Source organism: Melozone crissalis, unplaced genomic scaffold, assembly GCF_028551555.1.
Source record: "Melozone crissalis strain CALT ecotype California unplaced genomic scaffold, PUWL_Pcris_2 ptg000041l_1, whole genome shotgun sequence".
Lineage (NCBI taxonomy): Eukaryota > Metazoa > Chordata > Aves > Passeriformes > Passerellidae > Melozone > Melozone crissalis.
The window spans coordinates 4,485,279-4,598,490 of record NW_026535819.1 but is presented as its reverse complement, the minus strand read 5'-3'; the positions used below and the strand labels follow the sequence as shown (position 1 = coordinate 4,598,490).

At 47.2% G+C, this 113,212-nt stretch overlaps 4 protein-coding genes across 11 annotated transcripts; 2 read left to right on the top strand and 2 right to left on the bottom strand.

The window, feature by feature from the left end:
- The first annotated feature begins 334 nt into the window (after positions 1–334).
- On the top strand, positions 335–13,301 carry POMT1 (protein O-mannosyltransferase 1). The gene is made up of 21 exons (XM_054284115.1): positions 335–378; positions 1,042–1,165; positions 1,774–1,917; positions 2,548–2,654; positions 3,279–3,329; positions 3,671–3,817; positions 5,063–5,174; positions 5,644–5,709; positions 5,819–5,912; positions 6,330–6,485; positions 7,039–7,169; positions 7,392–7,487; positions 8,817–8,909; positions 9,894–9,990; positions 10,079–10,171; positions 10,664–10,784; positions 11,024–11,121; positions 11,626–11,739; positions 12,195–12,321; positions 12,402–12,579; positions 12,781–13,301. Exons 3-21 carry the CDS (start codon positions 1,796–1,798, stop codon positions 12,953–12,955), a joined length of 2,178 nt encoding a protein of 725 aa, XP_054140090.1. The 5' UTR covers positions 335–378; positions 1,042–1,165; positions 1,774–1,795; the 3' UTR covers positions 12,956–13,301.
- A 2,095-nt stretch (positions 13,302–15,396) lies between these two features.
- Positions 15,397–19,409, bottom strand: UCK1 (uridine-cytidine kinase 1). The gene is made up of 7 exons (XM_054283976.1): positions 19,305–19,409; positions 18,931–19,090; positions 18,077–18,173; positions 17,838–17,980; positions 17,664–17,758; positions 16,550–16,598; positions 15,397–16,087 (listed from the first exon to the last, which is right to left on the bottom strand). Exons 1-7 carry the CDS (start codon positions 19,389–19,391, stop codon positions 15,900–15,902), a joined length of 819 nt encoding a protein of 272 aa, XP_054139951.1. The 5' UTR covers positions 19,392–19,409; the 3' UTR covers positions 15,397–15,899.
- A 1,216-nt stretch (positions 19,410–20,625) lies between these two features.
- On the top strand, positions 20,626–21,694 carry PRRT1B (proline rich transmembrane protein 1B). Its single transcript, XM_054283977.1, has 4 exons — positions 20,626–20,699; positions 20,913–21,186; positions 21,327–21,461; positions 21,548–21,694. Exons 1-4 carry the CDS (start codon positions 20,626–20,628, stop codon positions 21,692–21,694), a joined length of 630 nt encoding a protein of 209 aa, XP_054139952.1.
- Positions 21,695–24,281: 2,587 nt separating this feature from the next.
- Positions 24,282–112,912, bottom strand: RAPGEF1 (Rap guanine nucleotide exchange factor 1). 8 transcript variants are annotated; one of them, XM_054283975.1, is made up of 26 exons: positions 112,893–112,912; positions 76,687–76,826; positions 72,345–72,523; positions 69,538–69,694; positions 65,061–65,149; positions 64,533–64,685; positions 63,069–63,192; positions 61,684–61,867; positions 60,622–61,137; positions 54,255–54,457; positions 51,648–51,806; positions 40,532–40,813; positions 39,163–39,255; positions 37,528–37,616; positions 36,199–36,310; positions 34,565–34,640; positions 31,481–31,565; positions 29,955–30,047; positions 29,395–29,580; positions 29,155–29,239; positions 28,857–28,951; positions 28,344–28,422; positions 28,099–28,200; positions 27,585–27,682; positions 27,094–27,222; positions 24,282–26,577 (listed from the first exon to the last, which is right to left on the bottom strand). In XM_054283975.1, the coding sequence occupies exons 2-26, from the start codon at positions 76,792–76,794 to the stop codon at positions 26,427–26,429; spliced, it is 3,627 nt and encodes a 1,208-aa protein (XP_054139950.1). In that variant the 5' UTR covers positions 76,795–76,826; positions 112,893–112,912; the 3' UTR covers positions 24,282–26,426. The 8 variants fall into 8 exon arrangements, with proteins under 8 accessions (XP_054139950.1, XP_054139942.1, XP_054139943.1 ...); XM_054283967.1 differs by lacking the exon at positions 112,893–112,912 and adding an exon at positions 108,307–108,395; XM_054283968.1 differs by lacking the exon at positions 112,893–112,912 and adding an exon at positions 108,307–108,395 and having other exon boundaries at positions 51,648–51,803.
- Between the last annotated feature and the right edge of the window lie 300 nt (positions 112,913–113,212).

Sequence of the window (113,212 nt, the reverse complement as noted above, 5' to 3'; positions counted from 1 at the left end):
TTCTCCTTATTTAAATAAAAAAAAAATTTAAAAAAATAAAGCAGATTATGCTTTTCTCAAATTCCCCGTTCCCTTGTCTGGTTCTTTTAGTTAATAATAATAATTAAAAAAAAATCCAAAACAAAACCAAAAGAACAAAACAAAACTAACACCCCCTATAAAAAAATTTTTTTAAAAAGCCCCAGACAAAAGAAACGAACTAAACACACAAGCCCCAGCGGCCGGGTCGGTGATTGTGACCGTGATGCTGGCGGGTCCCTCACAGCCGCCATGTCTGGGAGGCCGGGCCCACTCGCCACTTGCGCCGTTGCCATGGCAATACTTCCTGGTTCCGCCCATGCGGGTGCGTGCGTCTGACGTCACATCCGGTATCGACAGGTAGGGGCGGGTGGAGCGCGGCGCGCGGGAAGGCCACGCCCCCCGGCGCCGTGTGGGGCCGTGAGGGGCCGTGTAGGGCCATGTGGGGCCGTGAGGGGCCGGGGGTCCCGGTTCTGATCCCGATCCCGGTTCTGGGCTTGGTCCCGGTCTTAATCCTGATCCTGCTCACGATCCCCGTCTTACTCGATCCCAGTCCTAGTCCCGATCCTAATTCCGGTCCTAGTGCTGGTTCCGGCCGTGCTCCCGGTCCCGCCGGTCACTCGCTCCCTTCGCCCCCGTAGAGCTCAGGGAGGTGGACGAGGCTCTGGGGGGGGGCTGGGGTTGGTGCTCCTCTGCCCCCAAAAACACCTAAGGGAGGATCCAGGATGGATCCGGGGGGGTGGTGGGGCTCGGTGACCCTCTGAGGTCCACCTGATGGGTCTGAGGTACCCCTGAGAGCTTAAAGGGGGCACAGGGCGGGGTGGGGGGCGCTGGCCCTGCTCCCCCCTCATAAGGGGTGTGGAGGTTTGAGTGTACCCCGAGGTGGTGCTGCTACCGCAGGGCCTCCATCAGGAGCTCCCGGGCTCGCAGGGCCTGCCAGGAGGTGACAGAGCCCGGGTGGGAGCGCAGCTCTGCCAGGGGCTCCTGCAAACCTCAGCTCCACGCAGCGCTTGTGTTCTGTAGGCACAGAGAAACCAGGCCAGTGGCACGGCTCTGGATGCTGGTGATGTGCTCGCATCTCGCTTTGTTCTCCCCCGATCAAAGCCACGCTGATGGATTTGTTCTGGTAACTTTCCGTTGTGTTGAGGTGAGGAGGCACGGCACGGATTCTCTGCTATTTCCTGACCTGGCTTTTAGCACTTCTGCTTAAACAGCACCTGTACCTCTGCTCCAGTAACAGCACCAGTAACCAGATTTCTAATGCAGAGGGCATCTGGGGGATTTGCTCCTCCGTTCCCCAATCCCAAAGAAATACCTCTATTTGTAAGGAAGTAATTTATTTGAGGGTTTGTTTTTTTTTTTAAGCTACCTGGGCTCTAAATAGCTCAGTTAGTGAGGTCATCTGGTTGAGCACATGGATTGACCATAGTAGCATCAGAATTTGGGCTGAGAGGTTTGCTTTGCTCAAAGCAGAATACAGGCTGGAGAATGAAGCTGCTGTGTTTCTGCATAACCAGTGTAAGAATAAACAAGGTTTCTAGTTTACTACTGTAGGCAGAAGCAGGGCAGAGGAAAAGTGTGTCAGTTCAGTAACTTTATTTTTACAACTAGTCCTGTAGGTAAAATAGAAACACAAAAACACAAAAAGCAAGAGAATTTTGGGAATTTAATTACCATGAGCTGCCTGTAGCAGAAATCAGGCTTGATGCTTTCTGTGAGCCAAAGGGTGACTGCTGTTCTCTTCTGCTCTCCAAGGTTCAGACAAACCTCTGACAGGATGCTGGGGTTTCTGAAGGAGCCAGTTGTGGTCACTGCAAAGATCAACGTGAGCCTTGTGGCACTGACTGTGATGGGATTAATGAGTCGTCTCTGGGGGCTTTGCTATCCACGGGCTGTGGTGTGAGTAATGAGTTTCTTTTATTCCTGAATGATACAGACTTGTTTTTCAGACATTTGTGAGCAAGAATGCAGGAGCAGAAGAGCACAGCCTGACTGATGTCAGCCTCTGTAAATCATAGAAACACAAAATCCCAGACTGGTTTGGGTTGGAAGGGATCTTAAAGCTCATCTTATTCTGCCCCCTGCTGTGGACAGGGACAACTTCCACTATCCCAGGTGCTCCAGCCTGGCCCTGGACACTTCCAGGGATCCAGGGGCAGCCACAACTTCTCTGGGCACCCTGTGCCAGGGCCTGCCCACCCTCAAAGGGAAGAATTCTTTCCTAAAATTCATCTCAACCCATTTTCTGTCAGGGTGAAGCCATTCCCCTTGTGCTGCCATCTTACAGTCTCAGCCCATCTTTCCTGTAGGCTCCCTTCAGGCACCACAAAACCACAATTAGGCCTTCTCTTTTCCAGGCTGAACAATGACAATACAGTGATAATCTTTCCCTAATTAAAATCCCTGAGGAAAGCCTCAGTGCTTCCTTACATTCTTAGCTCTCTACCAACAAATTGGTGTTTGCTTTCTGAGTATCCCTGCAGGATCATTGCTGTTAGATTTGACACTTTTCTGCCTCTGGTGTTTCAGTTTCGATGAAGTTTATTACGGCCAGTTTGTTTCCCTCTACATGAAGAGGATCTTCTTTGTGGATGACAGTGGCCCACCCTTTGGCCACATGCTGCTGGCCTTGGGAGGTAAGGTCTCCTGGAACTGGGGAGTGCCTGTTGCTTGTTGCTGTGGAAAAGAGAGGTGCTGGTTAGAAATGAATCATTAAATCCACTTATGAGGAGAAAGCACAAGCACATGAGAGTCTGATGCAGAGAGAATTGAGTTTTCCTTTATTTAGGATTGTTAGGGGGCTGTTGCATGAGTAAAGGGGGGGATGATGAAGCCATGTATCCATCACCTCATTTTATCCAGTCCTCTCTCTTGAATTTTATCTATCACCTCTCTTTATCCAATCCTTTGTACAGTGACCAGAATCCAATCTTTTGGACAAAGAGAAAAGTAAGATGAGAACTGCTAGTGCAAGAAATAGCCTCAGTTCCTTTTTGTACAACATCAAAGTGTCTGTATGGGAGGGAGGGATTAAATATACATCTGACTTTGTCACTGAGAATCCCTTGTTCCCAATTTATAGTCTTTGTGCCTCTGCACATTCTCAAGTATTGCTGCAGACAGAGCAGTATCAAAGAGGACCCTTTTGAGAAAGAGGGCCTTCGTGCAAGGAGAAGCTGTGTGTTTGGGAAATGGTTCCCAATTTAGCACCAGGTTTTATATGTGCTTTGAGGCTGGAAATTCTCTTGTTTGTGTTGTAGGTTACTTAGGAGGATTTGATGGAAACTTCCTATGGAACAGGATTGGAGCTGGTAAGAGTTGTTTTTAACTGTCTCATTCTTTAGAGAAAAGAAGCAGAATTTCAGCAACTGACAGATTCCTTTTGCCTGTCTAGTGGAAATAACACTTTCCCATCACCTTCACTTCTCATTTTAAACAAGTCTTCTTCAGGTCTCTAGAACAAGTTGAAAACATTATTAATTCATAGCACAGGCTTTCTAAATCAGGTAAAACATTTAAGCAATACAAGATGGACAAATCAGTGCAAGTAGGAGTTAATTCCTCTAACAATCAAGAAATTCTCTGTTGGTCTGTCCTTTCTGCAGTTGTGTCTCCAGCCTGGTGGATCACTGGTTCCTGTGTTCTGTTTCAGAGTACAGCCTCAATGTTCCTGTGTGGTCCCTGCGACTCCTGCCAGCCCTGGCTGGTGCTCTCTGTGTGCCTTTGGCCTACCAGATTTTGGCTGAGCTGCATTTCTCCCACTGTGCTGCACTTGGAGCTGCTCTTCTGATTCTCTTGGGTGAGATTGTTCAGCAGAGCCCTGTTCTTCATACATGGGGAGAAGAGTTCCTTTTCCCCTTAGGAATGTTTAGGGTTATGTCACTATAGGACACAAGCTCACACTGCTGTTCTCAAGGTGAAGCAAAAAGAGAAGTTTATTTTCTGACTCTAACATTTATAGTTTTCTAAAAGTGACAGCGGATTGGAGGGTGACAGTGACACCTCTCCAATGACACTGGTCAGACTAACAGTCTATCAACTCTTTCCTCTTCCATAAAGGAATGCAAAACAATGAGTTATTTACAGAAAGTGTGTGAGAAAGTTCACTACAAGAATGTCAACATAAGAAAACTTAGAAAATTTTAAAAAACCAAAGTAATAGGGTGGATTAGCATCTCCCCAGGAAATATGAGCAACAGATCAGCCCTGGCCTGTGCCAGTCTGTGCTGAGCCTCCCTGGTCTCTTCCATCCTCACAGCCCTGCAGCAGGCTGCCCTTCTGGGCTTTATAAAAGTTATTTTCAATATTAACCAAAGCAGGCAGCCTTAGCAGCCTCACAGGAAACCACATTTCTTGTATTCAAGGAGACCTGAACTCCCTTCCTCAGAGGTTTACAGGGTGAGTTACAACATTCTGGCTTTTAACAGCAGGACAACTCAACTTAGAGTCAGAGCTCATCAGATTTCTTCAAATCCAAACTGCAGCAAACCAGCCTGTGTCCTCAGCACTGTGGTTTGACACTGTTCTGGTGTGTACAACTAGCTGCTTTTGTTTTCTCTGAGGGGCTGCTGGCAGCTGCCTCAAAGGGAAAAAGCCTCTCAGCAGCTCTTTAGCAGCCTGATAAGAGAAACCTCTCCTAGCCACCAGCTTCTCTGATTCTGGCTCAGTGCAGCTCCTTCCTGCAGATCTGTTGTGGTGCTCATTGCTTGCTGTGCTTGCTGCCTGGACTCTTTGCTTTGAGAAGCACCTCTGGATTTCCCAGCACTGATTTTCTTTGCTTTGTAGGAAGTGCAGCAGCTTTATCTGCCTCCTGATAGACTTCACTGCTTGCCCACCTCTTTGTCTTGGAAACAGTTATATCCATGTACTTTGCTGCTGCTGGAAAGTTTTTGTCCCTCTAAACCCAGCACTTGCCCATTACAGCCAGCAGGAGCTGTCTGTCCCTAAAAGGGAAGGTCCTTTTGTTGGATAACAGTATGATTGTCTGAGGTGGCACTTGCCTATAGACAAGTTTATTTTTGTGTCTGTCTCTCTTTCCCAACAGAAAACTCTCTGATCACTCAATCAAGGTTCATGCTTCTGGAATCAATATTGATTTTTTTTATCCTGCTTGCAGTTTTGTCCTACCTGAAGTTCTACAATTTGCAAAAGCACAGGTAAAGCTGGATTGTCTCCCACATGGAGATATTGTCATGGTGACTTTTTTTGTCACAAACTGTGGTTTTTTATGCCTCTTAACCATTCTGAAACTCACTTCACCTGTCTGTAAAATCCAATGCTTCACCCTCTCATATGGCTGCCCCAGAATTTTTCTCCTGAGCAGTGTTAAAGACTGCTTTTACTGTTAGCAGGGTTGTCTTTTTTTAATTTTAAAATAGAAATAAAATCTCTTGGGAGCATTTCTTTGCCTACGCAGATTTTTTACTGGACGGTTTCCTTCTGTGCACAGAAACACTGATGATAACAGGTCACTTAATTCTCCTTTGTGAGTGTTTACAGGCACTGAATTTAGAGATGTTTGTCTCTTTTGTTCTCTGATCCTTGCAGAGGATGAACTAATCCTTAGTAAAGTAAAATTATTGTTAAATTGAGCCTAGCAAGTGATTTAATGCATTTATCTTTAAGTTCCTTCTCTGGAAGCTGGTGGTTTTGGCTCCTGCTGACTGGAGTAGCCTGTTCTTGTGCAGTTGGGTAAGTGATGGTGTCTTACCTGGACTTTAATGCCTGCTGTTGAAGAGAATGTTAGAATATTTAGGTAATTGTGTAGTTTTTAACCATGTTAATTTTTATGCACTTTCAGAGTGAAATATATGGGCCTGTTTACCTATATGCTGCTCTTGGCCACTGCAGGACTCCACTTCTGGCACATGATAGGAGACCAGAACTTGTCAAATGTATGTAGCACAGCATGCAAAATATATTATTTGTCACTTTTCATTGCAGGAGCCTTTGAAGCCCACAGATAACAGTGCAGTCTGTAGCTGGCTTTTGTCTAAAATTCCTTGTCTGGAAACCCTCCTGTCATAGCACAGTTCCCAGCTCAGTTGCTGGGGAAGATGGAATTAAGTTTAACAAAAATATGTGTGTGTGAGTGTCTTTTCTGCTGTTTTCCATGTCTTGGTGATGTGTGACTCAGAACATGCACTTGTCTCACACACTCCTGCCAGCTCCACTTCAAATCCTTGTCCACAAAGTCACAGCTGAATGAGAGCAGTGGGGAAAACTTAGAAAAGACAAACAAATAAAGTTAAGTGCTCTGGAATTTTTTATATCTAGAGCATGAAAGCAGTGAGCTTTCTCTGTTTTTCCAGGTTTCCTTGCTGTGCCATTTTCTAGCCCGGGCTCTGGCCCTCATCATCATCCCCATGGGGCTCTACCTCTCCTTCTTCTACGTGCACTTGGCTTTGCTCTATCGCTCTGGGCCCCACGACCAGATCATGACAAGTGCTTTCCAAGCCAGCTTAGAGGTAAAGGAAATGTGGTCTTGGAACTGATTTATTAGAGACAAGAGGGGGGAATGTTCACTATTAGTTTAATCCTGTTCCTTTGATCCTGCAGATTTTGCCCCTTTTATGTCATTTAACTATTTTGCTGCTGTAGTACTGCTTTAGGGTAAGCAATAGTGACTGAAATCCTAATAACAGATGAAAACCTTTTCCCAGTGAAGCAAGAAAAATATATTCACTCTTCTGCTGAAGGTTTGTCCCTTCCTGCAGGAATCTCCACAGAAGTAGATACAGTACTGGACTCTCACATGGTGACATGGCATACTATAGGAGTATGTCCTTTAGAACGTGGCTTTGGGGATATGTCCTGAGACCTTGTAGTTTTTTAGGTGTTGGTATATTTACTATCTATTGAGTAAAGTGCTGCAAGACTTGATTTTGGTAGATAAAATCAAATGAGAAGGCACTGTGTGAAAATACTGCTGTGTTGAACTGGGATGTGACTCAATGGAATTTAAACAGCCTCTGGGTTTTTTCTTCTCCTTTGCACTTCCCCTGTCCTTGCCCTTCTCAGGGTGGGCTGGCTCGAATCACCCAGGGTCAGCCCTTAGAGGTGGCCTATGGCTCCCAGATCACCCTGAGGAACGTGCTGGGCAAGCCCATGCAGTGCTGGCTCCACTCCCACACCAACACTTACCCCATCAGGTGAGGAGTCTGCCTGGGTCTCTGTGGGGAGGGTCAGCTCTGCTTCTCCACCTGCCAGTCCAACTGCAGCAGTTTGGGTGCTGGCAGTGTTTTCATTGATCCTTCAGAGTCCCTGTGCTCTGTGGGAAGGATCAGTGATATGGTGCTGGTTTGTGCTGCTGGCACTGATAGCACAGAGCTGTGCCTTTACACCTCTGGGGGGTTTTGGTACTCCCTGTGCAGGTATGAGAATGGCAGAGGGAGTTCCCATCAGCAGCAGGTGACCTGCTATCCCTTCAAGGATGTCAACAACTGGTGGATTGTCAAAGATCCTGGAATGTGAGTATGCAAGAGATTTAAATTCAACCTATATGCTTCAAAACCCAACCAGGGCTTGGATTGGATTGGACATAACTCTTCTCTGCTTAGGGTGCAGAAGCCTGGTGTGATCTGAGCAAGTGATTGCAGCTCTTTGCACAATCCTTCTTAATGTAGTAAAAACATTACTGAGGACTCTAAAATCCTGTCTGAACTGCTCCTGCCAGACATGAGCTGTGCTGTGCACAAGTGGGACTTGAAAGACTCACAGGACCACTGGAGATTCTTCAGGTGTTTTGCATGAAAGGGCAGCTCTGCTTTTTGAAGTGTGAGCCATGGTGTTAGAGTGTCTTGATGAGTTTTATCAAACTTGAATAAGTCTCAGAAAAGAGTAGAAAACACTTTTGAAAAACGAGTAGTTCTTTGTATTAGAAGTGTGGAATGAGCTGTAAGATCTGCCACATAGGGAAGGATTCCAAGTGGTGCCTGTACCTGGGTCCTGGTTAGTGCTGAAGTGTTTTGCCATTGTCACTGTCAGTGCAGAGCAGGACTCTCTGTCCTTGTTTTGTCAGTAAAAGCCTTTGAGTGACATAATTCCATACTGATCAAAAAAGTTGCTTTGTAGGTTTCTTATGTTGTTCTGAGAACTGAATAAAGAGTCCTATCAGAAGGACTGTGTGCCATTAAAAGTCATATCCACATTGGGAAAGTTTGTCCATAGTGCAAACCTTTCAAGCAGGGACTCAAACAGAACCACAGACCCCAAATATATTAAAATTCTTCAGACTCAGAGGACTCCTATGAGCATTGGAGGATGTGAAGTTCTTCTATGGAACAGTAAAATACAGGCAGCAGTTCAGTGAATTGCAGTTCCCCCTTGCCATGGCCCTGTCCAGAAGCCAGGTGAGAGTTTATATGGTGTAAAAGCCATTGATCTCTCCTATAATTCTGCCAAAGTGACACCTGCTGTCGTGCAGCACCCATCAGGCTCAGTGAAGCACTCAGTGATTCACACGAGCCACCAAACAGCTGTGTGACAGTAATAACCTTAATTCACTCCTGACTGACCTGGATTCAGAGCACTGACCTAATGCCTGGAGTGTCAGTATCCCATTACTGATCCTCTGACTCATTCTGCCCTTAACTCACCTTTGCCTTGGTGAGCTTTGCTTCCATTCTGGTACGACCTATATATTGCTTTAATTTCTCATTTTCTTACCCAAATTTCTGTCCCCACCTGCAGCTTCTTGACCTAACAGCTTGGTTGTGACAAGATTGTAGCCTATATAAAGATGTTTGTAATTGAACCATTTCCAGTTTAACCATGTGCTGTTGGGTGTCCCTCCCCAGGCAGCAGCTGGTGGTGAGTAACCCCCCCCGGCCCGTCAGGCACGGGCACATCGTGCAGCTGGTCCACGGCATCACAACTCGCTACCTCAACACGTGAGTCCTTTCCTCCTGCTCTGCCCTGCCCTGCCAAGCCTGCTGCCTCATTCTGCTGGCTTGGCTCTCAGAATAACCACTCAGTGACCTTGCATTCAGATATGCCATAAACTGCCTGTTATTTTGGATTTTTACACCAGTGAGCCTTGGAGGGACCTCATGTGGTTAGTGCCATATGCCATCCCTGTGGCCCAGAGCAAGGATGCTGTGTGCTTATTTATTTTTTCTGATTAACTTGGCAGTGGGATTTGATCCTAATCACAAACTTCTTAATAGTTGCTTACTGCTTCTGTTCTTCCCTACTAGTGGCCTTTAGAGGATTTCATAGTTGTACATATTTAATGGTAGTTCTGCAGATTCCAAAATAGAGTCCCCTCTATCAGTCTTCATCCTCACCCTTTCATTGCCCCCACTCTGGACAGGTGCAGGAATTCATTATTTTGTGTGACTTGACCCAAATCCAACTGCACTGACTTTGATGGCATGCTCCTACCTGAAGGATGTGTTAGGAGGATGTGCTGGAGAACCTGGTGTGCTGTGGCTGTTTGCCAGGGATTCCTTCCTGTTTTGAAAGCCTGCAGTATGAAGTTGCCTCCTGAGTGCTTCCCAAAGGGCATCTGTGTGTACTTGAATATCACCCAGATTAGGAAGGGGGTTGTTCTGAGCTTGGGTTTTTGCTATGTCCCTTCCAAATCTAATTTGTTCATGATTGGAAACCGCAGTGAACAGCGTCTCTGTTTGTCACAATCAGTGCTTGTTCTTCAGCCTGGCATCACAGGCATCTGCATTGGCTTCCTCTGAGCCTGTTCCTGGCAGCTCTTGCTTGTGGGGAATGCTCTCTCTCAGAGTAAACAGTGCTATCCCAATAAATGAGTTACTTTTTGCTTTATTGCTGAATCCAGTCTAAGCCAATTCCCTATGGGTTTGCTTTTTATATGTATTTGGGAAATGGTGGTAGAGGACCTTCCTTTATTTGTCTTCTAGGCATGATGTTGCTGCTCCTCTTAGCCCCCACTCCCAAGAAGTTTCCTGCTATATTGATTATAACATCTCCATGCCAGCACAGAACCTCTGGAGAGTGGTGAGTGGTCAGAGGGAGGGGAGGAGCTGATCATGCTCCAGCAGGAACAGCTGAGACCACATGGATCAAAATCATCTTTCTGTTGTAGGAAATTGTAAATCGTGAGTCTGACACGGACGTGTGGAAGACAATTCTGTCAGAAGTGAGGTTTGTTCATGTGAACACCTCTGCAGTGCTAAAGGCAAGTGGGTTATGTTTATTTGCCTGTATCTTTTGCTTCATGCAGTTCTTGTACTCTCAAAAACTCTGCTCCAAAATAGCTACACCACTATAATGAATAACTAAGTAAGTAAATTAAAAAGGAAATAATTGCTCAGTGTGACAAAAGAGCATGTTTTGGGTTGTCACACTGGTACTCCATCCCTCTCAGTATCAAAGCTGTCCTGCTTCTCAAGAGGCTGTGACCACTCTACACAACTGGGGCTTGCAAACTGATGCTATGTGCCTGTGAGAGCAGCTGGAATACTTAAGGATCTTTTTCTTCATAAAGTTTGCCAGAATCACTGATTTTATGGCTGTAGTGTTTATTGAGACAGTTTTGCATGGTGACTCTTCACACATTTTCTAGCAGTCCCTCACTGTCATCCAGTGCCCTGGCAGAATTTCTTCCATCCTGCAGTTCAGATTGGTAGAACTTTCAGTTTACAAGTTCACAGTTGTCTTTCTCTTTTAGCTGAGTGGAGCATCTCTGCCTGAGTGGGGATACCGGCAGCTGGAGGTGGTGGGAGAGAAGCTGTCCAAAGGCTACCACCAGAGCATGCTGTGGAATGTGGAAGAGCACAGATATGGCAAAAGTAGGTCTCAGCCATGTTCCTGAAGCAGGTTTCACTTCATGGTGGTGGGAAGATGGTACTGTGTGTGTGTTCAGTGTGTTCATTCTACCATGGTGTCAGATCCTTACAAAGTCCCTTCAGGTGCTGTTGCAGTTGGGTGATGTATTGGAGAAGGGCTCCTGGGAGACTGAGGAGCCTCTGTGATCTCTCCCTTTCTGCCTGGTATGTGGTTATTTCTGAGCTTTGCTGTTTTCTTCCAGGCCAAGAGCAAAAAGAGAGAGAAGTGGAGCTCCACTCCCCCACACAGATGGACATCAGTAAAAACCTCAGTTTCATGGCAAAGTTCACAGAATTGCAGGTGAGTGTCTTGTTATCCCCTTCATTTTCCCTTCTGCTGCAAAGCAGGAACCTCAGCATTTCTGCAGACTCTGAGCCCGAGAATTCATTGTTTAATCCTTGCTGATAGTTCGGCTTCCTCACTGTAAAAAAATGTTTCTGAATGCACTTATAAGGGCATTAAAGACCTGGGCTGTCCAGTAATGAATACCCAAGTGATTGTGTAACAAAAAAGGGGGAGGAAAATTGGTTGGGCACCCAGAAGCTGCCTGAAACTGAACTGTGTGGTACATGCAGTGAATAGTGTTGATGCCCCTATATTTGTAGAAATCCATTAAGAAAAGTGCTTTATTTAATAACAGAATTTAAAAATTGTATTGATCAGTATCCATATGAAATATGTAAAATATTTCTCCACTCCCAGCTTAAGAACCTAACATCTTACATCTGGAGCTGTTCACCCATGCCTGCTGTCCCACCTGTTGTTCCAATGCTGAATCCTTCTGCTTACCTTTTTTTTTTCTAGTGGAAAATACTGACATTAAAAAATGAAGACACAGAACATAAATACAGCTCCTCTGCCCTGGACTGGATCACAATGGACACCAATATTGCCTACTGGCTCCACCCCACCTCGGGGGTAAGTAGAGAGGCAGAAGTAGCTGTGAAGCTTTTGAGAAAGCAGAACAGCTCAGATGCAGGGCTGCAGTTTCCAGCCAAGGACTTTCCCTGTATTAATATATTTTCCATGAGGGGTGTGGTATTTGTTTTAGCATGAGATACAGCTTTGACAGTAGCTGCTTTTAATTAAATCATGTTTGCTTGTGCCTTTTTTTAAAGGTAAATTGCAGTTTAATAGTTTCCATTATTGATTTCATTTAGAAGATGAGTTCATCTCCAATAGCATCCTTTAAATGCTTTCCATTACACAAGAGTCCTAAAGCAGCAAAGTTTATCAACCAGCTTTGTTCCAGGTTACTAGGCAGGCTCATTCTGGAGCTTAATTTAGCAAGTTTGTGTAGGTAATATTTAAACTTACCTAAAAGAACCACAGCATGTTCCTGCTTCTGGCATAGACCATCATCTATCCTGCAGGCCCAGATCCACCTCCTTGGGAATGTTGCCACCTGGGCTTCAGCTAATGCTGCTGCTCTGCTGTACCTGTGTCTGTCCCTGTGGTACTTGCTGCGGCGGAGGAGGAGGATCTACGACATCCCTGAAGGTCTGGCTGCACTCTGTGTGTGTCCAGGTGGAGCCTTGTGCCTTGCTCTGCTCTCAGGTGCCATCTCCTGTCTCCTGCAGATGCCTGGCAGCTCTGGATGGCAGCAGGAGGCATCTGTGGTGGAGGCTGGGCTGTGAATTACCTGCCTTTCTTCCTGATGGAAAAAACACTTTTCCTGTACCACTACCTGCCTGCTGTCACATTCCAGATTCTCCTGATTCCTGTGGTACTGCAGCATCTCAGTGATCATCTCTGCAGGTATTTGGCTCAGCAGAATAGTTCTCTTGAACAGGACTGGCACAGCTCTTTCTCCAGGGCTGCTGCAGGGAAAGCAGTGATTTTTCCAGCAGTGGCCAAACTGTGTCATTTGCCTTTAGGGAAGCCAGGCACAGATCTTTTAGATGAAGTGTTTGCCCAGCCTTGATGTAACCTGAGTGCTCTTTCCCTCTCTGATCCCAGATCTGTGCTGCTCAAGAGCATGTTCAGTGCCCTGGTTGTGGCCTGGTTCTCCTGGGTGTACTTTGTGTACTGCACCTTCAGCCCCCTGAGCTACGGGCAGCCCGCGCTGGCGCCCGCGGAGCTCAGGGCCCTGCGCTGGAAGGACACCTGGAACATCCTGATCAGAAAGCAGTGACCACTGCAGCCTGCCTGCAGCAAGGGAAACACTTGTGCAAAGCCAAGAATTTATTGTTACTATCATGGAAATCTTAACAGTCGCTTCAGGTATTTGGTAGCAGTCCTGATCTAATGATTACAGGAGGAAATAAAGGAATGCTGTTACAGAAAAGGGCTCAGCAGTAATACAGCTGTTCTGAGCACAGTTCCCAGTTTCTGCCCTTGTTATGTTCACCCCTCATTACCCCTTCAGGGTGTGAAGGTTGCTGCCTTCAGTCAACAGCATCCCAGCTCCTTTGCTGGGAAGAGCTGCAAGAATTTCTTCTCTTTCCTGGAAATACTGTGGTGGTTTCTTCCTTCTGGCACTGCATGTGTTTCCTATCACTGTGGTCTGCAATCCCATTATGTGCTTATTATAAATGGACTCTTTACAACACATCAGATACTTTTTTCTGTTTTCTTTGTTATGCCTGAAACCTCAGTTTTCCCTCTCTAAAGCCTGTTCATCTTTAACAATCAGTAACTGGCCCTGCAGCCTTACAGCATCATTCCATGACTCCACGCCTCAACAATGCATTATTTGCCCCCAACTTCCAATGCTCTGCTATCATTTCTATTTATGTAAACACAGCATTAAGCTACATTTATAAATAGTTCATTCTTCATAGAATAATGACTTGTTACTATTATCTATTTATAATCATCTGACATAAGCATCACTTTTAAGAAGATAAGCAAAATAAAAAGACATTAAAAAATTGCTGTTACAGCTAAAGAAGGCTTCAGGCAAGCCAGGAATTGAGCCAAAGCCAGAATAATCCTTTGGCCATGTGGCACTGATGGGAAGCCTGAGGCCTGTTACCAGCAGTGCCAGTATTGCCATTACACCTCAGATCCCATGGGAAAAGGAACTCTGGGCAGGGTAGGACTGATCCTGCTGACAAGGAAACCTGCTCCAGCTTGTGCACGTGGGTTCAGGGTGAAAACGCTGAAACCCAGCCCATGGCCAGGCCTGCACCAGCAGAGAATTCACAGAGGTGAAGGTGAAGCACTGGGGACTCAGTGGGGAATTTGTCATGGCTCTGCCCAGGTGTCTGAGCAGGGCTGTAGTACCTGGGCCACATTCCATGGCTGGTCCTGCAGGGCAGCACAAAGCTGCCAGAGCAGCATTCCCACACCCCAGGGGCTGTGCAGTTCCTCACTGCTCTAAAAAATTCTATCCAAGGCTCCCCCACCCCTTAGGAACGTATGATCCAACACCACAGTCATTCAGAGCAGGTTTTAGTGACTATTTTGCTCCTACTGCAATCAGCCCTGAGAGCTGATGCTTCAGGGCAGTAGCTCATGCTCTAAGTCTGTCACCCTGAGCTAGACAGCAGCCAGCAGCAGGAAATGCTCTGCCTTCTCCTGGGCACTGCACAAGTACCACTGAACTGTCACTGAGACACCAACCCTTCACCCCTTTCCAAGGCTGAAAATATTATAGGATGTAAGTGCAGACTCATTGCTTAAGTTTGGGTTTTTTCTCTAAATTTTCAGCCACAACAGAACCAAAGGTAACAATTCTGAGTTAAGGGGAGAAAGAACTGTTGAATAGAAGAGCCCCTCCAGCAGTGTCCCTTTCTGTGCCTTTTTGCTGGCATGGTGAATGTACCAGAATTACCTTTTATAAAAATGGTCATTTCTGATCACTGTTCATTTATTTATTAGCCAAAGTAACACACCCACAACCAACACAGCCAAACCCTGCTTTTAGAAAATTACCAAATATGAAAAAGTTCCTCTTAGTAACATTTCCCTCCCACCCTCATTCTCAAAATTATACCTTAAGTCCAGACTCAAGAACAGTATCACAAGGACATTTTTCAAAGGTCCAACCAGCACTTCATTGCAGTTTTTTCCAAACAGACTCTTCATGCTGCTGCAGTATCACTTATCTGGGGTAAACTACAGAAACTGGGATATCACTGTTTGTACTTCTTGTCTGCTCTTTTTAGAAAGCCAGACATTCTTGAGTTGAAGCTGCTGGAGTGCAAGGCAAGTGCTCTGACCCTGTCTGAGGGTGTCCAGGCAGCTGCCAGTGCCAGCAGGAGGAGGGTCCTGCAATTCCCAGTTTCCCCCTTGCTGACCTCACCAGCCATCTCTGGAAGTGGACGGATTCTGCCCAGCAGAATTTGCAACCAGCAGTACAGAAATGCACTAAAAGACACTAATACTGACAAGGTCAGCGTTCTGTTTCCATGAGCAACTCAATCCAGTTGGAGCTCACACATTCAGTAACTGTGGTAAAGCACACTGGGTACAAAAAATAACCAAACAGTGTTGCAAGATTCAGGAGCTTGGAAAGGAATAAATTAGGAATCACTAGAACCACTAAACTTCTTGGGCCTGTCCCCTGGTGAACTGCAAGTTCCCATTTGTCCCAGTCAGTCTCTGTCTCACCCCTATCTCAAGGGAGAGGTGCTGGCCAGCAGCAGAGCATGGCCACAACTCAAGGTGCCAACAAGGTGGAGAAGAGTCAGAGCCTGTTAAAATTAACAGCATGTGAACTAGTCTTGGACAGAGAGAAAAACACCCAAGAGGCAGCTGATTTTCCTGCTACAGACGACCATCATCAGGGAAATGGGGTATCTTGCTAGTCACCTGATAGTGCTTAATTCTCAGGGGAATCTTCAGCATTAGATCTCATTGTGAAAATTAAAAAAAAGGCAAGTAACACTGCCTTTAACCAGTTCACCAAGTAACAACTCCAGACATCTCAGAGAGAACAGGGAGGGGTTTGAGGGAAGCAGGATGGAAGGCCAACCCCTTCCTCTCCCCTCTGCGAGAAGATTCCCACTAGGATCCCCTCCGCTGCTAGGACGACTTAAGGGGCACTTCACCAACCATTCCGTGGAAGTCCTTTGCCAAAGTTGTCTTCAGTGTTGGTGTGGAGCAGAGGCAAAGCCCGGGGCCGTGCCGGGCTAGTGCGGGCGGCTGCTGGACTCGAGGTGGGAGCGCTTGCCGGCCGCCAGCACGGCGGCGCTCTCGGCCTGCTCCGGGAACGGTCGCTTGTACGTCCGGCCGTGCCCGTTCAGCGCCCCCCGCTGCCACTTGCAGATGTCCCCGTTCAGGATGTCCTGAATGTGCTGCACGATCAGGTTTATGGCAACTGCAGAGAGCAACGGGGAATAGAGGACGTGAAGGCTCTCCTGGATGAGTTAGCTAGAAAATGTGCAGCATCCAGCCCTGCTCAAGTTTTAACAAGCCCTTAAATGAAAGTCTGCCTGCTGTCTGCACTGAGGTCAGACCTCAACAGGTCACTTTTGCAGCCTTCCACAGGCTGAGCAGCTGGGCTCTCTGATCAAAACCCCCCCAGCAAAAACCCCTTCCTCAGGAGCAGGCACTGCAGGCAGCAGGGTGCCTCCTGCTCTCTTCCCAACCCCAAAGGTGTCTCCCCAGGGAAATGAGGAACCCCTTCCTCAGGAGCAGGCACTCCTCCTGCTCCATTCCCAACCCCAAAGGTGTCTCCCCAAGGAAACGAAGGAATCCCTTCCTCAGGAGCACGCACTCCTCCTGCTCCCTTCCCAACCCTAAATGTCTCTCCCCAAGGAAATGAGGGAATCCCTTTTACCCATGTTGTCAACGCCTCTGGGGATGATCACATCTGCATACTTCTTTGTCTGCAAAACAGAAGCAGTGGTGGAGGAGGCTGTTAATGGGAAAAGTCAGCTTCATTCCAGGAAGAAGCAACCACAAAACTGGGCAAAGATGGAAGTGCTCCAGGGTTGTAAGTTAAAGCCCTCTCTCATGGTGACAACCTGAATAAATTCCAATATCACACTGGGAAATGTGCACTGGATTTAAGTTCAGGGATTCTTCTTACTGTCCCTTTGCAGAGAATCACCAGGTAGAAAGAGCAGGTCAGGTGTGGAGTCCTTTGCTTTTACCCATTTGAGCTGCCTTCAAACACTGCCCATGTCAGGCAAGGTCTGTTTGCCCAGAGCTGGTTTTAATCAGCATTTCGCAAGGCATTGTAAATCTCTGCTGAGAGCCAAGGTATCCAATGTGCATGTGAAATTCCTGCCTGCCTCTGATAACATTTTATTGATCTTTGCCACCACAGCACTCCTGCTTATTCTTCCTCCCCACAGCTCAAAAAAGCCGACAAATTCAGCATTTCTAATGAGTAGTTTTAGAATCCCAGAATTTCTTTGATCTAGGGCAAGAGGCGCCTGAGTTAGCCTTTTCCAATTTATTTAATCCACATACTGGATTTTGGTTCTCATAGGGTTTTTTACAAATTAATTTGATTATTTTAGTACCTAAATGGGCCTCACACTACATGGTGTAGCAAGCAGAGCTAGAATGATCTGCCCCAGGTTTTCACCAGTGTTCCCTCTGAGAAATGCTGCTGGAAACCAAGCTTTTCTTTCTTCCTACAAGACTTAAGAATAAACTGAGAGTGGGAGTCTTTCATTCAGAGAGACCCATACTTAAATAGCCCCAGCAGCCAGCAGTGAGAAAACCTGCTTGAGGCATTTCCATGGTGCTTTGCCAGCAGAAGGGGCCATTTCAGCTCCTTAACAACCAGCTTGAAATGGTTGAAGACATGAGGCAGAGAGGAGAACGTGGGATTTGTGAAATACAAATGCCCCTACAGCAGCTAATTCCCAAACAACCCTGCTCCTCTAGCCCTCCCCAAAAAAAGAAGACCCCACAAATGAAATTAGTGAGAGGCTTCGCACCGGTAAGCAGAACTCCTCAAAGGCAGGCTTGACAAACGTGGTGTACTGGGTGAGGATCTGCTCCAGGTCCCTCCCACGCTTCATATCTCGCAGAACTGGGAAAGGGAGATAAAAGCTCTGACTGTTGTCCCATGGTGGGGACGGATAAGGAGCAGGGGCACGGCAGGGCTTTACCTCTGCGGGACAGCCGGACGTCAGAGTCCGTGTCCACAAAGAGCCGCAGGTGGAACATGTCCCGAATGTCCTGGCTGTAGAACACCAGGATCCCCTCAAAGAGAACAACATCAGCAGGATACACCACCGTGGTCTCTGCCAGCCTGCCAGGAGGAACACCCAGAGCTGTTAAACAGGCTCTGTGCCCAGGCTGGGACACCCCCACACTGCCCAGGACCTCAGACAAAGGCAGGGCCTACCGAGAATGTGTCACGAAGTCGTACGTTGGTACCTCAACCGTTTTGCCCTCAACAATGTTCTTCAGGGTTGAATGCATCAACTCGTTATCGAAGGCATCTGCGAGAGGAAAGTTCAAAGAGAAGGACTTTCAGATGCTGTTGTATCAAATGATCTGCTCAGATTTTTCCAGACCCAAAGAAAAAACTCTCTGCCCAGTATTTCACCATAAAAAAGGAACTTGCAGCCTATTCTTTCCTACCACTAGCACCACAGCACTCTGTGCCCAAGTGACAGTGGCTGTGTTTGGTTTCAGAGATAAGGAAGAGACAGTTTGCTGTTCACAAGCAACTACAACACAATGAAACGAAGAGCTCAAAGGTAAAGCCGGCAATTTTATAATTTTATCAACCCGCTTATAATTGCGCAATCTTTTGCAACTTTGTTCATCTGTTAATCAAGAGCCAATTGGAAAACCCGAGGCATCTTTCATGGTTTCCATTACCCACCCAACAGGCACCAGACTCCAGCCAAGGGCAGCTCCCTGTCCCGCCTACAATCCACAGCACTCCCCCGGGCAAGGGGAGCAGCTGTTTGTGTGGACAAGAAGTAACAGGAAAGGATTTGGGGAATGATGTGCTTCATTAGGGAGCCTCTCACGAGCAGGGAGTGGAGCAGGCAGCAGGCTGGGATGCTCAGCACCTCTGCACGGCTCCAGAACAACGGGCACACGGGAAGGACAAATGGATGTTCTAGTGGGGGAAAGCACATTTCTGTTCTCCAACACTTCCCATTTCCTACGGGGACTTCCCGTGAGACCCAGCTGCGCTCCGAGCACGGACCGAGCCCTGGAGGGGCCGGGCCGGTGGGGGCTCACCCGGGTGGTCGAAGTTGTACTGTCCCTTGAGGGCCTTGGCCTGCTGCTCGGCCGTCAGCACCTTGTAGAAGCTGTCCTGGCTGAGGATCAGCACCTTGCGCTGCCGCTGCTCCACCTCGTTCTGCCCCAGCAGCTCCATTATCTTCTCGCACACTGTGGACTGAGCGGGACGGGGGCTCAGCCGGGGCGGGGGGACCCCGACCCTTCCCACGGCCCGGCCCCCAGCCCGCCCTCAGCCCGGGGCGCAGCCCGGGGCCGCCGCCGGCGATGCCCCTGCGGGCGCCGCGCAGGTCCCGCGCCGCGCGGGCTGCCGGGGGCGAGCTCCAGCACAGCCCCAGCACGGTCCCGGCAGGGCCCCGGCACGGCGGGCTCACCTTGCCGCTGGCGGTGCCGCCGCTGACGCCGATGAGGAAGGGCTTGGGGTGCGGCCGCTCCGCGTCCGGGCCGCCGGCGGACGCCATGGCGGGATGGACGGCGGGGGGCGGGGCCGGAGGTGGAGAGGGGCGGGGGCGGGGCCTGGGGAGGGCGCGGCCATGAGGGGGCGTGGCCTCGTGCACTGAGCGCGGCCGGCCTCAGCCCCGGGGCTGGAGCACCGGCACGGACAGACGGACAGCCGGACGGCTCTGCTCCGTTACAGACAACGCTGTCTTACCCAGACACCTGTGTGAGCGTGTGTGTGTGTACGTCTGTCCCCGGCTGTGTGCTCGACACCTGTACCCATGTGCATGTGTACACCTGTTCCCTGTGTGTTTTACACCTGTAAGCATGTGCATGTGTACACCTGTTCCGTGTGTGTTTAACAGCTGTATCCACGTGCATGTGTACCTGAGTCCCCTGAGTCTTACACCTGTATCCATGTGTGTTTTACACCTGTTCCCCTGTGTTTTACACTTGTTCCCGTGTGTTTTACACCTGTTCCCATATGTGTTGTACCCCCGGTCCTGAGTGCAGGTGTGTGCAGAGCGCGGTACACAGGAACTGTGAAGAAACACCTGAAGGTCCAACACAGAGACACCAGGACACATAAATACACATATGGGTGAGACACCTACACACAGTGTGTGCACACACATCCTGTGCGTGGGTGTGATAGAGATAGCCACACACACTGCTAAACATTAATAGCTATAGCTACAATATGCAGAATTTTATATACATTTTGTGTATAAATAGAGCCGGAACACACACCACGTTCTACATGTAAATACAATATTCTAAAATAAAACCAAATCATATGTTTAAACACGAACAAATTGAAGCTCCTTGACTGTCCGGCGCCCAGCACCGGCTCCATGGGCCGGCCGAACCCGGACCCTCTGTCCAGCCCCGTTTGCCCGCCCGGTTCCCGGTCCCTGCGCACCCCGAGCCCCAGTGCTGCGGGCCGGGTTGGCCAGTGCGGGACGGCGCCGCCCGCGGGCCCTGGGCAAACAGCAGCGGGTCAATGATTAACCGGCCCGGCTGCGCTCCCGCCGCCCGCGCGGGGCCACGCGGGCCTCGGGGGCCGCGGCGGGGCCGGAGCGGGCCGGGCCCCGAGCGGCGGCGGTTGGGAGCCCGCGGGCACCGGCGTGAGTGGGGCCGGGGATGGGGCACCGGGGGGAACACGAGGGCAGCCCCATGGCACCCGGACCGGGGGTGACCGTGCCGGGAGCGTCCCGTCCCATCAGAGCCTTCCTGTCCTCGCAGGCCTCTCCGCGGATGGACGGTGAGCCGCCAGCCAGGCCCCAGGCCCGCGGCCCCGCCGCACGGGGAGCGGAGCCGGGGGACGGCAGCGGGGCGGCCGGGGCTCCCACCGGGGCTCCCACCGGGACAGCCGGGGCGCTGCCCACCCCCGGGGCTCCCACCGAGGCAGCCGGGGCGCTGCCCACCCCCGGGGCTCCCACCGAGGCGCTGCCCACTCCCGGGGCTCCCACCGAGGCAGCCGGGGCGCTGCCCACTCCCGGGGCTCCCACCGGGACGGCCTGGGCTCCCACCGGGGTTCCCGCCGGAGCAGCCGGGGCGCTGCCCACCCCCGGCCCCCTCAGCGACGCCCCCGCGGCCCCCGGGGACAGGCCCGTGGCCGTGTCGGTTGTCTCCAGCTCAGCCTTCGAGGGGGCTCCTCCACCGTACTCGCCCCCGGACCCCAAGAGCTACCACCTCCTCTACCCGCCGTTCCCAGCCGGCTATGCCCAGCAAGGCCCCGTCATTTACCCGCCGGGGCCGGGACCGCGGCCCTACCCAGGCCCGGGCTTCCACCCCGGGCCGCTGCCCTACAGCCCGGTACGTATCCCCCGCCCCGGTGTGTTCCTGCCCCGCTCTGCAGCAGGGCTCACCCCTTATCTCCCTGCCGGGTCTGTGGGGTCCCCCGGTGCCCTGAGCGGCACAGCCCGGGCGGGGAGCAGCTCTAACCTCCCCCGCAGTACCACCCGCCGCCGGGGCCCCCACCCGCCGGCCGCGGGCACCACCGGCCCAAGGACTACACGGTGGAGTCGGTGCTGGTGACCCTCTTCTGCTGCCTGATCACCGGGGTCATGGCCCTCGTCTACTCCCACGAGGTAAGCAAGGACTCACCGGGCGGCCCCAAAGCCCCTCCTGGTGCTGCGGGTCTCTTCTAAGCGCTCCCCTTCTCTCCCTGCCCCAGACCCGCGCTGCCCTCGCCCGTGGGGACATGGCCCAGGCGTACCTGGCATCCAAAAAAGCGCAGTCACTGGTCCTCATCAGCCTCCTCATCGGGTTGTTCGCCTCCATCAGCTGGATCGTCTACGTGCTGGTGTCCCTGTACCTGTGACAAGGACCCTGAGCCCCAGGGCGCCGAGAGCTCCTGGTGGCTCCACCTGCGGGGGGGTATGGGGCACGGGCAGGTGAAGCTGCCACAGCCTTGTGTGGAAATGAGTGACAATGAAGTGTTTTTGGGGCTGTGGGGCAGCGTCCGTCCTTCCTGGTGGGGCGGGGAGCTGCCCCGGAGCCTTGAGGCATCTGCCCAGCCCAAGGCAGGAGGAGCTTGGAGCAGGGAGATGCTGCATCCACCCGGATCCAGCTCTGGGCAGGGAGATGCTGCATCCTGCTGGATCCAGCTCTGGGCAGGGAGATGCTGCATCCTGCTGGATCCAGTTCTGGGCAGGGAGATGCTGCATCCTGCTTGATCCAGCTCTGGGCAGGGAGATGCTGCATCCTGCTGGATCCAGCTCTGGGCACGGAGCTGTGTCAGATCCATGGGCGGGATCAGGCTCTGCTGCAGGATGCTGAATCCCATTGCTCTGGGCTCCCACTTGGAGCTGCCAATGGGACTCAGGTGTGGAGGGAGCATCTTGTAGGATTGGGGCTGGAGGGGGAGCAGAAGTAACAGGTGTGTGGGAAGCCCTCACTGGTCATTAATAGTGTAACATACAAACTCATGTATGCAATTCTACAGTAATTCTGCACACACACACCCCACCACACAACACCCACCCCTGTACTGCCACCCCTTGCTGCTTCCAGACTGAAATAAAATACAGCTGTAGCCAAAACTTCTGTTTTCTCTGCACACTGAGGGCCTACATCTCCCTTTGCCATGGCCTTTGCCCACCACAAAATTCAGGGTAAGTTCTCATGCAACAGCTGAAATCAGGGTTTTCCCAAGAGCAGGTGGGCACCAGGGAAGGGGAATCTCCCCGTGGCTCTGGCCTGGGCAGTTTGGGGGCACCCTGAGCTGTGGGCAGACAGTGTCCCCCCAAGCTGAGCTCGTTCCCTGGGATGCAGCCCCACATTCCAGCCCTGGCACAGGGGGCACGTGCTCAGGTCAGTGTCTGGGCACTCTCCTCCTAAGCTGGCCCGTGACAATTATTTCCAGAGGAATTTTGAACCCTGTCCAGGACTGAAATAGCTCCATGGAGGGGTTATTTATAGCCCTTGGCTGCGGGCACACAGCCATGCACGGGCTGGGCACACGCTGGGAGCTGGGCAGCCAAAACCCTGGCACCAGAGCCCAGGGAAGGTGACAGGAGAAGATCTCCCCTTGTACTGAGGCAAAGCCATCTTGGCAGAGAGAGGGAAGAAATTTATAGTGAAAAAATAAAGGGGAAAGAGGCACATGAGAAAACACGAGGCCACACCAGCGCCAGAGGCGGATTCGATTGTCACTTTAATCCACAGACTGTGCATGCACTGTAAACGGGATCATCAGGCAGGCTCGTTACTGGTGTTTTATTTGTCTTTAATATAAAAGTTACAGGTCTGAAATGTCTGCAGGAAGATGCCACCATGGGGGTTAGTGGTAAATCTATAATACAACGGAACTGCTTGGGGGAGAGGCCCGGGGCAGGGGGCTGGTGACGGGGGGCATGGCTTCTCCCCACTCCCTGCCCCGTGTGGAGAGGGCACTCAGACTCTTCCCTCTCCCCAGAAAGAGGTGATGGCCTTGAGGATGCTGCCTGCAAGACGGGGACACGCTCATGGCCACTCTTGCACAAGGATGTTCTGGGTTTCTGCTCCTGGAGATGGGGGGGTCTCTGGTCAGCAAACCTGAAGTGCTCCAGGCAGGGGACCTTCCTCTAGGGTCCCTCCAGCCTGGCCTGAGGGTGGGACACGAGCCAGGAGCTGTGGCTGGGACACTGCTCAGCTGGGGATGACAGAGGAAGGGGTGAAGGGGGAGGAAAGCTGGGGGCACTCAGAGCTCCCATCCCCACAGCATGGGCTGAGCCTCCAGCTCTGGGGGTAGGCAGAGGGCAGAGACCTAAACCTCCTTTGGTGCTAACTGTGGGCTCAAGTGCAGGGAAGAACCTTGAAATGGCTCCTGCTGGTTGGGGATCACAGAATCTGCTGACTTGAAAGGGATCCATCGGGATCACCAAGTCCCAACTCCTGGCCCTGCACAGGACAGCCCAAAAATCCCATCCAAACACTTCTTGATCTCAGACAGGCTTGGTGCTGTGCCCCACCACCTTCTGGGGGAAGAACTTTTTCCTGATTTCCAATCTAAACCTCCCTGCACAGCTGCAGCTGCTCCCTTGGGTCCTGTCACTGCTCACAGGTGAGGAGATTTGCACCTGCCCCTCGTGAGGCTGCTGAAGACCACAATGTCCCCCCTCAGTCTCCTCCAGGCTGAACAAACCAAGTGCCCTCAGCTGCTCCTCACGAGGCCCCTCCAGACCCTTCCCCATCCTTGTGGCCTCCTTTGGACACTCTCTAATAGCTTAATATCTTCTTTTATATCGTGGTGCCCAAATTTAGTGTTGTCAGCAAAGTTCCTTGGTATCCCTTCCAGTCCTGTGTCCAGGTTGTCAGTGAAGATGCTGAAGAGCACAGGGCCAGGGGTGGAGCCCTGTGGAACCCCAGTCAGTGCCAGTTTTGGGGTGTCCTGTGTGCCCGAGCCACTTGCTCACCCCTCAGGTAACTCAGCTGGGTAAAGACAAGCTGCCCCCTCCTGTCCCCCTGAACCCCCAGGGCTGTGACTCCAGAGCCACCAGGGCAAAGCCCACACCACATCCTGGGTGTATTCATCACCCTTCTCACCATGCTGGGCTTTTAAAAGATCTTATTTACAAAGGAAATGTGGACATTACTTCCTGGGAAGCCTCTGGGGATTGCAAAGCCTTGGCTGGACAGAACACACGGCTCCAATGCCCTCAGTGCCATGAAAATAAACAACTTTTGAAGTGTTCTGGCTCAGACACCGTGGTTCAGCATGAACAATTCCTGCTCTGGGGCTGCACAGAACTATGTTGGACCCCGCACTGCCCTCCCCCGGCTGCCCTCATGGGCAGGGGGTCTCTCTGTGCTTGGCCACTGTGTGAGCCTCGTGCCTGAGTGCTCAGGAAAATAACAAAGCAGGGTTATACCCTGGGCTGTCACTCCCTCCTGAGAGCCAGGCAGAGCTGGCCAAGGCTTTGCAATCTGTTTGGAGAAGGAAAGGAGTGCAGCTCTGATTCACCCAGAACAAACAGAGGCTTTAGCAGGCACAGAGCTGCTATTGAGAAATAAGTTAAGGATGCTCTGTGAAACTCCATCTCTGTATTCCTTGGAAGCTACTGCCCTAAATGTGCAGGATTTTGTCAGAACCCTGTAAAAAACCTGTGACAACATGACAGGGAGCTGAGGAGCGTCTGGCAAAACCTGCAGGACACACTCACACCCACGACCCAACTGCAAACCACTGGAGCAGGACAGAGGAGGGATGTGAGACGGCCTGGCTGGGGCTGTGCTGGGTGGGACACAGAGGGGGACACAAGGGCTGAATAAGGCACACTGAACAGATTGGGGTTAACACTGTGTGTGTGGGAAATGACACCCCTGCCTTGCCCTTCCGTGCTGGGCTGTCCCTGCCCTGCTGGCAGCAGCAGGACTGGGGACAGGGACTGGCTGGGGGTCCTGCCAAAGCACAGCTCTCAAAGCACAGCACTGAGGGTCCAACAGGGACCCCCAGAGAAAAACATTTGGCAACAGAGAGAGGAGAGAGGAGTGGGTGGGAGGACAGGGTGGCTCAGCTGGGCACAGGGCTCCTTCCTGGTTCCCAACCCAGAATTGGCTCCTTCAGGAGGCTCCAGCCCCTGCTCTGCAGCCAGTGCCCACCTGGCTGCCCCGAGCCTCCTTTATCCAGCACTCGGAACAACATTGTCACTGGTTGTGGATTTTATACAGACTGGTTTGCACTTGTCTTGTTTTTGTTTTTTTTTCCTATAAACTCATGGGTATTCAGACATGCATCAAAAATCCCCAGGGGTTCTAAACACTAGGTATGTACAGTCTGTATCCTACAGCATTTCCTGTGCAAAAGCTAAGTACCATCGCTAAGAGACACGGGGGCACAGGCAGGTGACCCCCAGTACCTGGGCAGTCCGTGTTTCCAGGTCCAGAGGGATTTACTGTTGCTTAAATAACGAGATCTGAGAGGAGGAGGGGGATGTGATGACTGGAGATGGCGGGTCCCTGCCCACATTTTCAGTGCCTCTTCTGCATCTACGACCGGTGCCTTCCTGCCGTGAAGAAGGCCCAGAGATCTGGGGTGAGCCGAGACCCCTGTAAACACAAGCAGCTCTCTGGAAGCAGAGCTCCTCTGGCAGGCAGCAGGAGACACTTCCATCCTCACGAACACGTTGGGCAGGTGGCATTGCAGGGGAGACTCCAACCCTTGGCTTCCTTGGCTGCTGCCCGACGCCGCTCCGGACACGAGTCAGTGGGCGCTGAGCTCCTGCTGCCCCTGCTCGGGATGGAAACAAGAGCCAGGGTACACCTGAATGCAACAGGCCAGCAAGCCAGCGTCACGCTGGCGTGGGACACTCCTTCCACACAGCTCTGTCCCCGGGGTTAAAGCTGGTTCATGGCACAGAGGGGCGGGAGGAGGAGGAGGGCGAGTGCAGCGAGCTCCGGCCGATCGATCTCTGCCCTCGGCGGCTGCGCCGGCCGGCATGGCCACCCCCAGGGCTGGCTGCCAGCTGGGAGGGAGGGTGTGTCATCCAGTGACAGGTACAAACATTGAACTCCAGTCTCATAGCTGCCCTCGGCGCCTCTGCGGAGCGATTCTCCTCGCACAGCCCCTCCTCCTAGGTTTTCTCTTCCCGATCTGTTTTCCGCCTCGTGATGTTCCGCGGTTTGATTTTCAGCGACAGTTCCCACAGGGCCTCCTCAGCCAGGTGGTCGCTGAAGTCGTTGAAGAATGACACTATGTCGTCGTTCCTTTTGATGTCGTAATGTCTGGAAAGCCACAGAGGAGCTGCTGTTACACAAGGGCTGCCTGGGCTCCTCTCCTGCCTTTGGGCCACCCCTGTCCCTGTCCTGCTCTGAGGACACCCAGCACTGTGTGTGGGCTGTGCCCTGTGCTCATGGCAGTGGTGTCACACCACAAAGGGGAAAACCTGCTGCTGAATTGAGGGGAAAAAGCACTTATCACATAGAAATCAGCAGTTAGATCTGCTGCCTCGGCTGCGAGACAGCACTGAAGAAAACCCCAAATACCCCAGAGAACACAGGAACCAGCAACGGCAAAACCTGAAGGCAAAACTTATCTGGATCTCAAAACTAATATCAGAAAAATGCCCTTAAATGTTTATCTAACCTAGAGAAGGAAGGAGACTGATTAGAGCCCTGTTATTCCCAGCTCTCCTTCCAACTCCCTTCCCTTTTAGACTCCCTTCTCCTTGCCCAGGGGCTCCCATGCCCAAGCCCCTGCCCCAGTCCCCACCTCTGAGCCAGCCCCACTGCTGCACTTACACTTGCTGGAAGCACCTCATGCTGTCCAGGATGTTAAACTGCTGCCAGCGCTTGGAAAAGTTCACTTTGCTGTCAATGTAATCAGGGTTTCCCAGATGGACAAAGGTCAGGTCCTGCAGAATCAGGCCTCTGAAAGAGGGAAAGGGGTAGCAGGCCAAGGGAGAAGGCAAACAGACACAGAGGTTAGTCACAAAAGGCAGGGTGGCCAGCCAAAAGGCAGCAAAACAAAATCCAACAGCCTCCCACTGCCACCAGAATGGCAACCTTATCCAAAGGGAAACATTCCCCAGCAGCAGATCCAAAGGTGTTGAGATGCAAACAGCCCCAGCCAAACTGCTGCAGAGAGCACCCATGGGCTGATGTGGCACGGTGCTGCCTTACCCCAGGGGCTGGGCAAAAGGCAAGGGCTGAGCTCAGCAGCAGCTGCTGAGAAGCCCTTGAAAGAGGCATTTGAATGTGCATTTGAGTGTCAGGGGAGGAGCTGCACTCACAGGTAGGGGATGCAGGGGGGATCCACGTCGGCCAGGGCCGCTCGGTAGGCGCGGAAGGACGAGGAGCTGTCGATCAGGGTGCAGTACTCAGCCAGGCCCTGCAGCACACAAATCCCCTGCTGACACCCCTGCTGCAAAGCCATTCTCCCTGTCACCTCCCCCCTGAGAGCCACACAGAGCAGGGAGTGCATGCCATCCTGCAAACACGTCCAGCTGATTTACTCAGCCCAACCCTGGGGTGTTCACATTGCTGCCTTCAGCCTCCCCCAGCCTTGGGCTGCAGGAGGAGGAGGAGGAGGCTGTTGTCCCCTGTGACTGTGCTGGCAGTCCTGCAGCTGTCAGAATGCCCAGCCACGCTGAAGGCTTCCAGCACTGTGGCATTTTACCCACTGGAGAGGAGTTATCCACCATCTCTCCGCCCTGGGACACTGCTGGGATGTAAAACCACTCAGCTGTTTCACACATAACCACACTCAGCCTTCCCCCAGAGACCACAGGCCCCACTGCTCCTCACCTCTGAGGTTTGCTTCTGCCACTCCAGCCTTCGGATGGGTGCAGAATCCAGTGCAGAAAGAATGGCCAGATAGGAATTAAAATTATTCAGCTTTCGTAAGTGCTGTCAGGAGGGAGAATATTCCAGTTACTCGAGAGCTCTGAAAAGCCTTCTAGCATCAAACAGCTCTAGCAAGCAGAGGACCCCACTCCCCTGCCCCTTTGAACAGCAGTGTGTGTGATTCACAGGAAAAAACAAACTGGTACCTTCATAATCTTTATAAATTTAAGGAGCAGCCTCTCTCGGTCCTGGGCTTTCTCTTGTAGCATAATTATTGAACGGACCCTGGAAGAACAGACAGAATAAAAGATAAACCTACTTAAGCAGAGATCAGATTTCCTCTTGTTTCATTAAGAAAACTGATCACTAATAGGGATGGGTCAATGCAAAAATGTTCACAATACCTCAAACTTAAATGGAGCACTCTAATCCACAGCAAAGACAAGATACTGTCACAGAATGCATTTATTTGCAAGGGGAATGTTTGTTTCAAGAGCTCAGTGATACTGATAATTAATTCCTCTGGATTACAAGACCCTCCTTATTTTATTTCTGCTGTGCTCTGGGGTTTTAGATGAGTGCTCTGCATTTACTTCCTGGCCAAAAATACAAATTATCCCATTTGTAACAAAGGAACCCAAGTCTATGAGGAATACTTGGAATATTTGCAAGGCACTGGAGGTTAGGCACAGTTCAGTGCCACGTTCTGAGCTCCTTACCAGTAGGACATGTTATTAAAGTGCTCTGTGAACTGTGTCAGGTTGGGACTCTTCTCTTCATTTTGTTCCTTTGCCCAAAGCAGAACTTCTGGAATCTGCCAAGGAAGGAGAGGAGAGGGGTGAGAAAATACCACACATTAAAATGGGATTTCTACCCCGAGATTCCCAGCTGCAGCCTGTGCTCACAGGCACTTGCTGGCACAAGATCAGCTGTGTCCTACAGTCCAGCAGGTGTCTGGGAGAGCTGGCAGAAGGTCCAAACCCTCCCACTGCCCTCAGCCCACCCTCATCTCTGTACCTCGATTTTATAGAAGAGTTCAGCATCCAGCAGGGTCAGCTGCTCAGCTATTTCATGGCTGTGGAAATCATGCAGTGTCCCTGGCCTGTGGAAAACAACCGGGAAGTACCAAGGCTCAGAAAACGTGACCTGTTTTCTTATCTTTCTTGTATTTTGAACTGAGGGAACTCCTGTGTTCCCAGGGAAGGGCTGCCCTGGCTCTCAGAGGACACAGGTGTGGTCACAGACACCTCTCCTCACCTGGCTGCCACCCCTCTGGCTGCGAGAGGTTTGATGGAGTTGGCGTAGCTCAGCATTTTCTTCTGATCCACCTTATCCAGGATGTTCTTGCGCAGCACCCTGGCCAGGCTCAGCTCCCCACTGCACACCAGCCTGAACACCAGGTCCATCAGCAGCTTGAGGATCTCCTCTGTCAACTCCACCAAGCTGGGAGGAAGGTGGAAAATGCAGGGAAGGCATCAGAGCTGAGACACTGAGCTCTAGGGGTTTGTATCTGTACTGAGTCTCATTGCTCTTTCCTACCAACAGAAATTTCTCTTCTTCTCAGCTCTTTCTTTCCCAGAGATTCTCCTTTTATTTGTTATTTCCAAACCACTGACCCATTTAGGACACACAGGAACAATCTGTTCTTCCAACAGAGTTCAGCATTACAGGTGTCCCACTGGTCAGGGTTGGGGGATTTCAGCTGTCATTACAGATTGGATTAAAAAGATACATCTTCCCTAAAAACCACATTTTCCCAGCTGCCAGGTTTCTGTGAGTTACTGACTCTACATCCCAAAATGAAGAAAGGAACTCACCACAGCTCATCCACCACTCTCACCAGCACGAAGAAGGTGTTCTTACTGACTCTCTTCTTGAACGTGTCTGGGAAGTGGCAAAACTTCTCATATGTTGGTTGTAAATTAAAGAATTAACTCAGGGTAGCCAGACCAGCATCAGTGCAATTCCCAACTGCCTCAAGGAATTGTAAAATCATTGATTTGGGGTGAAAGTACCTTAATAATCATCCAGTTCCACTCCCTACCATGGGCAGGGATACCTTCCACTGTCCCACGTTGCTCAGGCTGCATCCAGCCTTGCCTTGGGCACTGCCAGGGATGGGGCACCCACATCAGAACACTGTTCTGTCCTGATGGAAACTGGTGTTTGATTTCCAGGAGATAAGGGACACTGAGATGGCTCTGAGATGGCATAAACTGACACCAGCTGCTGGTAGCAGGGTTGTGAGGAGGAACTGACACCTCACAGAACTGAGAGCAGGTGTACCCTGAAATTGTTCTCTCTAAGGTGGCACTTAATGAGCAGCACTTCCCCACGGTGATCTCCCCCACTGGTCTGTGACATCTGCTCTCAACAGATCTCAGATGTCACCTCCACCTTCCTGGCTGCCCAATCTGCTGCAAGGAGAACAGTGACAGGGGCGACAGCACAGGCTGAAAAACCTTCTGCCAGGTGGACAAAGGGACAGAGAACAAGGTTATCAGTAAGGCAGCACTGGCAGGGTAGCCCAGGCAGGATTGTCACCTGGCTGAGCCGTGCTGTGTCCCTGGCTGCTGATCCAGAGCAGCAGCTCTGCTGCAGATGGCACTGACGAGCTGCAGCAGGACACGGTGACGTCAGGCTGCCTCTGACGTGGCTGCACAGAGCCACAGCCACCAGGGCCACCAGGGCCACCAGAGCCACCAGAGCCACCACAGCCACCAGGGCCACCAGAGCCTGCCCTGCTCTGCTGGCAGGGAACAGAGCCAGGGGCAGGGAAAGGCAGCAGGGTGCTCAGGGAGAGCCCCTCTCCATCCTGTGCCAGGAATGCTCACCCTGCACGTCAGGGTTACCAGGCACAAGCTCAGCTCAGGGCTGGGAGGCCAAGAGCATCTTCAGGGCTGAGTTTATTGTAGTAAGAGAGAGAAAGCCTTGATGGTTCAATCATCTCTAATATTAAACTACACCTGCCCACACAGGCAATGCCCATGGCTCCTCTGGAAGGCAGAAGGTTCTCTGGTCCCCACTCCACAAATGAGATGTCCCAAATAAAACACATTTCCCCAGTGACACACAAAAAAACCTGAATTGCTCCTCTACCCTGCCAGGACCCTCAGGAGGCAACTCAGGTCCAGTATCCACTGTGACTGGACCTGCCCTGCAGTAATTCCCACTGGAGAGGGCGGAGGTGAAGGAATTCCTGCCTGGGACACACCAGGGCCAGCACATCCCTGACCATGCTGCCAGCAGGCTTTTGACCAAAAACCTTGTCACCAGCTCCCTCCACACTGACCATCCAGCTCTGACTCCTGATGGGAGTGAACAGCTTCTCATGAAAGGATATCTGTACTGCAGCTTCTTGATGAGCTCTTCAGGGGTAATGAATGTCCTGTATGTGGTCAGAAAGGCTTCACAGTACAGCACCAGATCTGGGGGAAAAGCAAAAAAGCTTCAGTCAACCCTGCTTTCAGAAAAAGGAGCTTCTTGTGAAGTTGAATGCAGATGTACAGAGGAGGACAGGGACACGCTTTGGTGTGAGTGAACTTCCCAGGAAGGCTGTGCTCTTGGTCCTCACCAGCAGATGGACCCTTTGGCACAGGAGCAGCAGTGACACTGCCCTGTCCCCACCGGGCTGGCCCCGGCTCCCACTCGGGCTTGTGCCTCATAAAGGGGTCAGTGAAAAACACCTGCTTGTGGGACAGGAGCTATCAATAATGTGTCAGGGAAAAACGTAGTTCAGACCTTGGAGATGTTTAAAAAAGATGATCTGATGGCAAGAGGTGATGCCTGCTCTGTCTCTGGGGCTCAGGCAGGTGACTCTGCCCTCCCAATGAGAAACACACATGTTTCAGCACATGCTCTGGTGCTGCAGATCCTCTGCCCTTGCTGAGTTCCACGAAATCCATGCCAGGACAGTGTAAATAGAAGATTATTTCCAGCCAAAAGAAAAGCAAATTGCACTGCAAAAACTGATGCTGTCCCAACACAGATGGGTGCACACAGCCTGTGCTGATCCACCTGCAGGACAAGCTGCTGCAGGGCCTGGAATTGCAAAGGCTTTGGGCATTATCATGGGCACAGGGGATGGAATTTGAAGAAAGCACAAACTGCAAACAGGAATGCAGATGTCAGGTCAAGACTGCAGAGCACTTGGAGTGCCAATGCCTGGTCCCTGTGGACAGGAGTGCCAAAATGGGAGCACTGGGGATTAGTGGCAGCACAGAGCAGGGGCAGGGCAGCAGGGTGTGCAGGGGATGGCACTGTGCCCCTGCCAGGAGCTCTGCACAAGGGGCAGGGTGGGCAGGGCACCAGGGATGGCATCCTGCCCTGCCAAGAGCTCCTGCTGTGCCTGCCCAGGCTGGGCTGCACATGCAGGGCTTGTCCCAGCCAGAGCAGGCATCACCCCACAGGCACGGGCTGCAACAGCCACTGCTGGGAGGTGGAAGGAGCAGGGCACAGAGGGAGAGCTCTGCCTCTCTACCTGCTCTGTTTCTCTTGGCAGCAACCGCACCTTCCTCCTGCCCTGAAATCAGGAGTGCTGCAGCCTCTGGGTGACAGAACAGAGCCTGAGTGCTCACACCAGGCCTTGTCCAGCCCTAACCCTGCACTCACAGCAAGTGTGTGTGGCTGTGAGCACTCAACTGACCAGGGATTTTATTCCTGAAGACCACAGGTCTCTCTTTATCCCTTATGCCATTTAGCTTTTTCAGAAAACTCAAATGGACAAGAAGCATCATGCAGCAGGGCGTGGAGTTACATTTATTCTGGGTTCCCATCTGCCCAAAAGGCAACGTGAGGTAATACAGCTGGTCTGCTCTGGCACTCGAAGCTGCCAAGAAATTCATCTTTAAAGGAAAGCCTCTTAACTCTACCCCTCTGTGCCTTTGGCTGATTGATTTACAAGCCTGGAATTCTTCTCATTGTAAGCTTAATTCATTAACCCTCTCAGTCACCCAAGCAGTGGGTTAGCATAGCACAAATTCCTCTGTGCTCCATTCAGCCCTGGCTTGGCAGGCTGAGCTCAGGCACGGGAACTGTCCCCTGCCCCAGCTCTGCACAGCTGCACCACTGGGCACATTAAATCCTGCTCTGGCTTCTCCCAGCTCTGAAAGGCTCTCCATAGTTCTCACCCCACTGCCTGCAGAGCCCTCAGAGCCCCCTGTTCATGAACTGCAGGTCCAGCACTCACCCCCTCACCAGGCAGCTGTGTTTCAGTAGGAAGAGTAGGGGAGTTTTTTGTTGTCACACTTATTCCAGAAAACAAGAAGTTTAGAAATTTCTCTACCTCACTTTCAGCATGTTTATGAGGGGTTTTTCCACCATCTCATTTAGACTTTTCTTTAATATACATTTCCAGCCTTGGCACAATCAACTGCCTCCTCCTCTCGGGTGTGTTCCTATCTTTGGTCCTTTCTGCCTGCATTCTATGCCCGTGCAGACTGGGAAACACAGCTGTCAGGGGAAGGATTTTCTGGCTAGCTGAATGGTGCTGGTAAGTAATTGCAAACATCTTACGCTACAGTGAAACCCCTGTCATTTAAAAATGTACATGAAAGATATTTCCCCTTTGACTATCAACCTCTAAACTGAGCACTGAGCGATTCAGAGGTTAGTGCTTTGCCTCCCAGGAGATAAGGAGATCAATCCTGGTTAAGGCCATCAGCACAAATGTGTTTGGCAGGTTCAAATAATTCTCTGGAAACACTGCAAAGGCTGTCTTTGCCACAGGTCTTGGAAAGGAGCTGCCTCATGTGTCTGGTGCCTGGGTTTGGGCAGATGAAGAGGGGTTTTAACAAATCTGGAGCTCAGGGTTGCTAATGTGCCTTCTCCTCCCCCAGATCTCTCCTTTTGTACTGTGGATTCCCTCTCTGAACTGGTCTGGGTGGCTGCCAGGACACAAGTGGTACAGAGAGGGACAGGAGGTGGCACAATGAATTGAAAATACAGGGTGTCAGCAGAGCAGCACCTGGGCAGCCTCCCAGTGCCCACAGGTACTGCATTACACCCAAACCAATATCCCTTTTTTCCTGCTTTGATGAACAACCATTCCATAACTCCTACAGCACCAATGCCCTGAAATTCAGAGGACAAGGAGCACCTCTGGAAACAAGATCCAGGCTGGTCACACCTGCTCTCACAAGAGGCAGTGGCCCAGCTCAGCAGGTACAGGGACACAGCACTGTCACTGCTGTGCCAGATCCAGGCAAGGGCTGGGGGGAGTTAATCCCATCCCTGCTGCTAAATGGAACCACCAGGGGCTTATCCAGCTTACCTCCATCTCCCAGAGATAAACACAACCCCCCGGGCTCAGGGGATCCCTGCAGGCTCCCCCAGCCCAGCTGTCAGTGCGCAGACAGGCAGCCAGGCCGTGCCAGGCCGTGCCAGGCCGTGCCAGGCCGTGCCAGGCCGTGCCCTGTGCCCCACCTACCTTTCCTGTCGGTCTCTGTGGCGTGCACCAAGAGAATGTCCCCAGATCCACCTCGGACATCTGGCCCATCATCCCCCTGCAATGGCAACACAACCACGTCAGGCAGGGCCCAAGCTCCCTCAGGCCTGGTTTAACATGGCTGAGACTCCAGCTCAGCAACGACTGGCAGCACACAAAGTGTTCCTGGCACTGCTGGCAGCACAAGCTGGGACATGGAGCCCAGTGCTGGGATAATCCTGGAATCTGCACAGAGCATTTGGTGCCCCAGAGGAGGAGCTGGGCTGATCCTCACTCAGGGTCTCCCTAAGGCCAGGTTGTGCAGCTCAGGGGAGGCTGAACCTTCTGCCCAGAGGAGAATGAGCAGAAATGCCACAAATCCTCCCATGAGCAGGGCAGCAGCACTGTGTGAGCTGCCTCAGAGTGCAGGATCACGTAGCACAGTGGCTCTGGGGTGGGAGGTCATGCATTCAGCTTGCATGCTCCTGGAACATCAAAACCCAGCAGTTAATGCCCTAATCTGGAGCCATTTGGCCAGAGGTCACCTGAAATGATCCAATAACTGGCAGAAGAAAACAGCCCTGCTAATTGCTTGACCCCTGCACTACCACTCTCTAAAACATATCTTTTTTCTAGCTACTGCCATTTCACAACTCAAAATATGCAAAACTGATCCAGGGCTCAGCCAGCAGTTCCCACACTGCAGGAAGCAGCTCCCAGTGACAGGTCTATACTGCTTCAAACACACAGATCAAAAAGAAAAGAAAGAAAAAGGACATTAAGACACATATCTGCTAGTCACAAATGTTCAGAAATCATTGATTTTTATATGTTTTTTAAAGGAAACAATCAGTCAGAGGAGGCTGGAGTTGTGTCTGTCTTCCCCTAGGAATGTCTTAAGCTTTTCAATGTGGAAAACAGTGAAACATGAATTACAGCCAGGAGCAGCTCTAAGATGTGAATTTTTCAGGTGACCCTCTGGCAAGACTCATGAAACTACTTAGAGAACATGTAAAAGCTCCTCACTGTCTCCTGCACATCTCAGCTGACCAGAGAACACCCCTGAATGCCACTCAATGATCCATTCTCTGTTTTCCAGCCAAGCCCCCTGACAGTCTGCGAGCTTCACAAGGTTCCCCCCAGCTGCAGGGCACAGGCAGCTCAGGAGCACAGGGAGCAAAGCTGGCTGGGAGTGCACCCAGGGCTAGACACAGAGCCATTTCTCAAACACAGACACAACTCCTTGGCTGCTTTTCCACATCATGTCCTGCTCATTCACCTGCTGAACCTGCCCTCAGAGTGGAAGGTCAGCACAATCACCCACCAGGATGGATTGTGCTCAGGCTCTCAGTGATTCATTTCAGACTGTCAGAGGCTGAAGAGGGAAAGGGCAGACTGGGAAAAGGGCACAGGATGTGCTGGTTTTTAGGGAGACATCTCCCCTTTTGTCAAACCCTCACTCATTGCTGGTGCTCCCTGCCTGTACCAGCACCTCATACTTGAACAGCAGCCTTCACACACACCCCACTTCTGCTGCAACCTAGTTTTTCCTATCTAATAAAAGCTGATGCCTTGTTTGTGCACACAGAATCAGATTTCAACTCAGAGTAAACCAAACAAACCCTGAATGCACCTACCTCTTGCTTCAGTGTTAATCTGGACATGATTTCACTGTGGTCAATAAGGGACAGCTCATCTACCTCTTCCTCCAGCTGTGATGACTCCAAAGCATCTGGTGACTGTGGCTGCCTGTGACAAAGAAAAGGGAAATAACCTTCACCAAATGACAGTAAGTACACAGACACTCTGGAGGTAAATCTTTTGCAAACAAGCCCAAATGTCTCTCTCTAACTCTGTTGTTTTGTGCATCTCTTGAAAAAGAGAAAGATAAACCTTCAGGACGTGAACACTTGTCAGTCTGCATTTCTGGCAGACAGGATTTTACTATAAGTACACACTTCCATGTCTCCTTAATCCACCAAATTTTTAGTGCACACAAATCTAAGCCCTTCCTCAAGTGTACAGAGACTGAGCACACTCTCCTCATGCACATCTTAGTCAGTTCATGACCTGCTGTGCTGAGACAAGGGGAGATGACAGGGAAAATAGAGCAGAAAATCATGACCATTTTTTTGGTCATTCCTACCCCCAAAGGCTGGTACTTTTGTGCCAGGACATGTCCTCTCTGTGCCTGTATTTCTAAAAAAACCCAAACCAAAGTACTTATGTTCCTCATGGCTTTCCCCAGGCCAAAATCCTGTGCACCAGTCAATATTTTGGGCAGATAGTGAGCTCTGCAGAGCACTCTTGTGTTGTCTCCTTCACTGCAGGGATTAAAACCTTCAAACCAACTGCAGGAAAATGGGGGAGGGAAGTTGACTGTCACACACAAATCAACTGCTGCTCTCTGTTTTTGCTTTAGAAATGCAATTGAAGAGCAATCTCGAGCAGCAGGGAAGCACTCACTCCACTCCTCCTGAAGCCCATCTGTTCCAGCTTGCACCTCTTCATTTACATAGGCAAATGACAGCTAAGAGCATTAGCAGGGATATAAAGCTCCTGCTCCAGGGCCTCAGCCAGCCTCTAACTAGCAGGGTTGGGAAGAAATTTCCCTCTGGAAGATGATTCCAAACAGCAAATACAGATTCTTGTCACACATTTCCCTGGAAGCAGGAGGGAGCAGCCAGTGTCAGGGACAGCACAGCCACTGACATGGACTGAGGGTGCCAACACAGGCTGCATTAACCCCAGGGGCTCCCTGAGCTCAGCAAGGACATCCTGCCAGGGTTCTCTGCATTCAGGATCCCATCAAACACTGGCTGTGCAAACCAAGTCGGCTTAAAGGTTTAGACAACATGGAGGAGGGTTAGGGCACACCAGGCACCCCAAGGATGGTTTGGCTGAGGGGATCTTGGGGCTCTGCACTCTCTGAACATGGAAGGAGGACACCAGGGGTCAAGGCTCACCTTTCAGCACCATCTTTGCCCTCCTTGCCCATGGCACTGCTGTTCAAAGCCGAGTCTTTGGAGGGGCCATCTTTGACAGGGGGAGATTCCTGCCAAGAGAAAGGAGTTTTTCATCATTACACGGGGTCCTTGAGCCCAGCCAGCCTTGCATTTACAGTCTGCCTGCCTCTAAATGGCCCTTTACTGTAAATTCCTACAGAGCAGTTAAAGATTGATGCAAGTTAATGCCAAATGCCAGGAAAACACAGAAGTTAATCAGACAGGAAATTTGGGACCATCTCTGGAGACTAGTGTAATTAGTACTGTTTGCTTTTAACATTGTGAAATGATGCTGAAAGTTACAACATAAGTCAGCTGTTGTCTTGGATTTTAACCCTCTCATGACCTTTTATTTTTCCTCCAGCCCTTCCTGTTGAAATACACTTTGCCTCCTGCTTTAATCCAAACAGACACGATCAGCTCGAAGCTCTCCAGTTTCAGTTCCCCTCCTGACCACAGCCCCCCTGCCTCAGGGGTGGATGCTCGCTGCTCCCTACCTCCCTCCTCTCCCATCACAAGAGGTTTTGCAATGATGCAAGGTTTCCACTCCACGACTCAGGGCTGTGGAAATGAGGCTAATGCAGAAAAGCAGAACCAGCTGAACCCGCGGCACGGAACAGCAGGTAGAGAGCTCAGAGCAAAGATACAGCATTTTAAATTAGCCATTTATTAAGGAGACAAACAGCCATGAACAGCAAATGGGAATATTAATCCAAAAGTGTCAGAGTTCAGAATTATTTAACATCATGCAGAGTGAAGCTTGGAAATGCAAACCTGGCGAACAGACAGGACTGAAACCACCCAGCATGGAAACACCCAGCTGAGCCTGGCTTCCTTGGGGTCTGCAGGATTTTTCCAGACTCTATCTGTGTAAAGCCCTTTGCTTCAAAGCTGAGAATCTGCTCAGAGCTGCCCAAAAGGATGGGCCTGCCCAGATGTGTCTCCTGAGGGGAAGTGATGGGAGCACTATCTCTTGGCGTATTTAACACCACCATGGATAAAGGTCTTGGACACATCCTGCAGGAGATGTGCCTTCCAAGAGGAGGGCAGGCAAAAGGATCACCACACACTGCTGCCAGTTTCCTATGACCCAACAGGAAGATGGGACCTCCCTGGAATGGAAAACGCCCTGGCTCCTCTAGGAAATATCTAAGATACAAGGCTTGGGTAAAGGAAGAAACAGCGTGTGAGTACAATGCTAAATCAATCATTCACTCTGCAACCAAACAGTGAAGGAAAAAAATAAGTATTTAGTGCAGAAGGCTTTCTGTATTAAAATAGGGAAGGCAAAGCAGTCACAAGAAAAGATGTGGCCCCAGGATGGCTCAGGGTGCAGCTCTCTGCAAGGGAACTCCACGCAAGCAGCTCCAAACAGCAGCGAAGCAGGAGAAGCCATCCCTGACTCTTGTCAGGGCTCAGCATCACCCCAAAAGCATCTCCTGCTCTGCACCTGCACCAAGAGGGCCCCCAGACCTGCAGCCAGCAGTGGGCAAGCAGAGGGATGGCTGGGGCAGCAGAGGGACAGACAGGGTGTGCAGAGGAGCCCCGTGCAGGCGCATGCACCGGGCAGGGCAGCCCCTCTCGGGCTTTACTTACTCCTTCAGAGCCTGGGAGTTCCCCGTTGCTCTGGCCAGAGGAATACAGATTGACATATTCACCCTCACCAGCCTCCTCACTGGCGTTTTCACTCTGAGGGAGACAGGATGAAAGGAGATACGTGATGGTGCCCCCCACCAGCGCTTTGTGGCAGACAGAACCTTCGAGCAGAACAGCCCTGGCAGCTGCTGTCACCTCCTTCGGAGCTGTTCTCTGTCTCTGTGGCCAGCAGCGGCCACTGAGGCTGCACCATCCTGGGGATCATTATTTCTGGCTCTGGAGGACTATCCTGAGGGCCCTGGGCAGCAGCAGGCACAGCTTTGCAAGAGCTGTGGGCTCCAGGTGAGAGTGCCAAGGTGCAGCGGGCGGATTTCAAGGTGCTGGAAGCGGAATGTTCAGAGCTGGACACAGAGCTCCTGTCCTAGCCAGGGCAGTCTTGGTGAGTGCAGACCAGCCCTCAGCCCCATGGGCATCAAAGGTATCCACCAAACTAGGCTACAAGCATGGACTAGACCCATCAGACCAGAACACACCAAACTCGAGGCCTGCTGGGATATAACAAGGACCCAGTGCAAGGAAGATGCAAAGCAAGGTCACATCCAAAGCGTGAAAAGCTGCACATTTACTCTCCAATCAGTGACCCTCTTCCAAACTTGGCAGAGAGGCAGTACTAGCATGCCCTGTGCTGACAGCTCTAATCCCATCAACTCTCGGCTTCGCAGCGGACGGAAGAGGAACTGTCTTGAAAATGAGGTGTTCAAAAAAGTATCTGTAATGGACAGACCTGCTCAGTGATGTGCAAAGGGATCTGGGACCTCAAACTAGCAGAGTGGGAACAGTGTTAGCCTCACTTCACCAACATATGACAACCTGCCACCAAGCACACAGCTGGGGCTGATGGGGACTGGGAAGAGCAGGAACCTGGAGAGAACAATAGGCTTTATGCACAGGAGAGACAGAGCTGGACTGGACCCACTGCTCCTGGTGACTCAGAAGGGAGCAGGTGGCAACTGCAGGATGTGAACTGCTGTTAGGAGCCTGCATTTAGTAACTACCAACCTCACAGAACACTCCTTTACCTCCCTCAGCTTTATCTTACAATTGCAGGAAGCTACAGCCAACTCTCCCCTTCACCAGCATTTGACATTTTGTGTTTCCTATATCTGTGTAACATTTTCTAAAACCTGCTGAGGCTGTCCATTTTTACATGAAATTTCCTCTCTTCAATCCACACACATTTGGAAACCAGACCAGACCACAATTTAGCATGTAATAATACAAGAGACACTTTCTTTGAAAGAAAAACCCCAACAAACAAAGGCAGCCTTGCGTGAAGGCGCGTTATCATCATCCCTTTGGATGGTCTCACCGAAGGCGTCTGGAGAGAATCAGTGAAAGAGGTTTCAGAAGGAAGGCAGACAGGAGCACTCCCATTAAAGCTGCTCTCCTGAGAAGAGGAGTTTGGCACATCCACAGTGCTGGGTGACTGGCTGGCTGCAGTGGGCACCGCTAGGTCGGGGCTCTGGGACACATGGACGGGCGGGAAAGGCGGAGTGGAGCAGGAGGAGGAGGTAGAAGAGAGGAAAGGAGGTATGGAGACTTGGTTGTGAGGCACAAAGTCCTGGGAGTAGGACCTAAACACGGATTTGTACTGCAGGATGCAGAGACACAACACAAAAAAAAAAAAACAGACAAGGAAGATGGGGAAAGGAAAGAGACAGACAAAAGAAAAAGTAATTAGATTGGCAGCAGCATAGCAGTGACAGCACAAGGCATTTCTAACACAGGCAGCACTATTTCAGCATCCACACGCTAGAGCAGGAATTGCTACCTGGGATACATCAGCCAGGCTTTTCCTGGCTGTTCTTGCACCAACAGCAGCCTGGCTGCTCATCTCACAGAGGGAAAGTGAGCAGCAAGGTGTGAGCTGCAGGTATCCAGCCTTTGCTAGGCAGGGGAAAACCTGGATAGCTCAGAAAGTACACAGAAAGCACAACTCTGAGCAGGCTGGAAGTATCTACATAGAGAAAACTACTTCAAGTGCTTATTGCTTTTCTGGGATTTTCCACAGGATCCAAATTTAAGATGCTTTTTGCTCCAGCCCTGTAATTTAACAGCTACTGTGTCAAGTCTGTTCCAGAACACACAGCTCCCAGGGAGGAGTGGCTGGATACTGCCTTCAAAGTTACACTGAAGGATAAAGGAGATTATGCTGCTACTCCTTCCCATTCGTGAAAAACAGGGAGCAAAAATGGTAATTGCCCTCAGGAGTGATGAATTCCTTATCAAACCAATCCTTTAATGCAGTGCCTTGAAGAGTCAGCTGAAGAGATGAAAAGAGATCATCTGCGTAAAGCTTTATTTCACTATCTCTCCTAATCATCAGATTACTGTTCAGATAATATTAAACAGGGTGCAGTGGGAATATATTGTGCCAAGAAAAACAAGAGCAACCCTCTGTCTTTTAACATCTGGTGCTAGTAAGATTTGCCATCAGGGTAAGTCCAAAACAAAGCTGACTATCATTAAAAAAAAAAAGGTAAATCTGCTGGAGAGGAGTTTATTTTAAAACTTGCGAAGGTGGTCATAGTCAAGTGGACTGAAAGAAGAATCACATCATCCAAAAAACCCCAGGCTGGAACAAAGTTGTGGTGCTGCTCCACTGAGGGATCTGCTGCAGGACAGTGCAGCACAGAGCTCTCAAGAAGCAGACACAACTTGCTCAAACCAGGCTGAAAAGTGACACCACTGTGATGCAGAAAGAAAGGGAATCAAAGGCAGGAATTGGAGAATTCAGGCTACATTTTCTCAGGAGAGTTGAGCAGGTAAGAAAAAGCAAAGCTTAGTCCATCACCTGAGCCCCAGCAGCAGCACCCAGCTCAGCAGTGGTGTTTTTGTTTCTGCCTAGGAAACATGTGGGCTTAAAAATTTAAACTGATAACAGCCTCAGGCCAGAAGCCTGGTCAAAAAAGCTTTTCCACTACAAAGGAAAGGAAATGTAAAGGTCAATGATTAGGCTTTACCTTCCACCACCTTAATCCTTGAGTGCCTGTGCCTTGTGCCTTTCGTGGGGTCCAGCAGTGCTCCGGGTGTATTCTCAGGGCCCAAAACAAATTGCAGGCCATAATACAGAGGAGAGGAGGGGGATGCTTTGGAAAGAGAGCTTAAAAGACTGCTGAAAAAATAATTAAAATGCAAATCCCCTCCATGTGCCTGTGGCTAAAAGGAGACTGGCTCTAGGACAGGCTCCTCTCTCTTCCTGCCCCTTTCTTTCCGGATGAGCAGCGCTGGCTCCAGGGACACTGTCAGCTTTTGGAGCTGCCTCAGTAACAATGACAACTCTAATCTCTGTATTTACTTTCTGCCTGGATAAATGCTCTACATTTATTCATTTTCACTTGCATGGCACAAACCACTAAATCCCTCGTAAGACGCCGGGCTCATGACATCACCTTGGCTCAGCAGATTCATTCTGCCTGCCTGCTATTCCACGATCTCACTGGCACTAATATTCCAATGATCACCCCAAGTCCCAGCCTAGACCCCAAAACCACTGCTCAACAGCTCAAGAAAGCACTCAAAAAACTGCTGTGCTGATAAGAAGATGCTTTGCCCCTGCAGAGGAAATAATTAGCTCCAGCAAAGCTCAGTGCCAGCTCCCCCATTGCTGGATTTCCTGCACCCACATGACACGGGCGGCACACGCTGCCCTTCACTTTGTACTTGATGGACATCTTCCACCCAGGAGGTCCAGGGGGCTTTGTCCCTGACCTGCTGAACCCAGAGGAAAAGGCAGGCTCTGCAAAGCAGCACTGGAGCTCACGCAGGGCAGCAGAGAAAGGAAATGCCTGCGCTCAGCCAAGTCACTCTGGGACAAGCCCTGCGTGAGGTGCTGGCAGGGTTAGCTCAGGGCAGGCTCTGCAGCCTGGACCAGCAGCTCAGGGACATGAGTTACTGCTTCTGGGGCAGGAACGTTTGTACAGCTCCTGCCTCGAGGAGTCTCACACACATTAATCCTAATTTGAAGGCAATTTAGACCTAAATATAACATAACATTGAAGAAATTTTAGAAGTTTGAAAGCAGATAAGTCAGTATTGAAAATCACTGTATGCTTCTCTCTCCCTGGTCTCGTAACACACCTTCAGAACAACTTCTTGGCATGAGATATGTTGAGAATGCCAGCTTAAGGCCCAGGTAGCCATGACAATGCATTAATCTTCATTATGTGATCCGTGAACAATCATTTAAGGATGCAGACAGGCTCTCAGCATGCTGTTAACAAAGGGAACAGTGCAGAGAAGCCTTTGGTGTGCTGGCATTAATTAGCCAGCCTGCTCTCGACTTCCAATCTTGTTGTAAAGTTGCATCTTGTAGAAAGGGAGCCAGGGAGCCCCCTCCTTCCTCCGGAGCCTGCAAGCAGCTCTGGAATTCCAGCTATGCAGCCGTGCCGGGACAAGAGCCAAGAGTGAAGCATACTTTTCAAAGAGAAAAAAATCCCACCCAGCAGAGGAGATGATGTCCATATGGCACCCATTCCTGCTGCTCCCCAGTCTGACCCAGCCCAGCCAGCAGCTGCCCCAGGAATTCCAGCCATGGCTTCCATGGGATCTGGGTGTTGTCCACCTCCTGGAAGCCTTGTCATCCTCTAAAATAAATACTTCTTTGGGGAGGGGACAGTCCATTCAACACAAGTGTCACAAGGAAACAAGCCATCCTTTAGTACTCCCCCCAAGAGGCAACAGTTTATCTTGGAAACAAATCAGGGCTTGCTTTCATCAGCTTCTCAGAGCTTTCCTGCAGGGTCAGTCAGTTATGGCTCCACGGACACAACCTCCTACTCCATGGCTCTGCTTTAAGAGAAGTGATTTCTGGGAAAGCTACAAAACAGGGAAAGGATGCTCTGCTGTCCCCAAACTCTGGCCACACTGCCAGCTCCCACCACAGGACCAGAAGAAGCTCCCAGCATGAATAACTCTGACCTGTGACAGCAAACAGCCAAGACAGGGAGAAGAGGAGCTCCCTCTCCTCTCACCAGGGCACTGGTTTTTATAAAAACCTCTCTGCCACTTGGGAAGTGCTTGCACAAAGCCAGCTTTGAGCTGGGAGCAGCCTCATCTCCTGGGAGCAGCAGGAAGCAAACCCTGAACATTTACCACACACTGTGACACAGAAGATTCCCAGAGACAGCATCTTTCAACCTTTTCAATTTGCTGCCTTTGATTTTTTGCGACTGTGAATATTTCAGAACAGCTTTCCGTCATCAGAAGCCTTGTTCCAGGATGTCCCAGAGGTCAGTGACATTCTGGCTGTTTATTTGGATTAGATGGCAGGAGATAAGCACTTTTTTCTATTTAAACTTCTTTCAGCAGAGATGCTTCTTCACACTCACCAGGCATGGCTGAGCACAGCTAACAGGGTATACATGCAGAGAGTCAGTGGTTCCAAGTTACAGCAGCCTCCAGCCCAAATCCAAAGTTGAATTCAATTACATGGCTGACAGAGCATCTGCAGCATCAGCAGACACAGTTTTTACCTTTTAAGCACAGCCTTCTCAGTTACCCTATGGACTTCTGCCAAATTAACCTGCCATCCTGCCAGACACTCCCAGACCAGGTAGAGCATCAGACTCCCAAAGTATGAAGCTATCAGAGGAAAGGATCAATCTTTCAGATCTCCCCTGCTAATGTTATTAAGGGGAACTATGTGGGCAACTGGCCAGAACTGGATGCCCAAATTGTAACAGTACAGAATTATGTTCACAAAATACTGGGTGTTGCAAAGTCATTAGACTCTAAGAATATAATTGCACAGACAGCTATTTGAAAAGACTTCCTATCTCATAACACAATGCTGGGCTTCCAGGTACTTTTGCTAATGAGGAAGGAAATGCTCCTGCAATGAATGGCTGGAAACACAAGCTGCCAACAGAATGGCTTCAAGCACTGCCACAGGAAAGGCAGCAACTCCTCAGGCTGGAATGTTTCTCAGCAAGGCCTCTGACCTGGCTGCAGAGCTGACCTCCCTGGTTTTAACTGATGGTTACCACAGTGCAGGGGTGGATGGGGATTCTTGTGTCTCCTGGCTTCTGCACAAGAAAACACAAAATCCAAATTTTCCTTGTCGAGGAGAGACTCCTGCACATCTTTGTAACAAAACAAAGGGGGCAGCAGGGGAAGAAAACATTTGTAAGATCCATTAACCATGCTGTCACCCATCCCTCTTTGGAAATTATCAGAATTCAATTCAGTTGCAGCTCCAGCATCAACTCTTTAGCTTGTGGACAAAGCCCCCAGATCAAGATGGCAGACCTGGAAAAAACAGAGTCTGGAGACCAAGACAAAACTTCTCAAAGATCAGTCACACAAAAACATGGGGTGTGTGGCCTGTGCAGTCAACATGGGACTGGTCAGCAAGACCTACAGAGACCTGCAGGGTTCCAACTGCAAGGAAAATGTATAAACCCCCAGGGGAAATGGTTTTCACCACCCCAGAGGATCCAATGATGGCAGCAGGCAACAGCACTATTACTACCAATGTCCAAGCCTGCCACAGGCAGTGGAAATGAACACAAACACAGAAGGAATGCTAAACAGGAAAGGCAAAACAATGCCTAAGTCAGAGCAGGTGGTTAAAGGGATGCAAATCTTTTCAATCCCCCTTCCCTCTGCTCCAAATTCAGGAGTGAAAACCTCAGGACAGAAAGGAGCAAACACATTATGATTTCCCAGCCATGGTCTGACTGAGGCTCTCACCATGTGAATGAAAAGAGCTCAGATCCTGCTGAGGGCAGAGCCTGGTGTGTGCTGCAGGCTGGGAGTGAGCTCCAGGAATGGGAACCAGGCAGGGAAAACGTGGGAAGCACATGGCTGTGTCATGCACGCCTTTAATCACTTATCTGACCCCCCTTTTCCTGAACATACGTTAGCACGCACACAAGAAAGAAGAACAGTTGCTGTGAATTTTCTGTGCACTTGCTCAATTTGCTCAAGAATGGTGAGAACAAGTGAGAACAGAAGCACTGAACTGGAGCTTTCACAAGGGAATCACTTGTGCCTTCTGCTGGAATCTGACAGCCAGTTGGTTAATGGTAATTACTGGAAATGTTCCTTAATTTAAAAGAAAACATAAGAAAAAACCCAACAATCTGAGAAAGGCAACTTATTTCTACACAGTGAGGGATGCAGCCAAATTTCCATTCATGGCATGTACATGCCTTGGAGGTACAACTGCTCCTTGTTTCAGTGAGGAAAAGCTTCCACAGGAGTTTCTGCAGCCGCCAAGGGAGCAGTGGAGCTCATCACTGGGTATTTCCTTCAGCAGTGCAGAGCTCTCCAGCTGCCAGGAAGTAATGAGATTTCAAGATCTGATTATTGCTGCTGCTGCTGGGATACCTGCCCACCCATTTCCAGGCAAACAGCACAAGGATGGATTGAACCAAGGGACAGCAGCTCTGTGCTCACAAGGAGGGAAGGAGTGATCAGCTGGAGAGAAACTACTGCCCACCATAACCAAGGACGATGCTTCTTGTTGCAAACCTCCTTCCCCACTGCTCAGAACTTCCAAAAGAGGTGGAAATCCCATGAATGATTCTTCAACAATCCAGCTGTCCCCCCAGTGTGGGGTTTAATGGCTCAGTGTCCATGGGATGGGGAACATGATGCAGCTCCTTAAAGCACCAGCCCACACCACCAACACAAGCCCTGCTGGCACAGAGGCCAGACACGAGTCAGACTGGGATGCAAAACAGCTCCACTTGCCAAACCTATGAGGTCTGATCCAGTTGCTCAAGATCTGCCTCTATCCAGTAAAAGCTATTACCTCTGACACAACTTCCTGCAAAGGAGGGAAAAGCACAATTAGTGGGCTGACAGAGCAGTGGTGGCAGCTGGGCTGCAGCAGCCCCTGCAGAGCTGACTGCAGAGAAAGGAGTCAGGGCTCTGGAAAAATTCATCCATTAAAAATTAAAAGATGCTCTCAACAACTTCACCTCTTTTCTGCTGTCTGCAAACAGTCTTGTTAAGCCATGTAAATCAGGAGTAAGGCACTAATCCTTCACCTGCAGCACGGAGCTAAGGGGATAACAAGCAGAGTGTGGTGCTGGCTCGGAGGAAAATATTGCAAGAGTCACCCTCACAGTGGTAATTTCATGGCTCTGTTCCCACATTTCCTCCCACTTTGTTAATGCCAGGGCCAATTTAAGTAAGCTGCATCAAAACAAAATAATTTAATTTTTTTTTTTAAACAGAACAAATAAGATAATTAATATAATCAAAACACCTTAAGTTGGAGTTGGGCAAAAAAAAAAAAGGAAAGAGAAAAGAAATGAAAGGAAAACCCTTAAAAGCAACACGTGGCACGTGAAAAGATGGGGACAGGGACAGGTCCTCCCTGGAGTGACTCCTGTGCCATCCCTAGCCAGGATCCAGGGATGGAAAAAAAGCACAGGGCACTTTCTGAAAAGTGGCTGCACTTGCAGGGCAAGGGAAGGGAAAAGGCACAGGGCACTCTCTGCAAAGTGGCTGCACTTGCAGGGCCCTGCTGACACTGGGGCAGGGGACAGCCATCGAGTTCAGCAGCTCAGACTTCCTGGTATTGATCCAAGGAGGTTTTTGCTTCCTGTGCAGAATGATTATATAACAATTTATGTAGGAGACATATAATTTTAGGAGATCTGATGGCCACTGCTGCTACCTGGGTACACAAGAGGCCAAGTGCTCAGCTGGCAGTGTCTGAAAGGTGTGCTCTCCCTGGCACCGGCTCCTCGCTGGGGCTGGTGGCAGATAATGCTGATTTTTGCCAGGTTTATTGTTCACCAGTGCCTTTTCTATAGGGAGAGAGGAGAAATGAAGACAAGAGGACATGAGGAGCAGAGCAGCATGCTGAAGGGCTCCTGGTGGCATCCCCCGAGTGAAACCTCCTGGGGCAGATTGCAGGAGGGGCTGCTCTGCTCCGCCAGGGCTGATGGAGGGTGGGTGTCACCCTAGGAGGGATCCAAACCCCACAGCTGTTTCACATCTCTGTCTTATTAGGGATAGGGGAAACAGGATAAACTGTGGTTATGGCATTACATGGGTCAGGACATGGGTATTCTGCAGCTCAGAGACACTTTCACAATGAAAATCTCATTTTTGGCTGTGAAAAAATAGATCAGATAATGAGAAACTATGAAATGACCCTAATTTAAAGGTACTAATGGAAAAATCACCATTTTTAATTCAGCTTATTTCATTTGACAGTGCCCTGTCTCATTGTTCTCATTGTTCCTCACTGTTTCAGCCATTTATCTTATCCCTCACCAAATCCCTGCAAAAATGAGTAAGGATTTTTTAATGAAGTTTTAACATTTCTTAAAATAATATATTCACAGTAATGTAGTCCAAAGTAAGATGAGAATGGGTCAGAGCAATGTAATAGGTAGTAACCATTTAATCCAACAAGGACACTTTTTAAAATCAAAGTGCCCACGTATTTTTAGAACATTATAGAATCATATTTATAGCCTCCCAATTAAATCAAAAATAGTCAAGCACTTTTATCTAGTCCTACAGTTCCATGTTTTGCTAGCAAGGACCACTACCAAGCAAGAGAGCTGCACAATTCAGGACTTTTACTTCAAATTTTAGAACTGTTTACCACAAATTTATGCAAACACTAACCTTGCCACCCCTCAGCCTTTTCATGTGTGCAGCAAAGCTGTGACAGTGCTCTCTCTCACCCAAGTGGAAGGCAAAAGCTTTCATTCATGGCTTGTGAAGTAGCTCTACTTGTAAAGCACTTGAACACTTTCTTCTTCTTTGGACCAGTGATTATCACTGATTTTTAAAGAATGAGTAAGTGCTGAAATGGGGAGATAGCAGTGGCACAGTGGGAGGATACTGTTTTCAAACATTTAATATTAAACTAATTGAACACTTCGGAATCTTCTCAAGCATTGCCTGATAATTTCTTCTCCAGGAGAAGCCTAATTTACTAAACATCCAGGTCACTGTCAAAAAATAGTGTATTCTCAGTTGTCATCACATGGCAATCAGAGCATAACCACATAGTTTTACATGAAAATGAGCCCCACACTGATGAGCTGGTGGAATCCCATGGTTGAATTCAATTTCATTATATTAACACTTTGTTATTATTACCATTTAATTTAAGCAGCTGATCAGAGATTTAAGCAGTGCTCTAACACTATTCTGATTTAAATGATTTCCAGCTCCTCCTGCCATTTTCTCTTCAGGCTGCTCACAAGTGCTGTAGGAGAGAAAACCCTGCTCTCATCCATCAGCAAATCATACAAGCAAACTGAGCTTGTTTGGGACCATGGAGACGTGAAGGGAAGCAGACAGGCAAAAATGAGATGGAAGATCTAGCAGAGGCTGAAAAATAAAAAATAAAGGAGCTGCGGCCCCTGTTCCACATCTTTGATTAAATCCATGGGTTTTGGGGACAGCATCCTGTTATCTCTCCCAAGGCCAGGCTCACACAGCAGCCTTTAATTGACTCATGCACATCAGTGGCATCATGCAATGGGACAAAAAGACTTTGCAGCTCCAACGTGCAGCCTGGGGCACACCGAGGTCACAGGAGTGTGCTGGGCACACAGGCCAGCTCTGCTCCTCAGTCCCCTGCCACACATGTCAACGTGGAGAGAAAGCTACACCTCCCCTGGCTTCACTTGGTGAGAAGCGTAAATCTCAGCAAGAGTTACACCTGGGGAAAGTTACACCTGGGCAGAGTTACACCTGGGCAGAGTGAGTTACACCTAGGGAGAGTGAGTTACACCTGGGGAAGAGTTACACCTGGGCAGAGTGAGTTACACCTAGGGCAGAGTGAGTTACACCTAGGGAGAGTGAGTTACACCTGGGGAAGAGTTACACCTGGGGGAAAGTTACACCTGGGCAGAGTTACACCTGGGCAGAGTGAGTTACACCTGGGCAGAGTGAGTTACACCTAGGGCAGAGTGAGTTACACCTAGGGAGAGTGAGTTACACCTGGGCAGAGTGAGTTACACCTAGGGCAGAGTGAGTTACACCTGGGGAAGAGTTACACCTGGGCAGAGTGAGTTACACCTGGGGCAGAGTGAGTTACACCTAGGGAGAGTGAGTTACACCTGGGGAAGAGTTACACCTGGGCAGAGTGAGTTACACCTAGGGCAGAGTGAGTTACACCTGGGGGAGAGTTACACCTGGGCAGAGTGAGTTACACCTGGGCAAGAGTTACACCTGGGCAGAGTTACACCTGGGCAGAGTGAGTTACACCTAGGGCAGAATGAGTTACACCTAGGGAGAGTGAGTTACACCTGGGGAAGAGTTACACCTGGGCAGAGTGAGTTACACCTAGGGCAGAGTGAGTTACACCTGGGGAAGAGTTACACCTGGGCAGAGTGAGTTACACCTAGGGCAGAGTGAGTTACACCTGGGGGAGAGTTACACCTGGGCAGAGTGAGTTACACCTGGGCAAGAGTTACACCTGGGCAGAGTGAGTTACACCTAGGGCAGAGTGAGTTACACCTGGGGAAGAGTTACACCTGGGCAGAGTGAGTTACACCTAGGGAGAGTGAGTTACACCTGGGCAGAGTGAGTTACACCTAGGGCAGAGTGAGTTACACCTGGGGAAGAGTTACACCTGGGCAGAGTGAGTTACACCTAGGGCAGAGTGAGTTACACCTGGGGGAGAGTTACACCTGGGCAGAGTGAGTTACACCTGGGCAGAGTTACACCTGGGCAGAGTGAGTTACACCTGGGCAGAGTGAGTTACACCTAGGGAGAGTGAGTTACACCTGGGGAAGAGTTACACCTGGGCAGAGTGAGTTACACCTAGGGCAGAGTGAGTTACACCTGGGGAAGAGTTACACCTGGGCAGAGTGAGTTACACCTAGGGCAGAGTGAGTTACACCTGGGGGAGAGTTACACCTGGGCAGAGTGAGTTACACCTGGGCAAGAGTTACACCTGGGCAGAGTTACACCTGGGCAGAGTGAGTTACACCTGGGCAGAGTGAGTTACACCTAGGGCAGAGTGAGTTACACCTGGGGGAGAGTTACACCTGGGCAGAGTGAGTTACACCTGGGCAGAGTGAGTTACACCTGGGCAAGAGTTACACCTAGGGCAGAGTTACACCTAGGGAGAGTGAGTTACACCTGGGGAAGAGTTACACCTGGGGAAGAATGAGTTACACCTGGGGAAGAATGAGTTACACCTGGGCAGAGTTACTCTTCGGGGAGAGTCACACCTGAAGGGGGAGAGTTACACCTGGTCAGAGTTACACCTGGGGAAGAGTGAGTTACACCTGGTGAGATTTACACTTTGGGGGGATTACACTTGGTGAGAGTTACACTGGGTGAGATTTACACACCGTTTCTCCCACCTGCCCGGTGACTACAAGAGGAGTTCAAAAGCCCCCAAAGGAACCTCCAGGTTCACCTGAGAGGCCAAGCAGAGAATTGGCAGAGCAGTCAGACAATACCCACGTGTTGCAGAGCTCAGAACTCACCGAGTGCACAGGAAAGGAGCTGTGCCTGCTGAGAAAGGAGTTAGAGACTGACATAGTGAGGCCCTGAGTGGCAGCGCAGTCCTCGGGGCTGAAGGGCACTTTAGGTTGCTGGACACAGTAGGAGACAGAGGAGAAAGAAGAGGCAGCATAGGAGGCCTGCTGAGGAAGGGGGAGAAAGCAGGAGACACAAGACACAGAGAAAGAGAGCACAGAAAAGGTGATGAATAAAGGGCAAGAAATGCTAACTGTAAAACAATGCATATAATGGCTGGCTAAACAAACAGCTATTCATACAGCTCATCAGAGCAGACACACCAATATGCCTTTCTTGAGCTCAAGAGGCACGACAGAAATTACAATTTAAATCTCCTTTGTTTCACAAATCCCTTAAATGTGAAGTCCTGCCTCCCCCTCCCTGCTCACCCTGGACAGCTGCTCCTGGCTGTCCTTTTGTCCCCTGGCCGTGGGGACAGACACCCAAAGGAGGAACTGGGTCTAAGCACACAGCTCTTGCACATCACTGTTTTTTTCTGACAACCTGCACATTGGGAACTTGGCCTCCCAGTGTGAGCTATGGATCCTCACTGGCACTGCTGTGAGAATGGGTGACAGTGACATCCTGCCATTTCTCTGTCCAGTCCAAAATAATAATAATTTGCACAGGAGGCAGCTATTACAGTGGCAAATCCTGGCAAGGAATTTCTCCTGAATTTCCCTATGGCAAGAAGACTGAGAGAGAATAAGGTATATATTCAGGCTTTCTCAGACTTGTTCAATAAAACATACAATGCAAACACAAAATCTTATTTTTGATTCTGGAGCTGACAAGAAAGGACTTCCTCATTATTATATTATAGAAGAGTCCATCCAGCAAAACTTGCTGCTGCTAGAGCAGCTGATGCCCATTTGATTAGCCAAATCAAAACCTCCCAGGGCAGCAGGAGCAGAGGAACAAGAGTCTGGTGCCTTTTACAGGGACTGTTCAATAAGCCATCACCTCCTTGCACCTCTTTCCCAACGGAGGGATGAAGGGTGGGAGCTGCACTTGAAGAAACCTTTGCTTCAGGGGAACTGCAAGCAAAACCTTGATGGTATCAGCTTGTAAAATGACAAGAAAGGCCAGCAGGCAAAGCAGTGACATCCTGGCTGTCCAGAAAATGATTAAAGGGCAGCAAAGAAACGCTTTGCTTCAGCCATCAAATTCAGGACAGGAGCAGAATTTCCCTTCTGCACAATGGCTGCAGTAAATCTGTGCTTTGCAAACTCTGATCATGACTGTGCAGCCCAAGTCACCTCCAAAAACATCCCTGAAGTGCAGCCACCTCCAGGAGGGGAAGCAGGCACGGCGCTGCAAGGTACAAGTGACAGTGCAAGGGTCACACTGATGGGGACCACAGACCCTGGAGAACTGCCTGATCCTCCAGACATGAGTCCTGTAGACTCTTTAGTGTCATTGCAAAGCCAATGGGATGCCAGCATTTAAAGTCTTGTCCCCACCATGAAATATTATTATTATTATTATTATTATTATTATTATTATTATTATTATTATTATATTCAGCTCAGCCAAAAATGTCACTTTATCTTTTTAGGACTCGCATCACAGGAATGTAGTTACGCAAATCCCAAAATTAGAGTTAAAAAGTAACACTCTGGGACAGTCAAACTTTAGCACATACAACATGAAGAAATATTGCAAGAGTCACCCTCACAGTGGTAATTTCATGGCTCTGCTCCCACATTTCCTCCCACTTTGTTAATGCCATGACCAATTTAAGTCAGCTACATCAAAACAAAATAATTTCTTTTTTTTTTTTTTTTAAACAGAACAAATAAGATAATTAATATAATCAAAATACCTTAAGTTGGAGTTGGGGAGAAAAAAAAGAAAGAGAAAAGAAATGAAAGGAAAACCCTTAAAAGGAGATGGGACAAAATCCCACCCTCCACTGAGGTTGGAAACAAAACTGCTGCTGCCATCAGTGAGGTCAGGATTTCATCCCCCACATGGAAAATGGCCCTTTCTGTGCTGTTAAACACAGCACCCACACACACATGTGGATGTGGAAACAGCCTGGGGGCCAGCAGAGCACTGAGAAAAGGTAAAATCCTGACTCACACAAGGGGACTGAGGTGAGGGAAACATGCAGAGTGAAGCAGTGGCTGCACCAAAGGTCTGTGCAAAATAAAATAACAGCAGTTATTCTGCTCAAACAGTTATTATTGGTGGCATCTCTGACAACAGTTTCAAAACAGCAATGGGAACAACAGTGCAGCAATCTCTTGAGAATAGTGTTGCTCAGTGTGTCAAAATCTTCCAAGCAGTTGTTGTTACACAAGCCTGGCACAGATTCAGATTCAGCCCTGCCATGTGCAAGACAAACATTTCATTTTTAAGGCATTTTAGGACTTTCAAATCTTATAGGGAGCGGTCTGAACGTGGGGTTGGAAAGCAGCAAAACTTCACAGAATGCAAAATGCCTAAAACCACGTTCACAAGCTGCCAGGGAGCACGATGGGGTAAGAGCAGGGAGACATCCTCCCACCAGCTCTGCCTGGCAGAACCAGGGGCAGGGGGAGCTGAGCTGAGCCTGGGGTGTCACTCACCAGCTGCCTCTGCTTGGGGGGCAGAGCAGGAGGAGGCGCCAGATCTTGAGGGGGGTCTGAGCTGGTGAAGGAGTCGTTGATCCCATAGACTTCCCTGAGGTACTTGTTCTTCTTCTGGTAGATGTGCTCGTTCTGAGGGGTCTGGTAGAACATGGAGGGCTGTGGCTCGGAGTAGTCCTCCACAAACTGCATGTAGGCCATCACTGCAAGGCAAAGAGAGGTGGCACTCACTGTCCTGCTCTGCAAACCCCACCGAGGGTCAGCAGGCAGCTGCTTGTCCTCAGAAGGGCACCCTGCAAATCCAGATCTCCATCCTGCCAGCCAGCACACAGCAAACACCATCCCAGGCCACAAACACAGCTCTGGAACCATGAGGTCTCCAAATAACAACTTGAGAAGCATCATTCACTGATGCTTAGCCCAAATCCTCACATAATCCATGGCAATTCTGGGAATATTCCTCAAAAGCTAATGTCCAAAGTCACCAAAATGTCACCAAAAACCCAGAATAGTATCAGTCTGCTTTTTAGGAGTGTAACAATGCAATCCTGACAATAAATCTGTAATAATTCTAGTATCTACAGTAAGTCTCATGTCTGCAGTCAGCAAGATTTCTAGAACCAGCAGGCACACAGTGTTTCTCCATTCTGGCAAGCTGATAAAGCTGTTATCAGAGAACACCTACCTGTGAGCCTGGCTGTGCCTCTCCCTCAGCTCTTTAAATGCCACTGCCAATCCTGGTACAACATACTTACAAAACACTTCTAAAAGTGCCACTGACCACGTATTCCTACCTCCTCAGCTCAAATCCAGCACCCTTTGCTCCCGCATCCCTTTTTAAAACAACTTACCATCTCAAATTTTCAACTTCAACTGATTCGCAAGCTTTTGTGAGACGTGGCTCAATAGAAATGTTAAATAGGATCAAACCTTGTCTAGAGGACCTTACCATCTGTATAATATTTCTTCCAAAATCTATAAAAAGCCCCACACAGGTGAGCCTGGGCAGCTCTGACAGAGGATTAGTTATTGATGCAAATTTTAGTGTTGGAGGGGGAGGATGACATCCAGTGCCAGAGAAATACTACCACAAACCCACCCCCATTATTAAGGATCAGAAGTATATTGAATAATGTAAAACAAAGAAAGAATCCCCTTCTGTGCACCTGAGAGCAGGACAAACAGATGTATTTCAGTGTCATGGGAAGGACTAACCCAGGCCTTCTTGTAAACATGCTGTCATGCACAAGGCACTGTGAGCATCCCTCCCTTCCTCCTGATAAACAAGCACTTGTTACTTCTTCTAAATGTGGTCATTTGGTGGCAATTTTTCATCTTCTGCTGGCATTTCAGCTGTACAGCTGAAAGGAGTGGATGACTTCAGGGAAAGCTATAAATACAATGAGCACAATGCAGGATTTGCACATCATGAAGTTGGTTCCCACACTGGCTGCTCCTCTGTTCACCTGCCAAGGCAGAGCCCTGGGCCAGCCTTAAAACAGGATACAGCCCTGCAAATGTGTCAGCAGGAAGGAGTTGCTTTGCACCTGTCTTGGGCACCTTTTTTCAGATTTCCTCTAATATTTTAAACTCCATTTAGAAAGGGAACTAACACAGCTGCCCTTCCCCAAAAGAATTATAACCCTCTTCCAAAAAATAGAATAAAGAAAAAAAGAAATAATGAAAAAACGAGGTTGGAGCAATGGGAGCACAGGAAATGGAGCTGATGGACTCCAATCCTGACCGGTAGCACCTGCTGTCCCCATCCTGTGACCCCACAGCCCTGCCAGAGCACAACCTGCTCATGTCCTGCAGCACAGCCAGTCCTGCACAGCCCTGCCAAAGCTGCTGCTGTCCTGACCTCAGGCTCTCCCTGCCACCTGAGCCTTGCTCCTCTTCCTCCCTCAGACTCCCTGCTCCTTCCCAGCACCACCTCACAGTGACAAGAAGCATGTTCTGGAATTACTGTGTTATTTGGAATCATGGTGATGGTGCAGCAAATACAGAATTGCTAAAATAGCCTTTTCAGGTATCAGTGATTCAGTTGGCTTAGGTGCTCCTGTGCCCTGGAAAATGCCCTGGTATCACACAACAACTTCAGGAGACAAGATCTAAAGAAGGCTTATGGAAGATATTTGTCTAGCAGCAAAACTGAACTAAGGATCAGGAGCCCTTGCAGAAGCGCAGGGGACAAGAGCTTGAGGGAAACATTTTGAGAGCTCATCAACTGAGCAGGACAAAAGCCAACAGGGCAGGCCTGGCAGTGCTGGCACAATGCAGCAGCCACTGCGGAATGCAGACCAAGCCTTGGTGTTGAGTCACCTACAAAAGCTTCAGTGAACACCCAGAACTGCAGCCACCACTGGGGATCCATGGCTGTGAGCTCCTGGCACAGCCCCAAACTCTGCAATGACACCACAGCTCACAAGTGTTGGTGAAAAGGGCATCACATCAGACACTTGTGTAAAATTAAATCACTGCAGCTCAGGGCACTGAGCCTGAATGCTCAATCTGCCTTAACTCAATCTGCAAGGGAATAATGAAGAGCTCTTTTATCTCAGCTCTTTAGGGGCTAATGCATCCCATTGTCATGGCAGCTCCCCTGCCTGGCCTGTTACAACTAGTCCTGGGCAGGTGAGCATGTCTCTGCCTCGACTTTGTCATCTTTGTTTTTAGGCAAAGTGAAAAACAGTTGGGATGGTGAAATACAAACCTGGCACTGCAGAGTGCAAATCAAAACAGGCATCATTAAAGCCCTGCCAATCTTGAACAGGAGAGTAAGAGAGCAGGAGCACTCCCATGACTCCTGATTGCAAAGGGTCTCCTCTCCCCCTCTGCACTGTGGTTTTTAACAAGGCAGAAATTTAAAAGCAGATGGGAAATTACATCAGCAGCTCAGCTCAGGCTGCACGCCCTGCAGCAACTGTGCAGAGGGAGGGATGGGGGCTGCAACTCCCCAGTGAGCAGCTGGGGTGGAGTGACAGTCTCAAGGCAGCACCCCAGGAGAAAAGGAGGCGTGAGAGAGAAACCTCTCCCACCACATGCCCAGTTTATGTCAGCTCTTAACCCAGACAGAAAATATGTGAAAATTAAAAAACCCATGAAATCTCAGACTGAGGCTGGAACACCTTCCCAACAATCTGCTTGCAGTGCCTTGCCTGTCATTTCTGAAGGAGCAAAAGCTGCTCAGGGATTTCCAGCACACACCAGCTCTGCCCATATGGCACAAGTCACAGGTACTGCTCTTCTGGAAGCAACACTCATCTGCAGGAGAGGACCAGGGGCTGCTGGAGTCCAAAGGGGTTATTATGGGATGATCAGCACTAAGGCACACCTGCAATAAGGTGAGGCACACCTGCAATAAGGTGAGGCACACCAGCATCCCCCTGGAGGGCTCCCTGACACCCCAGCCCGACCCTGCACCCTGCACAGGCACAACAGATTTGTGGCATGGACAAGAGCCAAAATAATGGACATTCTTAAGCTGTACCACACAGCAGAAGCCAAGGTCAATGAGGCAGTGGCTGCTGTCACCTCTGGGAGGAGAGCTGCTCCTCACAGAGCTGGCATTATCCGCTGGCTGAGCCCAGCCTGCCCTCAGCGTGGTTCCTGCAGTTAAATACCAGCTGCTCACTGGGCACCAGGCTGTGTTTTGTTCCCACTGACAGGGAGGGAAACATGAATAAGTGCCTCACCAGTAGTTTCCAAGCTGTTTGGGGAAAGGATCTTGTTATTTCTGACTCTGGGCTCTTAATGGCAGAAGCTGTTCCGTGTCTGTGTCTCGTTCAGCAGGAGCACAGCGCTGGTGCTCAAGCAGAAGTCTGGAGTAATTTGCCCTTAGCACAGTAAAATAACCATAACTCATGCCAGACTAAAAGCCCTATCACTCCTCTGTGTAAATTATACAGAAGTCAACTTTTGGAGGTCCCTCTGAGCACAGCTCACAGCAATGCACAAGGTTAACTCAAGCAGTTCTTCCTTGTATTACCAATAAACACCATCAGTGTCTCTGCTGCAACACTTGCTGCCAGCTACCCAAAGATGACCCACAACAAAGGCACCACAACCAAGTCCTATCTGTGTTTTTTAACAAATCCATGCATTTTCTCCAGATCCCAGGAGCTTGCTGAGGTTCTGGAAGCAGCCCTGTGTGATTACACAAGAATATCTACATGCATCAGCCTCTGGGCAAAAAATATCCTGGGTGTCACCACAGAGCCTGAGTAATGTTTGATTGGCCTTTTAAATGCTGAAAAAGTAAAACTAGCAACCACAAATCCATGGTGTGATATACTGTGGAGTTAAAAACAACCTAAAACAAGTTCTCAGTGTCACACAAATGCAACTAAAAAATTTGCAGTGGTCAGGTATCAGCCCCAGGACTACCTACAAGCTTTGCAGCAAGGATGCTTTATCAAATCATCAGAGTTGACAACACATTAGGTAACAGCTCCTGCCTCTCCTAACAATGCAATCTGATCAATACTCACAAAATTTCTGGTAGTGCCAGATTACAATTAACTCTAATCCAACATCAAAGAAAATTCACTCAAGGTCTTGGTACTGAGGTTATAGTTGTGTTCAAGCAATAATGCAGATTACTTTTAAACTTGTTGTCAACTCTTTAGCATTTAGCAGAAAACAAAGACATGGGGCTTAAAAGACACAAGCAAACAGCTCAGATCTCTCTTGCAAATGTCAAAATTTCCTCTTACCCAAGACTCACCCAGGAATCTCCCCTCCTGCCTACGTGCACTGAGGTGCATTTCCCTGCATCCCTCCCAGCCTGAGTGGGGTAACAGCCATCCCTCATTGGGAACAGCAGATCCACAAGGATCTGACCCTGCACTGACGTGCTCTGTATCACAGCCCCTGGCAGCTCACACTTCAGGAGAGCATTTTGAACTGTAACACCTTTGTCTGTGCCCATTTGCTTCCTCTCTGTTGTCCACAACCATCTCAGCCTCTTTTTTAGCTGATTTTAGCGTCTTTAACTGCTTGATTACCAGACAGGAACAAAAGAGATTTCCTGCATATGGGGACACTTGGATGACCCCCAGTTTCAGGTGGGTCAAGCCTTGTGCTCTGGGTAAAATCCCTGAGGGTTACTCATGTGGACTGGTCTCTCAGGGATAATGGAAATGCTTTCAGACAAGGCACATTTTTAAAGAAGTGACTGGCAGAGTGCACTGCACAGGAATGGAGAGAATAACCCTGACATCACACACCCCTCTTACTCCCACCTTATCCATACAATTGCAGCATCTCAGACTGGTTTGGGTTGGAAGGGACCTTAAAGAATCCAGTTTCAACCCCCCTGCCATGCACAGGGACACCTTGCACTAGGCCAGGTTGCTCAGAGTGCCATCCAGCCTGTCCTGGAACACCTCCAGGGACAGGGAGTCCACAACCTCTCTGGACAAAAATTATTCTCAGTGAGAAGTGCATAAACTGCAGAAAGGGGCCAGAAGGACAACTCAGCTCTTTGAAATCAGCTCTTCTCTTGGGCTGCCAGCCATGCAGTGTAATGCTCTTCCTCCAGATCTTGTAGACATTACCTCCTCATGCAACAGCCAGCCAGTGACCAGTAAAGCAAAATCTGCTGGACCTCACTGTGCAGTCCACAGCCACCCCTGGCAGAGCACTGTGGCTGCCTGTTTGGCAAGAGGTTTCACATTTTTCAGCCATGAACATTAAGGAAATCAGAGGAAGGTTGTTGTGAGCCTGAGATGTGGTCAGCCCTGGTGTGCCAGGAGTCTGGCTGGGGACAGGAGCCTTTGCTGCTTGTTTTAATGATGTGGGAAATTCTCAGGCATTCAAAGGAAATGAGATCCTGCAGCAAAACAGCAGTGCTGGAGTCTAGTTAATAGTGTTGTCTTGCACAGCTATGTGGGTGACTGTGCTCCTATTGCCAATAACTGCTCTGGCAGGGCTGGGATTTGGACAGAAAAGCAGCCCTTTCTCTGAGCTCCTGGAGAGGACCCAACTCTCCCCTGCAGTGGGAAAACAAAATTGGGGAAGGGGGGAAGAAGCAGACTTAAAAAGGGAGAACAGAGCAGAAAGATCTGCAAGACAGTGTGCCTGAAGGACTCACATTCAGGTGAACAGAGAAGTAACATGGTCTCACTGCAGTAAACAAGATGCTGTGTGATTCCAGGTCCCTTGGGCCTTGATCAGTCCTGGCCCCAGGAATCACCCCCTGCCCATCACAGCACTGACATTTCCCCTCCGTGTCTTTGACATGGACCAACTGCTTTGGACACTCAGACTCAAATAAGAGCATCACCACGATCACCACTACTTAGTGATGATCACAAGCATGACAACTGCAAGGTAAAAAACAAACCCCAAGCAGAAACTTGCTTACTGTGTTTGTTTTTCTTCTCTGGCAGAGGTGGCGGCTTTTCTGGGTCACTGTTCGAAACTGGAGCAGCAAAATCACCAATGAATCCCACTGGAGCTGAAGAGTTTCCTTGCTGGAAAGGCAGAACAGCAGCAAAGGGCGTGAAGGGCACGGAGGGGACGAGGGCGGCGCTCTGCAGGTCATCCTCGGAGATGTTGTCGTACTGGGACGGGTGCCTCTCGTAGGACACCCTGCAGCCCGAGCTCTCTGAGGTCTGCGAGGCTGCACTCCTCCTCTTCTTCTCTGGCAAAGCTGGGGGAGTCTCTGTTGGCTGTGCTGCTCCTGGGAGGCTGCAGGGCTCCACTGGGGGAGAGGAGCCCTGCGGGAGCTGGAACGTGTGTCCGTGGAAAGGGGAGCCAGACTCGCCCAGGGACTCTGGCAAGGGGCTGAGGACACTGGGCCCCTGAGGAGGTATCTGATCAGTGTTGGAGAGGTCCTGCTGCAGGAATTCATAGTCTGGATCATAGTGATCTGATTGATCTGGGTAAACAGAGGATGATGTATTAGTTTCTCTCTTTTACCTTCTCAGTTCTGTCCCTCCCATTCTATCAGTTAATTAATCGGTTTATTTTAATCAGAGTGGAACTTCCTTGCAGCTGGGACCATCTTTTTACACCTTCTGTAACATCCAGACTTCATACAACTCATAATTAATTCCTTACACTAGCAAACAACTAACAGAAATTCACTAGGCAGACATCTGCAGACTTAATTTTTGTCATATTTATATTTTTATTTTCTTTCCTAGCATGTAGAAACCACACTGCTTTAGTCTACCAGGACTGTAATTTCTGCAGACAGGGCTGAAATGAAGAAAACACTCCACTTGAGAGCTGAATTGAGTTTGAGAACCATCGCCTACAGCAAGGGAAACACATTCCCCTGGGCTTTTCCCTCTCTGAAACAGCTCTGCACTGAGCTGCCTGCAGCAACTCCAAGCCAGCAGCTGCAAGTGCAGTGCACTGAGTCCATGAGCTCGTGCAGCTGAGCTGGCAGGGCAGGGCAGCCCCCAGCAGCCCCTCTTACCCAGGGTTTCACAGCTGGTGTTGCGGGAGCACTGCCCGCTGTCGCGGTCCAGCGACGAGAGCTGCTCGTCTGACTTGCTCAGCTTGCCAATGCTGCTGCACGGGGACAGCCGAGGAGACTCCCCCCCGTAGGAGTGGCTTCCACCTGACAACCTCCTCTGGGCATAGCAGTCAACATCAAAATCCTTCAGGACAGAAATAAAAAAATAAAAAGCATCAAACCATCATCACTCTCGGCAGCTCGCTAGTGAGGAAGATGCAGCTCGAGGAGCAAAGACCTCCCAGTGTTGCTGGCTCTCTCTAAGCTCAGGGAGAACACAGAAACTCTCTGATGTGCTAAACAGCCATGCCAGGGAGCTCTGGGTGTTCTTGATTTCAAGCAGGGGTTGCTGTGGCCCACACTTTACAGATGCTGAGAAGATGATCAAGTTCTTCACAGCTACCTGTGTCTGCTGACTGCTTATCCCAACACTGAGACAAGGGAATGACACTGCAAGATCTCTCATAACACACCTGGGCCTTTAGCAAATACTTGGTTACCTCACACAAAGAGAAAATAAACTACAGTGAGATACAACTTTCTGTGCCTATGGCTGTGGTCCCATTTCAGAAATCACCTCAAGCTTATTAACCTGTGAATGAACCCCTCACTATTCCCACTCCATCAGAACACCTTTAGTGTGACTGCAGTTTCAACTGAAGAGTGGCCACAGCTTTATCTGAGTCAGCCAAATGACTGTAGAGACTCCCTAAGCCAGAGCTGAGGCTTTAGGGATGAGGACAAGATTTGATTTTTGTGCAATTTGATATGATTCAGGTCCTCACTGCTGAGCTAGTAAGTTCCTGAATGGGTAAAGCAAACCCAGCCATTTACAACCTCATAAACCCCAGACAAGCACAAGAAATGGAATGTGATTAACACACATACAACTTTCCCATTTTTCTACCAGAAAATGTGCAAATTTCCCCAAAGCACCAGCAGCAGTCAGAGCAGCAGCTCAAACTGCTGCTTGAGTTAAAAGATGTTTGAAATTGTGACTGGATGAAAATAAGTCTTTCATGAGATGGTGAGATGTCAGGGAGCTCAGCCAGCTGCTGTCCCCTGATCTATTGGCCATGGCAACACTCAGCCACTCCCATCCTCACACTCTGCCACCCCTCAAGGCAACCAAGTTTGTAGCAATTTGTTAATTAAACACAATAACACTGTAAAAAATAAAAATAAAAATTAAGCTGCCAACATTATTTATGACACTGCTGCTCCTGCCACTCCCACTGCAGAATGCCTGGGACGAGCAGGGACCTGCAGCCCTCAGCATCTCCCTGAGCTTTTCTCCAGCTCCCAGCACATTTCCCTTGGCTCTCACAACGGGGTTATGCCATTACCTGTCTGTTGATCCCAACAGGTAAACTGGACCCACTGGTAGCTCTGCTCATGGGGGCCACCACAGCCACTCTGGTTGGGGAAGGTGCAGACTGACGTTTTTTAGGGGGTAATGCTGGTGGAGGGCTGCAAGACACAACAGGAATTGATGTTTCCATCACTCTCCCAGAAAAAAAAAAAAGGATTTTCAGAGGCTTCACGAGATGTTTTCCAGAAAGCTTTTGTCAGCCAGGAGATATTCAGCAAAATGTATCCACTAAAAATATCGATTTAAGACTACTCTCACAGGTAAGGTAACTCTCTTGTTAAGTGATTTATTTTGTAAGGTTGGTATTTCTCAAACAGAAACAAATGCTGCTGTAAAAAGTATTTTTAATGGAGCTAATTAGCATGGTAATTATTTCTTAATGAAAGCAGTGAAAAACCAAATTAAATGTTTTGGTTGACCCAAATATTGTTTCCATTCACAGAAGTCCCTTCCCATCCTCAAACCTTCCAGATCTGAAAAATGCTCAAATTTTAACAGATTTACAGGACAGGAAAATTCTCTTTCTTGGTCTTTGCTTTCTTGGTGAACTTCAGGGAACAAAAGGGTCAGAGCTGCTTTCACTGTGCACTGTGAGGGCCCCCTCTTTTGACATGAATCTGTGTCAGACCCACACATTTACAGTAATTTGTGAGAGTTTAACCCTTTGACTTTTAAGTTTTTGCTCCTATTGACACGTAATTCTGGTAGTCATCAAGCCTGAGAAGTTCCCAAGAGCACACATAGTCTGTTCTTGGAACATACCACGAAAATTTTATATAACCTTTGAGAATTCATAAAATACACAGAAATGTGATTCTTTTTGTCAGCCACAGCCGCGTTTGCAAATTACCACAACACATATTTTTCACACCAGCCATCAGCACCAGTACTAGAGGAGAAAAACAACACACACACACAAACCTGCAAATTGGGGGTTTTCTCTTCCTTCTCAAAATAGAACACAGAAACTTTCATGTGGTTACTCTCAGAACAGGGTAAGAACAACCAAGCACAAGGTTTTTTTTTCACACACTCCTGGCTTTCACTCTTAAGCTGATAGGCAAAGCTGAACAGCCTGGCTGTGCAGGACAGATTGGGAACTGCCCCTGAGGTTAAAGGAACATCTCCCATGGGATACAGCAGACCAAGATTGCACAGTGTGGAAATCACACAGTTTTATGTGAGGTTATATGGATTTATGTGATGCCTCTCATGTGTGGGTATCAGGGCATGGCATTACCCTCACATAAAAAGAAGACACAAAGAAATAATAAGAGAGAACACAAAGAGTGCAGGAGCAGGGAAGAATTGCTCTGGAGGACTGAAAATTCAAAAGCAACATTAACCCTCCTCTCTTGTGCACATTTTGCAAGATTATTTAAAAACCAACAGGCTGCTAAGAGGCACTGGTGCTCTTTGGCTGGCTGGGCAGTGTTACCTGTTCTCTGCCACACGAATGCTGGGCAGAGGGGGTTTAGGAGGTGCAACTTCTTCATCCATGGAGTCAGTCAGCAGCTCGTTGGATTGAGTCATGTTTGTTGTTTTGTTGAGGATCTCCATTTCTCGGTCTGTAAGGGGAAGTTCTGATGGGCTGCAACATGCAAAACACAGATTGTAGATCACAGCTGGAACACAGCCCTGACAGATTCAAGCCTATTTTAAATCATGTGCTATCAGACAGACACCTAGAGCAGAAGGCAGAATTTGCATCTGCAGGTGGAATTCCATGTATAATCAGAGCTCAGAGTGCATGTGACACAAAGGGTGTTTCACTGCCAGATTTTGGTGTCTTTCCTATCATAGCTTATTCTCTTTTATTGATCCTACTGAAATAGATGGGGGGGCTACATAAAGAACATTACACTACCCCCTGTGAAGAGCAGCTGAATGATTTAACTCAACTGTCAGCAGTCAGAAATTATCCCCTCTACATCAGTGCTGCCCACAGAAGAAATCAGTGACCCACCTGTCAGATTTACATGCTGGCAAACTGGGTTTAACTGGGCTTGTGGGAGAGGGATGCTCCTGCTTTTCAATCGTGAGTCTGACCAGCTCCTGATGGATGGAGAGAAGAAAAAGAGAACAATCATCATTTGCTGAATGCTGCACTTAAACATCCCAGAACACAAAGGGAAGCTACTGCAGTAAACTCTTGGTTCTGGTTTAATGATGGTGTGGACACAGAGAGCTGAGCTGGGTGTAAGTCTGGTACAGAGCCACACAAATGATGCAGAACAGCTGCTGAGGAGCAGCCTGCACCCAGAGGAAGTTTTGGCAGCATTTGAGTGAAGTTCATTACCCTGACTGAATGGGGATTCTGCACAAACCCACATGTGTGTGTTTTTGCTATGCTTCCTCTTTCCTCTGTCTCACAACTGTGTTCCAGTCCACACAACACCCTAAATAATGGTAAATTTGCTTTACATATATAAATCTAAGTACAAAACAGTCTTACCCAGTGGAGTACTTCATCTAGCCAAAATCAACATTAAGTAATTGCTTTCTATTTTATAAATAAGAATGTATTTGCTTCAAAAAGCAAGTTTTCTATAAAATGCTCAACCAAAAATTAAACAGAGAACACCTTCATTAAAAGGCTGCTTCCCCTGAAGCCACCTTTTAACACATTAGCAATAGAAGACCTAATCATTCAAGAAGCTACTGCAGTGTATCTGTTATAGGCAGATAAGGCTCTGGATAAAGAGATAAGGGCATGATAATCCTGAACTCTAAGTCTGCCAGCAGTCAAAGCAACAATCATTCACGCCACAAAGACAGAGAGAACATTTCATGGATTTGTCTGAGGCTGACAAATACATCTCCTGCTCACAGATACAAACACATGCCCCTCTTACAGGCAGCCTGGAAAACTGGCACTGCCTCCTGCCACTGTTGGCTTCCCAGCATGCTACACAAAGGAAACTGGAAGGGATCAATTTAAATTTTATTTATTTTAAAGCAGACTGAAGTACAGCGTCATCATTCCAGTATCATCTTTGTGTCCTTGTCTGTGGAGTTGGAAACATCTGGCATTGCCATCACCCCTCTGAGAAAGGAAAATACTGTAAAAGTTCTGGCCCTTTTACATCAGGCTCTACTGAAAGCTGAAATTCCATGGGTTAACACACACACAACAAGAGGAACAAGGAGAAAACACCATCTAAGTGTCCACCACAGCTGACTTTGGTCTCCATGCCCTACTTACACTCCTGGTGTGAGCTGGTGCTCCAACACAGTACATTGTGTTACCCAAAAGCTCTCCGGAACATCCCACACAGGGGGGAGGAAGAGGGAGCACAAACAGATGTCCATGGGGACTAAAATATGAAGATGTGGGACAGAGAGCCCTGGTGGGAACAGTGTGTTCTGGAAAGTGTCCTGATGAGTAACATCACTTGACTCTTCTCGCTGCATTTGGCATCATGGGGCTGAGTGATGACTCAATGGATTGCCACCTTTCTGCCCTCTGGGCAAAATTCCACTGCTGAAAAGGTTTTTGGAGATCCTCACGTACTTTAAGAGACTCAGGGTTGGACCCTGTGGGCCTCTGGGGTAGTGGCCAGCGAGGACTGCAAATCCACAGGAGCACAATAAGGGAAATAAAATGTATGGGCATTCAAACCAAAAGCCAAAATACTCCTTAAATATCCCCCTGAGAAGGCTGTGGAAGGGAAAGTGTAATGTCTCCTTTTCCTTCACCTGAAACCAAAGCCAGGCCAACACTGCAGACTGTGGTGGTGGCTGTGCTGCAGCAGCACTGAGGAGCCCCAGACACTCAGGGCTGAAGTGCTCAGTTTTCCTATTTTGCCAATCATAATGGACACAAAGTTGTCTACCACATGGGAATGTAGGTTAAAATGGGAGAAAACCAATCCAATTTGGCTCAAAAGTATCTTCAGAATTATTCAAACCACTGGGACTTAGGGAAAAAAACCCAAAGCACCTTCCAGTGGAGGCACCAAGGCATGACTGCAATTACCTGAGAGGATCACTTTCCCTTCCAACTTTGACAAATATCACCAGACTCTCAATGTTTCTTCTCTCTGCTATCCCCAAATGAGAATTAGCATTTGGAAATCAAGCCAAAATCTTTAGCATACACATAGAGGTAATGTGCACACAACTGAGCCAGATGCACATTATGCTATTCCTTATCAGCAAGGAAAGAGATTCCTGCAGCAGTAATTAGAGATAATTAAAGCCTCTCTACAAACTATGCTACTTCAGCAGGCTGAAAATTCCACAATGAGATGGATTTTTGAGAAGTTATGTAATCAAACCAAGGATTTTCTTCCCTGCCTAGCAAAGCCCTAAAACATGAGATCAAAGTATCAAGTAACAGAGGTGAACAAGAGTCTCCTTTATGCTCAATTCTGAAAATAAAGAAGTAAGCATTGAAATGTGGAAGTGGATCTTGTGTGATCTGCCAGAAAAACAAAACACAGGCTCTGCTGTGGAGAGAAGTGTCCATCATCTCAGTTCTGCTTCCACCAAATGTGGCTGGGCCTTTCTAAAATAAACTTTGTTCCTTGCTGTGCAGGAGGTGAAAGCATGCTGCTCCCAAGTGCTGACCTCTTGATGGGCAAACACTCTCCCATCTCCCCAGACAGCCACACATCTGCTCTAGGGCTGTCCAGACTTGAGCCAGCTCCAACTGGAAGGCCAAAATAACTCAGTCTAAAAACAAAGCAGAGCCTGATTTAGCACTGCAAGGACATGTCCGTGGATGCTCCAGTCTGGGCTGGCTCAAGAACAGACATCCCAGACCTTCCCCCATCCCAGAGCTTCTCCCAGTGTGCAGAGGACACAGCCCTGCCTGAAAGGCAACAGGTACCAAGGGTTTAAATATTGTTTGAAGTCAAAGAACAACTCCCAAGTTGTGTGCCCAACTCTCCTGCAATGAGACCACACAGCTCTGATCCACATCTGGGGATAACACATCTCTCTTTGGGATTGTGCAGATTCACTCAGTGGTAACTCACCATTTGCTGGAGAATTACAGCACAGATTTTCACATCCTCCAAATTGCTGCTGAATTCCAGGCTAACAGCAGCTGAGATTTTAGGCTAAACTCTTTTCCTCTCTCCTGCTGTGCAAATTTAAGACCAGCTTTACTTTTAAAATGTGTAGCTTAAAGTTAAAGAGCATATTGTGCAAAATAATCCTGGAAAATCCATCTTCTTTAGGTGCTAGAAATGATTTGTTTCAAAGATATTTATTTAAAAGGCTCATAAAGTAACAGCAGATTTTAGTATCTGTGCTTGAGTGACATTAAAGAGATATCCAGATGATGCAGACACCAAACCAAAAGGCCTGAAAATGTGACAGTCAAAGCTCAGGAGATCCACTTCATTTTTACATTTGGCTCCATTTACTAAAACTGAGTCTGAGTACAGTGAAAGGTACCAGTTTCTGATCCTTAACTCCAGGTGATGCTGCAGTTCTTAAAACTCCATCCCAATTTTTCTTGTGATTTAAACATTCCCCTCTAAATTCAGCCCTGCTCTTGAAGGAGATTTAACTTCCTCTACAGTTTCCAAAACAAGATTCCCAGGAGATAAGACTCCACTGGTGCCCTAAGCCCAGATCAACCAAACTTTACCAACAGTGCTAGGACAGGTGAGAGATCAGCCCAGGGACAGCCTGGGACACAGAAATAATGGGTACAAGAATCTTCCAGGGAGGCAGGAGGAAAGCCCAGGGCTTTTCCAGGGTGGAACAGGGAAGGAATGCTACAAGCAGGTCTGACAATGGACACAAAGGTTTCTGTTAAATGTTTCCATCAGCAATGTAAAACTAATCTGCACAAAACTGAGTCTAGCTCATCACCTGTTCCACACCCTAATCCAGAGTGGTGATGTATCACTGACAAATCCCTTGAAATTTCTCTTAAAAGATGGAGCTGGAGTCTTTCATTCTTTGTGGGCATTGACAAGGGAGCATTTTCATTTTATTTTGCTGAGACAGAAAATGTGCAAACCACGTCTTGTAATCTGCAGGGGAGACTGGGAATGACTTGCTGAAAATTTAATGCAACACTGAAGAAAGATCCATTGCTTCTTCCAATTCATCCAAATGCCAGGGTGAGCATGCCAGAAGTTCCCATTCAGAGCCAAACTGTGCTAGTCTTTAACCAGCACTCCAAAGAGGAACATTTAACTTATGGAACAGTTGATTTAAGGGGTAAGTTTACTGAAGGCAGAAATAGGACCATCATATTTTACCTGCACTTAAAAACCTAGAAGAGATTAACTAGAAGAGGTCTAGTTTACACTAGAAGAGGTCTAATTTAAACTGGAAGAGGTTTAGTTTAAATTAAGAAGGGGTCTAGTTTAAACTAGAAGGGGTCTAGTTGACACTAGAAGAGGTCTAGTTTACATAGATCTCTTCTAAAATACTTTACTATATGCTCTTTATAATAAAATTTACAATGTCTCACGTACCTTGACTCCATCCAGAACAGCTTTTATGACATCCTTCACTGTTGTGACCATCTCCTTGTCCTCTGAGTTCACCCCCTCCAGCATCACCTGATCAGACCAGCGGATGAGGTTGGCCAGGCTCTGGTACACTCGGCTGTAGCAGGATGAGATGGCAGAACTGCACAGCAGGAGAGGCAGCAGTTGAGGAAAAAAAAAAAAAAAGAACAAAAAGAAATTTTGGAGATGTTATCAAACGTTAGGAGAGTGAGTTTCACACTGTGCACTTCAGTGCTTTGCTCTCTGACACTCAGAATTTGTGCTGAGCAAGTGACAAAGCTCAAGTGCAGCTGCCCTCCTGTTCTCTAGCTACCTGTTATCTACCAAATGATAACAATGTGAAGGTACAAACCACCAACAGCTCATTCCCAAGCATCAGAAGGAATTATCTAGGATGCAGGTTAACACAGCAATGCTAAAAAAAATTATTTCCATCTTAATTTACAGCTCCATCCTATGCCTTAATGTTAAAGGTAAGTATTCAAGCCCTACATTTAAGTTTAAGCTATGTTATTTCAGTATTATCCTTCTTCCTTATTAGCTCTCCCCAAAACCACCTTGGACCACTGAGAGCTGACTCTATTCATTCCTTTACAAATCACTGCCTCACTGTTTATAATGCCTGAAAACATGTAATTAAAATTACTTCTTTAGAGAAACTGAACTGAATGAATTTCAGGTTTGAAAGAGGAAGGGTGTTGCTTTGTTTTGTTTTTAATGAGAAACAGAATTGAAGCTATTGTTCTGAAGGGGAAAAAAAAAGAGTTTTGGAAGGATGACAACTTTAAATAAAAGTTAACTGTAACAACAGTGCTCCCAGGCATTTTCCTGGCCATTCTGAAAACACTGACTTCATTACTAAACAAGGTGTGTTAACAGCACTGCTGATGGCAACGCTTCAGCAATTCTTTGTCACGTTAAATCAATTTCAAACTGCATCAAAACCATAAACAGATAAGAGAAGGTGTAATCTTGCAATCATTACTGATACAAGTTGTTCCAAATCTTCCCATTTCTCTCTGGTATCCATTCTGCATTGGCTTAACTCCAGTAACTTCATTATCTGTGAGAAAAGAATCGAGCCCACGAGCTCAAACGAGTTTATTTAGGTGAATGAGGTTTGCAGGACTGGGGGAAGAACTACTGTCAAGTTTCAACCAGTGAATACAAACAATGGCAAGGATTTGATTGTTTGGTTGTTGTTTGGGTTTTTTTTTAAGGTTTGCTGCTTGCCATTTGTTCTCATTTCAAATGAAATTAGCTTGGTAGGAGATATTTCCTAAACAGGGCCCTCCATCATCTCTTTCTAAGGCTTTGATTTCTTTGCCATTAATCTTCAGTCTGCTTCCTTCTAAGGAGGCAGTAATTGAAAGCCCATTTTGTGCAAGATTTAATTACTTTTTTCCTTGATGCAAATGCTTCCCCTAAAGCCAAAAGAAGTCCAACAATAATTGTAGGGCTTTCTTTGTCACTGACACAAGTCTTGCTCACTTTTCTTGCCATCAGAGTCACCCCTTTGTGTCCTGCCACAGGTAGGGAGAGAAGGACATGGCTTTTTGATCCCCTTTTGGGTTTTTTTGGGAGAGCAAGCAAGGCAGGGCATGGACATGGGATCTGTGCTTTAATGCACAGTGTTTCCAGAAACAGAGACATATCTCTGTGTAGAGGACATTCCCATTTTAACAGATTTATGGTTCAAAAGATCCAACCTCAACTGGATCTTACCTGTCCCAGCCACAGGTGTGATACTCGCCCATTTCCTCCTTCCCTTTGCCCTGGCCTCAGCTCTGGGGCCAAACACAACTGAGCATCTCTGTTTGCAAAGTATTTGGCACCCAGTGCTACCCCAACTACATTATAAACCTCCCCTGTGCCAGCACTGAAATAAGCATCTTGAAAGTAAAAAAAAAAAATGGGAGCTATTTAATGGGAAAACAAACAGGAACAGCACAAAACCTGGCAGGATTTCAGGAACCAAACACCTGCATTTCTCTGCTTAGTTCTGTGCTTTCCTCTGTGTTAACTTTGCTCTTTCAATATTATTCAACAATGTTTGTTTGTTTTCTGGAAATCAATTGCTCCAGCATCCAAGGGCTGAACACCAACAATATCTCTGTGGCTTGGCAACACCACAAATTCTTATAAACCACGCTGAGCTTGGCTTTGGCAAATTTCTACTTATTTCCTGGCTTCAAACCCACTGCCTAACTGGTAAAAACGTAATACACATAATCTGTTAAAACATAAAACAATAATCTGTTGAGTGAGGCAGGAATGAACTTGGACTGGTTAATCTGCTGAAGTACATCTATTTACTTCTGTATCTGATCCAGCAAAATCCAAAAAAAGCAGTTAAGAGTGCAGGCTCAGACTTCTGTAATATCAGGGTGGATAAACTGAGCAAAAAAAAGGATTACTCTGAAGATAAACTCTTTTTTCAGGTGAAGCTATTGGATTTGTTAGCTTGTAGGATACCACCATGGACTGCAGAAACAGGAATAGCATCTGAAGAGAATCTCCCTCTGGAAAACAATGAATTTCCAAGTTTATGCTAAGAACCATCCCTTCCTCCACTCTGAAAGCAGCCTGATTTGCTTTATCTTTCCATGGCATGAGCTTCTTCACAGCAGGGAATCTGCTTTTAAATGATGTCTGAAAATAATTTAGTGAAAACAGGAGTCACTTCACCAGCATCTCCTGCCATGAGGCTCCTCAGACAAAGCAGGAGCCTGTTGGTCTGTCATGGTCCCAAACCCAAGGAGGAAACTCACCTTTGCTGGATTCGTGGGTCAGTCTGCACCAAGGGCAGGATGGCTTCCAGCACTTTACTGGCTGAGCCTGGCAGCATCTCCAGCACTTTGTTATCAATTGCCATTTTGTCCACAATAGTCTTAAAGTAGCGGAGTGCACTGACCACCTCCTTCTCCTTCTCCTCCAGCCATGATACATTCTGAAGAGGAGGGAAGAAAAGGAAAGATTTGTTAAAATTTCATTATTTTTAAGGGCAGGATTCTTTTAAGAAACCCAAAGTTTGGTGACACTGAGGTCTGTTTCAGGAGGAGTGGAAAAACCTCCTATTACCACAAAACTTTTAAATTAAATCACTACTCTTTCAAAGGAATAGTCAGTGCAAGATTACACCCCCACTTTAACCTTCAGAATTACCTGCATTCCAAACTGAAGGCTGATCTTGATCAGTTTTAGGCTAAGATTAGCACTGATGACATCAAGGACATTGCTTTGAAACCCTCACCCTAAACTGGAACAGAATGGTTTGGGTTGGAAGGGACCTTAAAGCCCATCTGGGCAGGAACACCTTCCACTATCCCAGGCTGTCCAAGCCCCATCCAACCTGGCCTGGGACACTTCCAGGGATGGGGCAGCCAAAGTTGTGCCAGGGCCTCACCGCCCTCACAGGGAAGAATTTCTTCCTAAATCTAACCTAAGCCTGCCCTCTGTCAATTTAAAGGCAACACCCCTTGTCCAATTACTACATGTCCTTGTAAAACACATAAACTCCAAATAAACTCCTCTCTGATGAGCCTCCAACCTGAATCATTTTGTGATGCTGCTGGAAGAAGAGAACTCACACAATTTCCACGAGGACCAACTGTAAAAGCTAAGTTTTGGCATTGGTGAATGAATGTTGCAGAAGGGAACAATTCATTGGAATAAAGCTGAGTTGTGGTCACTAATTTCTGTGCCACCACAAACACAAGAGGAGGAAATTCAGAAGTGACACATGATACCTCAATGGCATTCTGGACAGGGATAGTTTTTTAAAAGTTTACAACAGTATGCCTGGAGGACTTTTAATACCACAAGTAGTTTCTAAGTGAGATTTAAAATAACTACTGAGCACTGCTAGCAAAGGAGCAGAGTCAGATTTCATCCATTATCTCCTCAGTAAATTCAGCTTCAAGAATTAATGACCTATGGGCACTGTGTGCTCCCCATATTCTTGTCAGCTGTTAAACTGCTACTTTTCTGCAAAATCAGGCCAGCAGCCCAAAAGATTTTAGGAAGAACAATTTATAGGCAGCACTGGTTAGTAATTTGGGGCCACTTGCATAAAAGGGTTAGAATCCCAAGTTCCATCTAGCTCCAGCTTCAGAAGTCTAAGTCCCAATCCAAGAACTGCAAACCACCCTGTCATTTTCCATCTCCTCTGGGCAGTGCCCAAAATCTGCTGCTGCTTCCCCTTTGGACAACACTTCTTGCCAGGAACCTCAAGTTCTGATCTACAGCCCACAGTGCCCTGAACTCCCTTCCTTGCTGAGGAGCATCCTGGCAGCTCACTGGGATAAAAAATGACATTTCCCATTCTGCAGGGATGTGCCCTCACCACTGCAGAGTTTATTCCAGGATACAGAATCTTAAAAACATTTAGGTTGGAAATGACCTCCAGGATCACTGAGTCCAACCATTAATCTATGGAGAGCCTCAGCCTCTTCCAAGGTTTTGCACTTCATATGAAATGATCACACATTTTAGGGATCAGAGGGTCTGTAAATTCCCTGGGTAAGTACAACCATGGTCCAGCAGTCAAAGCTCTCAAACAGAACTGAAAAAACGCAGACTGCAGTTCCTGCTCCCATGGTTGTTTATGGGTTTCATTCAACAACTGTTTCCTGTAGAAAGGCTTGTGACTTAATAGCTTAAACACTCTCCTGGTGCACAGAAGGGATGGGCCTGACAGAGTTCAGGGCTGAGAATGACAACTGGAAACACAAATCCTTCCTCTGAGCACACCAAGGGATGTGAATCCAGACACTGCCTGGGACATAGCCCTTTCTTTTATTTTTTATTTTTTGGGTTTTTTTCCCTCTCCTTTGGGTGACATTCCCAGGAGCACTTTGTAATGAATCCTCTTCCAAGGCTCAAAGTATCATACATAGAAGTGCACAGAACCATAGAATGGTTTGGGTTGAAAGAGATCTTAAATCTCATCTCATTCCACCCCTGCCACAGCTTCCACCAGAGCAGACTGCCCCAAGTCTGTCCAACCTGCCCTGAACACTCCCAGGGATGGGGCAGCCTCCCATTTCTCTTTGGGGCATCAAATGGGAAAAAGTTACAACTCAGGCAAAACAGCATCTCCTCTAAATCCCTGCCTGACACATATAGATATTTCTGGATGATTTCTGAAATTTTCCCTTAATAATCAAATTGCAAATGCATCATGCATGAGACACAGCTGACCCAGAAAGGGTCACAGTGAGCTGTACAGAATACACCCAGTTACAAAAGCTGGAATCATCCTTTTTTTCCTTACATTTTGGCAGTGTAAAACCTATCATAAGTCTGTATATAGCACTGAAGGACACTCCTGTTCCTACAACAGGACAAGAATCACAAAGTTCAGGGGACAAAAGGAGGTTCTAAAAAGAAAAGAACATCTCCAATGTTGTCCCCATCCAGATATAAAGAGGAACAGGAGATGATGATGTTGGCATGAGCTGAGCATATCCTTCAGCTTACACATCGTGATTTTACATTAATTTTTAGTATTGCTATTTCTGCCCTACAGTGATTATCTACTTCAAGAGCACAAAAATAGCATCTTAAGTACTTGAGAGGGAGAAAAGGATGGTATTTGGTTTATCAAGTGAGTCTTCTGACAGAAGATCTCCCATTTGTCAACTGATGTCTAGGTTCCAGTGAGAAAAACTGGCAACAATCCAGGCACATCCTCTTCCCCACTCCCTCCACTAAAGCTAATGAGCTGACTACATCCAACTAATTGATTAGTTGGGCAGTAGCTATTAAAATAGGTAAGGAATGAACCAGAAATCAACAATATTTTGCAGTATAAAAATGAATGCAGCTTAAATAATCATGTACAGTAATAAAAAATATTTCAAGTGCTTTGTTTTCCAACTAAAAAATCCCAATCTGTACGTAAAAAATTATTTTAATGTCCAGCATGGCTTATTAGTAAATCCTCTTGCACGGTTTTTAGGGGAAAAATAGAAAAGCAAAAACTTCATCTATTATTAACATGCATTTGCTATAGACCACATTTTGAAAAGGGCTCTTCATTTTCTAATGTATTTAATGTGGTCACACATCAATTTAAAGGAAGGCCTCTAAATTATCTCAAGATACCATCCTGAAACATCATTGGAATTAAAAGCCTTCAAGGAGTACTCTCAGGGTTGTCTTGGGGTTTTTTAGTTTTATTTTTAAATAGCACTCAGCAATGCAAGGTGCTTGGCTCCCTAGAAAGCAATTCCACAGGCTCCTGGGGAAAAATCCCTCATCATCTTTCATCTGATGGGGCAGAATAGGTGAGGAAGGCTGCAGAGACTCCTCTGGGTGTTAAGCAAATCATAAAACCTAACAAAACTTTATCTTGTTAGCTATTCTCAGTAACTCCACAACAACTCCCAGCAGAGATAATCTGAAAAATTCTGCATGTCTGGCACTGAGCACTGGATGAGACTTTTAACAGCTGAGAATGATGTTTAATTATCCTAAACAACCTCAACTGTTCTTAACTTAACTTCTGGCTTCAATTTGTACTTGAAAACTGACTGCAACAGTGCTGTGGCAGAGAAAGTCTCCAGCTACAGAATCAGGTCACAACAGGAGAGGAGATAACACAGATCAGTTTGTGACCTCATTGCTTAGAGGACCTGGAGTACATTTGGTCTGAGGAACATTGTGCTGGATCAGCAGCTGCTCCAACACCTCTGTGGGACTCTCCCTGCTGGTGTCACCAGGGATTGAGCACATCTTTGGAGCAGCTTCAAGGACGCGCTTGCTTGCCTGGGTCTGGGGTTTTTCAGAGGATCACACCCCAAACCAGGCAGCTCTTTGGAAGCACAACGCACAGGGTGTGCATGTGGGGAGGATGTGTCAGCCCATACACCACGTCCCATAATGAGATATTTAAATGCTTGTGGAAGGAGGTCTCATCATGCTCTGCAAAGGGAAGCACATGTCTTGATTTAATACTACACAGGGCTGTTTATAGGTAACCACAAAATGACCCTGAGGATCCCTGAGCTGCAGAATTATGCACAGGACAAATTCACACACCAGATTATGATAGACTGAGTACCAGAAAGCAAGAACCCATCAGGATAACAGAACATGGCCTTTGCTTACTTTGTTCACTGACTTCTCTGGTGTTTTCACTGTCAGGTCAACTTGCTTTCCTTTCTTTGAGGGTGTTCTCTTTATTTTTGGTGAATGAAACTTGCCCTTCAACTTCATGGTGAACGAGGAGAGATGGGAACGCTCAGAATCTAGAAAGACACAGAAAAGCATTTCTGGATTAGGGCAAATATGATGAAACCAGGGATGTGTTACAGCATTATGTGGAAGACACTTGCACCATGTAAATTTATTGAGTGGAACACAATAAAGAAAATTAACAAACTGCTGCTCTATATTATGTTTCAAACCACAACACCACCATAATTTCCTGCTTTCCTCAACCACAATATCAACATCATTTCCTGCTCTCCCTTGGAGGCAGGGACAGAGGGACTGCTACAGCTCTGTGCCTTGGAGGGAAGAGGGAAAACACCTCTCTTAAAGCACTTATCTCCAGAAGGTCCTGAAGTACTTTACAAAGCAGGCAATCATCGTGCCTCTCTGGCAGATGAGCAGTGAGCCCAGGGGATGAAGGGACTCCTCCACAGCCCCTGGCAGAGCAGAGCCCTTGGCTGTGGGTCAGTGCAGGGCTCTCCTGGTGCTGGGACCTGGCTGAACACAATCCCAGGTCATGCCCTGCCCAGGATGCCGATCTCTACCCACTCTGCAGCATCAATTTTGAATGTGGCCCCGTGGATAATGTGAACAAAATTGCCAGCCCTTGTCATCTGGAATGGATTTCACTTCCACTGTACCAGAAAAAATAGAGGAACCCCTTTGATACTGGGGCATCCTTCAAGGAACTGAACTGCAGAAGTGCTCAGCCCTTTTAGAAATTGTATTTTCATTGTTTTTTGAATACCTAAAAGAAGTCTCAAAGGTTTGCAATCATGCCATATGCAGACTTACTGTTGAAATACATTTTTATCTGTTTAACCATGAAGCTAAATAAAACTAAGCTAAAAACTAAAAACTAATCTGCCTTGTAGAGTGCAATTTAGAAAGTATTTTGAGCAAAGAGCACTTTAATAAATGAAGGTCTGAGTTGCTCTCTAGTGACCCAGATAATTCAGCAGAAGTTACCCAACTTGTCTCTAACTACATTATGAAGAAAAGCACACAGTTTTGCTGCGTGTTTAATTTTTCTTTTAGATTATTTGAGCATTAGCTGCACTGGCTGTAATGAGTGCAGAGGACAGCCCCATGCATGCAGCACTGCAGCACCTCATTAGCATGCAGGCTGCAAACAGCAAAGGCTGCTGAGTCAAATCTAGCAACCAGCAGCTAAATACCACAGAGCAAGTGCTGTTCCTGGCACTCAGAAACCACCTAACCACAGCCCAAGGAAAGGAACCTGGCTCCCTTTGAACCTGGTTTCCTGCAGCATGTTCTGACCCTCTGTGAGCACACAGCACTCTGCTCAGGGATGTCCTCCAGACCAGGATTTTGCATCCTACAAATGGGAGCTGTGTGAGCACCCATCCTAATCTAGTCTGGCTGCAGAGCTGCTCTCCACTTACAGGAGTGAATGTTTTCCCAAGGTTTTCTTTGTGTCCTAAAGTCCTGTTTAGTGCTCTGAGGAGGGAGGCACTAACAACCTTGGCCACTGCAGATAAATCCAGGCATATCAGTTGGCCTCTGAAGAATCACTTGCAGCAGCTGGCACCCCAACTTAGCAACAATTTACGTCAGTGCTTTACATCCACAAGAGGATCTCCAAACCTTTAAAACCTCTCTGTCTCCACAGGGTGCTGAAGGTCACCACTGAAGAGAGTTCCTGGCTGCTGTGATAACGCTCTTGAGCTCCTCCTCATTAAATCATTTGTATTTATTCCATACACCATATGAGAATTTCCATATTTGCACGCATATGCACACTTGCCATGAAAAGTCACGGCTCTGAATTAATTTTTTGAGAACTGGCAAACAATTACAATAATTAATCTGCAGGGAAGTAATGGTGACAGCAACAAATTGTGTCTGGCTCCTCCACGGGCTGCATTGAGATCCAAACTGCTGGTTTCAGTAAGACAACACTCAATGCCTGCAAAACCCTTGGTCACCTATGGTGATAATTTTGAGTTGCAGGGACAAGATATTTGGAAGGGAAAAAGATTTCTAAAGATTACCATTTCCTTTTCTCCTTGCCACCAGACATCTCTACCCACTTTTATTGGGCAAGCACATGAATGGCTGAATCACCATGTCTGGGTGGTCAGGAACCTCCAAAAGGAGATGCCACCAGAGAAAGTTCCTTTTCTGCTGACAGCACATCCTCTTCACCACCACCACCAGCAGCAGCCAACCACTGCTCCTTTGCTCTTTTTATCCTTTGGTCACAGCAAACACCAAATAATTTGTGTGCCACACTCTGAGGGGAGACAGAAACACACAGCAAGGACAGAAGCAAGTGGCTGGAGCAGAATGGGAACTGCTTAAAATAGTACTGAAGAAAACCAGCTGACATTTGCAAAAATAATAAATGTTATTGTCTGAACAGCCCTGCTAAGTCCTGCTTTGAAGATCACAAATTAATGCAGCTTTTTACTGCCATGGCTTTCTGTCTACACCAAGCACTTTCCAACTCTCATCTCCTCACAAGTTTCTGATGCATTTGCAGTTAAACAAATGAGTCACAAACCAATATTCTCTCACACTCAATTACACTTAGCACTTAAAATAGCGCTTTTCTTGTTCCAAGCACATTACAAACACATCCTTCTCATCCTTAAACAGTCAGGCCTTAACCTCCCTCTGCAGATGGGAAGCAGGCACAGAGGTGAAGCAACTTGTCTAAGCAGAGCAGAGGGTGAGTCAGTGACTCTGGTGCAGCATCTCCATCACTCTGCAGGCCCCCAGCCTCTGCCCCTGCTCAGGGATCAAGCTCTGGAGCTCCTGTGATTATGTTCAGTGAATGCCAACAGAATTATTCGGCACACTGGGCTTTACAGTTTGCAAGCTGATACATCATTCAAGCATTATAAACAGAATTTGCTTTGTAATGAATCTGGATGAAGTGGTATAAAAGAGAAGTGACACTTGAGCAGGGAGGGATTCCAGCTCACAGGTGTAAGGGACCTAAGCTTTTACAGATGAAGCCTGAAACTCTCCTCCAAAGAGCACAGCTGAGTAAGTTCCTAGACTGGTTACCACAGCACTGGTCTGCTTTGAAAAAATAACTTTTTTTTAAATAGTATATCCTAATTGAAATAGCTTACATGTCCTGTGTGCCTGTCCAGTTAAAAAGTTCAAACAGCACAGCATGCCTTTATAGATTAAATAATTTGATAACATACACAGAGGCAGAAAACAGAGCCATGGCAGTGGCTCAAACCACTTCTGTCCCTCTGCTCCTTCCTGCCTATCTACAGTAACCAAACCCCTTAATGCAGCATTGAGATTGTTCTTAGCTTGGGAGCTTGCCCACTGGAAATTATTCTATCATATTACCCTCGCCTCTTGTTGATGAATAGCCAGCAGTGTTTAGCTGGAGTCTCAGCACTGGCTTTCTCCTCTCTGGTGTGCAGGAGGAGGGTACCCCACACTTACTTCTATGAACTGTCCAAATATTTGTGAGATGAATGGGAAAAGTCAGGGTAATAAACTCAATGAAGTGATTTCAACTGGAAGGGGGAAAGAAAAAAGTTGTATCAAAGTGTTTCTGTCTCAAAGGAACCACTGACTTTCCATCCCCTCATATTTCATCTGTCTGGATGCTCTCTCCTGCTGGAAAAAAAAAAAAGCCCTTCAAAATGACTTTATTATAGATCTGAGTTTCTTGATTTCTGCCTGGAAGCTTCACTACGTCACTGGTTTCACAGCTAATTCCATCCCCTGTCAGTGAGGCTCCTGCTGCTGAACGTGCTCCAGCTGTTGAGTCACGGCCCTGCTCAGCTCCAGGCGTGTGTCTGGGCTCTGACCACACACACAGCACCACAGAGCTGCTCTGACACTCCTGCTCCAGCCAGCCCTGCTGCCAGGTGTGCCCAGAGGGGTTCTCAGTGTCCCTGCAGCCCCTGGGCCAGGCAGAGCATGGCTGAGGAGACCATGGTCAACCAGGAGCCACTGATTCCCCACCAGCTCCCCAGCTCCAGCAATTGCTGCTGCTCCAGTTTGCCAACAGAAAACCAAACCTGTTGAGGAAAGGTTCAAAACAACAGTGGATTAAAAAGGAAGGCAGATAAATCAGCTTATGTGCTTGTGGGAGAAGGAACTAAGGCTGCTTAGGAGAAAGCCTGCAAGTCAAAGCCCAACATCCACCTCTGCCATAGTCAAATGGTTACTCTCCACTTGGGTTCAAATGAAGGCCAGCATAAGTCAAAAAACACACACAGGCTGGTGAATTCCACCAAGCTAAGCCAGAAGCAAAGCTTTAAAGTCAAAGTGAAAGTTCAGCCTTTTACAGAGCTCAGTCACAGCAGAGTTTCCATCTGCTGGGTCCCAGCCTCCTGTACCAGCACAGGGGAGCTTCAGAAATAATGGGAAATAATGCCCTGCCTGCTTCTGCACCTCCTGGTCCTGTTTTTGTCACTACTATTCCATGGCAGGGAGGCTCCAGCAGCTGGGACAAGCTTCTCAACCTGTGTAGTGCCTGGATCATATAAAACTAATTGAAAATAGACTTATTTTTAATCAAAACCCCACAAACTTCAGAATACAGTACCTTTTCTTTCCTTCACCTGAAAAACTAAGCCTTCCATCTTCTCTCACCCTCTGTGTGTTCAGACACCAAAACCCTGCAGCTTTAGAGGGGACACAACTTTAAAAAGGGTTATAGTTAATTTTCCAGCTTGTCCTGACTCTTGCGGCTTGTTAGAAAGAACGAAGTGGAGTCCAAAAACCTTATTCCACAAATGGTTCCTTTTTCAAAGGCCATTTAGGTCTCTGCTGGATGCACATATTTTAAAGCTATCAGATTAAAAATAACAGGGGACATCTCTCCCCATGTCATAATGAAGCTATTGTGCACATTTTTAATCAACTGCTCCTGCCACTTTTGCCACGAGTCCTTTGAAGGCAGCAGTGACTTATGTAATGAGTTACACAACGATGCCCATTAAAATGGCATTTGTTCCCTTGGGCTCAGCTCCATCATTTGAGAAGACAAAAGGCAAGTTGCAAGGCTTCAGCTAAACCCTAGCTGACAGGGACTTTAAGGGTTCTGAAGCAAAAGGCAAAAATAACGAGGCAGAGTTCAAAACGACCTTTCTGCTGAGGATGTCTGTGCTGCGATGCAGCACCCAGCGAGAGGCTCTGGGGCTACTCAGGATGCAATTCTGCTCTCAGAAACACAGGAAAACAGGGGATTCTGGATGGGCAGACAGGCACACGAGAGTTTGCCACAATAATCACAAAATATTCTGCAAAGGAAACGTCTTCCCAGCTTGTATATGGATATCACTACAATTCCCAACATCTTCCTTCCACTCTTAGGGCAAGGGCTGTTTCTGTTAAATACCTGCAAGCTCACAGATCTGGGGGACTGTGCCCTGGCTAAAGCTTTTGTGCTCTCTTGTAATGTAAATATTAAAATCAGCGACTGACAGAAAATCCAAGCCTTTGAGCTTTGCAGGAAACAGCAGAGTTCCTCTGCAGAAGAGCTGGCACAGGAGGCACAGTGTGACGCTCACCAGTGAGCTGTGGGCAACAGAAAACGACTGCAGGGGCACTTGTAAAAATAAATTCTAATGATCCTGTCTTGTGACAAAATGTTTGAGCCTGCCAAAGAGCAGTTGTGAAAGTGGAGAGAAAGCACGAGGCTTCAAGGAGGGTTGAAGAAACAGATGAGGAGGACCCCAGATAAATTCTCCACTCTTTCACACCTGCAGTGTGTTGCCAGCTCTCCCATTTCACTGCACACAGCCTTCAGCTTCTTTTCACACCCTCTTTCTCCAGAAGTCCTGAGGATGTTTAGAAGCCTAAAAACGCTGATATGCAGCACTTGTGCAATGCTGTGTGCTCCCAAAAGGATGAACTGGGATCTTGAGTACAGAAAAGACAGACTGTTACAGAACAGAATGAAAATATCCCTTTTAAATGTATCAGCATATCACTGCTGCATCATGGGTGCTCAAAAGCCTCAGACCTGCTACTCCCAGCTCTGTGAGTTTGCTTTCCTCAACTTTGCCATTATCTCCAGAGACTGAAGCAAGAGAATTAAAGCAGAAACAAAAAAAGACCTGGTAGGTGACCTGGAAAGGGAAAAAAAAAGGGAGGGTCCGATGTCAATCAGGAAGTTTGCCCACCCTAACCTTTGTACCTTAGGTGGAGTTGTTTGTAAGCTGCTCCAAGTCCTTCTCCAGGGAATCCAACTGCTAGGAGAGCCGCCAGGTTTTAGAGGAAAACCATGGAGGAAGGGCAGCTGAGAATCAAACAATCGCTCTCGAGTGCTAAAGAAACTTTTCCTCTACCATCACGTCACCTTGGAAGCAGCCAGCTTTGGGGAGCGGAAAGACCGACTGCCCTTTTTCTTTTCTGGCAACATTACAGTGAATGAGCATAAACCAGCGAGCATTAATGATGTGCAATGACAGCACACAAACTTCTCTGGAAAAGGGAGGCTCAGTTCCCTCTCAGCTGGCCAGGCAATGCTCACTGACTCACAGGCTTCATTATTTTTATGCCGCCCTCTGGGGCCTCCAGAGGAAGCAAAACATTTTTATTTGTCAGAGAGCACATTTTTATTTTGATTTTTTTTTTTCTTCCTAAGCAGCCATGAATGAGGGATCTCCAGCTGCAGCAACCTCACGTGGAAAGAGCTTGCAGTGTTTGCAAGGGAATTGGAAGGCAGAGAGGGTAACTTATCAATTCAGCCACGTCTCCCAACTGCTCTGAAAGGACTGGGTTAGTCAACAACATTAATTTTATGGTGCATTAGCATTACAGCTCTTTTTTCTTCCAGTATCATATCTGGAAGCAAATCTTCAGGTTGCAAGGAAGATGCACATCATCAAGTAGCAAGTTCAGAGCAGCTGACCAGATTCCCCTTTACTCCTCTTTTTGCCTGGTATTTCAGAATAGAAATCTCCTTGTATGCAGATAAACCAGGAATCCTTTACCTGCTGAACACTGCAGCAGTATTGCTCAACTGATTTATAGGGGGGAAAAAAGAAAACAAAAAGGCAAAAAGCTACAATAAATCAAACAAGGAGAGATTTAAGGAAGTAAAACTGCTACCCAAGTTCAGTTTCCTGCAGCACACCAAAGCTTGCTTTGAGATTTCTTTTTGAACAAGATAGTGTAATTTATTGATAAGCAGCAGACAGGACTTCTGCTGTGGTTTATCAAAAGCTGCTCCAGCAGACTGGTGCCATATCAACCCCCAAGCAGAAACACCAGCAATCACCAGCAAACCTTTGTGCAGCATCTGGCGAGTCTCTGGTAATTTCCCATCTAAGAACTGATTTTGCACAGCCCTGCAAGCCCCAGAGAATTGATGGGATTACAACACTGGTAATGTGACTCTAACTCCCCCAGTGCCAACAGCACTAGAACAACAAGAGACTCAAGTAGCCTCCAACACCAACATGAACAATGTGGTCCTTGCTCACCCTGTTCTACCCATGAAAGCCACCAAGGATGTTAACTAAACATTTAGTTTTAAATTAAGAAAATAATCCAGCTACCAGGCATAGCATCTGCATTACTTCAGCAAACAGCTCCTAGCACACAGATTGCAACGGTTGGGAGGGAATCTGCTGAATTTCCCTGCTCACCAAACATGACTTAATATGGGGTCTGTGGGCATCCCCACTTGTCTAGCAGCTTTTGGAGGATATGGTCATGACAGTGATTCAGACATCTAAAAATAAAGCCCTGCAGGCACAAGTGCGTGCGCAGCACCTGAGTCACTCCGGGCTGCAGGAGCCAAAGCTCATCTGTTTCACTGACACCATGGCCAAGCAAAAACCCTCACCACTGAGCTCTGCTTCAACTCCTTCTCCCCTCCTCTCATTTTCTCAACCATGTTTTAAGTTCTTCCCAAAAAAATCTTTGCTGGGTTTGTGTTTCAGTCCTGCGGCCGATCAGCTTTGAAACTCGGAGCTGAAAGATTATAACCCAATGTTGCTGGAGCTGTTTATTCATCTCCAAGGTGACAGGGTGTCGTCACAGGCACTCGGCAGGACACCAAGCAGAAAGGCATTATTTCAGATGCTTTAGGGAAAAGCCTAATTGCTCACAACCTGGCCATAGGTTCAGCAGCTGACAAACAAGGTTGTAAATGGAGCCTTGGCTTCTTGTCCGCCCCACAGCACCGGCTCTGAATGGGAAAAACTCAGCCCTCTTTCATCCTTGGAGAGTAACCTCTGCTCTCATTCATTAGGCAATGGAAAAAAAAAAAAAAAAAGAAAGAAGCTGGCTCAGATCTGCCTGACACAATTTCCAGTTGCTTTGGACATTACTAATTATAGTCATCTTTATTTTTGACCTCTGATTACAGACTCTTTGCACATTCAATATGAATGGCAAAGATAACCCCTCTTTTCTAGTAGGCTTGGGAGGAACCTTATACCCTGCCCAAGAGCCACCACCCACACTCATCCGAGCTGAGCACAAGAAATAAGATGAAAACATGGAAAGCATCTGCTTGAACATGCTCAGTTTTACTTCCTTCTTTAGCAAGTGCCACAGATCAAGGGCAGCAGTCCAGGTGAGAGCGTGATGTAAGCTCTTTTCCATGCATGCCCCAAGATGAGCTAACTGCTCCACACAGGAGCCTCATTTCTCACTGTTCCGACTAGCACTGTGTCCTCAGGGCTCAGATGCTGAAAAGCAGATATTCACTTCAGTGAGATTAAACATGTCTGCACAACTCCAGTGCACCATGCTGGGGGCTCACATCTCTGCACGAGAGAGAAAAAAAATGAATTTCAGGAACCAAGCCAGCACTATCTCCTAAAGGCACTGCAATACCAGTGTAAACTTCCCTAATATTGCTTACTCAATAAAACAAGGCATCACAGGAGGGCTATGCAAATCCCTCAACTTTGAAGTAGTGCTCTCCTGTTGCCCCAAAGGAGCAGCTCTATCTCCACACACCAGACAAGTGTGTGTGTGTGTGTGTGTGAAGCGATACAGCGGCACCGCAGGTGTGAAATTTCTGATGTAATCAGGTCAGGAGCTGCTTTGACATTATTGTTGTGCTGCTCCACAAAGGGTTAAGAAGCTGCAGGCCATATCCTCAATTCCATACTCTCTTCTGTACCTGATAGGATCTGCAACCAAACCACCAGCTTTATTGCCTGCCTACGGGCAGGAGAAAATATTAGTCTTCTATAAGCATGATTTGGAACATCAGTGCCTCCAGCAAGGGGAAACTGAGATGTTAATTGAACTGAGCAGCCCAGGAGGGAGCTCCCTCTTCCCTTCCTTAGCTGTAGGATTAGCACATCCCTACACCACCATGGCAGGAAACATGAAGCACCTTAGGGAGTCTAAGTGGGATGTCTGTCTTTCACTTTGCTGCACATTAAAGTTACTTTAACAGTAAACAACTATTTGTGGCAGCTTTCTATTTTATGCCATCTCCTTATGACTGAATTAAAATCTGCTGGTCGACAGACAACAGGTTTCAAGGTAAAGGCACACTGACACCAACACCTGCAGTTCTCCCCACTCTTTTTGGCAAATCCTGACTTTGAAAGATACAGAAGACTCAACTTCTGCAGCAGCAAACCCCCGGCAGATTTGTCCAAACATCAACAACAACATGAAGGGAGTCTGAAGGAATCCATCCCATCTCTAACTCATCTCAGCCTCCTGAAGACTTGAGATTTCAGTAGCAGGAAACAGCCACTAGAATTTTACTTGTTAATTTAATTTGGAAGAAAAAGCAGCTATTCCCCAGCTGCTTCAGAACATTACTCAGCCTAATGCAGTGACAAGTCTGAAAACCCACTTAACAAGGCGATACCTGAGCCTGATTTCTTTGGCACATCACTCTTTGCTGACATATCTTGTATCACCCTATCTGTATTTAACAGTTACTGTCATCTTTAATGGAAATTCCCAGTAGGGGGCCCTACTAAGAATCAGTTTCAATTTTTCAAAGAACTTTCAGTTTGCTCACACTGGAAGCTGGCCTGAATCTCAAGAAGAAATACCTTCCACGCTCATATACAACAACCCAACAGCCAAAGGGAACCCAGCTCAGGCTGAATTTCACCAAAACCAAAGCAGAATCTTTACAATCTTGCTGAAACTATTCTCTTATCACAGAATAAATCTTAGTGAATTAATAGCTACTTGAGTGATGCTTTTACCAACAGCCCATTTCCTGATGATATCCCATCCTATTCAGAGCATGGCATCAGGTTTCAAAAGTGAGATCTTGCCCATGAGCCAGCCAGAAAGACACACGAATGCATTGAAAGACCACGACCCACTCCAAGAAAAAAAAACATGTTTTAAAAGCCAGTGCCCAGATTCTGTGGTAGAGAGACCTTGGGATTCTATAAATAAGAAATAATTTCGTACAGTATTTCTATTTAATTTGGTTTTGACAAAACAGCAAAGCCACAACTGCCAAAATCTATTTAAGTCTGTGCAGCACAACGTGCGACTGTGTGGCGATCCTGCCATGGGCCCTGAAAGGTGAATCAATACTAATTTCAGTTTGTGGTCTGTTGAGCAATACTTTGGAGCTTTAGGAGGTCTGTTTGGAAAACAGCAGCCAGTTTGTAACAGGAAACTTCAGCTCTATGAGGCCTCGAGCCGTGTGGTGCAGGGTCAGGCCAGGCTCTGCTCCATGGCCCCTCGGTCAGGCTGAGCCTGGTGCCTTGTCAAAGCTCCACTGTGATTAACTTCATGCTCCTTCACTGTGAAAAACAGGCAAAAACCCAGTGGTTTCTGTACCATTCAGTATGTCACACTGCTGGGCTCAGAGAGACATCAGGAGATGTTTATAGAAATACCTGTGGTACTGTTACTAGAATGGTGAACACCTCCCAGATCTTCTGGGATCAATATTACCAACTGGTAATGCTCAACCTGCCTGCAAAAGCTTCACCCCAAATGGATTTTGAGTCTTCACCTAGATCCAGCCAATGAGTACAAAAAAGGAACAAGAAACACTATAAACCATTTTCAACTAAAAAGCAACCACCTACAATGTTGCAAGCACAGAACTGACTTCATATATATGATCCTCGTTTATTAACATCACTTTAGTATAAGAATCTAGCACTGAGCTTTGTGTCAGTGTAGTAAAAAAACATCTTTTTTTTTTTATCGCTCAGTGGAAACAACCTTGTGTTGTGGGGAACAGGCTTGGGGAATCAGACCCTGCAGTCAGTGACTGCAGGACCTCCATGAACATCTGCTCCACACAAGGACCACTCTCCCACAACGCCCTGCACGACTTCACAAGATTTGCAATCTGTGCTTGGACTTCATTTATTTTAGCACATGTTTTCAGGAAACTTCCCTTTCCTTTCTACCCTGTTTACAAATTTACACAGCAAACTCCCTCCCCAAATACACACATAAATTTTGCCTTTTTTCTCCTCTGTGTACTCGTGAACTCTGAAGCTCAGCAAATAAACTCTCAGCTACATCCACTTCTAAACTGCTGATTTCTGTAGAGGAATGACAGATGGAAGAGAGCTCTCCTGCTTCATTTTTGGCAACTCTACAGCCAGAAGTCTGAATACACTCAATGTGCCCTCATTCCTCGTTAACCTGAGAGCCACTTATGTATCTACTGAAAAGAGTGCAGAACTGGAATATGGCTCAAACAAATCTTGAAAAAGGCAGTGGGTTTGGGAAAAGCTGCTTCATTAAAATGTATTGAAACATTAAGTCCATCTGCAAAAGGCTCTTATAGTTTTGCATGACTTTAACCAGTACCTTTTCCATGTCTGTCCTGATATGACACACTATAGGTATAAAACACTCCTCAAGGCTTGATTGCTGCTATTTGATAAAAAAACAACCCCATATATAGCAGTCACAATCAGAATTATGAAACTGAACCCATATGGGAACTTTGAAAGATGGCCCTCACAGAAGATACTTTCAACAGGGATTCAAATCACTTATAAAAATAGAGATTTTAAAAATATATAGAAAATACTTCTTCAAGTAGAGTCAAGTAAATTTGCTATTTATTGGCAGAGCAGGTGAAGAACTGAGCTGGTTTTCTGGCAATTGTACAAATCTACTTTTAGGGAAATCGCTTCAAACTATAACACACCAGAATTTATCATGATAACACAGGCAACATTCAAAACCACAAAACCCTGTAGCTCAGACTTTATAATGAGGGCTTCTGCATCCTGAAAACGTAGCTTAAATCAAGGTGAAAGTTGGAAACTCACACATATTATTCCAAATTAACTCCCTATATAGTTTTATTTTGGAGTTTGACTGGCCCCTTGCAGAATGGATTTATCTAATTAGAAGGCAATATTTAGAGATAGTTCTCATATATATATATGGGAAGTTGTTTCTCAAAGATAAAGTCTAGCTTTGTTGTACAGAGTAGATAACAAACCTCAAAGGAAGAAATTTTTCTTGTATGAATTGTCATTTTTTTTATTTAAAGGACAGTCCTATGTTATAAGAAATCAGGACAACATAACCTCAACATTTTCCATTGTAAAGCAGAAATCCCTTGTTTGTGCTCTTCTGTTAAGAACTGGGTCTGCATTTACAAAACAGCCCAACAAAGAAGTGCCAGCTCCAGTGAAATACTTTGTCATTCAGGAACTCAGGGTTGGGAAAGTCAGCTCCAGACCCAGCAGCAAAGCTCCAGGCTTACATCTGATCAATAGAATAAACAAAGCCTGACCTAGCACCAAACAGGCAGCTGGTTAGCACACAGAAATTTGCAGAATGTTACTTTTGCCCCTTTGATGAGAAAACTGCCATCTCTGTGCCTCCAAAACAACCTTGGGATGGTTTTTCATTGTACAAGCCAAAATTCGTGGCACAAATTGATGAGGTGGGGACTCAGAGCAGGTGACAGCGTCAGTCACACGAAAAGCTCAGGCAGAACAGACGCAAAACCACATCACCACTGGCAGGTGACCTACCTGGGTGATGGCAGCACCACTCCTGAAGTCACCAGGAGCAGCTTTAAAGGACAAATGGAATAATTGTGACCCTGAAGCCACATAGTATTCCTATAATGGGCTTGAAACACGCTGCCAGTCACAGGTAGCACACAGTAAACACTTTGGCCAAGCTGCCCAAGCAATGAGCAGGTCACTGTGAAAGAAATGACCAATGCTCACAGCAAGTGACCCAGCACAACCAATCTCACCACTCCTAACGAGCTCTCCAGATGTAACAGCACGAACGCTTACAGTCATTTTCAATATTTCAAACCAAGAAACCACTCCCTCATATTCTTAATTACCTCCCACAGCAAGACAGACAGGGATTTGGAGCCTCCATAAATTCTCAGTGGTAGAGAAATCAACCCATTAATTTTCTAACATTAAGGCTACTAGGTTTATTTTATAAAATTACTAGCCAAACCAGAGTCCAATAATGAGATGATCTATTTGGAAATAATATTTTGCTTGGAGGAAAGAAAGAAAGAAACATGGTTTTCATCTCTAATACCCATAAATCACTGTATTTACAGACTCCAGCTTGGGGACTCGGGGCCAATCTACTGATAGGATTTCTCTTCTATTTGCTATTAGCACCGTGTCAGCATCTGCTCTCTTCATGTGAAAACAAAAAGCTGCCCAAGGAGATTATGGCACTTTCACACCCTGGATCACCCAGGTCCCAAAGAGTCTGCCTAGCTCAGCTCATTAGGAGCACACCACACTTTGCATTTCCTACTATTTTAATCTTGTAAGTGTTTAGTGAATATAAGGATGACACTGGTAAAGCAGCTCTTGTTCAACTTCAAACAAATATAAGGCACTTCTTTATTACAAAAGCTGAAGTCACATGCTCCAAGGCTCCTTTCACAAAGCGATCATGGGCATAATAAGGTGAACACCAGTAAGTACAATCAAAGTACATCCTCCTCTCCCCAGACATGTTCCTACTGCTCAATTACACTGTGGTAGACATGGCTTGTTAAAGGATTTTCACACACCTAAGGAGCCATGTCTGGCAGTGATTTCTTTATTTATTTAAATAAACATTTTACACCTATATTTACATAGTGTTTTTAAAGAGAACCTCCAAAAAACTTCATTCAACTTCAGGGTAAAAGCTAACAGCCAAATATGAGAAAAATCACAAGGAAGAAGAGAAATTAAATTCCAGAAAAAAAAGCAAATGACATGGATTTGAAAGCTTGCTAGGGGCTATGAAGGGCTATACAGAGCCCACTTATCACAGGTAACAATTCAGATTGAGTTTTGGAGGTCTAATCTGAAATACAGAGAGTCATTATATTCCTGGGGGTAAACAGCTCCTGAGAGCATCAGCATTACAGGAGGCTTCCTCTGCCAAATTACCACTACTCTTTCTTGAATTCACACCTCCTGGTTGCGTATTAACACAGCTATCTTGTATTATATTAACCTCAGTCAATCATTTTACCTCCACAGAGGCACAGGCTAGGAAGGGAATTTCAGAGTTCAAGCCCATTCTCTTGCTGGATCATAAAAATCCCAGCATTACTGTATCACACAAAAGATCTCCCACTGGGACTCGATGCAAAACAAGGAAAACCAAAACAAGGAAACAAAGCAAACAAGGAAAAATCCTTACAAACAAAGAAAGAAAATCTCTGAAATCGCTGGCCCATCCACTTAAGTGCTGTTAATTCATAATGATCTTGATTCCAATAGCTAGTTTGAAATTTTCCACGTAGTATGTGTCACTTTATTTAAAAAACACGACCTACATTTGAATTTCTGAGTAAGATCACAGACTGTACACAACGCTTTGCATGCTAAAGATGGGGCTTTGTAGTGGCTCAGATTTCACACGTTCCCATCTTTTGAACAGCAAATCTGCTCTGACTCTGCCCATTGTTAGGGGGTCTAAAAAATCCAGAGGCACAGAGAGCACCTGACCTGGGAGTTGTGATAAAAACCAGGCTATGGCAGAGAGACAGCAGGAGAAAAGAGGCCGCTCAGTGTCAGTCAGACGCTCTTTAATCAGGCTGAAACGCTTGGCTCTGGAGAGGGGGGCTCAATCTCTCCAATCCACATTCCCATCCCTCATGCTGCTTTCTTAATTAGCAGCAAGTGGACAACAGCTGTCAGTAGCCTGGAGGCCAGAAAGTTATCAGTAAAAAAGGGGGAGGAGAGGCACAGAACTGGGCTGGTAAATCACCAGTGGTCAATGCAGGCAACATGGAATGCTTTGGGCTGGAAGGGACCTTAAAGATCATCTCATTCCTGCCATGGACATGGCCTCATCCCCTGCACTGAGAGGATGCTCTTCCTGCTGGCTTTAATCTGGTTATTTTAACATATGACTAACTGTAATTCAGTTTTTTTGGGTTTTCTTTTTAGTATTCCCGTAACAGGAAAATTTAAGCTGAGAATAGAAGGAAATGGGAAGGCCATCCGAATGTCTTGATGAAAATACATGAGGGTCATTTCAAAGGCACAGCAGAATAAAGGCTTCAAGATTGTTTTAGAGATTTTAGGCATAAAAGTTGAAGCACAGGAGAGAGGGGGGAGAAAGGATGTTTTACTTAAACAGTAGATAGAAACTTTAGCAGAAGATAGAAACTTAATCTAGAAGCCCTAACCTCAAATAGCACAAAAGAAAAAGACTCTACTCAGTCATTATTATCTGTGTATTAAATCCTGTGAACCCAAGTCATCAGTGTTGACCTTACTGTACGATGTATTAGATTAAAGTGGGTCAAAAAGAAAATTCATTCCCAAAGAGGTGACACCCTCTGGTCAAACCATGTGCTTATCTGGAAACAAAACTCGCTGACTGCCTGGATGATCAAGAAATAAAGTAATTGCTTCCCTGTTGGATATCCTGATTACTGTCATTGTGGCAATAGGGAACTCAATGCAATTGCAAGCAATAAAATTTATTATTAAAATTCCCCGCTGCCCATTTGTTACTGATAAATTGTCATCACCCCAACTTCTTCAGAAAAGCCAGTCTTTTGAATTTGGCTTTATCCTACCCAGAAAGCAGAGATTTGGAGCAATTTTCTGAGGCCTGGCTGGCAGTTCTGCCAGCTCTAAATATATCCCAGCTTTCTGAGCTTGAACCTATGCAAGGGAAGCTGGGAGGAAGATGGAAGTATTTCCCCAAGCTGCCAGTAGACTAGCAAGACATCTAAAAGCCCTCATCAAATTAAGTGCTTAATTACAATTCAGACTTTGAGACTCTGGAAATTAGGATAATCTTCTGGAAAATTTAACAGTCTCCCACAAAAGAAATTGCAACACACAAGCCAAAAAAAGCACAGAGCTTGGAGAACGTTATCCCATCAAATCACACCTTGTACTAGATTCCTCACCCTAATTCCTGGAGAATGCAAAGTGAGATCCACAACTTAATTTCAGGTTCTTGAGTCATTGGGAAGGATGAGGATCAGCATTTAGGAGGCTAAATTGGGAAAAGCAGTCTTGTGTAAAAAACTTAGAAATGTTTGTTGAGTTGATGGAGAGCTGCCTGTGAGGGGACCTCCTCACATCTGACACCACGAAGGACTGTGAGGTGATGCCACAAAGGGCATGGCTTGGAGGAGGTCTCAAAACAGTCACTGGCACAACCAACAAAATTTTGGCAGCACAGCAATGGCTGCAGGCTTGCCAGCTGCATTCCTCTAGGTGGCATGATCTGTGCAGGTATCACCTTGGTCTTCTCACGCAGAGAGATGTCACCACTACACAGCACGGGGGCTGCCACTGTCACATCCTAATGACACCCCTAAAACATGAACTAACAACGCACTCACAGGATACACAGCTCCAGTGATGACTGAGAAGCCCACAGAAGCTCTTGGAGATGTAGAGATCATCTGCCCACAGTACCAAGTGGAAGCATAGCAGAAATGAAAGGAGGGCAGGAGTTGTACTCACTGTCCTTACCTCACTGCAGACAGAGCTTTCCATCACCACCCATCATGAGGTCAGAAGTACAGAAGAAATGTTTGCACAATGCTCTAAAAATGTAAAGTTCTAGGTGAACACTAAGCATTACACATTTTCCTTTTTGATTCATGGAATTAATGCAAGGGAAATGAAATCTTGATCTCAAAATAAGCCGGAACTTCCCACACTTCCCATTGTTACCACTCATGAGCCATGACCCCAGAGTTGCATTTAGCAGCAAGAGGAGCTCTGCTGCTTGGGCAAGATGTGTAAGGATGTTCTTTTGCTGTGACACATGTACCACTGGCACATCCCTGCACATCTCCAGGACAACGCTGCTGAGTCAAAACCTTGTGACATGGAGGATGCACTAGAAGCAATCTGAGTGTTACCATCCAAAAAACCTGCAAACTAAGAGAAACAAAGGGGAGGGAGAGCTGACAAAGAAGAAGGTATCGAAGGTATCCTGGTATCGAAGACAACAAGAGACAAAACAAAATGAAAAGCAATTCAAACCCAAATGGAGAATGAGGGAAGTGACTGAACTTGGGCTGGAGGTATCTCAGAGACTGAGCTATGACTCTGGGTTCACCTGGATAACGCAGAAGCTGTAGGGGAGAGGGTGTTTCCATCAGCAGCTTATCTCTGCACACTCAGTTTCCAGACAGGTTCACGTCTGGAGCACTGTACTCCTTGCTTATTGTTTTTTCCGTGAGCCAAAGGTCAGCAGTGCTGCTACAACCTCCAACACCCTCTGGAGCCTGCTGCTCACACCTGGTACTGATCAGAAGGGTCTGGGCCAAAATCAGAATTTATTTTTCCAGAAAATGTCAACTACAGAAATTCACAAAAACATTCATTAATTCCAAACAAATCTTTTGGCGGAAAGCTATGGAAATCTATATATAATCTCATCAGAAGTCAGCTCTGTGATTAAAAACAGAGAATATAACAAAAAAAGTCCCAACTTGCTCAACAGGAAGCTCAGGACAGGGAGTTGACTGCATTTCCAGTGAGTGCCTGGCCTAACACAGGTCCTGGTAAAAACCCAGGCTGGGTCACAGGGTTCTACAATGGCAGAGAATGCTCAAAGCCAAATGCTCAAAGCAGCAGAGATGCCTACCTGCAGAAAGAGAAACTGCTGCATTAACTCAACATGGAATAAATCAATTAAATTTGTACCCTGGAGCAAGAGTCTGGGGAGTGTCCAGGCAAGCCTTAACAAATATTAACTAGCCTGAAGTTAAATACCTTTCTATAAACTGTCCTACAGACTTTGATACCCTAAGAACCAGAATTTTTTTTTCCCCAATATAAAATTTCAAGGCAAGTGAAAATATGAAAGCAGTTCTTCATATAGCTTAACTAGACTGATCATTTAAGCTCGAGCTGCTTCCTAGAAATATTAGGGCTTTCACAAGATGTTTTCTGTGGCTTACTCATAATGAACAGCTGCTCTGGCAACTGCTGGAGTCAGCAGGTACTTCCTGCCCTGAAAAATAGTCATCAATATATCTCAGTACAGAAAATCATACTCTCTTTAAAACAATTCATGATAGGGTTTAGATATCAACTGGCTCCATGCCACAGACACTCCCTTAAACAATGGTTACACCCTGTATACAGCTAAAAATGAAATAGCTGAAAAGGAAGACATTTCACACAAGTTCCCAGGGTAAAACACATCTGAGAAGCACTGGTCTGGGACTGATATTGTTCTATTGAAAGAATAAATATCTGAGTCCAAATCGTATTTCCTTCACCACCTTCCCAGACTCGCACAAGGAGAAAATCCCTCTGAGCTTTCCTTTTATACTTCTGGTGCTCTCTGACAGAATGAAAACCCAGTGTTTTGTAAGACTGTAAATAAATTAGAAGTGCTGCAGATTATGATTTGCCCTTTTGTTAGCATCACTGGTAGCACCAGTGAGCCTGTTTGCCAGCTTAGGAGAGGTCTGAAACTCTTTCAATGTTGACTTTAAGCTGAATACAAATATTGAGTGAGCTGCCTGTACACGGAGCCCTCAACCACAGCCATCTCCTCGCATAGCAATGCTGCTTACAATGCTGCCAGTGAGCCAGGGTGTCAAAACAAACATCATTGTATTAATTGCATCTGTTGATGAACCAGCCCAAGAACAGCCTTGTTTCAATCACTGGCTTTATAAGACAGCACTGAAATGTTACTGTGAGTGTTGAGATGGATGAGTCAACAGACAAAACACAAAAGCATTTGTAAAGAGAGTCTCGCTGGAGTAATTTGAAAAGCTGCACAGCTACACAAAATGATGGCTTTTATTGACACAGCTTGCTCATAATAGTCCTTAACCTAGTTTTAAGTTTCAGTTTTGTTTTCTGCAGCCTTTCCAGTCAAGGACAGGCAAACACACAAGTGCTGTTACCTTTGCAAAGGTGAAAGATCAGCAGACACATAACCAATCTGAAAATAGTTCAAGAAGTCATGTCAGATATTAATCCTCACTTGGGGAGTTACAAACGGCTCTTCCCTCTATTTTGGAAGCTTTCCTTGACCTTGTGGAGGGAAAGACCTCTCAAACTACCAGGTAAATATAACACTGGGGCTCAGGGTCAGCCCAAGGCAGGAAGCACTGACCACACATCCCAGCCAGCCTCTCCTCCTGGTCTTACTCGGCTGAAATCATCTCTGCAGTGTCACGTAAGGTCAGGAGATTCAGGTTACTGAAAGAATGACAATTTAAACCTGATCTCTCTCCCTCTCTCATCCAAAACCACCTGCAACTCATCTTTTAAGGCAGAGATTATTCATTCTGGGGGAATTATCCACTAATCAGTTTTTATCTCCAAACTAGGTCCTCATGCTCACAGCTAGGTCTGGCAGAGGTTTAGGTTCCTTCCACTCTCAGAGCAGTCTCCTGCTGGACAGATTTTAAAATGCAGTTGATGGCAGTTACATGAGCTAAGAAAACCAGGCCAAATTTACCAGCCAACATCATGAAGGTACAGAGTGCTCCAGTTATGAGTCACCTTTACTGGGCTGGGGTTAGTTATTTACACCTTCATGCCCAGGGAACTCCCATGTGAGGTTTCCCACCACCCTGATTTTCTGGAGTAGGACAGAAGTAAGGAAAACCATCCTGCACAACAGGAGAAGGAGACAAGGACTGGTATTTTTCCCCAAAACACAGGCACAGAGAGAGGTCAGCACAGACCTCTGCTCACTAGCCTGGCTGCTACTCCCTTTGATATTTGTCACAGCCAAGTGTGAAACTCAAGAGAAGCATGTGGCCAAGTGAGTCAGACCCCTGCATTCTGCAAGTGCTCCTCCCCTACTTATTATAGCTCATCCTTCACTTTGCCCTGGGACACCAGAGCATTTTCTATCCACTGCTCAATCACAGCAGCTCCTCCAGTTCCTTCCACTCATCAGCACAAAATTGATGCCCACCACCTCCCAGAGGTGACATCCCTGTCATCTTCCAAATAAGATGTGCTCTTCATCTGCAGTTTTCATGCAGAAATATCCCCATAAAAACCCAGGCAGATAAACTGCCTCCTGCATTTCACCCAAAGGCCAAGGCAATTACTGCAGAACTTGTAGTTTGCATCAGTAAACACAGATGTAATAGTCTTGGGTTATCTGATTTTCAATTTGGAGGACTATGTTAAAACAAAACCAAACCAAAACCAAACCAAACTCACCCGTATTTCTCCTGACAAGCAAATTGTTAAACTGGCCCAAAATCATATTTTACCGACTGCAAAAGAGAAATTCAGGAGATTCTTCAGCTGGTATGAATCAGGATAAAAGGCATTTCACAGCTGTAGAAGTGAGAATATTTGGGGAAAAAGAGATGTTTTTAATTCCCTCTAGTTCATTTAATAAATTCTAAACATCATGGCTTAAAATAATCCTGACAGACAAAGCAGGCCAGACCTTCCTATCCAATAGAGTACAACTCTGCACTCACTGCCTCAAAACTATTCTCTGCTCTCTCTTGGGTAAAATAGCAGGAATAGAGGGAAAGAAACTATTTAGACTGAAGAGGAGAAACCTCTACTCAGACCCATTTGTTTTACTCTGCAAGTATTGACAGATGAGTAATGAAAACTTTGCTGCAGACACAGACTGTTCTTCAAGGCAGCATCAGTTAATAAACCACAACCACAGCTGCAAAAATATTAAGGAATTTAACTAAATGACTCCTTCAAGGGCAAAGGATTGCAGGAGGAGCCAGTTTTTTGTGCTTTGTTATCATCCCAAAGGTTAAGATCAGAGCATGCAGCATCAACACAAACCAGTGTTACTGTTTTGGACATAAAAGCTTTGAATAACAATTTCATTAAATGTATACAACTGGGTACTAATATTTCTAGTATGACTCTTTTCCATTATGATAATATTTGAAACTTAGTGTACTATGTTGCCAAAGCTTTTAGATGTGAATTATCTCATCTGAAAAGAATTAAATGGTAAAAACAAATTAACAGTAACAATAAAACTAACAGCCTGTCAGCTGTCAGAACCACAGGAGCACCAAGGCTGGAAGAGACCTTCAAGATGATCTGATCCAAGTGTCAGCCATAATCTCCCCAAAACCACATTCCCAAGGGCCACATCCAGACATCTCCTGAACACTTCCAGAGACAGAAACTCCACCACTTCTCTGGGCAACTTATTCCAAGGTCTGACCTCTCCTTTAGAGGAAAATCTGAGCCCTCTCACAGGACAAGCCTGGTAGCATTGGAGAGAAGGGTGTTCTGCAGGCATTGCAGACTTGGATCAGGATGCTGACCCACAGCCATATTAACAGCTCATGCATGCTGGGAATAATTCCAGAAGCAGCTGTGCCCACAGTGGATGGGGGAATTTTTTGGTGACATTACCACTGGTGTTCCAACGGAGTGGATAACCAATGGTTCTAACCTTAGGCACAATTATTCAGTCCTTACAGAGCTTGAGAATTATCCAAGCAATGACATGGGCAATCAACACCCTTCCAACATCCTTTTAAGTGTTACTAACACCCTTACACACCTTGTTGCCAGAAGACCCTCAGGATTTGTAGATAAATTCCTCTGCCCAAAGCAAAATAGGGTTTGGAGCTTGGCACCCAGCAGGCTGCCAGCCAAATGGAAGCTCAGGGAAATTCTCCTGGGTATCACTTGTGGTGCACCTGATGTCCCCAGGGAGCCCTCTGAGTGAAACACACACCTCACCTCTGAGGTCTAATGAAGCAGGTTGTATTTCAGGATAAAATCTAAGAATAAGTGCTGCCAATGAATATTTAGGGAGTTTATGCAAGTGCTTTCACCCAAGACACACAGGAACAAAACCATCTTTGTTTAAAGGCTACCTGGAAATAGGCACAGAGAGTTAACAAAAACAAATTCTCTCCTGGCATGGTTTTTAAGTGTTTCTTTGCCCTGCAATTGTTACCAGCCTTTTATTGGCAGCCCACCCTTCACTGCCCTCAACTTGCTCCTCTGAACTGTCTCCAAAACACACATATTTGCTTTTTTCCCCAAAGATTTTGCTTTTCCTTGTTATTCCCCATTCTAGGCTGTTCACAAGCCCCATTTGCCAAATGGCTACAAACACAGGACAGCTACATTTTCAATTCTGCCATAATGAAGACCCTATCTGCAGCCTCTCTGATCTCCTCAGCCTTCTACAGAAAATGTGCAGAAATTTAAATAAATTTTAATATCCATTCCTTCACAAAGTTTGACAGAAATTGGCCAGTAAAACCAAGAGCTGTAACAGAGGATGGATGAGCTATCACACTGCCTTATGTAAGGATGTTACAGATTAAGGAAGAGAGGTGCAGACAAGGAGCAAACTTATCTCTGAGAGATGTGCCAAGTTATGCATGAAGACTCCCTGGCTCTTCTTTAAAGGGATTTTGTGCACCTGAATATCACAAAACTGGCCAGAGTTGAGAGTGCCAGCTCATGGACTTTAAACACCATTCCTTAAATTCACTCCATCATTTTAACAGAGTGATTCCACAATGTTCCAAAGTGTTTCTCCTGTAAAACAACATCCCAGACATAGCAGGGAAGAGAAGTGACACTGATTCTAATGAGAAAGAGCAAACAGCCACACACATAAAAAGAACAGAAAAACTGAGCTGAAACCAGAGAAACTCCCCACCTCAGTTTGTCAGTTATGTTCTAGGTATTGCTTGTAACAATACAAGATTTTGGGTTTTTTTTAAATCATGTGACTTTCAGATGCACCATGGTTTTGGGTACCACAATTTTTTCCCACACAGCAGCTCTGGAGAAGCAATTCCAAGCAGTAAAAGTTAAACTCAACCCCTGCACTGCTCTTACCATGCTCTGTCAAAAATCTGGCATCAGCCTTAACATCTGATTTCATGTGACCTTTCAAGGGTATTTATACAAACAAACCACCTTCTGCACAAACCAGTGCTCTACATTTTCTGCAAATCCCTGTAAATTCATGGATGAGTTCTAACTAAACCTTTTGGCAGAATTCCCTAGTTCCTCAAATGCATTATTCTTATATATAATTCTACTAAGAAAAAGAGAAAATGTAGAGTTAAAAAAATTAATATAAAAAATATATATCCAAAAAGGGATATTTAATTTTTTTTGTATATGAAAGCTGCAGCACACATCACTGTCAACTATGAAATGCAAGGCTGCATTAAGCATTAAAAAGGAAAAAAAAGGCAAAATGCCCAAATTGACAAAGTTAATATGGTTAGAGCACAGCTGAAAGGATCATAAAACACCCAAGAAAAACTGTGTTCAAACAGTATTGTCCTGCTAACTGAACCCATTGTCAGATGGATTCACTGAGCTCTGCTCTCCAGAATTGATTGGAATGTACTCTACAACCAGAACTGCAATATTGATCTCCCTGGGTGCCCTTTGTTACATTTGGTTCGTAAAGGAAACTTTCTAAATATGGAATTCATTCCTGAGGCTACTGCAGAACCTCTTGGGCAGCACAGACAGGACCCAAAAAACCCCATCAGAAGGTAAGGGATAAAACAATATGTGCTGCACATTTGAAACACACTTGTTTTGGTTCCTATTTTAATTATTAAAGACTCCCTGCAAAGTACAGCTGAGTGGATACAGAACTATTTATTCAGTCTCCCAGCAAAATTCTATCAAGGTTTAATCAAGCAACCAAGCTGCAGTATCTGCTTCCTCCAACCTTACCAGCTGTGAGTAACTATTCTTTGATTTTAACCTCCACTGATTTTTTCCTTTCTTTCCAGAAGCCTGAAAAAGAAAATTTTCTTTCAAACCCCAAGATTTTGTACACGTCAGGGATGAAATTAAAGATCTTGTTTAGAATATAAATGGGACTGGTTCAGTGAATATGTTAAGTACTCAACAAAGGGCATCCCCCCATGAAGCCTTCAGAGAGAAAGAATGAGAGCATGAGAGTGCAAGCAAGCTTTAACCTCTCTCCCTGGGCAGAATAATGGATTAGGATTTCCTCAGAGGAACTGATGGCCATGCCAAGATGTTAACTTACATCACAAAGTGCACAGCATTTTCATGGCACCAGAAAAACTCTACCCAAAGCAGCAGACACTGCCACCCAGATAAAGTAAGATAATACAAAACATAAGATTTTTTTTCAATTCAAAAAGCCTCATTTCTGTAATTAAGAAATCTCTTCTTCAGTGCCACCTGTGCTTATTCGACCCTCAGAGTGGTTATAAAATGGGAACCAAAAAATTATTTAGAATATAGCTTTTATCAATTCTCAGATCTTTTAGATATTTTCCTAATTATGATACAATAGAAAGTAGGTGTAGGAGAACCAATCCCCCAAATCCTGTGAATATTGTACCTCCCACAACACCAAGTGAACACTGATACAGGCTTTTACCTCTACTTGTTTCTATTCACTTCTCCCTTGCTCTCACAAGGAAACATTTTCTTACAAACGCCACAGAAGGTGAGCTGTGCCAGCAGCTCAAACAGCAAAGGGATTTAACATGAAGAGACTGTTTCCAAGCTGGAGAGCTTTCACTGAAATATGCAACCCAAATAAAAGCAGATCAATAACGTGATCCATCAGCCTTCCCAGGCTGCTCCACAGAACATGTGAGGACATCATTTCTCACTCACACAGATGAAATTGTTTGCTCTGTCACTGCCAGTGTCAGACACCTTAAGAAAGAGACTGGAAATGCATTTTAAAGAGTGGATGCAGTGGGTCAGGGAATAAAGCTGTAATTTGTCAGGATGCAGCAGAACGTGAACAGCACAAGTGCAGAGCATTCCTTTGGCAGCACGTCCCAACCTGCAGGATTTCTGCAGCTTTTCCGGATTGCTGAAATCCATCTTGTGTCTCTGTGCCTTGGAACAGACTCCATGGAAGTCGTTGGGAACGTCCTCCTTGCTGATTTCCCCCTGTGCCATCCTCTTGTCCTCTCCTCTCTGCTCTCCTCGCACGCAACGCAGCCCCTGCTCCCTCCTCTCCCATCACTGCTGGGTTGGGCATCCTCTCAATTTTCTCATCTTTCAACCCATTCCATCCACATGTGATGCTCCTTTTTCCTTCTCTGGCCACCTCTTTATACACCTTGCAGTGCTGGGGCTGCAAATTCAAACTTGCAAAGACAATAAATCTAGTTTTCCTTCAACCTGTTCTCCCTTTTCCTCTGATTTCAAGCCCTGAGAATGATACACTGTTCTCCCTTACCATCCCCTCATGTTCTACAATATTTCTCAACTGTAACCAAATGTTAGTTATTTAGAAAAAAATTACAAATAACCAAGCTAATATCCTTGCAATAACTATGTGATTTTAATACTCTTTCCATGTCACCGACTGAATCCCATAGTCATATGCTAACAAACAAAAAGGAAAAATGCAACTCCAAAGCAGAATTTTTCAAGTATTCAGGCACTTACAGCATAATAAATTTTCAATTCTTTTCAGAGAGAAAAGCCTATTCTGTCACAAATCTGAGAAGCTGAAGGAGCCCTCTCCATGTATAGGATTTTTCTCTAGATAATGTAATGTCTCTACAGGCAGAATATAAACTGGAAGGATTCATTTCACGCTAAGCAACAGTACACAGAGGACAAGAGCTTCCCAAACTAGCAAAAGATCCCAAAGTTCAAGTTCCAGCAGAAAAAATGTTGTGACTGTATGCTTTGGAAAACTGAACAAGTTACATCCACTACATGTATTCAAACTATGCAAAATGATGGGTGTGGTGAGGAGGGAGAGAGAGGAAGGAGGCTATTAAATCACCTTACCTGTAATTCTGACATGTAATTTGTTATTTTTAATATACAACATAGTTTCAGGTGTTTTATCTGGCACAAAGACAGAAAATGTTCTTTATCATCTTACCTTTGCTGGGGTACAAGGGATCTTCCAAACTGGGTGCTACGGTAACAAACAACTCCAGCTCCCACTAGCTCAACTGAGAGCTACCTATAATACACATAAATGATTGAGTGATTGAATTAAACCTGATCAGCCATCAAATGCCTCTGCCAAGGAAGGGACAACATCTCTCCAGCTTCTTTAAAATGAAGTTTAGAAAGTTAACTCCTTGTGTTCCTTCACTCGCCATTCAAATGCTGTTAAGATTCTGGATGGAATGCTCTCCTTCCAAAGATTGTAAGTCAACAGCAAAGCTCATTTTGCCAGTTCTACCCTCAGGCTTTCCACTTTGGAATAAATTAGGTCTTAATGTATATTTCTTTAAAAAGAAAGACCACACCTTTGCATTAGACTCTACCTGCACCTACACTAGAGTTACTAGAGCATCAACTGCCATTCAAAACTTTCAAAAATATGAACAGAACCCCAAGGAAATCTGAAAGAGGAGTTACAGACTGACTCCCTTCCCTAGAAACAAACACCCAGGTTTCTTCCACTCAGGCAATACATTGCAGCAAGCAGAGGCACACAAGTGAATCAAGAGATCTAAATGAGGGATATTTGTTTTACGATCTTGACTGACAGTGAACTTGCACTCCTCTCTTGTCTTGCCAGGAGGTTAGCAAGAGCCAGTGAGTTACCACCACATAAAAATCACAACCAACAGATATATTTAGTCACTGTGGTTCAAGGAAAACGATTGCTTACGCCTGAAAATAAATTTAGCAATTGTTTCCAGTTTCTGATTTTCACTGACTAAGGCGCAACCCAGCTGCTTCACATTCCAGTAGCCTTCAGCTGTCTTCTTGCTCCACTCCTTGCCCACTTCCTTCTTGCAACTGCTAAGACCATCTCAATCCTGCAGCAGTGATCCCACAAGGCTGCATTTTGGAACACACCACCTGTCAGCCTACAGCGGCCTACAAAAGATGCCAAATTCTGCTCCTTGTGCCATTTTGTAGAAACCAGCGATCATCTTGTACCTGACCGTGTGAAAATTACCAAACGCCCAGTACAAAAACAACAACTAAATAAACTATTCAGTGCAATACAACACAGCCTGAATGGCTGGTGCTGTTTAAAGAAGTTACAGTAAAACACAGGTGGGATGTCTCTATGGGAGCAGCACACAGGAGGAAACAGGAGGTGCTAAAAGCCTGACTAAGGAAGAATTGGAACTGAATTACCTTTGGGGTTGAGATAGAAGTTTTTTGAAGGGTCTGATTTTCAGATTTGCAGGTAACTCCTATTTTGCTTGAAAATCACAAGCAGAGAAGCACTTAAACTGGTCAACTGCAAAATTTTCTAACCTGAAACCCCTCACTTAATATTGAGAAATATGGTACAGCTGTGAATGCACAACAGAACTGAGAGAGTCCTGCCTAGTAACCCACCTAAGCATGACAGACAAAGAGAAACTGCATAAAACTGAGCAGGTATATAAAACAGGCAGGCTAATTTCCATAAAATGATCCAAGTCATGATGACAGTTCAAAATATACCCTCTGCAAAAACAAAATCTCCAGGAAACTTCACATTTGTACAAAAACATCTGCAGATGAACAATTCAGGATCACATAAATTGGCATGGAGGACTCCAAACAGAACATTAAATTCCTAAAAAGATGAGAATAATGTGACCTTCTGAATTGTTTCTTGAATTTTGTCATTTTCTTGAGAACAGAGTTCTCCTGGAATTATCCCTAGATGTTTATCCCATCAATACCCAAGGATGACAATTTGAGGTGAATTTGCTTATCAGGCAAGTGCTTATGAGTAAAAGGTAAAGCCAACAGTGTTTTTGGTCTACTGGGAATAAACACATCCCAATGAGTCCTGAGCAGAACAGAGATGACTGCCTGCACTCCAGGTATTTAACACCTGAAACAGCTCTCTCAAACAACCTTTAGCAGGCAGCTATTGAAAAAGCAAGTTCACAAGGGAAATGAAAACCCTGAAAGAAATAACAAGACTAAGAGTGAAAACACCAAGTAGAATAAACCTTCAAAATATGGCACCCATATGTTATTTGGTTTTAATAAAAGGGCATTTTTGACTTGTTTCATGACAAGCTTTTGGTGTCTAATTCCTCCCTTACTCTCCCTGAATGATGCAGAGTAGCTGAATTCCCTGCAGCACGTAATCCATCAGGTAAATAAAAACAGGAATTCGTGCATCGCCATGGTAACAGGAAACCAAAGCAGAATCTGTGACCTTCTCTGCTCTTTCTTGGCATCTCTATTTTGGATTTCACATCAAAAAGGGAGAGAGCAAATATTTTCTGAAAGTGAAGACAAAAAGTCACAGTTCTGGAGTAAAGAGAAGCCAGTGGCCATTCCTCCTCTTCCAGCCAAGGAGGGTTCTGCTTTGGAAAAGTGTCTGGAAGTCTCCTGGTGGGAGCCTAACAAAGCAGGGGCTCTAACACCAGCAAACCCCAAACATACCATCTTCTACACTACCAGATGGCTGCCCTTCACTGCAAAGCACAGCTCTGAATTGCTCCACAGTGACCCTTCTGTTGATTAAACAGCAGCACTGAGAGGCTCCAGAGGGAGCCTTGTCTGCTCTTCCCTCATGGACAGGATGGAAGCTGTTATCTCTAATCATTTATTATTGTTTTTTATTGAGTGCCAACAAGGTGTTTCAGTTAAGGACCCGGGGAGCAGATGTTTGAGGGTCTCTGGGGGTCTAACCCTGCAAGGGGTAACACATTTTTTTCCAGCAGCCTGTCTATATGGACACACAAGTTAAACCAAAGCCCACTCCAAATCTGTCACCATGGCTTGTGACCAGGCAATAGCCTATTTTATTTATAACATAATGCATGAATTTCTGTCCCTGTAAGAAAAATAAATTCAAATGTACACGAATGCACAGACCTTGGACCTCACAGCGTTTGTTTCATGAGCCTGTATCCTTTGTTCTGCTACTGTACACGTTTTGACAAACATTACCCCTGAGTGGCTGTGGTGTTACAGGCTGTGTTTATTCGGTGACGCTATTAACCAAACTGTTTGTGTCAATCAGAAGTTCAAACACTCAGGAACAGAGATGGAGACAGTGCTGCTCTGGAACAGCTGGCTCCCAGCCCTCCTTTCCTGTCTCTTCTCTTCCCATTTATATTTGGACTGGATTATTTTTTTTTTTTTAATATCCTTCCTAAAGAAATGAAAGTACAAGCAGATTTATAGTTTCTCTTGTTCAGCAAATCATCACTGTGATAGCCTTCCATTAGAACAAATGTCCCTGCATCAGGGCTTCCCCCACTGCATCTTCCACCTGCACACTCACAGCACCCACCTGGGGATGGATCTTGCACCATCCTTGAATTCTTCAGTGGGAGCTCAGTGTGGCTGGTCTCTAGTTGTGCAGGGTATGACTTTTATATGGTATTTTATTGCTATTATATGGTATTTTATATGGCATTTTATATTTATATGGTATTTCTTGGCCTCTCTGCTCCATTGTTTATGGAACCGTGCTGAGTTTGTGTGTGTCTCCAGAGTGATCTTCCTGTGCCTGAACTCCTCTCGCTGCCTCTCTGGTGTGGAGCTCTATTTACTATTCTCCCAGGGTTATTTACTGCACGCGAATAAACAAAACGTGATCACTTATTTATACGTCTGTAATTACTGTCTACAGTTACTAAATCCCAAGCCAAATTCACCTCCAGCATAAACAAGTGGCAATTATTCCAGAGCTGGCCCGAGGTCTGTGTACTCTGCTAACACCTTCCCTGCTCGCTGGAGTAAGGGACAAGCGCGGAAAAGCTCGGCAGGAGCAAAGCTACGCCGGGATCCTCTGAAAGGGACGGTGCACGGGATTAACCTGGGATATTTCTGGAGCAACATTTGTCCCCTGATGCTGAGCACACTTGTCAGACAGTAACTCAGCGCGGGGAGCTGGAAGCACGCCGAGGTGCTGCACGGAGAGGCGGCTGGCAGGCTGCTCATCCCCCGGGGCCGCTGCGGAACACACGGAGCACACCAGGCTTCGATGAGCACGGCCAGGAGGAGATGCTACCGACCCGCATCCCCTGGAACCGGGGATCCTTCCTGCATCCCTGGCCGCTGTCCTGGGAGGCCTGGATGCTCCTGCCCTGGGGAGCCTGGATGCTCCTGTCCTAGGAAGCCTGGATGCTCCTGCCCTGGATGCTCCTGTCCTAGGAAGCCTGGATGCTCCTGCCCTGGGGAGCCTGGATGCTCCTGCCCTGGGGAGCCTGGATGCTCCTGCCCTGGGGAGCCGGGATGCTCCTGCCCTGGGGAGCCTGGATGCTCCTGCCCTGGGGAGCCGGGATGCTCCTGCCCTGGGGAGCCGGGATGCTCCTGCCTCGCGTTCACCCAGGAGGAGACAGCCGAGCCATTCCCCACAATAAAATATACAAAACAGCATCGATTTCTTCCTCTGCTAATTAAACGCAACATAATTAAACTACGTAACTTCGCCGCTTGATTTGCACAACACTAATTGAATCTTTAAGCGTACTACTCCCACTACAGAGAAAACCAGGGTCATTCAACCATCTAAAGTGACAACTGAGAAGCAGGCACGACTCCAGAAGCGCGGAGAGACAATATGATCCGTGCTTGAGCGTTTCCTTGTGAGAGCTGGAGGAACCTCAGCAGCCTCCCCGGCTCTGGCTGTCGTGAGCACCCAAGCAGAGGGGAACAGGGAGGAAAAAACCTGCAAGGTCCCTCTTGACATTTGCCCACGGACTCATCTTTTCTCATTCTGCACAAACACCAGGAGAGGAAAGTTGGGAGAAGTTGAAATTAATCATTGTAGGCCCCAAAGCGCTGCAGCGCCCGGCTGTGCTGATGCTCGGCTGCACGGCAAGGACGGAACGGGTGCGAGAACACAAAAAATAAAATAAAGGAACTAGGGGGGAAAAGAGGCAAACAACGAGGAAAAAGGAAAACGCGGCGGAGACACAAAGCCCGAGCCAAACAGCGCTCGGGCACCGCAGGAGCAGCCCCGGGGGGACGCGCAGAGCATCCCCCGCGGCCCCGGGCCCAGCCCCGGCCCCGCTGCCCGCCCGCGCTGTCAGGAGCCCCCGGGGGAGCCTGGCCGGGCGCGGGGGTCCCTGCGCGGCTCCCCCCGCCCCGCCGGGCCCGCCAGGCCCGCGGCACCGCCGGCACCTCCCGCGGCTCCCGCAGCCGCGGCGGCTCCGGCTCCTCCGGCGGCTCCGCGGGGCGGGCGGCGAGCGCGGCCGGCCCGGCGCGTCCCCCCCTCCCGGCTGCCCCGGGCCTCCCTCCCGGCGCTCACCTGCTTTCTCGATCTTGCCGGACATGTCGGAGCCGGCGCTCGGCGCCCAGGCCCGGCGGCGCACGGAGCCGGCGCTCGGGGCTGCCGGGCTCCCGCTGCTGCCGGGCGCGATGCGGGAGCGGCTCCAGCGGCGGCCGTGGAGCTGCGCCCGCCCCCTGCCCGCTCCGCGGGCCGCGACGGGAAGGGGCGGCCCGGGGCTCCCGCCGCGCACGCCCAGCGCCCGGCGCCGCCTCCCGGCCACAAAGGGAACCGCGGGGCGGGGCCGCCGGCGGGGCGGGCACGGAACCGCCGGGCCCCGGGATGGGCATCGGGATCCTCGGATGGGCATCGGGATCCTGGGATGGACATCGGGATCGAGGGGTGGGCATGGGGATCCTGGGGTAGAATCCCGGGATGGGCATCGGGATCGAGGGATGGGCATCGGGATCCCGGGATGGACATCGGGATCGAGGGATGTGATCCTGGCGTGGGCATCGGGATCGAGGGGTGGGCATCGGGATCAAGGGATGTGATCCTGGCGTGGGCATCGAGATCGAGGGATAGGCATCGGGATCCTGGGATGGGCATCGGGATCCTGGGATGGAATTCTGGCATGGGCATTGGGATCCTGGGAGGGAATCCTGGCATGGGCATCGGGATCGAGGGGTGGGCATCGGGATCGAGGGATGGGCATCGGGATCCTGGAATGGACATCATGATTCTGGGATGGGCATCAGGATCCTGGGATGGACATCGGGATCCTGGGATGGGCACTGGGATGCTGGAATGGGCACTGGGATCGTGGGATGGGCATCGGGATCCTGGGCTAGAATCCCGGGATGGGCATCGGATCGAGGGATGGGCATTGGGATGCTGGGATGGGCACTGGGATCGTGGGATGGGCATCAGGATCCTGGGATGGAATCCCAGGATGGGCATCGGGATCCTGAGATAGGCATCGGGATCGAGGGATGGAATCCCAGGATAGGCATCGGGATCCTGGGATGGGCATCAAGATCTGTGATTGGTCTCGTGTAGATGTTTAGAATTAGTGACCACTCACAGCAGAGGTAGCTCTCCCTCTCTGTCTGAGCCACAGACCTTTCTATTCTATTCTTTTCTATTCTATTCTTAGCTTAGGTAGATTTTTGAAATGAAACCTTTCTTTCTATTCTTTTAGTATAGTTATAATGTAATATATGTATATATCATAAAATAATAAATCAAGCCTTCTGAAACATGGAATCAGATCTACATCTCTTCTCTCATCCTGAAAACCCCTGTAGACACGGTCACACCAGAGCATCCTCACAGCACCTACAGACACCCCAAACCCACACTCAGGGCAGGCAAACGTGAGCTCAGGTTGCCCAGCAGGGCTGCTGGAAGGCCCAGAGCAGCCCCAGCCAGCTCTGTGACCCTGCTCCAGCTCCCTGGCACCCCCAGCTCTGTGTCTGCCACCCCACCCTGCACACACTGCTTTAATCTGAGCCCAGGACCACTGGCAGCTCCCTGGGGACAAGTGGCTTCACTCCACAGGGAGGTGACAGCACAGCCCGGGGAGAGGGCTCCGGGCAATAATAAAATAATTATGGTCCTGTTTGGAAATGAACTCATTTCTACAACTTAATTAGGGACAAACATCTCAACAATGACTTACAGGTAGCCCTGTGCTACGGGCCAATAAATCTGCAGCCTGGTGAGCTGTCAGAGGCTGTTTACTTCCCTTACCAAATAAATCATTCACGAGGCTGCTATTTTTGTAAGCTTTCCTTACACACAACTTTGAAAGTGACTTCATGAGCCTGTTTAAACATCTCACACACCCAGGGCTAGGCAGAAGGTATAGCAGGAAATGTCTACGAGGCAGAGTATGCATTTTTCTCTAGTTAATTATTTCGTTGAGAGGCTTATGGAGAGCTCCTGAGTGCATTTGCTTAATAAATCCAATCTTAAAAAAGCAAGATTTAGGTGGAGGCTTTCCCCTGGCTCACACAGATGTAAATGGTGGCTGTGGCAGCCACGCTGAGCTGTGCTGACTCACTGGTATTAGTGAGCAGTAGTAACAGGGAGCTGCAGAGGGTGATGCTAATGAGAACAGACCCGACTGGGAGTACACACAGGAAGCAGACAGATGAAGTAACAAGCTGCTATTCTTACACCCTCCCGTTTTCAGGCTTGGGCAAGGGAGAAGGAGCTTGTGTACAATAATGTGAGATATGAACAGAACAGCTACTAAATTGGAAGGTCTTTTCATAGTCTCTGATATAAAAAGCCCCGTTGTGCCCATGATGTGTTGCCTTCCGGGGGATGCTGGAGTTTCTCTCGTGGTTTCTGCATTGAGATGTAACTCACAACGCTGGGAAAACCTGATGCTTCTAAATATCCCCTGGAGTCAGCAGGGGAAAAACAGCTCAGAGCTGATGGTGTCCATCTGAGCGTGTTGTTAAGGGCAGAGCTGTGGCTGGAGAGGATCTGTGAGGAGAGATGTCACTTTTCAGGCTGGTACAGAATGGTGTGAGACCCACAGGGATGGTTCTTGCAGCACATTTGCGTACAGGGAAAGGCATGCCAGGAGCTGGTCGCCTTCAAGAGGGAGAAATGTTGAACACCCCACAAAAAGCCAAATTTTCAAGTGCTGATGCTACATCAGGAAGAAGAAATGAAGAATATGTTGGGTACCTGCTTTGTTATCGATGAGAGCACAGTGCTAAAGTTCACCTTGCAGCCAGAGACGTGCCAGATGTGGGGGCAACATCTGGAGCCTCCTTCCCTGAATCTTTCTTCGCTGGGAGAAGAAGGCAGCAAAAGCTGCAGATGGTGGAACCCCTCTCTGGAGGCAGCCCCAGACGGGCTGGCAGCACCGAGGGAAAGCCACAGCCACAAAGTGCAGCCCCACAGGGTCATTTCCTGAGTCACTGAGCTGTACAGCTGACCCACTGAACGGGGAAATTGTGCAAGAAATGCCGGGGAGGCTGGAGCTGCGCAGTTACAGAGCTCTCCTGCCCTCTAGTGAGGCTCAGCCCAAATCCCGGCTGATCCCATCCCAGCCCTGCTCTCCTGTTCCCCTCCAGCTTGTGGGATCAGGGCTCTGCTGGGTCTGTCCCGGCAGAAATCCCAGGGGGTAGTGGCCATTCACCCCAAAAAAACCTGTCAGAGTGGGTTTTAGTAGCATGGAATAACTGGGAAGTTATTTAAAGGGAAATTATTATTATTATTGTTATTATTATTATTATTTAGTAGTATTAAATTAGTGTTTTAGTATTAAATTACTATTCAGTATTAGCATTTTTTAGTTTTTAATTAATATTACTAATTTTAATATTAAATTAGTATTTAGTATTAAATTACTAATTAGTATTAGTATTAAAATAAATTATATTTATTTTATTATTATTAAGGGAAATTATTTAGGAAAACGCAGTTTTTAATACTAAAATTAGTAATATCTTCTTCTTTTTCTTTTCTTCTTGTTCTCCTTCTCCTCCTTCTTCTTCTTTTCTTCTCCTTCTTCTTCTCCTCCTTCTTCTTCTCCTCCTTCTTTTTATTTTCTTCTTCTTCTCCTTCCTCTTCTTCTTCTTTTCTTCTTCTCCTTCTCCTCCTCCTTCTTTTCTTCCTCTTCTTCTTCTTCTTCTTTTCTTCTTTTTCTCCTTCCTCTTCTTCTTCTTTTCTCCTCCTCCTTCTCCTCCTCCTTTTCTTCTTCTTCTTCTTTTCTTCTTTTTCTCCTTCCTCTTCTTCTTCTTTTCTCCTCCTCCTTCTCCTCCTCCTTCTTCTTCTTCTTCCTCCTCTTCTTCTTCCTCCTCTTCTTCCTCTTCTTCCCACTACTTCTATTATCGTTGTTGTCTTGTTGTTATTTTATTTTTATTTTAATTTTTAGTTTTAGTTTTATTATTATGCTTAATTTATTTATTTTATTTTAATTTTTATTTTTATTTGGAGAGCTGATGGTCTGGGCAGATAGTCCAGGCTCCCCTGTGCATCCCCCATGGCCCTGGGGCTGGTCCCCCTGAGTGCTCTCACCCCGGGGGGAGTAACCACCGGTTCTCCCATTCTGACTGTCAGGATTGTCAGGACTCGCATTCTCGCAGCTTTTTCCTTGGAAAAAGGCGAGATTTGGGTGCAGGCTCTAGAGGGCAGCATCTGCCGGCACATGGGGCTGGGGGCGCCGCCGGCTCCCCCCGCCCTGCGCAGCCCCAGCCAGGAGGAGCCTCGGGGCGAGGAAGAGGAGAAAAGCCCGGCAGGGATCATCCCTCAGGTGCTCGCTGTCCTCTGCCTGCAGGTGGGACAAGGAGTGATGGAATCATAGAAATTGTCAGGGCTGGAGGGGATCCTTAAAGGTCATTTAGCTCCAAACCCCCTGAAAGGATTTGGGGACACCTCTCACTGTGCTCCAACCTGTCCAGCCTGGCCTTGGGCACTGCCAGGGATCAGGGGCAGCCACAGCTGCTCTGGGAACCTGTGCCAGGGCTCCTAACCTTCATTGTAAAGAATTCCTTCCTTATATGAAATTTAATTGACCCTCTTTCATTGTAAAGCCATTACCCCTTGTCCTATTGCAACATCCCAACCTTGAAACACCTTGGTCCCTTCCCTGCTTGGTGACTGACCTTTGGCTTGTTGTTTTGTTTTGTTTTGTTCCCCAGACGAATCTCCAGTCCAAGACCAGCAAATCCATTGGATGGATTTTTGGGGTGGGTCACTCAATGTTTCAGGGCTCCCCATCTGTAAAACACCAACAGCTAGGTGGGCAGGAGGGAGAGACTCAGGCCACTGGGACTGGGGGATTAATCAAAAAATAAATAAATTGCACTTTCACATATATCTGTTAAAGTGGCAGCTTAAAGTAAAGCTTTTTGATGTCTTTTTTTTAGTTTTTTTGTGAAAAGAAGTAAATAGGGGAAAAAAATTGTTGGCCCTACACTGCCAC

Excerpts from the sequence above, each read along its gene's own strand:
- PRRT1B (XM_054283977.1), top strand. The coding sequence starts at position 20,626 with ATGGACGGTGAGCCGCCAGCCAGGCCCCAGGCCCGCGGCCCCGCCGCA. Across the intron at positions 20,700-20,912 it reads GCGGAGCCGGGGGACGGCAG|CGGAGCAGCCGGGGCGCTGC; the intron begins CGGGGCGGCCGG and ends CGGGGTTCCCGC. Across the intron at positions 21,462-21,547 it reads CCCTCGTCTACTCCCACGAG|ACCCGCGCTGCCCTCGCCCG; the intron begins GTAAGCAAGGAC and ends TCCCTGCCCCAG.
- POMT1 (XM_054284115.1), top strand. The coding sequence starts at position 1,796 with ATGCTGGGGTTTCTGAAGGAGCCAGTTGTGGTCACTGCAAAGATCAAC. Across the intron at positions 1,918-2,547 it reads TGCTATCCACGGGCTGTGGT|TTTCGATGAAGTTTATTACG; the intron begins GTGAGTAATGAG and ends CTGGTGTTTCAG. Across the intron at positions 9,991-10,078 it reads CACAGAACCTCTGGAGAGTG|GAAATTGTAAATCGTGAGTC; the intron begins GTGAGTGGTCAG and ends TTTCTGTTGTAG.
- RAPGEF1 (XM_054283967.1), bottom strand. The coding sequence starts at position 108,331 with ATGTCCGGCAAGATCGAGAAAGCAG. Across the intron at positions 28,201-28,343 it reads AATTTATAAAGATTATGAAG|CACTTACGAAAGCTGAATAA; the intron begins GTACCAGTTTGT and ends CCCTCCTGACAG. Across the intron at positions 27,683-28,098 it reads GGCAGAAGCAAACCTCAGAG|GGCCTGGCTGAGTACTGCAC; the intron begins GTGAGGAGCAGT and ends TGTGTGCTGCAG.
- UCK1 (XM_054283976.1), bottom strand. The coding sequence starts at position 19,391 with ATGGCGTCCGCCGGCGGCCCGGACGCGGAGCGGCCGCACCCCAAGCCC. Across the intron at positions 18,174-18,930 it reads GTACAACTTCGACCACCCGG|ATGCCTTCGATAACGAGTTG; the intron begins GTGAGCCCCCAC and ends TTCCTCTCGCAG. Across the intron at positions 17,981-18,076 it reads GACTTCGTGACACATTCTCG|GCTGGCAGAGACCACGGTGG; the intron begins GTAGGCCCTGCC and ends TCCTCCTGGCAG.